The sequence below is a fragment of the Rhododendron vialii genome, chromosome 10a, assembly GCF_030253575.1.
Source record: "Rhododendron vialii isolate Sample 1 chromosome 10a, ASM3025357v1".
NCBI classification, from domain to species: Eukaryota; Viridiplantae; Streptophyta; class Magnoliopsida; order Ericales; family Ericaceae; genus Rhododendron; species Rhododendron vialii.
The window spans coordinates 23,703,617-23,847,795 of record NC_080566.1 but is presented as its reverse complement, the minus strand read 5'-3'; the positions used below and the strand labels follow the sequence as shown (position 1 = coordinate 23,847,795).

Sequence of the window (144,179 nt, the reverse complement as noted above, 5' to 3'; positions counted from 1 at the left end):
TTGTCCCTACTTGCCATTTTAGTGGAACTCTATACTTATGATTGTATCTTTCCGCCTATCTTTGAAAAACTTGCTTATTTAAAGAGTACTGTTGCATACTACTTGATATACTTAAACCCTTAGAAGGAATCACCATTTGCAAAAAGAAAATTGTTTAAGTAGACTAGAATCTTATCCTTTCGATTTTCCCTCGTAGATGGTGAATACGCACCATAGATTAGAATATGATAACGGAGGACCCTCTAACGCAAACCCTGACCTAAACCAAATCATGCAAGCGTTTATAACCGCCTTGAACGCCAACTGCCAAAACCAAAACCACGACGACGGACCAATGACCATAACTCGAGCGATGAACGAATTCTGCAAACGCCGACCCCCGACTTTTCACGGGATGTAACAACCCTGATTTTCAGCTAATAAAAATTTCGTTAAAATATTTAAATTTTATTTTAATTACTTGGATTTCTTTAAAAATTCCATTTTTGTTTCAAATAATCCGTCATAATTAGATTTGAGATTTATAAAATTATATCTTTTCGTCCCGGACAATTTAGTCATTTTCTAAAGACAAGTATGCTTATAAAAACACTTGTATATTTTCCTAATGAGTTAAATAAAATATTTAAATTATATTTCTTGCCTAGAAATCCTACATGGCAAGTAGAATTAGTTTTCAACCGATTAGTTGGAAAAACCAAACTACCAATTCACCTAGTTACAAACTCCTAACCCTAAATGGACCATTTTTGAGCCTTGTGAACCCCTCCTAACCCTAATAGAACCATTAGGCCATTAGAGGTAATCATTATACCCCATGATTAGTCATTCAAGCCCATACCTATCTCTTTATATCTTTACCCATTGGTCAATAATTGTTAGGGAAATTTTTATCCCTTGGACAATAGACGTTAGAAATTGCCAATGAATGTATTGACTTGACAAGACAAGTCATACCAAAGGAAGCCATCATTTTGCTTCTAAAAGAAGCAACCTTAGCCTTGTCATGAATGCAACCCTAGACTAGGAAATCATTGCACTTTCTTGACTAGTTAATTTTTGACTTCATTCCTCATCATTACATCTTCCTAGTGTATCTTTTCGCTTTACCCATTGAACGATAGTTGTTAGGGTAATTCTTATCCTTTGGGTAAAATGTTTTGTTTCCAACCGTTAGTTAGGCCAACCTAAGTACCAATTAACTTAGTTACCTTTCCCTAGCATTTAAGAACCATTGGACAAAGATAGTAATCATGATACTACCAAAAGTAGCACTCATAACCTACTTTATTCATGACTACTTGACCATAGACTTACTTTCTAGGAAACTATTAACCATTGGTCCATAGGATTACCTTTGGAAGCTTAACCCTTAATCATGACCTACCTTAGACCTAAACCTCTATAGTCTTACACATACATATATATATATATATATATATATTAGGCACATGGGAGAAAGGAGGGAGAGGGAGAGAGAGAGAGGCCAAGAGAGGAGAGAGAGGCTGAGAGAGAGGGATGAGAGAGAGGCCGAGAGAGAGGAGATAGAGAGAGAGAAAGGTGCATGTGAGTGCTTTGAGGTTTGTACACTTGCACAAGCTACCTTTTTAGCCCTATTTTAGTCTTAAGTCCAATTGACTAGATAACTCATTCTAGTCAATTTCTAACATAGAATCCTAGCCCTAATCATCCTAGATTTGATTCCAAAGTAGCCTTTAATCATCCTAGAACCTACCCTTAATTACCCTAGGATTTTACTACAACCTAGACCTAGGAAAGACTAAACATGGAAGGCTACTCTTTAGCCTAATCAAAACCTACCCTAGACTTATAAGACTTGCCAACCTAGACTATGATCACCTAGATTTACCTAGAAATCCTAAGATCCTACTTGATTTTATAGCCTTATGCCTAAAGATTTGATTTGACAAGTAATGGTGAGCTTGAAATGCTTGATTTGACCATACAATGAAGCAAATCCATGGGAGAGAGATAGAGAGAGAGATATGGCCGGCCAAGGAGAGGGAGAGAGAGCCAAGAATTATGCTATAAATAGGACCCCTCACTTGCCATTTCAACCCATGCCTTCATCCTTCAACTTCTCTCTCTAGAAATCTTGTGTTCTTACTTTGTTCTTGCCTTGTTCTTCATTATTCTTGAGTTCTTCCTAAGTTCTTCAAGAAACTCAACCTAGGCTACCACCACTCGACCACCCTCTCGACCCTAAAAGTTTAAGTAGTTTAGTCAAGATCTAGTTTCGATAGAAACCTTTCTCTTCTGAAGCTACCGGAAGCTTACCGTAGGAAGTTACTCCGTTCGACTGCCGACTTACTTTCCGTAGTCGTCAACTACCGCCAAGAAGAAAGGTAGAGTCCCATATACGCTATCCCTAGGTATACATAGAGTCCCATATACGCTATCTCTAAGTATACGTAGAGTCCCATATATGCTATCTCTAAGTATACGTAGAGTCTCTTTGTCCACCAACTCCAAGTATAGCGTATAACCGTATGTTGGAAATATAAGTAGATTCTCCGTATATAAGGTTATCTATTGCTTATAATGTTTTGAAATTCATGATAGTTAATAACTTATTTTCGCTAATGGAAGTATGAACATGTTGGAATAATCGACTTTTCCCTTAATAAACACATGTGTTGTTTTGAATTTTCCACAAAGGAAGATAGAACGGTTTTGCAAAAGATAAGACTTTATCGTTGATAGAAGTATTCATATTTTGATCTTTAGAAGATTATGAGCATGTGTTATGAATTGTTTGCATTACTTGTCTTGTTTTAAAACATAAGTGATTTTCACTCCAAAGGCATCCGCACATGCGACGTTATGCTTTAGGTGGTGATTTGAGCATGATTCATAATATAAAGTTGGATGATCTTGCTAGTTTAGTTTTAAGATTACAATGAATGATTGATGATTACATATGTGAAAAGTCCTACCGTGTAGTCGTTGCATGAAAACGAGACATAGAAATCGAGAAAGTAGAAACATGGCACCTAGGGTGTGTTAATGGCAAGGTATGTTTTGAAACCGCAATGTGGCCGGATGTGGTAGCCCATTGTGTGTAAGAAAACTCGCAATGTGGCCAGACTTGGTAGCCATTATGTGGATTTGTGGAAACCGCAACGTGGCCGGACTTGGTAGCTCATTGTGTGAATGAAAACTCTAAATGTGGCCGAACTTGGTAGCCCATTACGTGGATTGTGAAAACCATAATGTGGCCGAACTTGGTAGTTCATTGTGAAGATTGCCAATGGGGTCGGACGTGGTGGTTTCATTGGTAATATAGCTTGGTTATCCGCAGAGAGGAGCCAATGCAGATTTGTGTGCCAATGGGAACCCGGCGCGGTGGAACCATTGTGAGGATACTCGGGAGGCCGGCGCAGCGGAACCGAGGTTGGGTGTGTTAAAATGACGATTTTGAAAATGTTGATTTGGTTAATGAAAGGTGAAACCAGTGACACGGTCTACGAGGAGTCACGTAGGAGAAACTTGGAAAACCATGGACACCAACGTTAGTTGAATAATGAATGCGGATGTGTCGTTGTTGACTGTTTTGTCGAATATGTATGAACTATGTGAAAATCATTAAATTTATGATCAATTGTTCATAAGCTAAGGGTTAGTGCGTATGAGTTGTTCTATTGAGCTTTTGTAGCTCACGGTGTTACCTTTGGTGGCCCTAACATATTATATTGGTGGCGACGCCGGTATAATATGTCAGATCTTATAGACGAACAGGGTGAACTCTACACCTTGGAAGCCGAGGAGCTGGCCAAGATGGAGGAACAGGCAGAGCAGTAGATAAAAATCCTAGTTCCCTCCCTTATTTGAATAAAAGTACTTTTGTAATGTTTATGATGTAACATTGAGCCAGACTCCATTTAATTTTCAATGAAATTGTCCTTTTAACGTTCCCAAAATTAGGGGCGTTACAAATTGGTATCAAAGCTTTAGGTTCAACCCTCAGCCATGGGTAGAATGGGTAGACCATAAGATAGTTTGACCGTTGCACAAACGTGAATTGACTTTAAGTTTACCATCTCAAATTGGGTGGAATTTTGATAGCACAATCTTCGGATTAAAGCAAGGTGTGGAAATTGGCAGTACCACTGAGCTGGGAATTTCCGAACAATTGGATGATGACTTAAATCAAGGATCAAACGTGGAACTTAGAAACTCGAAGGTTTTCTCTAGAAGTTCATAATCCTGTTTTAAGACGTTACTAATTGAGGTTTAAAACTCTTCCCTTGTAGATGAACCACCTGGATCACCTAATCGATCTGTTGATGGGAGCTCGTCAGCTCAAAATCGCCATAGAAACCATGACAACTCAACTAGTGGAGGACCCCAACTTTGTTGCCATTGTACTCGCAGAACAGCGAAATTTCGTGAGAGTACAACAGAATACCCCTATTCCCGTTGAAGAAGACCCCTGGTTTCCTGAAATGTTTCCAATCCTATATGCTTTCTATGGATTCTTCGGTGTCTTACCCCCGATGCAAAGTCGTGAGGTTGGTAAAGAGGAGGAAGGAATCGGTGACGATGGGGACAGTAATGAGATGACTAAGGAAGAGAACCTGTTAGGTGAAGGGAATCTCGAAGAAGACTAGACTCCAAAGGACCCGTGAAAACCAGGGATACCACTTAGGCGTAATCGAATAAACCTAGTGACCATTGTAATCCTTTTGAGATGTAGGATCGTTTCGTCATAACTTGTATTAGGAAGAATCTTATCCTAAGATCTCTACTTGCCTTGTAGTAGAATTCTATGCTTGTATTGTATCTTTCTTTATCTATGAAAAGCTTGCTTTATTATAAAAGAGTACTGTTACATACTACATGATAAATTGCTTTTAACTTTTAAGAAGATACACCATTTGCAAAAGGAAAATTGTTTAGGTAGACTAAAACTCCCCCTTTCAATTTCTACTCGTAGATGGTGAACCGACGTAGTGGACTAGGATACGAAAACGGAGAGTCCTCTGATGCAAACCCCAACTTAGCCCAAATCATGCAAGCGTTCATAACAGCTTTGAACGCCAACCGCCCAAACCAAAACCACGATGATGGACCCATGACTCAAACCCGGGCAATGAACGAGTTCTGCAAACGTCGACCCCCGACTTGTCACGGAGATACCAATCCCGTCGTGGCTGAGACATGGCTAAACGATGTCAAAATGATCCTTAGAACCTTAAGGATCACCCAAAATGGAGATCGTGTGGCCTTGACCACATACCAACTGAAGGGGGAAGCCCACTACTGGTGGGATCTAATGGAGGCAACCCATGCCATAGCCACCATGACCTTTGCCGAGTTTGAGACCCTGTTTCTCGACAAGTACTTCCCCACACCCTTTCGTCTAGCCAAGGAACAAGAGTTCCTAAATTTGAAACAGGGAACGATGACCGTTACCCAATATGCGGCCAAATTTGAGGAATTGTCTCGTTACACCCAAACGGCCGTTGCAACTAAGGACAAGAAGGCGAGAAGGTTTGATTGGGGACTGACAACCGCTAGAAGGGCTGTGGTAGCTCAGGCCTTTCCCACCTATACCAGTGTTGTGAAGTGTGCTCTTCGGATGAAGAGTGAGGAAAATGACTTCAAAACCCGATGGAGGAAGGCAGCAGGCAACACCGGCGGACCTATCCGAACTCAACCTTCCGACAATAACCGCGGACCCTACCCTACCAAACCCTTCACCCCGACCCAAAGCAACTAACCCTGGAGGACTGATACAATCGTACGTGGCAAACCGCAGAGGGGCAACCGAGATTTGACGACAGTCAGGTGTTACAATTGTCAGTCTATGGGCAACTACAGCCGCCAATGGCCGCAACCTCAGAAGGAGGGGAATGTGAGCTTTGGAAATCAGAAACTCAACAACCGGGACAGACCGATTTTATGAGGCAAACCCCTAGAGGCCCATCGTAGTAGTAGAATGGGCAGAACAAAGGAAAGCAGCCCATGGAAACCCAGCAAAGCATTGTAGAGCGTATCTTCGCGCTGCAAACTGAGGAACAAGAGCAGGATCCATCTGTGATCCAAGGTACGCTACTATAGTACCTGCTTTTAAGCTTTGTTTAACTCTGGAGCATCGCATTCCCTTATAATTACTGCCTGTGTAACTACACTGGCACTAGAAACAGAACTCCTAAGTACGTGTATAAAGGTCACATCACCGTTAGGGGGAGTATAGCTGTTAGTTTAGTGAGTAGAGGGTGCGAACTTGAAATAACCAACTTGCGCCGAACCTGTGATCTTAAAGTAATCAACATGGCAAATTTTCACGTAATCTCCGGGATGGACTGGCTATCAGCACATCGAGCGATCATAGACTGCCGCCAGAAGATGGTGACCGCATATACCCCCGAAGGGACTCGTTTCCAATTTAAGGGGGATAGACAGATGGTGAGCTCGACGACGAGGAGGTCCAAGGGGCAAAATCAACTGTTTGGATGGCTAGCTAGCCTCCAATTGGGAGAAGCCGATAGGATGGAAGTGGGATTACCACATATCGTGTGTGAATACGTCGATGTTTTTCCCTGAAGAACTTCGTGGCTTACTACCCAAGAGAGAGATAGACTTCTCTATAGAACTCCAACTGGGAAATGACACCAATCTCTATGGCACCGTACCAAATGACCTCAGTTGAGCTAAAGGAGCTCAAGACCCAATTGCAAGAGCTGTTGGACAAAGGGTTTACCAGGCCGAGTACGTCACCATAGGGAGCACCTGCACTATTCGCGAAAAAGAAGGAAGGGACGCTTCGACTAGGCATCGACTACAGGGAGCTAAATCAAGTCACCATCAAGAACTGGTATCCATTACCAAGGATCGATGACCTATTGGATCAATTAAGAGAAGCACGAAGGACACCTTCAGATGATACTACAAGTACTCCGGGATAGCCAACTTTATGCCAAGGCAAGAATATATGAGTTTAGCTAGAAGTGGTTAAGTTCTTAGGGCACGTGGTATCCAAGGATGGAATCGAGGTGAACAAAAGTAGGGTCAAAGCAGTACTGAATTGAAAGCAGCCGTACATCTAAAATTACTGCCATAAGTCGACGCTGCCAAAGACTTATTTTCCCGTGACTGCAAAGGTTCTTTCAGTGCCTTTGCTAATAATATCCAAGTTTGTAGAGTATCGTAGGGTATGCTTGCTGATGTTCGATTTTCCCCCAAAATGAGGATGGAGTACTTATGGCTTACGATTATAAGGTTATTCTGCTCAAGTGGATCTGTTGTTCCCTAGTTTTAGAAATGAGCTTAATATCGTTAGATGGGGAAGCATGTTGATTCGACAGGGACGTGCTAATGAAACGCTTATGGGATACGGCACCGCATGATGATTTAGTAGAAGTTTTGCATTTGACGTTGCATTTACGATTGAGACTTCATCAAAGGCATACAATGAGGCAAAATTATTCGACGGCGAAAACAACTTTAACCCCGTCATGTTAAGCAAGTGATGAGGCTTAATTTGATTAACAAAACATGCAGAGGATTGTGAGGGATGCCTGAAAATGCTGTCGTCGTACTCCAAGATATTTCTAAAACCTGCCAGAGCTTTTAGACAGTGGCTGTGAGATGCCAAAGCGTTTTGGGGCGTTTCAAGACTAGGTATAGCGACTATGTCTAATCCGTAGTCACGCACCAATTTCGAGGACAAAATTATTTTAAGGGGGATAGATTGTAACGACCCTGATTTTCGGTAAATAAAAATTTCGTTAAAATATTTAAAAGTTATTTTAATTACTTGGATTTCTTTAAAAATTCCATTTTTGTTTCTAATAATCTGTCATAATTAGATTTGAGATTTATAAAATTATATCTTTTCGTCCCGGACAATTTAGTCCTTTCTAAAGACAAGTATGCTTATAAAAGCACTTGTATATTTTCCTAACAAGTTAAATAAAATCTTTAAATTATATTTCTTGCCTAGAAATCCTACATGGCAAGTAGAATTAGTTTTCAACCGATTAGTTGGAGAAACCAAACTACCAATTCACCTAGTTACAAACTCCTAACCCTAGATGGACCTTTTTGACCATCTTTGAGCCTTGTGAACCCCTCCTAACCCTAATAGAACCATTAGGCCATTAGAGGTAATCATTATACCCCATGACTAGTCATTCAAGCCCATACCTATCTCTTTATATCTTTACCCATTGGTCAATAATTGTTAGGAAAATTTTTATCCCTTTGGCAATAGACATTAGAAATTGCCAATGAATGTATTGACTTGACAAGACAAGTCATACCAAAGGAAGCCATCATTTTGCTTCTAAAAGAAGCAACCTTAGCCTTGTCATGAATGCAACCCTAGACTAGGAAATCATTGCACTTTCTTGACTAGTCAATTTTTGACTTCATTCCTCATCATTACATCTTCCTAGTGTATCTTTTCTCTTTACCCATTGAACGATAGTTGTTAGGGTAATTCTTATCCTTTGCATACAAGGTTTTGTTTCCAACCATTAGTTAGGCCAACCTAAGTACCAATTAACTTAGTTACCTTTCCCTAGCATTTAAGAACCATTGGACAAAGATAGTAATCATGATACTACCAAAAGTAGCACTCATAACCTACTTTAATCATGACTACTTGACCATAGACTTACTTTCTAGGAAACTATTAACCATTGGTCCATAGGATTACCTTTGGAAGCTTAACCCTTAATCATAACCTACCTTAGACCTAACCCTCCATAGTCTTACACATACATATATATATATATATATATACATATATATATATATATATATTAGGCACATGGGAGAAAGAGAGAGAGAGTGAGGGAGAGACAGAGGCCAAGAGAGGAAAGAGGAGAGAGACGTCGAGAGAGAGGGAGGAAAGAGAGGCTGAGAGAGAGAGCAGAGAGAGAGAGAAAGGTGCATGTGAGTGCTTTGTGGTTTGTACACTTGCACACGCTACCTCTTTAGCCCTATTTTAGTCTTAAGTCCAATTGACTAGACAACTCATTCTAGTCAATTTCTAACATAGAATCCTAGCCCTAATCATCCTAGATTTGATTCTAAAGTAGCCTTTAATCATCCTAGAACCTAGCCTTAATTACCCTAGGATTTTACTACAACCTAGACCTAGGAAAGACTAAACATGGAAGGCTACTCTTTAGCCTAATCAAAACCTACCCTAGACTTATAAGACTTGCCAACCTAGACTATGATCACCTAGATTTACCTAGAAAGCCTAAGATTCTACTTGATTTTATAGCCTTATGCCTAAGGATTGGATTTGATAAGTCGTGGTGAGCTTGAAATGCTTGATTTGACCATACAATGGAGCAAATCCATGGGAGAAAGAGAGAGAGATATGGCCGGCCAAGGAGAGGGAGAGAGAGCCAAGAATTTTGCTATAAATAGGACCGTCACTTGCCATTTCAACCCACACCTTCATCCTTCAACTTCTCTCTCTAGAAATCTTGTGTTCTTACTTTGTTCTTGCCTTGTTCTTCATTATTCTTAAGTTCTTCCTAAGTTCTTCAAGAAACTCAACCTAGGCCGCCACCAAACCACCACTCGACCACCCTCTCAATCCAAAAAGTTTAAGAAGTTTAGTCAAGATGTAGTTTCGAGAGAAACCTTTCTCTTTCGAAGCTACCGGAATCTTACCATAGGAAGTTACCACTACAAGAAAAATTAAAATTGGTGACGAAAAAGTGGCGACGAAATTTAATTTCGTCACTAAATGAGTATATTTGGCGACGAAAAAATAAATTCGTCACTATTTTGATAACATCCGTGACGAAATAATTTCGTCACCAATTATATCTGTTTAGTGACGAAAAAAATATTTTCGTCACCAAAGGTACCCATTTGGTGACGAAATACATTTTTTGTTGCCAAAAGCTTAAAAAAGATGACGAAATTATTTTTCGTCGCCAAAGATAATCATTTGGTGACAAAAAATATATTTCGTCGCCAAATGAGAGCAATTTAGTAACGAAATATTTATTTCGTCACCAAATGCTTAACTTTGGTGACGAAATTATATTTCGTCACCATTTTAACGCTTTCAGCGACGAAAAATATATTTCGTCGTCAAATAGGCATCTTTCGTGACAAAATTTATGAATTGTGCTTTGTCACTAAATTTATTTCGGACGTAACTCTTTACTAAAAACTCCGATTGAGATAATTCAAATTGGGTTTGAACAATAACTCAATTGCCTACAACTTTCATGTTTATCAAATTTGCTAATTTTAATGTTTAAATGTTCAAAATTACATTCGAAATATATTTTCATGTTAAACATATGTGTTATACATTAGATATTTCAAATGTTTACTGAAAAGTGTGTGTGGTGCAGTTGGTTGGAACTTGCGCGAAAACTCAATGGACTTGGGTTCGAAACTCAGCAGGAGCAAGAGAGAATGATTTTTTTTCCCATATGAAAAGATTTTTTGCAACAAAAAATTTCGTCACCGATTTGTCACATTGGTGATGAATTTTTTCATCGCTAAAAGGAATAATTGATAACAAAAAATTTCGTCATCAAAAAGCAAAATAAGCGAGGAAAAAAATTTCGTCACCAATTATTCATTTTTTGGTGACAAAATATTTCGTCATCAAAAGGCACTATAGGTGACGAAAAATAGATTTCGTCACTAGGTAAGAATCCTCGACAACCTTTAGTCGACAAATTTTTTTTCGTCACCTATATTATTTGTGACGAAAAACATGCAATTTGTGACGATTTTCATTCGTCACCCAATTGAATTTTTCTTGTAGTGTACTCTGTTCGACCGCCGACTTACTTTCCGTAGTCATCAACTACCGCAAGGAAGAAAGGTAGAGTCCCATATATGCTATCCCTAAGTATGCGTAGAGTCCCATATACGCTATCTCTAAGTATACGTAGAGTCTCTTTGTCCACCAACTCCAAGTATAACGTATAACCGTATGTTGGAAGTATAAGTAGATTCTCCATATATAAGGTTATCTGTTGCTTATAATGTTTTGAAATGCATGATAGTTAATATCTTATTTTCGCTAATGGAAATATGAACATGTTGGAATAATCGACTTTTACCCTAATAAACACATGTATTGTTTTGAATTTCCCACAAAGGAAGAAAGAACGATTTTGCAAAAGATAAGACTTTATCATTGATAGAAGTATTCATATTTTGATCTTTAGATGATTATGAACATGTGTTATGAATTGTTTGCATTACTTGCCTTGTTGTAAAGCATAAGTGATTTCACTCCAAAGGTGTCCGTACATGTGGCGTTATGCTTTAGGTGGTGATTTGAGCATGATTCGTAATATAGAGTTGGATGATCTTGCTAGTTTAGTTTCAAGATTACAATGAATGATTTATGATTACGTATGTGAAAAGTCCTACAGCGAAGTCGTTGCATGAAAATGAGACACAGAAATCGAGAAAGTAGAAACATGGCACCTGGGGTGTGTTAATTGCAAGGTATGTTTTGAAACTGCAATGTGGCCGGACGTGGTAGCCCATTGTGTGTAAGAAAACCCACAATGTGGCCGGACTTGGTTGCCATTGCGTGGATTTGTGGAAACCGCAACGTGGCCGGACTTGGTAGCTCGTTGTGTGAATGAAAACTCTGAATGTGGCCGGACTTGGTAGCCCATTGCGTGGATTGTGAAAACCATAATGTGGCCGGACTTGGTAGCCCATTGTGAAGATTGCCAATGGGGCCGAACGTGGTAGTCTCATTGGTAATATGGCTTGGTTATCTGCGGAGAGGAGCCAATGCAGATTTGTGTGCCAATGGGAACCCAGCGCGGCGGAACCATTGTGAGGATACTCGGGTGACCGGTGCGACAGAACCGAGGTTGGGTGTGTTAAAATGATGATTTTGAAAATGTTGATTTGGTTAATGAAAGGTGAAACCAGTGACACGGTCTATGAGAAGTCGCATAGGAGAAACTTGGAAAACCATGGACACCAACGTTAGTTGAATAATGAATGCGGATGTGTCATTGTTGACTGTTTTGTTGCATATGTATGAACTATGTGGAAATCATTAAATTTATGATCGATTGTTCGTAAGTTAAGGGTTAGTGGGTATGAGTTGTTCTATTGAGCTTTTGTAGATCAAGGTGTTACCTTTGGTGACCCTGACATATTATATTGGTGGCGACACCAGTATAATGTGTCAGATCTTATAGACGAACAGGGTGAACTCTACACCTTGGAAGCCTTTAGAGCCGAGGAGCTGGCCAGGATGGAGGAACAGGCAGAGCAGTAGATAGGAACCCTAGTTCCCTCCCTTATTTGAATAAAAGTACTTTTGTAAGGTTTATGATGTAATATTGAGCCAGACTCCATTTAATTTTCAATGAAATTATCCTTTTAACGTTCCCAAAATTACGGGTGTTACATGGGATCCTAACCCCATCATGGCCGAGACGTGGCTGAATGAAGTCAAGATGATCCTTAGAACCTTAGGGATTACCTGCGACAGAAACCGTGTGGCCTTAGCCACTTGCCAATTGAAGGGAGAAGCCCGCTATTGGCGGGACCTAATGGAGGCAACTCATACCATAGCCACTCTAACCTTCGCTGAGTTCGAAATCTTGTTCCTCAACTAACACTTTCCCCCACCCCTTCGCCTAGCCAAGGAACAAGAGTTCCTGAACCTAAAACAAGGAACGATGACCGTCACCCAGTATGCGGCCAAGTACGAAGAGCTGTCCCGTTACGCCCTAGACTCCATCTCGAACGAGGACAAGAAGGCTAGGAGCTTCAAGTGGGGGCTGACGACTGCTCAAAGGGTCGTGGTGGCTCAAGCCTTCACCACCTACGCGGAAGTGGTGGAATGTGTGCTTCGGCTAAAGAATGAAGAGCTGGACTTCAAAACCCGGTGGAGGAAGGCGAATAATAGCACCGGTGGGCCAATTTGAACCAAACCACCCAGCACCAACCGTGGACCCTACCCCGTCAAACCCTCTAACCCGCCGCAAAATAACCAACCCTGGAAGACTGCTACCCCCGGACGTGGCGAACCACAGAGAGGTGGTCGGGACAGAGCGACAGTTCAGTGCTACAACTGTTAGGCTATGGGCCACTATAAGCGTGAATGCCCCCAACCTCAGAGGGAGAGGAATGAGGACTTTGGAAATCAGAGAACTCAACCTGGACCGACCGATGCCACAGCAGCAGAATGGGCAGAACAAGGGAAAGCAGCCCATGGGAACCCAGCAAGGCACTGGAGGGCGTATCTTTGCGCTACATGCTGAGGAACAAGAGTAAGATCCCTCTGTGATCCAAGGTACACTACTATTGTATAGTACCTGCATACAAGCTTTGTTTGATTCAAGAGCATCGCATTCATTTATATTTGTTGCCGCGTATCTGCACTAGCACTAGAAACAGAACCCCTAAGTACGAGTATGAAAGTAACGTCACCGTTAGGGGGAAGTATCGCTGTTAGTCTAGTGTGTAGAGGGTGCGAATAAGAAGTAGCAAACCCGCGTCCAACCTGCGATCTTAGGGTGATCAACATGGTGGATTTTGACGTAATCCTAGGGATGGATTGGCTATCAACACATCGAGTGGTCATAAACTGCCATCAGAAGATGGTGACCGCGTATACCCCCGAAGGGACTCATTTCCGATTTAAGGGGGATAGACAGACGGTGAGCTCGACGACGAGAAAATCCAGGTGGCAGAACCAACTGTTTGGATGGCTAGCTAGCCTCCATTTAGGAGAAGCCGATAGGATGGAAGTGGGATTACCACACATCGTGTGCGAGTACGCTAATGTTTTCCCTGAAGAACTTCTTGGCTTACCACCCCAGAGAGAGATAGACTTCTCTATAGAACTCCAACTGGGAACAACACCAATCTCTATAGCACCATACCAAATGGCCCCTGTAGAACTAAAGGAGCTCAAGACCCAATTGTAGGAGCTATTGGACAAGGGGTTTATCAGGTCGAGTACATCACCATGGGGAGCGCCTGCACTATTCATGAAGAAGAAAGAAGGGACACTTCGACTATGCATCGACTACAGCAGGCTAAATCAAGTCCCGATCAAGAACCGGTACCCATTGCCAAGGATCGATGATCTATTTGATCAATTGAGAGGAGCAACTTGCTTCTCTAAGATCAATCTTCGATCAGGCTATCATTAGTTAAGGATCCGAGATGAGGATATCGCCAAGACAGCCTTTTGCACCAGATACGGACAATACAAGTTTGTAGTAATGCCGTTCAAACTGACCAATGCTCCGGCAGTATTCATGTGTCTCATGAACAAGGCTTTTCAACCCTACTTAGACAAATTTGTAGTGGTGTTCATTGATGACATCTTGATATACTCCACCAATAAGGAGAAGCACGAAGGACACCTTTGGATAGTACTACAAGTACTCCGAGATAGCCAACTCTATGCCAAAGCAAGTAAATGCGAGTTTTGGCTGGAAGTGGTTAAGTTCTTGGGGCACGTAGTATCCAAGGACAGAATCGCGGTGGACGAAAGTAAGGTCGAAGTAGTGCTGAATTGGAAACAGTCGACCTCAGTTTTTGAAATAAGGAGTTTTCTAGGATTAGGTGAGTATTACCATGGATTCACATAAGATTTCTCAACCCTCACCAAGCCAATGACATGGCTAACTAAGAAAGGAGCGAAGTTGGATTGGGATGAAGCTTGTGAGAAATCTTTTAGGGAATTGAAGAAGAGACTAACCAGTGCGCCGATACTCATCATTCCCGAGCGGGATGTAGATTATACGGTCTATTGCGACGTGTCAAGAAATGGCTTGGGATGCGTGCTAATGCAGAATGGAAAGGTTGTAGCCTACGAATCTCGACAACTTCGACCGCACGAGAAGAATTACCCCACTCACGACTTAGAATTGGCTGCAATAGTATTCGCCCTCAAGTCCTGGCGTTTCTATCTATGGGGCGAACAATTCGAGATCTTTATCGACCACAAAAGCCTCAAGTATCTGTTCACAGAAGGAGTTGAACCTGAGGCAGTGTCGATGGATGGAATACTTGGAGGACTTAAGTTTACGCTACAGTACCACCCTGGCAAGGCCAACGTAGTGGCTGAAGCTCGGAGCCGAAAGGACAGGGCACATAAGTCAAAACTGCCATTAAGGAGGGGAAATGGTGGACACTCTCAACAAGTTCAACCTGCGACCATCGTCAAAGGATGAAAACGCACGTTTGTATGCTCTCGTTACAGAACCGGCACTCCACCGAAAAATCCTACTAGCTCAAACCTTTAAGCAGGATTGCGAATTCATAGGATCTCGTATTCGAAAGGGACAGGCACTCCCTAGATGGGCAATCAACAAGGCTAGGAGGAGGAGATCTCCAACCCTTACCAATTCCAACTTGGAAATGGGAGCATATTTCGATGGACTTTGTGATTGGACTACCCAGGTCTACCAAATCCAACATTGCTATTTGGGTGGTTGTGGATTGACTCACCAAATCTGCGCATTTTCTGCCTGTTAAAATGACAAAAAGCGTAGAACATCTGAGCCTACTGTATATCCGAGAGATTGTATGCCTACATGGAGTACCTATCTCAATAGTGTCTGATTGAGACCCACGTTTCGTGTCACACTTTTGGAAAGGATTACAGAAGGCATTGGGAACGGACGTAAGGCTTAGTACAGCCTTCCACCCACAATCAGATGGACAACGGAGAGGACAATACAAACACTGGAAGACATGCTGAGAGCTTGTGCCTTGGACTTCTCCGAAAACTGGGAGCAGCACTTACCATTAGTAGAGTTCGCCTACAACAATAGCTACCAAGCCAGTATCGAGATGGCACCGTACGAAGCCCTATACGGTCGACCTTGCCGATCTCTCGTCTGCTGGACAAATGCTGGAGAAATGGGGTTAATAGGACCTGACATAGTACGAGATACTATGGAAAAGGTTAAAACCATTAGACAAAGAATCCAGAATGCTCAAAGCTAACAGAAGAGCTATATGGATAAAAGGAAACGACCATTATCCTTTGAAGTAGGAGACCATGTGTTTCTAAAGATTAGGCCAAAGAAAGGAGTTATCCGATTTGGGAAAAAGGGAAAATTGTCCCCACGTTACATAGGACCCTTCGACATTGTGGAGAGAATCAAGAAGGTTGTGTATCGTCTAGCACTGCCACTGCAGCTAGATAGAGTACATAACGTGTTTCAAGTTTCAATGCTCCGCAAGTATCTCGCGTTGCCAACACATGTCCTCAACTGGGAAGACGTCACCATCGACGAAGACGCAACTTACGAGGAAGAACCAATAGAGATTCAGGACTGGAGTGAAAAGATAATCCGAAATAAGATGATCAAACTAGTACAAGTCCTGTGGAGGCACCGTGGATCGGAAGAGACCACATGGGAGAGAGAGGAAACCATGAGAGCAAATTATCCCCACCTATTCGAATCCGAGCGTACACCTAATTTCGAGGACGAAATTGTTTAAGGGGGATAGGTTGTAATAACTCCGATTTTTCGTAAATAAAAATCTCATTTAAATATTTGAAAATTCTTTTTTTCATTTTTTTTAACCTTAATAATCCGTCATAATTAGATTTGAGACTTATAAAATTATATCTTTTCGCACTGGACAATCTAGTCCTTTTCTAAAGACAAGTATGCTCATAGAAGCACTAGTATATTTTTCTTGGCTAGAAATCCTACTTGGCAAGTAGAATTAGCTTCCAACCGATTAGTTAGAGAAACCTAATTACCATTTCACTTAGTTACATTCTCCTAACCCTAGATGAACCTTATGAACCTTTCCAACCCTACTTGAACCTTTCTACACCCTAGTTAAACCTTTCCAACCCTAAACTTGAAAATCATTGCACTTTCATGACTAGTCATTTCAAGACTTTATTTCTCATCATTACTTCTTCCAAGTATATCTTTTCTCGTCATTACCTCTCTACCCATTGAATAATAATTTGTAGGGTAATTTTTATCCTTTGAGTAATAGAAGTAAAGACTTGCCATAATCCAATGAGTACCTAAATTTGACTAGACAAGTCAAAACCAAATCCCATCATTTTGCTTCCATAAGTAGTATTCCTAGACTTGTAATGCATGCAAGCCTAGAAAAAATAGACTTGAACCTAATTACCCCATAAGATCACTTTCCTAGATTTTCTCTAGGTGTGTGTGTGTGTGTGTGTGTGTGTGTATATATATACATAATAGCCTACCATAATCATGCCTATGCACACATACATAGACTTTCTAGGAAATTCTTAACCATTGGTCAATGGGATATCACTTGAAAGCCTTACCTTTAATCATTACCTCTTCCTATACTTATTAGGGCTACTTAGTACCTAAGTACACATATGTATATAGATATATATATACACACACATATGTTACAGAGAGAGAGAGAGAGAGAGAGAGAGAAAACCGAGAGGAGAGAGGCTGAGAGAGAGAGTGTGAGGTGTGTGCACGTGTTGGTACACTCCAACAAGCTACCCTTTAGCCCTCAAGCCTAATTACTACTTTACAACGCATTTTTAGGTCACTTTAAACATGAAATCTAGCCCTTAATTATCCTAGAAATTGACTTACAACCTAGCCTAGGATTGACTAAACATGGAAGACTACACTTTTAGCCTAGCCATCATAATCTTTAGACTTGTAAGCTGGACTTGCAACCTAGGTTATAATTACCTAGGATTTTCTTTTAATCCTTAGGATCCTTCATGATCACATAGTCTTGCACCTAAAAGTAGAAATGACATGAGGGAAGGCTCTGGCATGATTAAAGCTAAGATTTGACAACACGATGGAGCAAATCCATGAGAGAAATAGAGAGAGAGGGAGGCCGGCCATAGAGAGGGAGAGAGAGCCAAGATTTTTGCTATAAATAGCCCCCCCCCCCCCCCCCCCCCCCCCTCCCCTCTTGCCATTCAACTCACACCTTCAAATCTTCCAACTTCTCTCTCTAGAAATCTTTGTGTTTGTTCTTGTTCTTGGTGTTCTTGAGTTCTTCAAGAAACTCATCCAAGGCCGCCACCAAACCACCACTCGACCACCCTCTCGATCTAAAAAGTTTAGTAGTTAAGTCAAGAATTAGTTTCGAGAGAAAAAGAAAGTCTCATCTTTTCTCTTTCGAAACTACCGTAAGCTTACCATAGGAGGTCACTTCGTTCAATAGCCGACATATTTTTTTCTGTAGCCATACCAACCGCCAAGAAGAACGGTAGAGTCCCGTACACACTATCTCTAAGTATAAAAGTAAAATTATACATTGCTTGTATTGTTTGAAATACATGACAACTAGTAAAGTGTTTTACTAAAGGTTCAAAGAGAAATATGAATATATTGAATAACTCGAATTTATTTTCAGGAAAAACATATGTTGTTTTGAACTTTCCAAAAGGAAGAAAGAACAGATTTTGAAATATAAGAAATGATCGTTTTCTTGGTAGTATTAGTATTTTGATCTTACGATGGTTATGAGCATGTATACATGATTATTAGGATTACTTGCCTTGATGTGTGATGAAACATAAGTGGTTTTCCATTCCAAAGGTGTCCATCCATGTGACACTATGCTTTAAGTTGTGTAAATATGCTTCGTGAACTTAGGGATAATATGAGCATGAAAAAGCAACATAGAGTTGGATGATCTTGCTAGTTTAGTTTCAAGATTACAATGAATGATTTATGTTATAGTGTACTTGCATGAAAAGTCCTGCCGCGGAGTCTTTGTATGAAAATGAGACATAGAAATCGAGAAAGTAGAAACATAACACTTAGGGTGTTGTTAATGAAAGGTGTGTTTTGAAAAAGAAAATGTTTTGAAAATCACAATGTGGTCGGACGTGGTAACCCATTGTGTGGTGTGTGGCTTGGTCATCCGCGGAGAGGAGCCAATGCTAAATTTTGAGTGCCAATGGGAACCCGGGACAGCAGAACCATTGTGAGGATACTCGAGAACCCGGAATGGCGGAACCGAGGTTGGGTGTGTAAAACGATGTTCGAAAACCCAATGGGAACCTGGGACGGCGGAACCATTGTGGGGATACTTGGAAACCCGGAACGGTGGAACCAAGGTTGAATTGTAGTTTGGTTATCCGCGGAGAGGAGCCAATGCAATTATTTTTCTGTGCCAACGGGAACCTGGAACGGCGGAACCATTGTGAGGATACTCGGGAGCCCGGGACAGCGGAACCGAGGTTGGGTGTGTTAAAAATGTTGTTTAGGTAAAAGGGAAAATGTGACACGGTCTACGATGAGTCACATAGGAGAAACTCAGATAACACAGACACCAACGCTAGACGATTAGGGAATGTGGATGTGTCATTGTTAAGTGCTTTATTGATTTTGCATGTGCTATTTGAAAACCATTGAATTTACAGGGGTTAGTATACTATTTCTCTTACCTATTGTTTGTAAGTTATGGGTTAGCGGGTATGGGATTATTCTGATGAGCTGTTGTAGCTCATGGTGTTACTTTTGGTGACCCTGACATATTAAACCGGGGGCGACGCTGGTATAATGTGTCAAACTTTGTAGATGATCTGGGTGAGCTTAGACCTTGGAGACTTTTGGAGCCGAGGAGCTGGCTAGGATGGAGAAGTAGGCGGAGCTGTAGATAAGAACCCTAGTTCCCCTCCCTTTGTGTAATAAATGTACTCTTACGGGAGTTATGCTGTAATAACGATTCAGATTCTATTTAAGTTTCCAATGAAATTGTCTATTTAACGTTCCAAAAATTCTAGGCGTTACAATATTAATATTGTTTACGGACAGTCATTGAACTTTAGAGTTAAATTCCATGAAGAGCTTAGTGAAATAGCTCCATCTGTTATCTATGACATTGTATCTCTCTTGATTTCTTCAAGAAGTCATCCCTTGCAATAGACATCATTGTTTTGATTCCTTGCTCGTCATAGTTGATGTTAACCAATTCATGGTTGATCAACTCTTTCTATGCTAGCAAGGATGTTCTTTCCTCTCTGAGTTTGTCTAAACGGGCAATTAGTGCGGCCTCTTCCACATCCACTTGATGCAACCTATCTTTCAGTTGATGGATAGTATTTCCCATTACATCCAGTTTAGGAAAGACATCAGTAAGCTGGTTTATGGTTTCAAGCTTTTCCTTCATTTCTTTTAGGCAATATGCTGCCATAGTTAGGTTTTCACTTAGGCTTGACCAGAACTCTTCAAGTCTAATGTGCTCTAATCATGGAAGAACTTTCTTCGATATCAAATGGCTCACACAGCTAGTGAAAGCTAGGGTATGATCAGTAGCAATCTCTGCCAAAGGGAGTTCCAGCATTCTAAAGAAGGACTTCACTTCATCTTTAGTTTCTTCACTAAGCTCATAGAAGATAGGTGGGGTCAGAGATTCAGAAAATTCAGATATAGACCTAGAATAGGACTCAAGATATGTCTTGGCTTTGTTGAGCATGAGATCTAAGTCAGAAGTATGAGTGTTAACCAATCCGGGGTTGACCAAATCAGGATTTACCTTATTAACAGAAGAAGGTGAAGTCATGGGAGTCATTTAAAATGTCACCTCTTGGTTAGCCATTGGGAGAACCTCTGTTGTTTGTGGTTGCTTTTGAATTTCAGTAACCTCCGTCGATAGAAGAGTTTCATATTCCAAATTAGGATTAGGTATAGTAAGTGACTGTACATTCACCTCCTCTGCAATTTCTGGTATTTGAAAAGTAGGGGGATTGAGCTCTGTGCTTCCCAAATCAATGGTTTCTTTTTCCTTAGAGAACACCGGCTTAAAATTCTCTTTATCCATCTGAGACATTGACACATCTTGACCATGAAGGTTGTAAGTGGAAAAATTCTAGTAGTGCTTTGATCAGCACTAGATTATAACGGCTTCTCGTGCACTTGACCGGAACCCTAATTCGTCGTCGGTTCCCCTAATCTGCAAAACAAACAAGGAGTGAGCACACATTTGCCTCTCGTGGCAAAGGCCCTCCGATGCCTTTGTTAGTATCATGTACTGGTAATAAACCCTAAATATCAATAGGAAATCTCGTATGAATGCAATGTATTGCGTACCTTTCTCCTCTAGGTTTACCTTATATTTATAGATGCATGGATGCTTGCTGCCCAAGTATCTGTGTTGCCCTAGGTTTCCTATCTCGTATAGGAAACCCAGGATATCTTGGATTCTCATTCCCTTATCAGTTCATTACTTTAATCCTTGTAGGACTCTTTTCCATAACAAGCCGAACATCCCATTATCTTCGGGTTTCCAGATCCTACATTCTTGGGATCTCGTTCCTTAACGGAATATCACTGTTTCTGGATTCTTCCAGAATGTTCCCTATGCTCCAATACATGATTGGAGTTCTTTCCTTGTTCGGCTATCTCATGGCCGAACAAACGGCCTGGACCAGTCACTTCACATGTAACTGGTCCTTTATCAATTATTTGGACCATTGCCTTTTTGTGGAGCTCTCCTCCTATTCGGCTCTCTCATTGCCGAACAAACTACTTGAATAGTGGCTTCACATGTCACTGTCCTTTTATTTGGTTCAATAACTTCTCATGTTTACTGAACCAAGACTCGTACAACTTTCTGGACCAATGACTTCTCATGTCACTGGTCCATGTTGCCGAACTATATAGCGCGATGACTTCCCTTCACAATGTGTTCGGACCTTCCTTGTACCGTTTCAGGAATATCTCCCTACAATTGCTCCCCAGCTTTACTCGTTTATTCAGATAATGAGTAAAGCTCTTAATTACCGAGCAAATGTATTATGTTGCTGCACCTTATTTCATAAATTTGGTGCATTTGTCATCATTTAGCAAAGGCAAAAACATCTCTTCGCTCGGCCTGGACAGGCTTTTAGTCCTAAGCTTTACACGTGGCGTTCATTGTTTTGCTTACATTAAATGCGGACAGATGTATTTTGGGGAACGGATCATCCAAACGGCGTTTGGGGTGACGTTTCGCATACGCCACCCCACTTTTTAGGGTATTTTTGGGTTTTCGTCCCATTTTCAATACCCCATTCTCTCTCTTAGACTCCCTCTGTAGAAAGAAAGTTCAAGCTTACCCGCCATTGAAGCTCTGTTCACCATCTCGAGGCCTCTTCTTTTCTGCTTTAGGGATTCCATCCACCAATTCGTAAGTCACCATTCTTCTCTCTGCTCCATTTCTCTCATTGATTGCTTACAATCGTTTTTAGGGTTTCTCCGTTCCCCCCCTTCTATTCATTCGAAGAACCCAAATTTTTCCGGTTATGGGGAGGTTTCGGAGGCATTGTAACACTCCTCAGACCATGTCAAGTTTCAGATCTCGTTACGAGATTCCTGATGACGTGGCTACTGCTTTGGCTCCTGAGGATGCCATCCGTGAAAGTTTTGAGTTTGACACCCTTCACATTCCTGTAGTTGCCGTCGTTGAGGGCAGAGTTAGGTTTCTTTTGGCGCCCTTGCTTCGTCAGGTCCTGGCATACTATAGGCTTTCTCCAATGCAGGTTTCAGCCAATTTCTTTCGAGTGGTTATGGGTATAAATGCCCTAAATCAAATGTTAGGGACTTCTTTAGGTTTATATGACATCCACCACCTATACAGCATCTCCCGAACCGGGGATGCACTCACATATTATTTAAAAAGTAGGGATTCTAGAAAGAAACTTGTCCTTGAACTCCCTAATTCTGCTCAAGGGGATGATGATGATTTTCTAATTGTTATGGGCAACTTCGAACCCAGAGATGAGGACGGCCAAGTGATTGGTTTTCATGCTCCTCACATATTCGGGAGCCCACGTTAGTGCTTTCCTCCTAATCCATATGTTTTATTTTTCAGAAAAAGCCTTCTCATGCTTCTATTTATTATGCATTGTGTTATGTTTCAACTCCAAACATCATTCAAGGTCATAGCATCATAACCCCACAATTTCATGTAGCGAATATCAAACGCGCACTCGCTTTCAACGGTGAAGGAACATACCTTTCGGGCCGAGCAAGAGCAACTCAAATACTACTTAGTTATAAAGTTTCATATGGTGGTTTCATTGATCGGCGCACCCGTGCAGCCGACAATCTTGTTTTAGCTGGTCCATCAAGACCGTTCCCCGAGCAAGAAGAAAGGCGTTCTCAAACACCTCCAATTCCTAACGAACCAATTCCTCTCGTCGAAGAAGCTTCCAGTTCCTCATCCAGCTCCTCATCTAGCGGTTACACCCCTTCTCCTCCAGAAATGAACCGGCCAATTGACCTAGGGAGCCTTCTTACCATTCCTGGTCGGGGTCGTAATGTTGCTCGGAGCCAAAGTGGTTCTCAAGGTCATGGTCGCCGTGCCCAGACCCAAACTGATGTTCCTCCAGGGTTCTCCCCAGAAAAAATTGAGGCCCTCCACCGAGACAAACGCCAGCGAGTGGAGGAATCTCAGGAAAGGCCCCCACAATCCTTTTCATCTCCAGCTCCTACATGGGCTCCTTCGTTTACTCACGGAAATCGAGCTGTCACTGCTCAGGATAGTGTTGAATCTGAAGGTACTGCTCTTGCTCTTTCCCAAGCCTTTCTGCTGCCTGGAGATATGCAGAAAGAAGTGGCATGCTCTCTTGACAATCTTCTGAGCTCATTCATGTCCCATAATGCCAAGGTATAATTTCTCGTTGTAAACCATATCCTTTGGTATTTGTGTTTGACTGTTTGGATGTTTCAGGTAATGCAAAAGATGGTGGCAATGGCTCAGAAACTCAGCCAGTCCGAACCCCAACGTGGCAAGCTTGTAAGTGAAAACACCAAACTTCAACGCACTATCATTAGGCTCGAAAGGGAGAGGAACCAAGCCCTGGGGATAGCAGATGGGCTGAAAGGCAAGCTGAAGGGGGTCGAAGACAGCTTGAATCAATCTTTGAAAGAACTAGAAGCAAGTCAGAACGAAGCCAAAGCTGCATTCGAGCGGGGGTACAATGAAGGGATTAAAGTAGCTACGGAAAGCTACAAGAATCAAATGCCTGGGATACAAGATCAGATATGGGTTGCCTCATGGACAGCATGTCTTGCCAAAGCTGGGGTACCTGAATCTTCATCTCTTTGGACCAACATTGACTTACCAAGTTCAGTTGCTCGGCCTGAGGAAGACATTGCGGAGGAGGGAGATAGGGAGCAAGATGCTCACACGTCCGAACAAACTACTTGAATAGTTGAACTTGCCCTGCATGGCCCAAAGTTGTGAAAATAGACTTGTTTTAACATAGGTGTTTTGGCTTTTGGTAGCCCTCTATGGCTGTGAATACTGTTTTGTTTGACATTTCGGTTTCTTTCTAGGGGGCATATGTGGCTAAGTATTTCGTACTTTTTTTAAGTTTCTCGTACTTAATTAAGTTTTTCGTACTTAATTAAGTTTTTCGTACTTATGCATGTATTCGTATGCATGCCAAGTGTTTCGTACTTGAACTATATTTGCATGTTCTCGTATGCATCCCAAGTTTTAATTCATGCTTGGATATTTGCCTAAGTTTATTTGTACTTTAAGCAATTGAGCTACATATCTCGTATGCATTCGAAGAAAACGTATAAACGTATGGGGCTATTCTCTGCTCCCCAATATGAAGGATGTTTGAAAAATAAGTGGCAGACTTCATATTCTAGTACCCAGAATAAAAATTTGCTAAAAAGAATATTCCATTATTTAGAATTAGAGTTCATAATTCAAAACTCAAGGGGGGCGTTACTCGTACCCCTTGCAACTAATAAAACACAAGAGAGTTTTGTTCGTAACCCTCACACAATCACGATGTGCAAAAAAAAAAAATACTTGAAATATATTCAAATAAAGAATTTTCTCAAATTAAGGACATTCCAAGGCCTTGGCACTGGGTTCCTATCCAAGTCAGCCAATCGATAAGCCCCAATGCCCACGATTTCAGTAACTCGATATGGGCCTTCCCAATTGGCTCCCAACTTTCCCTCATTGGCCACCTTAGTGTTGCCGAGCACCTTTCGAAGCACAAGGTCTCCAACACCAAACTCTCATGGGTGTACATTCTTGTTGTAGCTTTTTATTAGCTGCTCTTGGTATGAGGCCAAATGCACCAGGGCCCGCTCTTGGCGTTCCTCGACAAGATCTAATTCAATCTCCAGGGCTCTATTATTTCCTCCACTTTCAACCAAAGTGGTCCGGTTGGTCGGCAGACCTATTTCTAATGGAATAACGGCCTCTGTTCCATATGCTAATGTATAGGGGGTCTCTCCTGTAGACCTCCTAGGTGTTATTCGGTATGCCCATAGAACTATTGGCAATTTGTCAGGCCACTTCCCTTTTGCTTTATCCAACCTCTTCTTGATCCCATCAAGAATTGATTTGTTGGAAGCTTCTGCCTGTCCGTTACTTTGAGGGTAGGCTAGGGTCGAGTAGTAGTTCCTTATTCCATACTTGGCACAGAATGCTTTGAAATTTTTCTGAAATTGGGATCCATTATCTGTAATCAATGAATAAGGGACCCCATACCGAGTAATTATGCTTTTCCACACGAACCTCTCTATCATAGGTTCAGTTATTTTAGCCAAAGGTTCCGCCTCAATCCATTTGGTGAAATAATCCGTTGCTACCAACAAAAATCTCCTATTTCCCGTTGCTTTGTGGAGTGGACCTACGATGTCCATGCCCCATTGGGCAAATGGCCAGGGACTCGTTAGTGGTACCCAATCTTCTACTGGCATTCGTATCATTGGTGAGAACTTCTGACACTTCTCACAAATTTTTACATATACCTTAGCATCTTCTTGCATGTACGGCCACCAGTAACCTTGGGTGATTGCTCGATGGGCTATGGACCTGCCCCCAGCATGGCTTCCGCATGGCTTCCACATGTCCCCTCATGAATCTCGTGGAGGAACTTTTGCACCATCTCAGGGTGCACGTAAAGCAAATAGGGACCTGCAAAAGACTTTCTATACAATTTTCCTTCTGGGGACAACCAAAACCTAGCAGATTTGGTCCTTATTTTATGAGCCTCCTTCTTGTCTGAAGGGAGTATTTCATCTCGTAAAAATTCCACAATTGGGTCCATCCAACTTGGTCCCTGGTTCATGTCCAAGACCATCTCCTTACTTCTCCCAATGCTTAGCTCAGTCAGATACTCTACTGCTACCTTTCTTTTGAACTCAGTTGGCACAGCTGCGGCTAACCATGCTAATGAATCTGCGTGAGCATTCTTTCCAGAACTTATCTGCTCAATATACACCCTTTTGAAGGTATCAAGTAGATCTCTGGCTGCCTGTACATAGGCCGTCATCTTCTCACTCCGGGTTTCATATTGCCCAGACAGTTGATGGACTACAAGCTGTGAATCACAATACACCCTAACCCATTCTGCTTTTAGGGTTTTTGCACTTTTCAAGCCAGCTAGAAGTGCTTCATATTCTGCCACATTATTTGATGCATTAAACCCTAGCCGAACAGATAGTTCTAACATTGACCCTTCAGGGGGTAGAAGCACAACCCCGATTCCTGATCCAGTGTTGCAAGCTGACCCGTCAACAAACAGCTTCCATTCCAGGGGATCTTGTTCGGCTGGGGCCAGTTTCTTCTTTACTGGTGGTTTTGTTTCCTGCTCCTTTCTCGTAGGACGCATAGGTGCTACTGTGGGTGAGAATTCTGCCACAAAATCAGCCAAAACTTGGCCTTTGATCGCTGTGCGCGGCTGATAATTGATGTCATATTGGCTTAACTCAACGGACCAAGTTGAGATCCTTCCCGAGAAGTCTGCTTTTCGTAGCAGCGATTTCAATGGGAACTCAGTATAAACTACAACTATATGGCTCTGGAAATAATGTGGCAATTTTCTAGTTGCTGTTCTTAATGCTAGGACCAATTTCTCGAGAGGCAAATATCTTGTTTCTGCATCTAATAACATTTTGCTCACATAATAAACAGGGATTTGCTCGGATCCCTTATTTCTTAAGAGGACTGCACTCATAGCATGCTCAGATACAGCTAAGTACGAAACTAGGGACTCACCTGGTTCTGGAGTCGAAAGAAGTGGTGCAGAGGCCAAATACCCTTTCAGATCCTGGAAGGCTTGTTCGCATTCTGCTCCCCACTTGAATACTTCCCTTTTCTTTAACAGCTGAAAGAAGGGTCTGCACTTGTCACATGACCGGCTAATAAATCGATTAAGAGCCGCTGCCATCCCAGTCAACCGTTGGACTTCTTTCGTTGTCCGAGGACTCTGCAGATTATGTAGGGCCTTTATCTAGTCGGGGTTCGCCTCAATCCCTCTTATGGTTACAAGGTGGCCCAAAAACTTTCCAGAACCGACTCCAAATGCACACTTCGAGGCGTTGAGTCTCAGTTTGTACTTCCTCAAGATTTCAAAAGCCTCTTTCAAATCTGCTATATGGCCTTGCCCAGTTTTACTCTTTACCAACGTGTCGTCTATGTAAACCTCCATAGTTTTGCCGAGCAGTTTTCTGAACATGATGGTTGCCAATCTTTGATATGTTGCCCCTGCATTCTTCAATCCAAAGAGCATGACATTGTAACAGTATAGCCCTCGTGGTGTAATAAAATAAGTCTTCTCTCGATCAGGCCCGAACATGGCAATTTGATGATATCCTCGATATGCATCGAGGAAACTCATTTATTCGTATCTTGCAGTTGCATCAACTAACTGGTCTATCCTTGGAAGAGGGAAACTGTCCTTTGGGCATGACTTGTTTAAGTCCGTGAAGTCCACACAGACACGCCATTTTTCATTCTTCTTTTTGACAACAACAGTATTGGATAGCCATTCTGGATAGTAAACTTCTCTTATTGCTTTGGCTTCCAACAAACGATCTACCTCTTCAATTACAGCATCAACATGCTGTACGGCTGCCCTTCTTTTCTTTTGAATGACTGGCTTATGCTGTGGATCTACATTCAAATGATGACAGATAACGTCTGCATCCACCCCAGGCATTTCCTCTGGTGTCCAGGCAAATATGTCGACGTAAGTCTTTAGGAAACTTATCAATTCTGCCTCTTCCTCAGCTAGCAACGATTCCCCAATTAAAAAATACCTATCAGGATCAGTCTCGTTGATCTGTATCTTCTTCAAACCCTCAACTACCCTCTCGGTTGGGTCCTTTCCGATATCCTCGACGGTCGGTTGATCTGGGATTTCCACCGTATGGACATGGTGGGCGTTATGGATTCTTTTTACGATGGATACTAAACATTGTTGAGCTACCTTCTGGTTACCCTTGATCTTTTCAATCCCATTGGATCCTGGGAATTTTACCATCTGATGGAACGTGAAAGAGACTGCTCTCATCTTGTGTAACCATGTTCTCCCTATAATCACGTTATAGGAGGATGGCACATCCACCACCAGGAAGTTAGTTTGCAGTACCACTGTCCCAGCCCGAACAGGCAAAGTTACTTTTCCTAATGGCCAAACTGCTCCTGCCCCGAATCCAACCAAGGGGGTTACTGATTGTACTAAATTTGCTTGAGTTAGTCCCAACTTTTTGAATGCATCGTAATATTGCACCTCGGTGCAACTCCCTGAATCCACTAGGATTCTTTCCATGTCATATTCCCCAACTCGTAGGGTTATGACTAAAGCATCATTGTGAGGTACCTGGACTCCTCCCAGATCTTCATCCGTAAAAACTATGCCCTCGTTGCATGCTTCTTCACTACGCCCTCTTTTCTTTCCCAACTGCATCACATGTTGGTCATGTTTGATCTGTCTCTGAAGTAATCTCACCTCATTTCTCGTATAAGGTTCGGCCAATCCATGTATCATATGGATTACTCCCTTTGGATTCTGTTCGTAATCCAATTCCATTGCTTTTTCTTTATCCTTGGGATCTTCCTGGATAAATTCTTTGAGATAACCTCGTGAGACCAAATCATCAAGGTGCCTTTTAAACATCTCACAATCCTCAGTCATATGGCCCCAATCCTTATGGTAGCTGCAGTGCTGATTCGTAGCACGTTTTGCATCTGTATTCCCACCTAGAGTTGGAGACCATTTGAAATAAGGTTGATTCTTTATTCGATAAAGAATCCTGTAGATGGGTTCTTTTCAGACCGTGTTTATTGAGAAGAAAGACTTAGGATCCGGAGCTTGTTTATCCCTATACAGTTCTTTCTTTGCCTGCCCATAGTCTTTCCTCTCTCGGTAAGTTTTGGGTTCCGGCTTGTCTGCTTTCTTTACAGGCCCCTTTACTTGCTCGGCGGCCACCATACCATCCTCCCGAAGAATGTCATCCTCGTTTCTGGCCGTGCTGCTTAATTCGCTCCATTAACTTTGCCAGTGTTTGTACTGGGCTCATGTTCAGGGACTTACGTAGCTCCCCCCGAACAGGTAAACCTGTCTTGAACGTGGCTATTGTGTATTCCTCGCTGCAACCTTCAATCTCGTTGAAGGTTTTCCAGTACTTTTTTGCATAGTTCCTGATCGGCTCGTCCTCGCCTTGTTTTATAAAGGAGAGGCTCTCAAAAGTTTTTGGAGCTCTTCTGCTTATTAAAAACCGTGCAGTGAATTCCTCGACTAACTGCACCCATGTTCGGATGGAGCGTGAACCTAACTTATGAAACCAAGATAAGGCTACCTTCCCTAAACTTGATGGGAACATCTTGCACATAATTGCATCATCTCCTTCATGCATAAACCTTGCCTGCTGGTAATGCTGTATATGTGCCACGGGATCAGCATCCGTCTCGTAGAGGATGAACGTTCCGTGTTTCACTCTAGTCGGCAACCTAGCCTCCTGCAACTTTCTTGCGAAAGGGGAGGATGCAATATTCTTGAGTGCTTTCCGTGCTGCCTCTCGTGCAGTCATGGTTTCATCCTCTGGTCCTTTCTTTTCGTTGGGTCTAGTCCTTTCCCAGTCGGAATCAGGTCTTTCATACCTGTCCCTATGATGCTTCCTATTCCCTTCCTCCTCAGGGGTAGAACTTCGGTCCCTGCTTCTCCTCCTTCTTGGAGAAACCCTCATTCGTTCCGATGTTCGGCTCTTGCTCCTCTCTTTTCGTGGAGAAGCTTTGTGTCGCCTTGGGGTTGGACTTCTGCTTCTGCTCCTTCTTCCTCATGGAGGGGCTTTTCTGTATTTTACCATAGCATACCCATCGCCTTTAGAATCTCTTCAAGACAGTCCGAAATCCTCCGGGTGTTCCCTGATTCCCTTTAGCTCCCTGATCTCATGCTCTCATTTTTTAATCAAACAAGCATACTCCTCGATTTCTTGCCTATTTTTATCGAGAACCTCTTCGCTACGGTGCACACTCCTGGAGTGTGCGATCGATTCATCCCTTCGACGAGATTTACTCCTTCTCGTGGATCTCGAAGCCGTCTCTCCCTCTCTATTTTTGGAGTCATCGTGAATAGTAAAGGGGCGGCCTTTACTTGTGGTCCTCCTGTGTCCGCCTTCGGGCTTTTTCGGAGCCCCAGGTGGAGATTTATCCCTTCCTCCATCTAGCATATTCTTTGGGTCGTGTGGTGTTGCTGGATCTACTTCCACCATGGTCGTATTTCAAAAGGAACTCTTTCGTTTCCCACAGACAGCGCCAATTGTAAGTGGAAAAATTCTAGTAGTGCTTTGATCAACACTAGATTATGATGGCTTCTCGTGCACTTGATCGGAACCCTAATTCGTCGTCGGTTCCCCTAATCTGCAAAACAAACAAGGAGTGAGCGCACCTTTGCCTCTCGTGGCAAAGGCCCTCCGATGCCTTTGTTAGTATCACGTACTCGTAATAAACCCTAAATATCAATAGGAAATCTCGTATGAATGCAATGTATTGCGTACCTTTCACCTCTAGGTTTATCTTATATTTATAGATTCATGGATACTTGCTGCCCAAGTATCCGTGTTGCCCTAGGTTTCCTATCTCGTATAGGAAACCCAGGATATCTTGGATTCTCGTTCCCTTATCAGTTCATTACTTTAATCCTTGTAGGACTCTTTTCCATAACAAGCCGAACATCCCATTATCGTCGGGTATCTTTTCCAGATCCTACATTCTTGGGATCTCGTTCCTTAACGGAATATCACTGTTTCTGGATTCTTCCAGAATGTTCCCTATGCTCCAATACTTGATTGGAGTTCTTTCCTTGTTCGACTATCTCATGGCCGAACAAACTGCCTGGACCAGTCACTTCACATGTAACTAGTCCTTTATCAATTATTTGGACCATTGCCTTTTTATGGAGCTCTCCTCCTGTTCGGCTCTCTCATTGTCGAACAAACTACTTGAATAGTAGCTTCACATGTCACTGTACTTTTATTTGGTTCAATAACTTCTCATGTTTACTGAACCAAGACTCGTACAACTTTCCTGGACCAATGATTTCTCATGTCACTGGTCCATGTTGCCGAACTATATAGCGCGATGACTTCCCTTCACAACGTGTTCGGACCTTCCTTGTACCGTTTCGGGAATATCTCCCTACAAAGGTCAAGGTCAAAATTAAGATCAAAAGGTGTTCCTTCACCTTCTTGAAGTGTTTCTTACATAGGGGTTTCAAGTATGAAAGCATCAACTGGTTCATCTGACATTTGACATCAGTATTTGATTTCATAATTTCAGTTGCAAATTCAATCACCACAACTTCTGAAGCAACAATTATTTATGTAGGTTTTGACACTGTTGGATTCTCAACTTTGTCAGGTTCTGTATCCTTTTGGTCCTGGACTTGAGGTTTGAGAAGTGGGATAAGAGGAGAATTGGGCTTATCCTTTGGAGATTGAGGCTTTTCAGCAATTGAAAAGTCAATAGTTGAACCTTTATCTTGGCCATTATCATCGTCTGAATTGGCCTGCAGTTGAAGTTTTCTCCTTGTCCTCTGATTTTAAAAGAGGTCAATATAATTAAATAAGTTAGCAAATGACCAAATAATATATTCAATTGGTCAAATTAAAATAGATAAATTCAGGTAAGATTCTTACCCTATTGTACAATCCTATGATTTCTGAGTCTTCAGCTACTTCCGTTTGTCAATTAGATGGATTACAGCTTTTTATAGCATCTACCATAAGTGGAGGATTCTGAATGGTGTCAAAAGCTTGAGAACCCCTGGTTTTTTTCTTCAGAATGGACAAATCTTCAGTAGATTTTTTCCCCTTTCCTTGACCTTGAGGTTGAGGAACAGGCATCTTCTTGGAAATTGAAACTATAGGAATAACAAGATAAAATTAACAACTATTGAAACATAAGTATTGAATTAAACAACTGAATAAAGTTATACCTGACTTGTTGTTCTTTGGATCAAGCCTTAAAAGACAGTTATCAAAATCGTTGGTAAGAGTTATTGCTTGAACACATTCCCAAAAGAATTTGAATTTGGGTGTAGAGGAAGGTTCAGCTACAAAGTTTTTAAACTAAAAGCTTGTTTTGGTGCCTTAAAAATACCCAACCAACTCCCTGATAAACGAAATTTCAGTCACATTTGGCCTAGTGTTGGCCAAGTCTTTAATCCAGGGATAAGAGTAAGAAACAGGGATTCCTTGGACCAATCCAAATTGCCTATCACATTGATTAGGAAAATACACCTCAAAACTGCAATTTGAAAAGTGTGTAGACGATGGGGAAAATCCAATAGAAATGAATCTTGGAATCAAAACGCTTGCCCAGAAGTCATTCACTGTTTGCATTGGGACTAATAATTGAAGGATTGGTTTTATTTTCTCAAAAGCTGAATATTGGCATTCCTTGAAAGGTTGCCAATTTGGTAATTCTCCAACTGCAGGCTTATAGAAAATTCTGAAGTACATCTTGAATGAAGCATTTTCTTGCTTTGGTTCATGAGACAGTAAATATTCAGCATAACTTAGACACCTTTCCCCCTCCTTTCTTTTGGGATAGTAGCTAAGAGGCTTGATGGATGGAAAGTAAGCATACAACCATGCTTGAAGAATCCAAAAGGGACCACCACAGTTGTTGGTTATTTTGTTCTGAACAAATGTCCAAAGTCCTTTGTACAAAGTTCCCAAAATGAAGGGAGCTAAGGCAAGTTTAGCACCCTGGGCCAAACAGATGGCCAAACGAACATACTCCTTGGTGATCTTTACACTAGATACACATAACTTGAATTTGTTAAGCCAATACAGATAAAAGGCAACTTTCTCATTAAAAGAAGGATCTTGATCATCAGATGAACTATATGTGGCTATGAAATTTGCATAACTCCATGGGCCTTCAGAATTGTCAAATGGTGGGTCACAAGGTTGGTGGTCAAGGGTGGCATTGACCTCTGTGCCCACACTCGATAGACCAATAAGATGGATAATGTCCAACAGAGTAGAGTCATTGGCCCATTTGGAAATACAAAGGTATTTGACGATACAGACCAAAAACATGCGGCGGCAGCAATAAAATTAGGGTTTAATTCCAACGGTTGTGTAGAAAGATCAATAGCCTCATAGAGGTTCATTTCTCACCATGAAGAATACAGGTGTCCCTTCATTTGAGTGACCCATTTTTCCCAAAAGGGAAAAATAGTCGGCCATGATTGAATTGTACCTTTAGCACTCCAACCAATTCTTTGAAGGCCTGGGAGTGAAAGGAGTAAAGGCTCATCATAGTTTATACTGGGTAATAAGTAGGTAATTCCGCTGGCACAGTAGGGTAATAAATGGGTCTAAGTACAAAATTTGTAAGATTATCAATTATTGAGATAAGGTATTGATTCACCTGGTCTACCTCTCTTAGGCATTGGGGATACCGTGGTGGATAGTTATTTGTAGAAGCTTTTGGTTTTGCTGAGCTCTGTTTCTTAGCTTTGCTTCGTGAAGATGATGATCCAGAAGGACCTTTTTGTTTGGGCACCATTGTTTTGCTTAGAGAACCTTCAAAGTGGAGTAAAGTAAAAGAACTGTGAACCCTAACTTTTACAATAATGAAATTTATACGCTTAAGACCCAGGTGCCAATCACGTGTTTGGGGAATTATTTATTAGAGTTAAATGTTTTAACTCAACTAAATAAGGGGGGCATTGTTTGCACCATATTTGTGATTTTTATATTCCCCACCGATTGAGTGGCATGTGGTATAAATGAGAGGGTACAAATGGAAAATTAATGGGACTTATGGTTGGATTAATTAATCAGATTATTATTAAGCCATAATAAGGTTTAATGGATTAATTAAATATGAAGTTTGTTTCTTCCGTCGATTGATTGCTATTGGTCGTTTTCTTTGACGATTAAATTTCATGTGGCAAAAGAGAGTGTTTCCAGTTGTCCTATGATTAGGGGAGCAGTTATGCAACGTGTTTTCATGCTTCTTCATGGCATTTATTTGCATGATTTCTCTATGGAAGTTATTTACAAGGGCGTGAAAGGAAATCATCATCCTGAATTGGGGGGAAGATTAAAATTCAAACTTAGGAGGGCCTATTTATGCTTGAGATCGTGACAGTTTTCAACAACAACAAACAACGCCAACAGACCTTTATCTTTTCTTTTCTAGGAGTAGTTATAACTTGTAATCGTCTACTCGACTATCCCAGTCGGTTGTACTTCTACTTTGGAGATTAATAAAGTTCATTTATTATTCTTCTTCCATATTTCATCCACTTTATTGTTTGTTTCCAAAGAAGTCCTGAAAACGGCAAGGAACCAAACTCCACTTTTTACACCCCACATTCCAGCAAAGTCACAAAATAGTTTCCTGTCAATTGGTATTCTCCGTCGATTGGATAGAAATCAGAAAGTTTGGTAATACTTGCATGGCTATGGTTTTTTTCAGGGACTATATCTTTAAGTTGGAAACATTTTGGCATTGGAATCAAACCATTTGGATAAATATACAATATTTGGTGAATTTTTAAAGTAGAGTTGTCTGACAGGGACATACACTGTGATTGATCTGTTTTCATTTCTTTGCCGAAGAAAATTGTCACGCCCTCGATTTTCAACATAAATACAAATAATTTTTATAATAAAAACCCTCACATTAATCCGTACGATACCCAAAAGCGCTCAACATTTTCATTTCCGTAATCATAGTTCCAAGTCCACTAGGTTTCCAAATATTACATCATCGGCTCAACGGCCCAAATTTACTTAGGTAACAAGTTGTATGAGAGTTAAGAGTTACAAATATTCCGTAGTCAAAATGATTATAACTTAAATTACAAAATACATCTCTCAAAAGAAATTTACAAAGATAAATGAGTAACTCTTTTGGTTAGCTTTCAAAAAGGTGTGTCCACAATCCAAGCACTCCAGTCATGCAAGTTACTGTTCCGGTTTAGCACCTGAAAATGATATAAGGCTTGAGCTAAACTAGCCCAGTAGAAAAGTCTACGCAAACTCTATATGCAAATGGGCAATACAGAAGAATAAACGATAGAAACCCAACGACAACAGAGATAAGCATAACTATCATAATCATGTATCAGACTACTTCCAATCCACCTTCTCGTGCGGTACCACATTTTTTCCCATTTCTCCTTCGATCATCGTCGAACCCTTTATCATGCGATGAAATATGCACCAAACACGATGAGACTCAACAAGCGAACATGAATTGACTAATTTAGATTTCGGGGTTTCGAACATATTAGAGATAACCCTAACCTTCCACACGCAACTAAAAGCAGCATTTAAACTCATATCAATCCAACAAACTACAACAACTATTCAACCATTTAATAGCTTTTCAAATGAATGCCACAAACAACTTCCTCATTCCATACCATTCACCATAGAGCCTAATTTCATAAAACCTTCCTTTTTGATTTCCAAAACAATTTAGAGAAAACTCTAGACCATTATAGGCCGAGCTCCGTTGATTTGGGCAGAATACCGGAATCCGTTGATTTGTGCCAAAATACCAGAAACCATTGATTCGCTCAAGAATACCGGAGGGTTTTATGTCAAAAAAAAATTTCATTTTCCTTTTAAACAATCCGGTTTAGTAAAAATTAATCTTTCTTTCTTCTTTTCTTTTTTTCAAGATCTCACATCACATCAATCAAGGTGTTCACATGTATCGCATATACCCCGGGACACATCACATATAAGTGATGCCCATTTATATAGTCCGAGACACATCACGTATGAGTGATGCCTATTTATATACTCCGGGACACATCACGTATCAATGATGCCCATTTATATACTCCGGAACACATCACATATCAGTGATGCCCATAATGTCATATATATATATGTTGTGTCCACAGTATAAGTAAATCAATCATTTTCATCTCATGTCATAACAACCATTCATGTTCTCGCTATCCCAATTTAATAAAACAATCATTGGTAATCCTATTTCACAAACATCAAACCATTCAATCAAGTCCAAAGCCATTTATTTAAGCACATGATATTACGAAGACAACAATCTACTGCAACGCATATAAGCAAATACACACATTCTCACCGCATGTCACGCCCTCAATTTTCAACATAAATAATAACCATTTGTAATAAATAAAATCCTTGCTGAAGTACAGGTAGTACCCAAATCGATATTTCTTTCCCCCTGTTCTCAAAATAAATACAAATATTTCAATCCAGGCTCGAGGTCCCAAATTATCAAATACCAGTATCCGAAGAAAATAATGTTACAGTTTATAATAATCGTTCTTCCAAATACTCCTCTTGAATACCTTTCAACAATATGATCATGCATGCACATCAAGTACGCCATGTCGACTCTTTGGATTGTACCTGAAAATGATAATAGGTTAAGCTACACTAGCTCAGTAGAGAAATCCTTACACAAGCTATATGAAAACGTGATGAGATACGCACCAGAAATGAATGAGTTTCAATGAACAAACATAAACAATGAGGTTTTACCACAATAGACAAACGAACATCGACTTCAATGTTCTAAGCATCTTATTGAAATTCCTATCAAAGCACATGTCAAACTAGAACCTGTACTAAGTTCACATCAGTCCGAACAAATCTACAATAGATTTTCAATCACTTCATTTACTTCATGCGTGAACACCACAATCCATCTCAATTTTACATTACTAAATATCAAATCTCTTTCCCTTAAAACTTTCCTTTTTATTTCAAAATGACTTGTGAAAACAAAATTAGACCAATACAGGTCAAGCTCCGTGATTCAAGCTTGAATACCGAAATTCGTTGATTTGTGCCCAAATACTGGAAGCCGTTAATTCGCTCAAGAATATCGGAGGATTTTTTTAGTAAAAATCCTCTGTCCAAAACCCGAAATTCTTTCTTTTCAAAATCTAGATAAAATCATCCATTTGTCCCTTCATCAATAAACAGACGTCAATCCATGTAACATAATTCATTGGATAGCGGAATCACACATCGCACAACCGTCTGTTCATAACATCATAAATCGCTGGTTAGCAGAAACGCACCTCGCATAACTATTCGTTATATCATAAATCGCTGGTTAGCGAAAACGCACATCGCATAGCCGTCTAGTCATTTTTAGCCCGGTCATCTCACATCTCGGTCATACAACCGAATGGTGATACCCGTGCGTCCTGCCCGGTCATCCCACCATGTCGGCCGTCCTACTGAATGGTGATACCCGTAGTGTCCAATCTCACTATATCCATACGTCAATTGATCATTCATAACTCAAAGCATTCCAAACAATCAACCATATTACAACATTGGCAAATAAATGAATACACTCCTTTCCTCTTGCATATCACAATACTCTAAGGAACTTATTAACCATAACGACTCTACGACATACAACATACTAGTATTGAAACATAGATCTCATGGAATGAACACCTATGGAGTTGGAGGATAAGCGAATTATGAGGATATGAATATCTATGATACCTTTCGATTTGCTCGGTCGGCTCACCACTAATCATACTCAACACAACACCTCATAAAGCCTACGGTACTCCTAAACGATACATTTTCCATTTACAATGGTACTACGATTACGTCCAACGAGTGTCTTGGGAATAGGAACGATCAACGAATCCTTACTCGATAAACAACCAAGCTTTGAGATGGTTTATAGGTGTTTTAGAGGTGTTAGAAGTGATCGGGGGTCAAAATAATAGAGTTTGGAACAAGATAACAAAATCTGGCCTTAAGCTCTATTGTATAGATACTAAGAATATCAGTATCGATACAACAGTGGCTTAAAATGGTCCAGAGAGAGAAGCTGAACATATCAGTATATTCAGTATCGATACAGATGAGTGTTCGAGCATATTTCTTGCAGATTTCAAAGCTTTCAACTACAACAACAACAATAACAACCACAAGCACGATTCATGGCACAAATTCATCTCATAAATGTATAGAGAGTGTAAGAAATTCCTACCTCGAGTATCAAAGCCGAACCCCACGAGAGATCGAGCCCTAGCTTCCAAAATCAACACTAAGAGCAATACACCTCCACCGAGCGCTAGCCAACGATATACGAGCTCCAATTCGCGCGTAGACAATAGATTGGAGGTTGATTGTCTTGGGTTTTGGGTTTGGGGTGGAGTTTTTGAGTGATGGAGTGAGAGAGGGAGAGGAGCCGAGAGAGGAAGGGAGATCGGGAGATGAGAAAGAGAATGGGTTGGGGATTTTAATCCCCTACACCCCCCGCACACATATATGTACTTGGACACATACTAATCACATTTGCACTCCCTCCACTTTCAATCCTTATCATTTAAGCCCCAAATCAAATAAATCCAACAAATTCCTCATTTATTCCAAATTCTAACATTAATAAATCTTTTAAACTACACTACAAGAAAAATTCAATTGGGTGACGAATGAAAATCGTCATAAATTGCATGTTTTTTGTCACAAATAATATAGGTGACGAAAAAAAATTTGTCGACTAAAGGTTGTCGAGGATTCCTACCTGGTGACGAAATCTATTTTTCGTCACTTATAGTGCCTTTTGATGACGAAATATTTCGTCACCAAAAAGTGAATAATTGGTGACGAAAATTTTTTCCTCGCTTATTGTGCTTTTGATGACGAAAAAATTCGTCACCGATAGATCACATCAGTGACAAAAATTTTCGTCACCAATATAAGAAATCGGTGACGAAATTTTTCGTTGCAAAAGATGTTTTCATATGCAAAAAGAAATCCTTCTTTCTTGCTCCTGCTGGGTTTCGAACCCGAGTCCTTTGAGTTTTTCGCACAAGCTCCGACCAACTGCTCTACACACACTTTTCAGTAAATATTTGAAATATCTAATATATAACACATATGTTTAACAGTAAAATATATTTCGAATGTAATTTTGAACCTTTAAACATTAAAATTAGCAATTTTGATAAACATGAAAGTTGTAGGCAATTGAGTTATTGTTCAAACCTAATTTGAATTATCTCAATCGGAGATTTTAGTAAAGAGTTATGTCCGAAATACATTTAGTGACAAAGCGCAATTCATAAATTTCGTTGCTGAAAGCGTTAAAATGGTGACGAAATTATTTTTCGTCACCAAAGTTAAGCATTTGGTGACGAAAAAAAATATTTCGTCACTAAATTGCTCTCATTTAGCGATGAAATATATTTTTTGTCACCAAATGATTATCTTTGGAGACGAAAAATAATTTCGTCACCTTTTTAAGCTTTCGGCGACGAAAAATATATTTTGTCACCAAATGGGTACCTTTCGTGACAAAAATATTTTTTTCGTCACTAAACATGTATAATTGGTGACGAAATTATTTCGTTACGAAAGTTGTCAAAATAGTGACGAATTTATTTTTTCGTCACCAAATATACTCATTTAGTGACGAAATTAAATTTCGTCGCCACTTTTTTGTCACCAATTTTCATTTTTCTTGTAGTGCTATTTCCGAAAATGTGGGTCTCTACACCGCACCTCCAAGTACACCCCCATACCTTCACGTATCACGTATCAACCCACGACTAGACTATACGATGCCCGGTCTTCTAGTTGCTAAACTTGGAGTCCATAAATCATATGCTAAAGGATTCTACGAGTCGAAAGAAAACGATTTGCAATACTACTCATTGGATCACTAGACACGCTCATGTGTATTGTTCGTGGTTCGACGTGCAATAACTTACATTCCTCATTTCTTAACTCAACGAGTTCATTCTAGTCCACTGGATGCCATTTTAAGTGTGAAACAAGTAATACTCTCTGAAACACGTGAAAGATTGCATAAACAAACCTCTTAGAGTCGATGAGAAGCTTCAAAATGTGATTTGGAAGATGTAGGAAAAGCTGCTCATAGACACTGTAGCAGCTCAATTACCTACCGGTAGGTGAATGAGTCCTACCGGTAAAATAGGGGAATTCTGCACTTGTCCTACGGGTAGGTGAAGGTTCCTACCAGTAGAAATTGAAAACAGAAAGGCCAACAATTTTCACAAAACTACTTTGTACTTGTCTTGCCGACAGGCGAGAATTTCTACCGGTATGTGGATGAATATGTTTGAGTTGCTGTTGTACATTTGAGCTGGTTGCAAAAAAATTTCTCACTTGTCCTACCGGTAGGTGAAAAGTTCCTACCGGTAGGGAGAGAATCTCTGGGGGATTTTTGACAGGAATTTCAAATTTCAATCCAATCTCAATAACAACCCAAACAAGCTCGAGAAAAGCATAGAAACACTCAAATAACATATAAAGAGAGGTAGAATTCCCTACATCGAGTATCCAAATCGAAATTGAAGAGATTGAGCAAGCCCTAGCTCCCGGAATCCAAACTGAACAAAATACACCGCACGGAGCTCTATCCAATGGAATTTGAACCACAATACATGTGTAGAAGATGGAGTTGAGGTTGATTATTGTGGGTTTTGAGTTTGGAGGTGAAATTTGATAGTGGGAGGGAGAGAGATGGAGAGAGAGCCAAGAGAGGGAGAGAGAACGGGAGAGGGGAAAGTGGGAAATATTTTCCCTGCCACACACGCATATACACACTTGCACTATATTACACCAACACCCACATCTTTCCAACTTTTGCACATTTAACCACCACATTCACATTCACGTCATTTTCCACCCTTCTTCCTCAACTACAAACATTAAAATTAAATAAAGAAATCTATGGGTCTCTACATTCTACCCTCCTAAATGAATATTCGTCCTGAAATTTGCCAAAACAAGTCCAACACCATCAAGTGTCATATAGATACGCAAAACCACAACAACTTACATCACACAATGGTTCAGTAATTACGAAAGTGCTACGTAAAAACTCACATCAATCAACTAAAAACAAATGCAGATATTACCCTATAACTTCGTCCCCTTTTTCCCACATAAACTCTCACTATCGGCATCGTCTTACCTCTCCAAAACTAGATTACGCGAGTCAAGGTTACGTATCGGTTTCTTACCATAGGACACGTCGGCTTCTAATTCAACTCCGGACCTCTCTAACACATGCAATGGATTCATTTCGTGCCTCCTCAATCTCCATATACATAACGCATCATATATATATATCTAAAAATTTAGGCAGCAATGTCAAACGGTACACAGTTTCCAAGCTTTCCTCTGTTACGAAATTCCTATGTACAATTATCTATCTCACCATAGAGATCTTACCTCCTAAGTATAACCTGATAATCCAATTGACTTCCCGAGACTTCCATTTAGAAGGTGCGGTGATCAAGCGCCTCTTCCAACTGAATTTCATCGGTTGTCACCTGGTTATCTAAAAGACACACGCCATATCCGATACTTAACCTATCTTTCTAGCGGTCAAAGCCTCATTTTCCACCCAAGACGAGACAAACTCCAACGCGGTGATGATTTGCAAAACACATGATTTCCCTTCTTCAAATAACATTGGGTGACGTCGATGGTCAACACGATCCTTTGGTCGGCCCTAGCAGTTAGCAATCTTTGACGATTTTTGCCCTTCTCTTTTTGGTCATTCTCCTTCAAGCTTCCAAATATCGTCGGCGAATAGATTTCATCGTACTAGCGGGTCCATAACACAAGCCAATTCTTCTAAAAGTCGCACCAAATTTTTGCTCTAGGTTGGGTCATTCTATATTATGGGAAGAATTCGATTTGTCATCTCAAACGAAACGAGTAAGCTACAAAACTCAAGCAACGTCAATCAAGAATTTGAAGAACGGTAACGAGGCATCTGAAATTCAAAGGGCACATGGAATCTTTACGACGGTTCGGCAACAAACTCAAAGTACCTTTTTATGGTGACTCAAGAAATTTGAAATGACCGATCATAACTCTCTTGTTGCTCTACAAGTCAAAGGAGTCAGTAGATAACGTCTTGGCAAATGAAAGATTTCGATATCAAGAACAAGCACAAGGTAATGATCGAAACTGATCTCTCGTAAACTAATTGATCCAAAATAAGAAATTTCCCAATACTAGAAATGAGTAAAACTTCCAACAATTTGAGACTAAGCATTACAAGATGAATCATGTGCCTCTAGAGTCGAGGAACCTCAATAGATGTAGGGGGATGAAAACAATTGATGGCTCGGTTCAACTGGATTGCAACGGCTTATTCGTGCCTCTTCACCGGAACCCTAGCTCGACGTCTGAACCCTAATCTGCAAAATAGACAGGGGGTGAGTGCACCTTTGCCTCTCGTGGCAAAGGCCCTCCGATGCCTTTGTTAGTATCACGTACTAAGAACAAAAACCCTAATTATCAGTAGGAAAGCAATAATAATGCAGTCTATTGCGTACCTCTTTCCTCTAGGTTCACCTCATATTTATAGATCTCGTGTATGCTTGTTTCCCAAGCATCCCTGTTTCCATAGGACTCCCAACTCGTATAGGAAACCAAGGATATCAAGGACTCTCGTTTCCTTTATCAGTTTAATGGAAAAGAGTCCTTTTTAGGATTCCTTTCCTTTACTGGCCGAACATCCCATTCTCATTGGGTATCTTTCTCAGATCCTTTATTCATGGGATCTTATTCCTTTAATGGAATAACAACACTCTGGATTCTTCCAGAATGTTCCCCATGTTTCAACAATTAATTTGGGGTTGTTTCCTTGTTTGGCAATCTCGTTGCCGATCAGGCTGCCTGGACCAATGACTTCATATGTAATCTGGTCCAAGCAGTAATAAGAATGTCACTATGTGCCGAACAGCTTAGTTTCACGCCACTGGCTTCACTTGCCATTGACCTTTAACTAGTCGAACAGACTTCACAGATCAATGACTTTCCATGCTACTGATCCGTACTTCCGTTCACCATACTGCCCGGCGATGAATCCCGTCGTATTCACCTTGCACTCCTAAACATCACGTGTTCGGCGACTAAATGTCTCTGCTCGGGAACACCTCCCTACAATTGCTCCCCAGCTTCATGTATTTACCACTGTTCGGGGGCAATATATGACGCTTTTAGAAACAGAATTTTTACTACGACCAGACTCTTCTGATCCCATGCAGCCATAATTTCAATATCTCATTGATGTATTTTGGCGCCTCCGTCACTATACCATCTCGAGGTAATGACTCCACGTGGTGCTCATCGTACGCTTTTCATTTAATGTGATCTGCCACTCTGTTCAAACGACGTCAATACGCCGTTTAGTTAGAACCCTTTTCCCCGTTACTTTTCCTGTAACGGCGTAAGAGGGGACGCTTCGTCTCCGTTTCTCCCTCTTAAACCCCAAAAAAGGGGTCATTTGGGTTTTTACCCAAAAACACTCGAACTTTCTTTGAGACTTTCCCTCTAAGCTTTTCTGCCATCGCCGCCTTCTGAAAACCCGATCGCGTTTCAGGAAATCGTCACGGTTCCCTTGTAAGATTCTCGTTCTTAACTCTATTTTCTCTGCTTAGGTTTTCCATCTGAGATTTCATTCTCGAATTTGTAGATCACTTCTAGGGTTTCAGTCTCGTCCAGTCGTATTTTTATACTTCCTTCGAGTATATCCATGGTGGATGAACACGATAACCTTCCTAAACCCGGTAAATTTAGGAAATTATGCGAGACCCCTTCTGCCATGACAGCATTTAGGAGGGATTACAACGTTCCAGAAAATGTTGGTCTCGAACTCGCCCCTCTAGGGGCAGATAGGGACGGTGGCTCTTGGGATAGAATGTGTATCCCAATCGTAGCCATCGTCGAAGGCGGGGTCCGTTTCCCCCTTCATCCACTCCTTCGTCAAATCCTGAGTTGGTACCGTCTCACTCCAATGCAAGTGTCAACAAATGTGTTTAGGTTGATAATGGGGGTAATTGCTTTGAATAGGATTCTAGGCACCCAGCTGGGGATCTGGGATATTCAGTGGTGGTACAGCATTGTACTTAACCCTGATTATAACACATACTATTTCAAAGTAAGAAGGGCAGAAAAGCGCCTCGTGCTGAACCTGCCAGATTCTGCTCGGGACCATGAGGTTGATTTTCTCTATGTCACTGGAGCTTTCGAACCTCTAGGAGAGGATGGTCAAGTGGTGGGGCTCCACTGCCCCCACATATGGGGCTACCCACGTAATACTCCTCATTTTCCTAATTCTGAAAGTTTCTGTTTACTGCTTTCTCGTAGCGTTTCCTTATGTCTTATTTATTTTAACATTTTGGATGCAGCTGATAACGCTAACCACCGTCCCAGACGTACACCAAGCAATATCCGAACAGAGGATATCAACAAAGTACTTAAATACACAGGAGTGCCGGGTACCCGAACAGCTGGTCGGGGTCGGGACGTTGACGTGCTGCTGGGGTACGAACCTTCATACAGAGGAGTCATTGATAGAAGACTAGCTCATCCCAGCACCAGTGCTGCTTCTACCTCCACTGCCCCCCAACCACGAAACACAAGGCTACAAGCTGGTGTCACTGTTGCCGGTCAGTCAGACGAGATTGCTATCCCTGACGGTGTACCTCAAACACGTGTGGTACTTAGAAGATCTAGGCGTAGGCAAGTCATTACCGAACAACAACCTGTTCTACACCCAATCACCAGTCAGTCTTCCTCATCCGGATATTCTCGATCTCCTCCGACTCCAGGTACAATGACACACCAACCCATCAACCTTAGCTCTTTACTTACTGTCTCCTCACGGGGACGAGGTGCTACCAATAGGGTAGCATCAACTGGTGTCCCTCCCCCGCGTTCACGTCGCAATAGGGGGGGATCTGCACGGTCATCTTCTTCTCCTCGGGAAGTTGATACTGCTACAGAAGCCACCGACTTCCATCGAGACAAACGTCCAAGAGCTGACAGTCAAGACGGTACTGCTCCTGGAGCAGTTACCGAAACTCATCATCCCATCTCTCCAACCACTGAAGTCCTTCCTCAGACTTGGACGCCTCCCTTCACTAGGGGAGATCGTCCTGTTCATGTCGGGGATAGTGCTAGCTCCTCGGAGACAGCACTTGCCCTTGCCCAAGGCTTACTGCTCCCTGTAGATATGCAGAAAGAATCTGAGGCTACATCTGATCGGCTCGTCGCCACTGGACTCGTCAGTGGTATTAGGGTAATGTGATTTAATCTTTTCATATAAATCTTAGTGCATATTTCATACACCACTGGATATTCTTATTGCTTACTTGTTCGGTGTTTTGCCAGTTCATTCAAAAAATGGTCACTTTAGGTAAAAAGTACCAAGAAGCAGACGCAGAAAGGGTGAGGCTGATGAATGACAATACCAGACTGCTCCGAACAGTTACCAGGCTGGAGAGAGAAAGAGACAAGGCCAAATCTGACTTCAACCAAACTAAGGAAAAACTTGAAGTTGCCGAAGAGAGCCTCAATCAGGCGTTATCAGAGATTGATACTGCCAAAAAAGCTGCATATGAGGATGGGTACCAGAAAGGATTTGACACCACAACTGCGAACTATGTTCAACAGATTCCTGCTCTTCAAGATCAAATTTGGATTGCTTGCTGGGAAACCTGTTTAACAAAGGTTGGCGTTGCTGAGGACTCTCCATTGTGGACTGATAATGAACTACCGAGCAGCCGGTCTGCAGCTTCCCAACAGCAAGATGTTCCTCTGGAAGATGATGTTGAGCAGCAGATTGAAGATTTTACTGGAGCAGAAGAAGACATCCCATCTGGTTCCCAGGCTGTCCTGTCCCCAGCTCAAGATGCGGTCAATGAACCCATTGTGTTGGAGGAGAATCCAGCAGATGATGGGGCAGGTCCCCAGGTTAATACGGATGTTCCGGAAGTCCAGAATGTGGACTGACTGTTGGTAGGCTTGTCTGAACTCCTTGTTTTTGGTTGCTGGTCCTGCGTGACCATAAGCATTTGGCCCTGTGTGGCTCCCAAACTTTTAATATTTTGTCTCAAACAGGTATTCGGCCCTCCGTGGCATTTGCTCGGCTCTCTTCTGTTTATTACATCTGTTCGGATGCATTGCTTTAATCTCAAGTATTTCGTACTATTGATTTGTTTGATCATATATTTTGTGTCTGCATAAGTATTTCGTACCCAAGCAGATCCTAGAAACAGGACGTCGTTGTACTGAATCTAAGTTTCACGTACTTAGAAACTTTTGTTGAACCAGTTTTTCGGACTGGTTTTCAAGTTTTAGTACATACAAGTGTTTTCATACTTGTATTCGTAAGGTTCATATAGGCATATAGGTGTAAGCCATGCCATTTGCTTTTTACAAGTCTTTCAAGTGTTGTCACACAAACACTTGATCATAAAGGATTTCCTCAAGTTTCACATACTTAAGTATCTCGTACTTGTATTCATTAAGTGTCACGTACTTAAGAATTTGGCTTACATTTAAGTCAAGCCAATATAGTCTCTTAAGTATCACGTACTTAAGATGCCATATAAGTATCTCGTACTTTGAACGTCCATACAAGTATTTCGTACTTGTATTATAAAAAAACATACAAGTGTTTTCATACCTGCAGTTAGTTTAAGTGTCACGTACTTGGTTTTAAGTTTCACATACTTAAAAACTTTTAAGTTTCACATACTTAAAAGGTATACCCTGCTCCCCAATACGAATAAAGGAGACTAAACTCGTAGTTCGTATTTAAATACCACAACAGTTATATGAAATAAGTGATTTTATTCATAATCTGCAAAACGCAAGAGGGCGTTTATTCGTACCCCATAAAGTAATCAAAAATAGAACAAAGGAATTATATTCGTAATTCCCACACAATCACGTAGTGCAAATCTAAAACAGATTTTAATACTTCTAAACAAAGAACTTTCGTAAATTATGAACATTCCAAGGTCTTGGAATTGGATCACCATCCAGATCTGCCAATCTATAGGCTCCTATGCCCACAATTTCAGTTACTCTGTACGGGCCTTCCCAGTTGGCCCCCAACTTACCTTCGTTAGCCACCTTGGTATTGCCGAGCACTTTTCGTAGCACAAGGTCCCCAACACCAAATTCCCTAGGATGAACATGTTTGTTGTAGCTTTTCATCAGCTGTTCTTGGTAAGAAGCAAGATGTACCAAGGCTTTTTCTCTCTTCTCCTCGGCAAGATCAAGCTCAATTTCAAGGGCCCTGTCATTGCCTCCACTTTCAACCAAAGCTGTCCTGTTGGTCGGCAGACCCACTTCCAGAGGTATAACAGCCTCTGTTCCAAATGCCAACGAATAGGGGGTCTCTCCCGTAGACCTCCTAGGCGTTGTTCGGTGAGCCCACAAAACTAATGGTAACTCATCAGGCCATTTGCCCTTAGCTTTGTCCAGTCTTTTCTTGATTCCATCAAGGATAGTTTTATTAGATGCCTCTGCTTGCCCATTACTCTGAGGGTAAGCTGGGGTGGAATAATAATTTCTTATTCCATACTGGGCACAAAAAGTCTTGAATTTCTTCTGAAATTGGGATCCATTGTCCGTAATCAATGAATAAGGGACCCCAAAACGAGTGATGATGTTTTTCCACACGAACCTTTCTATCATAGGTTCAGTGATTTTGGCTAATGGTTCTGCCTCAATCCACTTCGTAAAATAATCAGTTGCTACAAGCAGGAATTTTCGGTTCCCAGTTGCTTTGTGCAATGGACCTACGATATCCATTCCCCATTGGGCAAAAGGCCAGGGACTCGTCAAAGGCACCAGATCCTCAGCAGGTGTTCGAATCATTGGTGAGAATTTCTGACACTTCTCACAAATCTTTACATAAACTTTTGCATCTTCTTGCATGTGTGGCCACCAGTAGCCTTGAGTAATTGCTCGGTGAGCAATGGATCTCCCTCCAGCATGGCTCCCACATGTTCCCTCGTGGATCTCATGAAGGAACTTCTGTACCATCTCAGGATGTACGCATAGCAAATAAGGACCTGTGAAGGATTTCCTGTACAACTTACCCTCTGGGGACATCCAAAACCTAGCAGATTTGACTCTTATCTTATGGGCCTCCTTCTTATCAGAAGGGAGTATCTCGTCTCGTAAGAACTCTATTATTGGGTCCATCCAACTTGGTCCTTGGTTCACGTCCAAGACCAAGTCTACACTCCTTCCAATGCTCGGCTCATTCAGATATTCAACTGCTACCTTCCTTTTGAACTCAGTAGGAACAGCCGCAGCCAACCATGCTAAGGAATCCGCATGAGCATTCTGTCCTGAACTTATTTGCTCAATATATACCCTCTCGAAGGTATCAAGCAGGTCCTTGGCTGCCTGCACGTAGGCCACCATCTTTTCATTTCGAGTCTCGTACTCGCCGGACAGTTGATTCACAACAAGCTGGGAATCACAATACACCCTTACCCGCTCTGCTTTAAGGTTTTTCGCACTTCTCAGTCCTGCCAAGAGTGCTTCATATTCAGCCACATTATTGGATGCACTAAATCCAAGCCGAACAGAGAGTTCAATCAGAACTCCTTGAGGAGGAAAAAGGACAATTCCAATTCCAGAACCAGTATTACATGCTGATCCATCAACGAATAGCTTCCATTCTTTAGGATCCTGTTCGGCAAAAGGTTGATCCTTCAAGGATGATGTGTTAGCCGCCTGCTCCTTTCTCGTAGGAGGCAAGGGAGCTACAGTGGGGGAAAACTCTGCCACAAAATCAGCCAACACTTGGCCTTTAATTGCTGTTCGTGGCTGATATTCGAGATCATACTGGCTCAGCTCCACAGACCATGTCGAGATCCTTCCCGAGAAATCTGCCTTTCGAAGCAGTGATTTTAATGGATACTCGGTATGAATCACAACCTTATGGCTTTGGAAGTAGTGTGGCAATTTCCTAGTTGCTGTCCTAAGTGCCAGGACAAGTTTTTCTAATGGCAGATATCTCGTCTCTGCATCCAATAATGTCTTGCTAACATAATAAATGGGGATTTGCTCGATCCCCAAATCCCTCAATAAGACTGCACTAACTGCGTGCTCGGAAACAGCTAAATACAGAATTAAGGACTCACCTGGCTGTGGAGTTGACAATAATGGGGGTTCGGCCAAGTACTTTTTCAGGTCTTGGAAGGCCTGCTCACATTCAGCTCCCCATTCAAATCCCTCCCTCTTTTTCAGTAACTGAAAAAAGGGTCTGCACTTGTCACTTGACCTGCTGATGAATCTGTTCAATGCTGCTGCCATTCCTGTCAGCCTCTGGACTTCCTTGGTAGTTTTGGGACTCTGTAATCTCTGCAAAGCATCAATTTGTTCGGGATTTGCCTCTATCCCCCTTATGGTTACCAAATGGCCCAAGAACTTTCCTGAACCAACTCCGAACGCACACTTCGAGGCGTTGAGTTTCAACTTGTATTTCCTCAAAATGTCAAAGACTTCTCTTAAATCAGTGATATGCCCTCCTTTTTCTCGACTTTTCACCACCATATCGTCAATGTAAACTTCTAAAGTTTTCCCAATGAGATTTTTGAACATGATGGTTGCAAGTCTTTGGTATGTAGCCCCAGCATTCTTCAGTCCAAACGGCATGACACTGTAGCAGTATAATCCTCGAGGTGTGATGAAGGAAGTCTTCTCTTGATCAGGTTCAAACATAGCAATCTGATGATATCCTCGATATGCATCGAGAAAACTCATTCGCTCGTAACCAGAGGTTGCATCAACCAACTGGTCAATCCTGGGCAAAGGAAAACTATCCTTAGGACACGCTTTGTTTAGGTCTGTGAAGTCCACACAGACACGCCACTTTCCATTCTTCTTCTTTACTACAACAGTGTTGGATAACCACTCGGGGTAATAGACTTCTCGTATTGCTTTGGCTTCCAACAAACGATCTACCTCCTCAATCACTGCATCTACATGCTGCACGGCTGCCCTTCGTTTCTTCTGAATGATCGGCTTGTGCTGTGGGTCGATGTTTAGATGGTGACAGATCACATCTGCATCCACCCCAGGCATTTCCTCAGGCACCCATGCAAAAACATCAATATGCTCTTTCAAGAATTTTACCGATTCGGCCTTTTCATCTATTGGTAGTGATTCCCCAACCAAAAAATATCTTTCAGGATCAATCTCGTTGATCTGAATCTTCTCCAAGCCCTCTACCACTTTTTCAGCCGGGCTTCTTCCAACATCTTCGATGGTTGGTTGATCTGGTACTTCCAGTGTATGAATATGGTGGACTTTTGGGGCTGTTTTGATGATGGAAATTAAGCATTGTTGCGCCACCTTCTGGTTGCCTTTAAGAACTTCAATCCCATTTGATCCTGGGAATTTTACCATCTGGTGATAAGTCGAGGAGACTGCTCTCATCTTATGCAACCATGTCCTCCCTATAATCGCGTTATAGGAAGAAGGGACATCGACCACTAAAAAGTCCGTTCTTAGCACCACTGATCCGGCCCGAACAGGTAATGTCACTTTTCCAAGGGGCCAAACTGCTCCTGCACCGAACCCAATAAGAGGCGTTGTAGACTGTTCTAAGTCTGATTGTGCCAGCCCCATCTTCTTGAATGCATCGTAGTACAATACCTCTGTACAGCTCCCCGAGTCCACTAGAATTCTTTCGATGTCGTATTCCCCAACTCGTAGGGTTACGACCAATGCATCATTGTGGGGTATTTGGACCTCCCCCAAATCCTCATCACTGAATGCCATGCTCTCTTTGCATACATCAGTCTCTCGCCCCCTCTTGTTTCCCAACCGCATCACATGCTGATCATGCTTGACTTGCCTCTGAAATAGCCTAACCTCACTTCTCGTGTAAGGTGTGGCCAATCCATGTATCATATGGATGACGCCTTTAGGGTTTTGTTCGTAACCCAACTCCATGGCTTTCCCTTTCTCTTTAGGGTCCTCCTGGATAAATTCCTTAAGATAGCCCCGAGAGACTAAATCATCAAGGTGCCTTTTATATGTCTCACAATCTTCTGTCATATGGCCCCAATCCTTATGATAACTGCAGTGCTGATTCGTAGCACGTTTTGCATCTTTGTCTCCTCCTAGACTCGGAGGCCATTTGAAATATGGTTGATTCTTTATTCGATAAAGAATCCTGTAAATTGGCTCCTTCCAAACTGTGGTGATAGAAAAGAAGGATTTAGGGTCTGGAGCTTGCTTTTCTTTGTATGACTCCTTCTTATTCTGCCCGTATTCCTTTCTATCTCTGTAAGTCTTGGGTTCTGGCTTCTCCACCTTTTTAGCAGGTGCCTTTGGCTGTTCAGCAATTATTCTGCCGTCCTCACGGAGTATATCATCCTCCATTCTGGCATGTTGTTCTATCCGTTCCATCAATTTAGCCAGGGTGGCTACCGGATGTTTATTCAATGAACGGCGCAGCTCTCCCCGAACAGGTAAACCAGTTTTGAATGTTGCAATTGCGTACTCCTCACTACAACTTTCAATCTCGTTAAAAGTCTCCCAGTACTTCTTTGCATAATCCCTGATCTGTTCGTTCTCCTCCTGCTTCATGGTGGAAAGACTTTCAAAAGTCTTCGGGGCTTTTCTGCTTGTCAAGAACCGAGCAGTGAATTCCTCTGCCAACTGCCTCCATCCTCGTATGGATCGTGGGGCCAGTTTATGAAACCAGGACAAAGCCACTTTGCCAAGACTAGAGGGAAACATCTTGCACAAGATGGAATCATCCCCCTCATGCATAAACATGGCCTGTTGATAATGCTGTATGTGAGCCACGGGATCCGTATTTGTCTTGTAAAGTACGAACGCCCCGTGCTTCACTCTGCTCGGCAATCTCGCTTCTTGTAGCCTCCTTGTAAAGGGGGAGGCCGCAATATTACTCAGGGCCTTGCGTGCTGCTTCTCGTGCAGTCATTGTCCCATCCTCTTTTTCCTTCAAATTGTGGGCTGAAGCTTCGGCCCAATCAGCATCAGGTCTCTCGTACCTGTCTCGATGATGCTTTCTCGTATCCTCTTCCTCGGGGGTAGAGCTTCGATCTCTGCTTCTCCTTTTTCGTGAAGAAGTCTTTTTCTCTGGTGTTCGGCTTCTACTTCTTCTTCCCCTTTTTCGTGGAGAAGCCTTATGACGCCCTATAACAGGACTTCTACTCCCCCTTCTGCGTGAATGAGTCTGTTCATGAATCACCAGGGCCCGTCCGTCCCTTTGGGAATTCCGTCGAGAGAGTCCAGAATCCTCGGGGTGCTCTCGTACCTTCTGCAACTCTCGTATCTCGTACTCTCGTTTTCTTATTAAACGAGCATATTCCTCGATTTCTCTTCTTTTTTTATCAAGGACGTCATCATCGTTGTGTATACTCTTTGAACGAGTATCTGTCTCCTCTCGTCGATGAGACTTGCTCCTTCTTGTGGAACCAGTAGCAGTTTTGTCTCCTTTTTCTTTGGAGTTTTCTCTGTCATGTCTACCAGTGGGCTTTCTCGGAGCACCTGGTGGAGATTTATCTCTTCCTCCACCCAACTGGTCCTTTGGACTAAACGGTGTGACTGGATTTTCTTCCGTCATGATTACTTTCTTCAAAAAAATCTGTTCGTTTCCCACAGACGGCGCCAATTGTAGGGGGATGAAAACAATTGATGGCTCGGTTCAACTGGATTGCAACGGCTTATTCGTGCCTCTTCACCGGAACCCTAGCTCGACGTCTGAACCCTAATCTGCAAAATAGACAGGGGGTGAGTGCACCTTTGCCTCTCGTGGCAAAGGCCCTCCGATGCCTTTGTTAGTATCACGTACTAAGAACAAAAACCCTAATTATCAGTAGGAAAGCAATAATAATGCAGTCTATTGCGTACCTCTTTCCTCTAGGTTCACCTCATATTTATAGATCTCGTGTATGCTTGTTTCCCAAGCATCCCTGTTTCCATAGGACTCCCAACTCGTATAGGAAACCAAGGATATCAAGGACTCTCGTTTCCTTTATCAGTTTAATGGAAAAGAGTCCTTTTTAGGATTCCTTTCCTTTACTGGCCGAACATCCCATTCTCATTGGGTATCTTTCTCAGATCCTTTATTCATGGGATCTTATTCCTTTAATGGAATAACAACACTCTGGATTCTTCCAGAATGTTCCCCATGTTTCAACAATTAATTTGGGGTTGTTTCCTTGTTTGGCAATCTCGTTGCCGATCAGGCTGCCTGGACCAATGACTTCATATGTAATCTGGTCCAAGCAGTAATAAGAATGTCACTATGTGCCGAACAGCTTAGTTTCACGCCACTGGCTTCACTTGCCATTGACCTTTAACTAGTCGAACAGACTTCACAGATCAATGACTTTCCATGCTACTGATCCGTACTTCCGTTCACCATACTGCCCGGCGATGAATCCCGTCGTATTCACCTTGCACTCCTAAACATCACGTGTTCGGCGACTAAATGTCTCTGCTCGGGAACACCTCCCTACAATAGAGTTGAATAACACTACGAGGAATTATAACAAACGAATTTGTATAGCATAAAGGATGTGACCACGGATTGGGTTTAATAGGTCAAGTTGCAACATAAGAACTTGTGCAGAACAATATTTACAGACAATGACAAACTAATAGTCGCGACAGAGGGATCCAAACAAGTCAACGAAAAATTTATCTTAAGCACGATAGTAGCAACAATGGAACTTCGAATGAGAAACGATGAGCATTCGTCCACATCAATAGCAAACGTGTCATAGGATACTTCGCCACAAAAGTTCAAATATTCTCGAGGAAAGTTAGGAACGGATTGTGTGACAATTATAACAGGTCAACTACGCAACGAATTTCACAAAAAAAATAGTTTACGATACAATTCTAACAATATTCAGCTAGGGCAATGAAAGAGGATAAATAAAGAAACGACTTTCATGAGATCACACTCAGAATATAACCAACCATCATGGTTACAACCAATCCTTGTCCAAATCAGTTCAAATCGCACTATAAGCAAATTAAAGAAATCAAAGGCAACACTTCAATATGGAACAATTAACCTCTAGTCTCGGCATATATGACCTTTTGATGCTTCCTAACACGCGAGGACTAAGATTTCTTGATTTTCAATTCTAAACATGAATAAGGAGGGGATTAATGAATGAAATGCTTCCGCATCAAAAGTATTGTATCAAATGAATCGAACGTCAAATAGGAGAAGATACCTCAATCAACTAACATTTCTGAGAGTTAGAGAGTAGAAGGAAATGGTTTAGCTACGGAACTGCTTTGTTGTTTCAGTGCATGATTATGCTACTGCACAGAGCTCGATTCACCATGTACTCCCAATCTTTGGGGACAACTCCTTGCCATGTGGCCAAGTTCACCGCAAGTATAACAAGATCCCCCACGCCATGGACATTGAGAACAAATATGACCAGACTGACAACATCGATAACATATAATCTGACGCTTGAGGAGAACTCCCAGAGTCCTGGAATGAGGATGTGGCTTAAGGCCCTACCGACCCTGAATAGAGGGATTTGAAACCCTAAGTTTCTTCCTTCCTGAACTCTCAACACTCTCTGAGGATGACTCCGTGCTAACAACTCGACGTCTAGTTTCCCCCACACTCACACCAATCTGCGCACTCTCCAGAATCTCAACACCCTTCGCACACTCAACGATCTCAGGAAACATCGCTTCATCCCTAGTACACTGACTCGTTTCATTCTCCCCGTATGCACTACAGCCCTAGTGCTCACGATCCTTGGTCTCACCGCACCTATCTCCACGTCTTGAAGACATCCTACTATGCAAGCATAAGAAACGAAATCATCAACATTAGTCACTTAACTATATGCTATAGGTCTCTAACCTTTCCAACAAGAGTCGACAACTCTGCGCCACACTATTGTGATATATATGCAATGTCATATCGATGTACTGACTCATTCATACAAACACACATGTAGTTTTGTAAAAAGATGCAGCAATTTTTGAACCCATGTGACTAAAGTCTCCCCACGGCATCAAGGTGTTCTAAACCTATGCTTTGATACCAAGTTGTCACGCCTTCAATTTTCAACATAAATATAAATGATTTTTGTAATAAAAACCCTCACATTAATCCGTACGATACCCAAAAGAGCTCAACATTCCCATTTCCGTAATCATAGTTCCAAGTCCACTAGGTTTCCAAATATTACATCATCGGCTCAATGGCCCAAATTTACTTACATTACAAGTGTTACGAGAGTTAAGAGTTACAAATATTCCGTAGTCAAAAGGATTATAACTTAAATTACAAAATACAACTCTCAAAAGAAATTTACAAAGTAAATGAGTAACTCCTTTGGTTAGCTTTTAAAAAGGTGTGTCCACAATCCAAGCACTCCAGTCATGCAAGTTATTGTTCCGGTTTAGCACCTGAAAATGATATAAGGCTTGAGTTACACTAACCCAGTAGAAAGTCTACGCAAACTCTATATGCAAATGAGCAATACAAAAGAACAAACGATAGAAACCCAATGACAACAGAGATAAGCATAACTGTAGAGATCCGTATTAAAAACCTTTTTGTTTTTAATGTTGGGGATATTAGGGGACCCTTTTTAAAAGAATTGATTATTATGGTGGATAATGAATTGGGGATTGATGTGCAAAAAGTTGAAAATTCGGTGCAATTGTGAAATATGTGAGTGTATGGCATGTGATAGATGTATGTGTGGGTGTAGGAGATAATTTTCTCCTCAATTATAATTCTCTCTTTTCTCTCACAGTAAACACAACACACACCCACGCCACTCTCTTTCATCTCTCCCACGGCTTCTCTCTCTCTCTCTCTCTCATCAAATTTCTTCCCCAAATCTCAAATTAACCAAAGGATCTTGGAGTATTCTTCTCCTAGAGTCGAGTTCTAGACTTTGATCGCGTTGGAAAGCTCGGAGGAGGTGTTTTCGGGAGAGGTTTTGCCTGGAGATTCTTGGGGTTTTAATTTCAACCTTCGAGGTAGGGATCTCCTGCCTTCTTTACATGTTTAAGTGTTAGTTTGATGTACAAGAATCAAGTTTGTTCATCTATTTTGAGTCTTGAATAAATCTAGTGTATGCTGAAAATTTCGTGGGTTTTGGTAATCTGTCTATTGGAGGCCCTTCTGCTAGGAACCAATTTTTGGTGTCTTCATAACAGTTAAAGTATGTTTCAATACGAAGATTTCGGTACCAAGATCATGAAAAACGGATAATCACACAATTAGTTATGAATTTTTGAATACCTCCTGTTTCCTGGATGTGCGAATCTGTGCGTGGCTGTCTTCTTTTAATTTTCTGGGCATGATGAACAATTTGGTGGCTTTGGGTCTTTTACAGGAGCTACATATTTAAGTTGAGAAGGGATTGGCGTTTGAATCAAGTGATTCGGTTAAGTATACAATTTTTGGTGAATTTCTAAAGTAGGGTTGGTCGACTAGGGCGAAAATGGTTGCGAATCTGTATTTCTTTTGATTGTTGGGTTAATCTCCTCTTGTTTCTGAACCTGGGATTTTTACCAAGTGTAGGGCTTGTAGTGGTGCGACTTTTGGCGTTGGTTTCAATATTTTTGGGTTTAAGTTGGAAGAGTTATGATTTTTCAATCAATTTTACTTATTCCCGCGTAGAATCTGACAGCACCGGTGGACTTTGGTAAAATGGCCATAACTCCTAGCTCGGGACTTGAAATGACGCACCGTCTGTTTTTTTAGAAACTAGACACATAGGGCTTTCCAACGATACATCCCATGCATCATGGGTATGTCCGAGCGATAACAGATTTGCATTCAAAGTTGACCTAAATTCTGCCTTTGCACCAGTTTTTACTGTTATGTTGAAGCTATAATCGCAAGGCCGTAGTTAGGTTACCCAAACTCTGTTTTTGATGTATGACCTATGGATTCAAAGAAGAAGAAGTCTACTTTTCAATGGTTTAAGTGTCGCCCTGAAATTCATGTTGTTTAATTGGATATGGTCAAATGTAAATGATTAATTTCGCCAATTTGATATGTGGGGATAGGATGAGTTGATCTAGGTGACTAAGTGTTGGTTAAAGAGAACTTGTAAGTATAAAAGTTGATGTTATCATTTGAGATATGATGATGTGGTAGGATATATGGATTTCAAGGAAAGGCGTGGGAATAAAATGGAATATGAGTAGTGAAATGAATGGTCTGCTTAGGTTTGATTGTTTGGACATACTTCCATGAGATTGAGATCTTATAGGATTGATTGACACGTTGGGATACGTATTGACTAATGATTAGATTGTTAATGAAATAGAAAATGAGAAGTGTAACAGTTGCTATGTGGATAAGTATACTGAAACAAGAATACGTGAGAACTTGTGGTGTATAAGGGATTGGCGTATTGATATGCGAGAAAATGACTTGACTTTGATGTTAATTGATACTTACAGAAAAATGAACAGTTTTTCCTCTTTATGTGTTGTATCCATGGGTTGGTTTAGTTTGCGTCTTTTGCTATGTGTTGGAAGTAGAGAAATGTTGGATAATGAAATTGCTTGCTCAACGAGAATATGTGACACTATATGAGTGGCATGGTGGATAATTGAATGGTAATAAGAAAGCCACGGATCCACCATAAGGTGAGATGCCGGAATGAAAGTCACGGATCCACCATAAGGTGAGATACCAGAATGAAAGCCACGGATCTACCGAAAGGTGTGATGCCGGAATGAATATGGGACGCACGGGGTCCCTAATGCCCGAAAGTGCACAATGAAAGCCACGGATCTACCGAAAGGTGTGATGCCGGAATGAATATGGGACGCACGGGGTCCCTAATGCCCGGAAGTGCACAAGAAAGCCATGGATCTACCAAAAGGTGTGATGTCGGAAATAAAATCGAAACACGTGACATGGTGAAAACGGAGAATCTTGTTATTATTTATTATCATACTAAGATTGAAAATGTCAGTTTGAGTTGTTAACTTGGATCGTCTAATGTGTTAATACATGTTTTCTTTTATTTTTCCCTTTAGACCTCCAAATCATTGTGGCTTGTTCTCCTGATGTGTGATGGGCATCTTGTTCTGTGTGAATGTATAATTGGTACCTCGTGGTGTGATGCATTGTGAGAGTTTCATATATGGTATTTGCTTGTCAAACTTATAAGGGAAATCTTAATGTGGAGGAGTTTTGCTAGATGTTGAGATTTGAAGTTTGATTTGGGATTGACGGGAGAGTTTCCTTGTTGTTAAGGTGCGATATTATTCGACTTGTCATTGCTTACCTTATGTTCTAGCTCTACATGCCTAGTGTGTATATTTTTGGTGAGAGGTTGGTTAGTTGTATGAGAAAAGAAAGTAAAACATTTTGTTAAAGAACTCAGACTAATCTTTAGGTCATTGAAATGGAAATGAAAAAGCAGGAATTGGGTTGGGTAATGCCGTGGCGGTAAGCTGAGATTTTTAAGAATATTGGTGTGTGTGGTTGAGAGTGTTGGTGTTTGAGAAATGGAGTTAAATATTTTCCAGCGTGAGTATGACATTTTGAGCTTCACTTTTGACAAAACACGTATGCTTTTGGAAAATGTTTTCCCTTGTGATCTGTCTTCACTTCTGCATGTAATTTAGGTATGGATATCTCTACGAGCTAGTGTAGCTCACCCTATCCTTTCAGGTACTCGCCATGGCACTTAGCTTGGATTGCATGGAGTGCACATTGAGACGTCTCTTGGGAGCTTCATTGGAATTATTAAGGAGTTGTTTATCATCTAGTCTAATTCATGTTGTGTACTTCACCTGCAATTGAATGTAGTATCTTTTGGTTTGAACATATGTAAAGCTATGTATAAACTCATCTCTTTGATTATTGTGAAGCCCTTTTTAATGGAAGACGTTTTGGAGACTTTACGTAAAAAAAAAAAAAAAATTTTAGAGAGAAGAAGAAGAGACTTTGATTCTTTATTTGGACTGGCATGACAGTTAAGGGTAAATACAGTTTGAGAGGAAGACTTTTGTTATGGAAAATATATTATTATTTTAGCTGAAAATCGAGGGCGTGACAATAACTATCATAATCATGTATCCGACTATTGCTAATCCACCTTCTTGTGCGGTGCCACATTCTTTCCCATTTCTCCTTCGATCATCGTCGAACCCTTTATCATGCGATGAAGTATGCACCAAACGCGATGAGACTCAACAAGCGAACATGAAATACAAGAGGGGTTACCAAAATGAACTGACTAATTTAGATTTCGGGGTTTCGGACGTCTTAGAGATAACTCTAACCTTTCACATGTCAACTAAAAGCAGCATTTAAACTCATATCAATCCAACAAACTACAACAACTATTCAACCATTTAATAGCCTTTCAAATGAATGTCACAAACAACTTCCTCATTCCATATCATTCACCATAGAGCCTAATTTCATAAAACCTTCCTTTTTGATTTCCAAAACAATTTAGAGAAAACTCTAGACTATTATAGGCTGAGCTCCGTTGATTCGGACAGAATACCGGAATCCGTTGATTTGTGCCCAAATACCGAAAACCGTTAATTCGCTCAAGAATACCGGAGGGGTTTATGTCCAAAAAAAAATCCATTTTCCTTTTAAACAATCCGGTTTAGTGAAAATTAATCTTTCTTTCTTCTTTTTTTTTTCAAGATCTCACATCTCATCAATCGAGGTGTTCACATGTATCTCACGTAGCCCGGGACACATCACATATAAGTGATACCCATTTATATACTCTAGAACACATCACGTATGAGTGATGCCCATTTATATACTCTAGAACACATCACGTATGAGTGATGCCCATTTATATACTCCGGGACACATCACATATGAGTGATGCCCATTATGTCATATATATATATATATATATATATATATATATATAAAAGTTGTGTCCACAGTATCAGTAAATCAATCATATTCATCTCATGTCATCACAACCATTCATGTTCTCGCTATCCCGATTTAATAAAACAATCATTGGTAATCCTATTTCACAAACATCAAACCATTCAATCAAGTCCAAAGCCATTTATTTAATCACACGATATTACGAAGACAACAATCTACTGCAACGCATATAAGAAAATACACACATTCTCACCGCACCTCCAAGTACACCCCCATACGTTCACGTATCACGTATCAACCCATGACTAGACTCTGCGATGCTCGGTCTTCTAGTTGCTATACTTGGAGTCCGTAAATCATATGTTAAAGGAATCTAAAGGATTCTACGAGTCGAGAGAAAACGATTTGCAATACTACTCATTGGATCACTAGACATGCTCATGTGTATTGTTCGTGGTTCGACGTGCAATAACTTAGATTCCTCATTTCTTAACTCAAAAAGTTCATTCTAGTCCACTGGATACCACTCTAAGTGTGAAACAAGTAATACTCTCCGAAACACGTGAAAGATTGCATAAACAAACCTATTAGAGTTGATGAGAAGCTTCAAAATGTGATTTGGAAGATGTAAGAAAAGTTGTTCATAGACACTATAGTAGCTCAATTACCTATTGGTAGGTGAATGAGTCCAACCGATAGAATAGGGGAATTCTGCACTTGTCCTGCCGGTAGGTGAAGGTTCCTACCGGTAGAAATTGAAAACAGATAGGCCAACAATTTTCACGAAACAACTTTGTACTTGTCCTACCGGTAGGCGAGAATTTCTACTGGTAGGTGGATGAATACGTTTGAGCTGTTTTTGAGCTGCTAGTGTACATTTGAGTTGATTGTAAATAAATTTCTCACTTGTCCTACCGGTAGGGAGAGTATCTCTTGGCGATTTTTGATAGGAATTTCAGATTTCAATCCAATCTCAATGACAACCCAAACAAGCTCGAGAAAAGCATAGAAACACTCAAATAAAATATAAAGAGAGGTAGAATTCCCTACCTCAAGTATCCAAGTCGAAATCGAAGAGATTGAGCAAACCCTAGCTCCTGGAATCCAAATCAAACAAAATACACCGCACCGAGCTCTATCCAATGGAATTTGAACAACAATGCAAGTGTAGAAGATGGAGTGGAGGTTGATTATTGTGGGTTTTGTAACGCCCCGAATTTTGGGTACGTTAAAGAGATAATTTATTACAAAACTTAAAGAGAGTCACTGCTCATTATTACAACATAACTCTCGTAAGAGTATAATAAACACAAAATAGGAAGCTAGGGTTCCTAACTACTGCTCCGCTTGTTCCTCCATCCTAGCGAATTCTTCGGCTCCGAACGCCTCCAAAGTGAAGAGTTCGCCCTGTTCATCTATCAGATCTGACATATTATACCAGCGTCGCCACCCATATAATATGTCAGGGTCACCAAAAGGTAACACCATGAGCTACAAAGGCTCAATAGTATAATCCTACTCACTAACTCTTAACTTAAGAACAAGAGATCATAATATCAATGATTCTACATAAATCAATCATATTGACAAACAGTTAATCAAATCCACATTTCTTATTCAAGCTAACGTTAGTGTTGACTTTTCTGACTCATCGTAGACCGTGTCATTATTTCCACTTTTCTTTTTCCAAAACACCTTTCTAACTCACCCAACCTCGGTTCCGCCATTCCGGATTCCCGAGTATCCTCACAATGGTTCCGCCGCACTGGGTTCCCATTGGCACACGATTGCATTGGCTCTTCTCCACGGATAACCAAGCCACACACCCAACCTCGGTTCCGCCGCGCCGGTCTCCTGAGTATCCTCACAATGGTTCCGCCGCGCCGGGTTCCCATTGGCACACACACACACAACTCACATTATGCACCAAAACTGGTCATAATGTAGTTTCAAAAATATTTCCTTCCTCGGAATACACATTTTCTTCCTCGTTAACCTCACCCTAAGCGTCATGTCTCGAACTTTCTTGGTTTAGGTGTCTCGTTTTCATGCATAGACTTCGGCGGTAGAACTTTCCACATAAACAAGCACTCATAAAAAATTCAAAACTATTCTAACAAGATCATCCAACTCCAAACTACTTAGCATGCTTAAATCACCATGAGCGAACATAAATCATGCATTTCCAACATTTTAAGATAACCTTATCTACTTTAGAAAGAATGATCAAAGTTTACTTCTTAATGGCGTTCTATTCTCCAACATACAATCTTATACAATACATAGAGTTGGTGGACTAGGATTCCTACCTTACTTCTTGGCGGTCGTCGGCTACGGAGAATTTGGTCGTCGGTTTTGCGATTCGGCGGCGTAATGGTTCCGGATTGCTTCGAAAGGAAAAGAGATGAACTTTTCTCTTTCCTAGAAACAACTTACTAACTAAGCTAAGCTACTTTAGAGATCTAGAGGTGGTTTTGGAAGTGGTTTGGTGGTTTCTCTCAAGAAACACAAGAAAACAAGAACTTTAGAACCAAGAACACTTGGAATTTCTAGAGAGAAGGAAGAGCAAAGCTTGAAGGTGTGAGTTTGAAGCTTGGAATGGCTTCTATTTATAGGCCAAGACTCCTCTCTCTCTCTCTCTAGCCGATTCTCTCTCTCTCTATATCTCACTTTTCTTTCACTTGTCATGGTTGATTGATAGGTTGATGGGTGAAGTTAAGGCTTGCTTGCACACTAACCACCTAGTTTTAGGCTTGCATGGCTAGTTTTAGTACTTTGGAGGGGACAATGGAAGATATGGTGGTAGAGTTGAACAAGATTTGGTGTTTAAAGAACAATATATGAAAGGATAGATTCATTGGAAAATACATAAATACAACTATAGGTTGATAGGATGAAGCAGATCATGATGGTACAAGTCACATCTCTCCCTTCTTTCTTCTTCTTCTCCTTCCTTCTCGCTCTCTCTCTCTCCCTCTCCCTCTCTCTCTCACCCATATATATATGTATATATTTGTACTAAGAAAGACTAATAATAATAATATATAAGTAAGTACATAAGTACTAAGATTCTTGGGGTGGAAAAGTCAAGATTCCCTTATTAAACTAATCAATTAAGCACATGTTGAATAATAAACTATATTATAAAAGTACTAAGGGAATCTTAGGTCATTAAACCTACTTAGTACTAGTTGGCAAAACTAACTTATTGTCCAATGGTTAATACATCCCCTAATGGTTAATAACCAATGGGTAATAAAGGACAAGTACTTTAAATAATAAACTAGGCCTTATAAAAAGACTACATGTCCTTTTGCATGTGGCAAATACACATAAGCATATATACATGTACTTATCAAGATATAATAATGGAAAAGTTATTGTCCAATGGGTAAAGATTACCCAAACAATTATTATCCAATGGACAATGGCTAAAAGGCAACTAAATGGTTTGCTAGTTTGGTTAAACTAACTAGTTGGTTGAGAATTGATTAGGCATGGCAATCAGGGTTTCTAGTCGAGGAATAAGGTGATAAGGCGTTCAATTGCCTGAAGACAAACCGCTAGAAATTAATAAGAAAGCCATCGAGAAATCAAGAGAAATTAAAAAATTTTGAATAACAACGAGATTTTTATTGAATGAAAAATCGGAGTTGTTACAGGTTTTGAGTTTGGAGGTGAAATTTGAGAGTGGGAGGGAGAGAAATGGAGAGAGAGCCGAGAGAAGGAGAGAGAACAGGAGAGGGGAAAGTGGGAAATATTTTCCCTGCCACACACGCATATACACACTTGCACTATATTACAACAACACCCACATCTTTCCAACTTTTGCACATTTAACCACCACATTCACATTCACATCATTTTCCACCCTTCTTCCTCAACTACAAACATTAAAATTAAATAAAGAAATTTACGGGTCTCTACAAAAATCCTTTGTACTTTTGAATCTGAGATTTTTTCTGAGAATAATACTTTACATTGTGAAACTTTGAGAGTTTGTTTCAACATTTTTGGAGTTGAAATGAATTATTTATGGATTTTCTACTAAAACATGTTTAGCTACCCTGTTTTTCTGTAGGACAGCTTATTCTTTTGAAATATGGAGAATATTTGGTTGATGACTAATCTTTCAATTTTTACAGTAGATACAAATTGATTTTACGCAAGTTTGGGCACTGGTTTGAGTATTTTTGGACTTTATATGAATAAGTTATGACTTTTTTCAAAGAAAGGGTGACAGATTTTAGTAAATGAACAAAGTATTATTTTTATTTCTTAAAATACCTTGCATGCATAGGTTTTTGAGAATTTTTGACAAAACTAAGTTCTTAACCAGAAATTCCATGTGATCTTGCGGTGGAATTGAATTTACTTGTAACGCCCCAGATTTTTGAAACGTTAAATAAACAATTTTCATTGAAAATTAAATAGAGTTTGGCTCATTATTACATCATAACTCTCACAATAGTACTTTTATTAAACACGGAAGGGGAAACTAGGGTTCCTATCTACTATTCCGCCTGCTCCTCCATCCTAACCAGCTCCTCGGCTCCGAAAGCCTCCAAGGTGTAGAGTTCACCCTGTTCATCTACAAGGTCTGACACATTATACAAACGTCGCCACCAATATAATATGTCAGGGTCACCAAAGGTAACACCATGAGCTACAAAAGCTTAATAGAATAATCTCTCACTTGCTAACCCATAACTTACAACAATAGGGCATAGAAGTAGTATACTAACTCATGTAAAATCAGCGATTTCAATTAAGACATGTATATTCAATATCATAATGATACATCCACATTCACTATTCAACTAACGTTGGTGTTGGTGATATCTGAGTTTCTCCAACGCGATATTTCATAGAACGTGTCACCATTTTCACCTTTCCTTTACCAAATCAACATTTCCAAAATCGTTTTTAACACACCCAACCTCGGTTCCGCCATTTCGGTCTCCCGAGTATCCTCACAATGGTTCCGCCGTCCCAGTTTTCCATTGGCACACAAAACTTTGCATTGGCTTCTCTCCGCGGATAACCAAACTACACACCCAACCTCGGTTCCGCCATTCCGGTCTCCCGAGTAACCTCGGTTCCGCCGTTCCAGTCTCCCGAGCTCAAGAAAGTTCTTGGGTCACCTTGTGACCATAAGAGGGATAGAGGCAAATCCTGACCAAATAACAGCCTTGCAGAGGCTCCAAAGTCCTAGGACCACGAAGGAGGTCCAAAGACTGACGGGGATGGCAGCAGCCCTAAATAGATTCATCAGTCGGTCTAGTGACAAGTGCAGGCCGTTCTTTCAATTGCTGAAAAAGAGGGCATACGAATGGGGAGCAGAATGCGAACAGGCATTCCAAGGCCTGAAGAAGTACTTGGCAGCAGCCCCACTCTTGTCCACTCCTGAACCAGGTGAGTCTTTAACTTTGTACTTAGTAGTTTATGAGTATGCTGTAAGTGCAGTATTATTGAGCGATAAGGGGTCCGGGCAAATCCCCGTGTATTATGTGAGCAAGACATTGCTAGATGCAGAAACGAAATATCTACCCCTCGAAAAATTGGTCCTGGCATTGAGGACATCAGCAAGAAAGTTGCCCCATTACTTCCAGAGTCATAAAATAGTGGTTTACACAGAGTTTCCATTGAAATCATTGCTACGAAAAGCAGACTTCTCGAGACGTATTTCAACTTGGTCAGTGGAGTTAAGTCAGTACGATATTGACTATCAGCCGCGCACCGCAATAAAGGGGCAGGTATTGGCAGACTTTGTAGCAGAGTTTTCTCCTGCAGTGGCTCCATAGCCTCCTATGAAAAAGGAGCAGACAGCTGAGCCATCAACCGGGAGGGGTAAGGCACCTGCCGAACGAGATCCCTTAGAATGGAAACTATTCGTTGATGGTACCGTATGCAATACTAGTTCAGGGATTGGAGTTGTGCTCTTTCCTCCTGAGGGAGTAATGTTGGAGCTGTCCCTTCAACTGGGTTTCAACACTTCAAACAATGTGGTAGAGTACAAGGCACTCCTAGCAGGTCTGAGAAGCGCAAAGACCTTGAAGGTAAAGAGAATAAGGGTATACTGTGATTCATAACTTGTGGTGAACCAGCTTTCTGGGGAATATGAGGCCCGGAATGAGAAAATGGCAGCCTAGTGGAGGCCGCCAGGGATTTGCTCTATATCTTTGAGAAGGTGTACAATGAGCAGATAAGCTCTGGGCAGAATCCCCATGCAGATTTGCTGGCTTGGTTGGCTGCAGCTGTGCCAACTGAGTTTAAGAGAAAAGTGGCAGTGGATTATCTTGCTGAGCCAAGTATTGGAAGAACTGTGGAATTAGTCTTGGACGTGAACCAAGGACCAAGTTGGATGGATCCAACTGTGAAATTTTTATGAGATGGAACACTCCCCAAGGATAAAAAGGAGGCTCGCAAGATAAAGACAAAATCTGCACGTTTTTGGCTATCACTTGAAGGAAAATTATATAGAAAGTCCTTCACTGGACCATACTTACTTTGTGTGCACCCCGAGATGGTGCAAAAGTTTCTCCATGAGATTCACGAGGGAACATGTGGAAGCCATGCTGGGGGCAGATCCATTGCCCACCGAGCAATAACCCAGGGTTACTGGTGGCCGCACATGCAGGAGGATGCAAAGGTATATGTAAAGATTTGTGAGAAGTGCCAAAAATTCTCACCAATGATTCGAACACTAGCCAAGGATCTGGTGTCGTTGACAAGTCCTTGGCCATTCGCACAATAGGGAATGGACATCGTGGGTCCACTCCATAAGGCAACTGGGAATAGGAAATTTCTGTTGGTAGCAACAGATTATTTCACTAAGTGGATTGAAGCAGAACCATTGGCTAAGATCACTGAACCTATAATAGAAAGGTTTGTGCGGAAAAGCATCATTACTCGATTTGGGGTCCCTTATTCATTGATTACGGATAATGGGTCCCAATTTCAGATAAAGTTCAAAGCATTCGATGCCTAGTACGAAATAAGGAACTACTACTCAACCCCAGCCTATCCTCAGAGTAATGGGCAGGCAGAAGCATCCAACAAAACTATACTTGACAGGATCAAGAAAAGGTTGGACAAGGCAAAGGGGAAGTGGCCTGACGAATTGCCATTGGTCCTGTGGGCGCATCAAACAACTCCAAGGACTACGGGAGAGACCTCCTATTCATTAGCATATGAACAAAGGCTGTTATTCCATTAGAGGTGGGTTTGCCGACCAACATGACCATTTTGGTTGAAAGTGGAGGCAATGACAGAGCCCTAGAGATCGAGTTGGATCTGGCCGAGGAATGGAGGGAGAGGGTTCTGGTTCATTTGACCTCATATCAGGAGCAACTAATGAAAAGCTACAACAAAAATGTCCACCCACGAGAGTTTGGTGTTGGAGACCTTGTGCTTTGTAAGGTGCTCGGCAACACCAAGGTGGCTAATGTGGGCAAGTTGGGGGCCAATTGGGAAGGTCCATATCGAGTTACTGAATTTGTGGGCATAGGGCTTATAGATTGGCAGACCTGGACGGGAACCCAGTGCCAAGGCCCTGGAATGTCCATAACTTGAGGAAGTTCTTTGTTTAAAAGACTTCAGTTTATTTTTTCATTATGTTTTAGGACGCACATCGTGATTGTGTGGGAATTACGAATAGAATTCTCTTGTTTTTTATCTCTTGGTAGTTGCAAGGAGTACGCGTAACGCCCCTTTGAGTTATCAGTTTATGAATAAAGAATTTGATTATAAATTTTTACAAACTTTATGGCCTCTTATGACTATGAATTTCCACTTCTTTCTTTTGTTTAAATACGGAGCTAAAAAGTTGTACACCGCCTTTTCTCGCTTCGTATTGGGGAGTAGAGAGGTGTAATATGTGCGGTATGAATTACGAGCAAATTCAAAGGCATATTCGAAGAATTACGAGCAAATTCAAAATTTGACAAGTACGAATATTCTTGGTTATTTATCCAGGTATGAATAAACTTGGGGTGTGTACGTAAATATGCACCATTTTGCAAAAATATGAATACATTTGGGCACCAATATAAATACAGGAAACTTAAGATTATACCCTAAGTATGAATACACTTAGTTATAACTCCAAGTATGAGAACACTTGGGATGCATACGAGAACATGCAGTTTATTTATTCAAGTACGATTACTTGAGCAAACTTAATATGCAATTGATTATCTAAAGTACGAGCAAAACTTAGGAATTTGTCCAGGTATGAATGAACCTAGAGTACAAACGTGACAATACAAGCTTAGCCAAGTACGAAGACACTCGGGCTTTTGTCTGAATATGAGAAACTTAGCAATGCACGAGCAGCTTTATCTTAAGCATGAAACACGTAGGTACATACAGTGTAATCTACGTATGATAAGCATCTGTTTAAAGCACGATATGCTTAAGCAAGCCAAAAGGCCATGAAGGGCCACTAACAAGATTAAAGGCCACGAAAGGGCCACGCAATCAAAACCAAGTGTTATGCCACGAAGGGCCAAATACCTGTGTTAATCAAATTTGTAAATATATTTATGCCATGTAAGGCTCGAACTACGGCCACACAGGGCCTGCAAACTGTTTCAAGAAAGGGAACATTGTTTTAATATGATCGACACATACTTACTCATCTGCAGTTAGGTCCTGGATAGAAGGAGGAGTAACTTGAGCAGATGTATCCCCCATAGCTTTGCTATCATCAATAAGACCACCACTGGCTTCCTTTTGGCCAGGGTTGGTCACCTCGATGGTCACTTCGTTGGACACCTCATTAGGATCTTGTTCGGCATGAGCAGAGGGCTGTTCGGGGATATCAGCATTGAGTTCTCTGTCCAAGCTATCCTCCTCCACCTCCTCCATAGGTTCTTCAGGAACAATTTGTGAGCTTGGAAGATCGTTCTCAATCCACAACGGGGACGTCTCTATAACTCCAACCTTGGTCAAAGCAGCAGCCCAGGCAGTAGCCCATACTTCATCTTGGATTCCAAGCATCTGGGTCTTGTAGCTCTCAGTAGCCACGTTGATCCCTTCATTGTATCCCAGTTGATATGCTACTTTGGCTTCATTTTTGCTAGACTTGAGCTCTGTAAGAGTCTAGTTCAGACTGTCCTCGGCTCCGTCCAGTTTAACCTTTAGTTCATCCACTATAGCACGTGCTTGATCCCTCTCTCTCTCAAGCCTGATGATTGAGCGTTGCAATTTGGCATTCTCACCAGCAAGCTTAGCACGTTGAGGCTCAGACTGGCCAAGTTTCTGGGCCACAGCTACCATTTTTTGCATTGCCTAGTACAACCCAAGGGATCAATAATACCAATACGAGCAAAATGTGATTTAAATGACAAAAAGAAGGAATATACCTTGGCTCTGTGGACCATGAACAAACCGAGAAGGTTGTCGGGAGAGCTTTCAACCTCTCTCTACATGTCCCCAAGCAGCATGAAATCTTGGGAGAGGACTAATCCACGCTATCTCTGATGCTCATTGGGCAGTTTCCATGAGTAAGCTTAGGAGCCCAGACAAGGGATGGTGCACTTTGTTGGGGGGAAACTCTCACCCACAATTGTTTCCAAGCGTTGATGCTTGTCACGATGACTGGCTTCAACCTATTCTGGGGAAAAACCTGGCAGAACATCAAATTGAACCGCGACACGACGACCGTGGGACGTATTGAGACTTTGGGAACCTCCGCGTCCTTGAGGAGCACCTCGGCCACGAGTAGCACCATGGCCCCTACCATGGCCGGGCAGGTTCAAAAGACTGCTAAGGTTGATCGGCTGGTTTGGCTGTTCCATGTCTTATCTTGGTGGTGGAGATGGAGTGTAACCACTGGAAGTAGAAGTGAGGCTTCCTCAGCTAACTGGATGGGTTCGTCAAGGATTGGAGGAGTACGAGATTGGCTTCTATCTCCTTGTTCGGGGTTTGAGGAGGAAGGTTCGAGAAGTGCAGGGTTATCTGCCGCACGGGTGAGTCGATCGATAAACCCACTGTATGAAGCTTTGTAGCTCAAGAGCATTTGAGTTGCTCTTGCTCGGCCAGAAAGATGCGTGCCTTGTCCGTTAAACGCTAATGCCCGGTTAATATCCGTGACGTGGACTTGTGGGGTGATGATGTCGTGACCCTGGTTGACGTTTGTGGCTGCAATGAAATATGCAACACAAACATCAGTAAAAATACAAGGAAGCTTTGATTAAAAGAAAAAACAAACAAAATAAGAGGAAATGACTAACGTGGGCGCCCAAATCTATAAAGGGCATGGAATCCTATCACCTGGCCATCCTCATCTCTGAGCTCGAAATTCCTCGTGATGATAAGAAAATTTTCGTCATCCCCCCGAGCAGAGTCAGGAAGCTCAAGGACGAGTTTTTTTCCTAGAGTCCCTGCTCTTCAAATAGTACGTAAGGGCATCTTTTGTTCTAGAGATGCTATAGAGATGGTGAATGTCATGTAAACCTAGGGATGTGCCTAGCATTTGATTGATGGCATTGATGCCCATGACAACCCGAAAGAAATTGGCAGAAACTTGAATCGAGGATAGTCGATAATGGGCTAAGACCTGACGAAGCAGGGGTGACAAGGGAAACTTAACACCACCCTCAACAACGGTGACTTCTGGAATGTGAAGGGTGTCATGATCAAGACACTCGCGGACGGCGTCCTCAGGGGCTAGTGCAGTGGCTATATTATCAGGGATCTCATAGCGAGATCTAAAATTAGCCATGGCCTGAGGGGTGTTGCAGTGACGCCTAAACCTTCCCATTTATGGATAGTAGAAATTATAGAAACCCTGGACGAAAACGAAACCCTAAATCGACGAAGGCGATAGGGTGAAAAAGGGGAGCAACGACTTACGAAAGTGACGATCAAAGTCTCTAAGTGCAGAAAAGGAGGAAACTAGAGATGGTGAACAATGCTCCAATGGCGGGTATGAACAAGACCTTCTTTCTGCAAAGGGGGTTTAGAGTGAGAATGGCGTTTCAAAATGGGCCGAAATCCCAAATATACCCTATAAAGTGGAGTGGCGTAAGTGAGACGTCACTCCAGGCACCGTTTTGGCATTCCGTTCCCCAAAGGCATCCATTCACATTTAATGAAGGCAGTACGAAATATGCCACGTGTAAAGTAAAGGGCAGGAAAAGCCTGCCCAGCCCAAACAATGAGACGTTTTGTTTGGATTAATGATAAAAGTTGCACCAGTTTTTGTAAAACAAGGTGCAGGAGCAGAATAAATTTGCTCAGTTCTTGGGAGCTTTGCCCTGCCCGTCATTTGAGTAAGAATAACGAGCAAAGTTAGGGAGGAATTGTAGGGAGGTATTCCCGAACAGGCCCAAATAGGGTCCGAACACGTGATATGTGGGACGATGGTTTGAATAAAACAGGATAAAGTCGCCGTGCAATACGATGGTCGGCAATAAGAACCGACGACATGAGAAGTCATTGGTCTAGTTAGTCTGCACGGGGTCGAGGTCCAGTAAACATGAAAAGTTATTGGACCAAGAGACTAATAAATGAACAGTGACATGAGAAGTCACTAGTCCAAGTAGTTTGTTCAGCAACAAAAAGGCCAGTTGCATGTAAAGTAACTAATCCAGGCAGTCTGTTTGGCAATGAGATGGCCGAACAAGGAAAGAACTCCAATCAAGTGTTGGAACAGAGGGAATACTTTAGGAGGTTCAAGAACAGTAGTATTCCGTTAAGGAATGAAATCCCGAGAAGTGGGATCTGGAAAAGATATCCAATGGGAATGAGATGTTCGGTTAGTTATGGAAAAGAGTCTTAAAAGGACTAAAGTAATGAACTGATAAGGGAACGAGAATCCTAAATATCCTGGGTTTCCTATACAAGATAGGAATCCTAGGTCAACAGGGATGCTTAAGCAGCAAGCATCTAAGAATCTATAAATACGAGATAAAAGGTACGCGATACGTTGCATTCATATCGTTTTCCTACTGATAATTAGGGTTTTCTACTAGTACGTGATACTAACTTAGTCATCGAAGGGCCTTTGCCGCGAGAGGCAAGGGTGCGCTCACCCCTTGTCTGTTTTGCAGATTAGGGCTTCGACGACGAATTAAGATTCCGGTGGAAAAGCACGAGTAACCGTTGCAATCTAGTATTGTTCTAAGAACCAATTGTTTTCATCCCTCTATAGTTAAAATATACTCTAACAATGGTTCTTTTGAAATCATTCTCAGGATATGATAATGCACTCAAATTAGACACTTGGTTCTGTTCGACACCGTCATTGCATAGTTTATAATGCTATCTGAGACCATTTTGATCACATCCACCCAAATAGTTTCAGATTTGAGTCTCATCGAAGTTATATTCCTTTTGATCGTACTTCACGTGCACATTTACTAGTTGTCAAAAAAATTAGGATATAGTGCAGAAATTTGGCTTTGCCATCCATTTTCAGCATCCATTTTGCTGAAACATGTTTTATTTTTTGTTAATGTTTTCCTCTTTAGCTTTGAAAATACTAGTATATGATTACAGAATGCTTAGATCTCATGAAAACCAAAAGTTTAGACAAGAAGTTCCTGAATAACAAACCGAAACAGTTTTCCTGCAAATGATATCAAAATATATGTAGTAACAATATGGATGAAATAACCATAATACTTTGCATGGATCAGATGACTGGCAAATTCGAAGATAGAAACTGCATTCCAGAACAAATCCAATAGGTGAGATATTTACAAGATAGTTAATGGATGAAGTAACCATAATATAGCACAATATGGATGAAGTAACCATAATAGCTAAGTCACAACTCTTGATTTTAAATCCAAAATAGTTAATGGAGCCACTATAAGTGATATTTGCAAGATGACTCTTAGATATCAGCAATTCCGAGTTTTAATTGGGTAACCACCTTTGCATGCATTGCAATGAGATTATGTGAATAATATCACCTTTGATCTCCTGTCATGAAGCAAGTAAAAGTACAGAATGCTTGATTTCACGAGTTCCTGCATGTCGATTCTCCGAAGGTAAAAAGTGATGCTTGGGCCAGAGATAATTCGACAACACAACAAAATAGTGGTGACTCTGATCACTACACAAAATAACGTGGTGTTGTACTGTTTCACTTCAAAAGCTAAAAATGTCTTTAAGAACCTCGTGAGCAGCGTTACGTCCCGGAGCACCCATCACACCACCCCCAGGATGGGCCCCACTCCCGCACAAGTAAAGCCCTCGCAATGGGGTCCTGTAATTTGACCTGCACTTAAAAAATAAAATGAATCACAATTGTTCAATGAATCAATAAAAAGCTAGTTGCTCAACAAACAAGATACACTCTCAACTACCATATAAGTGAAAATGAACAGAGAAAGAGCTATTCAAGAAGCTAAATTCCGAACCAACCAAAAAAAAAAAGCAAAATCATTGACAAGTTTACAAACAGAACACGTAAATGTTTACATGAATTACCATCCTTTTAGAGGTCGCATTAGGAAAAGAGAGTGTAATCCCATAGCACCATGAAAAATATTCCCTCCTACCAAAAAAAAGAACAAAAACAAATCATTTGTTAATTATACAGCTGAAATAAATGATGAGCAAATCAGATAATAAGCATTTAGTTGCATTCAAAATCCAAACATTTGCAGATGTGCACTAATTATACCCGTAAGACCAATTTCCCGTTCAAGGTCTGGTGGAGTCAACATGTCATAGCCAATAACTGATGAGCTGAAGCCCGGGGCATACTCATCGATCAAGGCTAAACATCGTTGCGCAAAGAACTCCTATAGAAATGTCCATCAGTTAGTTTCTAAGTATTTGCACACAAAACAGAAAAATTATCTTCCTGCATGACTGTTTCCATGAATAATCCCTCCAAGGAAAGAAAAAGAACAAAACAGAAACAATAAATTAATAGTTAAAAAATTGGTGAGGCCAAATCTTATTGACAATTCAACATTGTTGAGAATATAAGGACTAAAGTTGTCCTCTCTCTAACAGGCCAAGCTTTTAGACACGATGGTGGTTAATAACCTAACAGTTATCAGGCAAACAATAGATCTTGTATTTGAAACTCACCATCTACCTATTGTTCAAATACTTTAACTTGTTTGGCCCGATATAGAAAAAAGCCTGGCTACATGTGGGGTCATGAGCTTAAGTGTTTAGAGGAGTGTGTAACTATCAAATAGAAATTATATGCCAATAAATGTCAAGCACCAAACAAACTGTGAAAACAATCTCAATGCTTCAAATACTACCCAACTGTGGAATTAAAAAGGAGGCACTTTCTAGTATACTACTTACTCTATATGCAGGGTCTTTCCAGCTGCCTTCGGAGGGTTTATACGGTGTGTACTGAATGAATAAGTTGATCACGTGCTTACCTGGAAAGAAACAGCTAAAATGCATTATAGTGATGCAAAATTCAATAAAATAGACCGCATTCGGAAAAAAGAAAAGAAAGGCATAACTAAATGACGGGAACCAAAAAGTGTCTATATAGCTATAAGAACAACATGAAACGCTAAAAAATTGAACACTTAACAAGCAGAAACGAGAAAAGTATGGGAAGATTTATGATTCACCTAGTCTGATTTCAATAGCAAGTGGCTTGAATCATTTCCAGAAAATTGTTTAGTAAGATCAGCACAGACACGCCTTACAAAGTCTAGGGAAGTGGAAGCCACTTCAACTGGAATGACTAATACTAATTTCTTCAATAACGAAAAAATGAAATGAAGCTAAACTAACCCCAAAAAGCATAGACATATAAGACACACACTAAATCCAAGTAAAACCTATTTTCTAGTGCTGAATGTTGACGACTAGCTTCTGACAAAGAAAGATAAAAAAAAGAAAAGCAAAGAAAACTAGATTCACAATCAGAGGATGCAACAGTAACCATATCTGATATTTCTTCCGACCTTTTGCATGAAGAACCTTGAGTTCTCCATTGATTTCATGGTTTATGACTTTATGGTTCAACTTTCAGGTAAAATAAGATGCAACCTCATAACACAGATCAACTCCATGAGAAATAAAAGATGACAGCATCACATAAAAACGAAAAACATTGAAGTACCAGAAGGAGAGAGAGTCTTATCCAAAACAGAAGGAATTGTCATCTCTATAATAGGTCTTCGAGATGGCGAGCCATTTACAGCATCTTGACAGGCCAATTCAATATCCTCCATGCTGAAGCAAGGTAAAACATGTGATAAGGCACACAGATACCCTGAGATTTTGTATGTAAGGATGCAGTTCAATGAGTCTTCAACTGAAATCCAAGAGAAAGATACACAAAATTTCCACATCGAGAATATGTGAAGACTATTCAACAATTGGAAGTTGAACTCTCCCATCAACTCTTGTTATAGAACAGTTAAGAAATAGGTTGATGATTGTTTGAAACTATATGTAATTTACCCAAGCTGGTGAGGTAAAATCTTGAAAGTCATAGTGAAGAGCTCGTTCATCAAAGCACCATGAATTCTTGACTGACACCCTAAACACACCACAATCATCATGAATTCATCAATTTTCCTCTGCCTTTCCACCCTCATGCTTAATTGTCACCACATAACCAAATAAGAAGAAACCTAATTGGAAAATCTACAGGACCAACCCTCCCTTCATCAGGGATATCCCCTTTTTAAAAATTGTGATGCACATTGCATCTACAAGTAATTCCACCATCATCCAAGGTCTTATTCTTTTGGCCAGTTTTTTACCTGGCATTAATTGATGAAACAGAACCTTCTATGCAGTTTTTAAGTTTTTTTCATTCAGCTATCTTTTCCACAATATGTCCAATAGGACAAGTAGGGGAACAAAGAAAATACAGCATACCTAATTGAAAGCATACCTCTCAGATCCAATGTGAATGGTACCCACATGCTGTGGGCCAGCATCAGGATGAGACAAGTTGCAACATCGAAACTGGGGCAAGCTTTCAACAGCCAAGTTTATTTTCGTAGTCCCCTGTTCCCGTACAACTCAGGTTAATCTAAACTCTTAAATCAGAAACTAATCTAGCCATTAGATATTATTCATTTGACTTTGTCAATTTAACGTCAACTAATCATCATTTTGTTTCTTAAGACAGGATAATTAATACCCCTTACCAAATGTCAATCGTTCATTTAGACTAGCAGAAGTTCTCTTTTCTAGTTTTTGTCCACTTTGAAATCTTCGACTAATATTCTACTACGAAATATAGACAGATGGATGAAAGCATGCTTTTTCTCTTTTCAATCTCCAATCAATGTTTTGGAAACCAGACCGATTAGCGAACCGAAAAAGGAGCCCTGGTGGATGGGTCATTGGTTCAACCATGGTTAAACTAGAATTAAACAGTGATGTCATACTTACTTCAAATTATATTAATACTATACAGATAAGGCAGGGATCCATACATGCGTCCCGCATCATTTGAAATGAAAGGAGTTGAGCTGAAGAGTTTGCATGTCTAGCTTTTATGATACAATCACACATCAGTAGAAACTAAAACTTGAGTAAGTGGGTTTATAAAGCTTGCTCAAAGCAATAGTCCAACCGATTGTCACCATGGGGCAGTGAAAGTACTCAGTGACTGCATTAACTAAAGCTGTAGCAGTACACTCCCCAACACACTTATAGTTCAAATTCTCCTGCTTTGACCGACCCCTCCAAAGTTTACGTGAGTTGCCGGTTTGACCGTTGATTTTGAGCAATTCAATAAGGAAAAGCCGGTTTCAAAGTCAAAGCGATCTTTGGGTTAGTATTGACCAGAGCAAGGTCTGGTTGACGTCGAATCAGCCAACCTAGTTCGGCTTTTAAAACAGTCTCCAATGACCACTGTTGATCATTTTTTATATTATTGCACAAACATGAAATGGTATCGCCGAATTAATAATGTTCAAGTTTGTTCCACATCGGTTAATTATCTACTCCAAAACTAGTATATGAGCCTGGGCGGCCTCTCCCCTCATTGCCAATTGGTATTGAGTTGGATGCCTTAACAAGTAAGATTGCTTTGAGGAATTTCACCCCCACAAAACTGAATTTTTGGAATCTACATCGAGGTTGCACTTTGATTACTCAGAATGTTTGAGATGCTGATGTCCATGATGTCATTGCAGTACTTAAGAACCCTCGGAAGCTGAGTAAACTATTTTTCAAAAAACCAAAGAACATAATTTACACCAAAATGGGTGCTCGCTTTTAATGGTCTTTCTTTTTCTCTATCTTACGTGTATTAATTTCTTTCAAGATTTTACGATGATAAAAAATAAGCTTAAGATGGGAGAAACTGCAACAGCATATGGTTTCAGAGACAAAAAAAAACAATTGAGAAACAGCAATAAGGCCAAACACATGCTCAAGACAAGGAAAATTCCATCCAAGTTACAAAGGTATAAATGTAGATCCACTCCCCAAATCATATGTCAACACACAATAGTTGTCTCTTGATCAAAGGCTCCCATGTCATGGACATCCATTAATGAGGATACAGATTCAAGGTACCAAATTTCCAACATATGGTACTCATATATATGTTCTGCTAAATGGAAGTATAGAACAATAGACAATTGGAGAAAAAAAAAAAAAAAAATTCATGGACGAATTAGGGTTTGAACGAAGAAGCTCTCTCTGAGCTACAACTCTGCGTAATACTAAAAACCCTGAATCTAAACGAAAAGATCATTCTTCCCTTCCTAATGGACTCTGGTTAACTAACCTACTACTAATAGACTCTAACAACTAACTTGACCACTAGACGACGAAAGAAACACTAACAAAACGCCGACAGGAAAGTAAAAATTAGCAATAGGAGTATACAAGCAATTAGCAGTAGCCCACTGCAACAGAATGCGCCCTCTGGAAAACAACTTGAAGTTGCCCTCAAGTTGGGGCAGCACTAGATCAAGTCAAAACAGCTTCATATTGATGCAAAAATATACGCTGAACTTGAAGCTTCCAATAAGGACTAGGAAGTTGCAATTCCTGCATTCCCCACCACAATAGAAAATCATTTTGTGTTTTTATTTTGCACATCAATGGCAGCCTGAAGGGCGGGCCTGGTGCAATGGTAAAGTTGCTCCATTGTGACCTGGAGGTCATGGGTTCGAGTCACGGAAATAGTCTCCTTGCTTGTAGGGGTAAGGTTATGTACATCAACTCTTCCCCAAACCCCACAATGGTGGGAGCCTCGTGCACTGGGTTTGCCCTTTACATCAACGACAACCATGTTTAGATGCAAATAAGCAACCCGTTGGGCATGCCTCTTGTGAACTAGAATGTCGTCAAAATAACTCACCTTGCTTACTCCCCAGTATACCAAGGAACCGGCACCACAAAATATCTAAGACTTGCTCGAAGGTCGCCTTTAACCAAGGGATCTACCCCACAAGTGTTTTCCCATCTTTTGGTGACACTGGAAAAAGGCTCATTTGTGAGGAAGAGGTGGTCTGAGCACCAAATCAACATAACGTGGATCTTGCACAAAGGATATTCAAAAGGCAAGTCTTGAGGACAAACATCAATGTTCTCTCTATAACGTCTTTGTAGACACCCCAATTTGGCCTAACGATTATTTCAAGTCCCACTTTGGGGACTATCCCGATGGTGAATGGATACAGTGATTGCTGATTGATTTCTCGTGAACCCATGGACTGATGGTAAGTACTTTTAGCCACTTAGAGGACCCAATCTAGAGCCAAATAGCCTTTCAGACAGAAATACAGCATCCTAGGAAAATCTATCTTTCGGCCGTAACATTGATCTCACGGCCTCAACTTCATTCTTTCACCCGTGAAACACGTTGCTTGAAAATCTCCCTGAGAGATCGATTCCTCGGCAGCCAGATCTATTCTTCGGCCGCCACATCTATCCTTCGGCTACCAGATCGTCTATTTTCCAGATTCTGGAATGTTCTGTCATACGTTTAATCCGATCCCCAAAACCCTAGCAGCCTTTCTCCGATGCGTTCGGGCTACGAAAGCATAATCGTCTTGAGATCTTATTGCCCTAGAATTCTTTATTGATTCACGCCATTTGATTGGCCGGAGTGAGTAACCAATTGCCTATATAAAGGACCCTTAGTGTTCCAAAATTAATATGCTCATACACCCTCTCTAGCCACGAAACCCTGCCAATATACTCTCCCATATCCCATCTACAAAAGCCCTAACCTCTCGAAGGCAGCCGCGATCCAACGATCAAGTCCCGAAGTACAAACCCTAACCCTAGGGTTTTTCGAGAAGCAAATCAGTCAATCACCCCCAAATCCGAAGCAATCAAGCCACTGAGGGATCAAAGTGGTGAGGCCCAAGGGCCTTTGGTTCGTTTTATTTACAGTTTATGCATACTAACCGTAGCGTTTTGATTCTCTGTTAATTATTTAGTCTGGTGTGAGGAAGAACATCAGCTGGGTCTTCGATCCATCGGCCGGTACATTGAACCAGGAGGATCTCTTGGCTGTGACATCCATTCACCGGCCGCGAGATCCATCTCCCTGGGACATCTTGTCTTATTCTGTCTTTCTGATGCATGTTTCAATTAACGTCTCGGCTCACCATTAATTGTGTAAAGGCTAATTAATCAAATCTATGTGTTGGAATTAAATAAGGCATGTGTTAATCGTATGTTGAACAATTATGGACCAATCTCATGGCTGGGCAAAGAGGGGTGCCTAACACCTTCCCCTTATTGTACCTTTGGCTCCCGTACCCGGAATCTCTAGTTTTTTTATAAACTGGGTGGCGACTCTGTTTTGATGATAACCACTATCGTGTGGCGAAGTTCCTAGCCATGGGAATATCCACGATCTTGGTTTATGAAGCAAACAACCAACAAACAAACTATGAAGGAATCTGTATGGCGATGCCCCGTTTGGGAGGTGTCTACAGTCTTCAACAGCTGGAGCTTAGAATAACATCATACCTTTGGAAGCAAACCAAAAGCATAGTCAACTTTATGGTCTTCCTTTATAAATTCCTCCGAAGCTAGGCAAGTAGGGGACTATGGTTTTGTGGTTACTTTTTCCTTCATGGCGATCAAGGACCATTCTTGATTACGTGGTAATTGTGTAGGTGTTCGTCTACCCGGCATGGATTGTTTCCATATGAAATGCCAAGGCCATCCAAGCAAGATGTGGCAAACCTCATTTAAGTACTTGTTGTGAATGGAAAAGGCAACCAAATGTACGTAACCAAGAGCCTTTAGGGCTAATGAGGTTGGTGTGGGTAAAAGATGGCGTTGAAGGGCTCCGACACTAGAGGTGTAGGGGGAGAGAACCAAGACAGACAGAGAGAGAGCGCGCTATTAACTAATGACCAATGGATATGAGTCGCGTTGCTGTGTGTGGATGGGTTCCTATGTTGGTACTTTGAACAATGGACCTGTGGTTAAAGATTGACTGAGGTCCACCTTGGCTAAGAACAAGTGAGGGTCTTCAAAGGCTGGCCGTAAGTATGGATCAGGCCTATCCTATGAGGTCAATACAATGGCAGCGCCACACATTTAACGGTATTCAGATGAATTTCCTCACCTTCCAATCTTTTTTAGGGGAAATTGCATTTTGGTGGACTTTTGGGCAAACAGTTACGCACTAATGGTGAAGGTTTTCGAAATCATCAACTCATGGAAAGAGGACAAGTAATTGCACAAACATGGTAATCATCATTTATACGGACAAGTATACCCTTGGATTGATAGGTGCTATGTTGGTTTGATAGGGAGCAAGTTATTTTCACTCAAGGTGCAATAAAACTTGATGAAACGTGCAAGGATAAGTTTCCAAAAACCAAAAAGTTAGATTTGACAATACAATGCCAACCTAGTCGTTCATAATTAGGTGCAACTTTGATTGAGTAAGGACCAAGTTATTTTCACTAGAGATGCAAAAAAATTTGAGTAAAGGTGCAAGGGTTAGCAAAACATGGAGTAAGGTATATCTATACAAGGTGCAATATAAATTCATAGAAGGAGCAAGAGCTTGTTTTTTGAAAAGAAAAAGTTTGAGAGCAAAACCAATTGTTTTTATTTAGGTTCTACTTTGGCAATAGGGAGCAAGGTATATCCATATAAAGTGCAGCAAAGTTTCATAAAAGAAGCAAAAGTTTGTTTTCGAAAATAAAAAAGTTGAAGAAGACAACGCATAGGCAAACCTAATCGTTTTCACTAAGGTGCTACTTTGGCGAAACGGGGAGCAATGTATACCGATACAGAGTGCAGCATAGTTTCATAAAAAGAGCAAAAGGGATATTTCCGCCCATGAAATTATTGCTGCCGTGTATGTGCAATTACCTTTTTCCTTACCATGCGAGGCACAATTACATGAAAACCTCTCCATGTATGTGCAATTGTCTGCCCCAACTCCCATTGAAATGCAATTCCCCTTTTTCCATATTTCACAAGCTGTAAGTTTAATTCTGAACCTTTGAACACCTCACATCCTTACATGCAAGCACCACATACACCAAGGGTATTCATCTCCCTTATTTTCTATCCGATCGCTTAGTTATTGTCTTTACATAATTCTTTCTTCATAGTACCTCTCTTATCCAAAAAATCTCAAGCTTCTCTTTTTGTTTGTTCTTTCCGGTTCTTTTGTTCCTCTTCAATTTTTTTCTCCAATTCTTCCCAGCCTTATATTCCAAGGGTTTCCCTTTACTAAGCCAATAACTCCATCATAATGTTATTGTGAAGAAGTGACTTGTAGCAAAAAATAAAATAAAAAATTCCTTAAGTACCTTGTTCGGAATGAACGCCCTAGAAATTAATCTGAGAGCCACCATAGTGGCACGAGTAGCTGAACCACCGACTCGACAATGTCATGTTCTCGAGGGCCAACGAGAACAAAGGGTCAGACCTATGAAGTCTTTAGGTCGGAGGTCAATGAAAAGCGGGAGCTTGTACCATAGGATCTCGAGGGCTATATCAGTGTCAATTCCAAGCAGAAGGAATGAGGGGTCAAAGAGGTTGGAATCGTTTGGTGTTGTCAGAAGTTCAAAAGATAGGTACGATACAAATTACAAAGTACAAGGGGCTTTTAAATGGACTAGGGCGTAGGAATCGGGTGTGAGTGTGACATGTCAAACATAGAAATGGATGATACCCAGAAATGAATATAAATGTCGATACAAGAGAACAGGATACGTAATAATTCAATATTCAGAATCCAAACAAACATGAGTTAGAAAGTTTGCCAATTAAGCCTTTGAAGTCTAACTCCCTTAATTGACTCCAACCCAAGAAATAGAAATAGTAAACTACAACATTTAATGTGTAACATGAAATCAGTGTTGCTTTCATTGATTTCTATTCTCTTCAATCCTTATACTACCTTCTCGGCGGAATCTCCTCTGACATCCTCAATGGTCAGCTGGTTGGGGATTTCTACTGATTGCACCGTATGTGCCTTTGGATCCTTCTTGACTATAAAGATTAGACATTGGTGCATCAACTTCTGGTTACCCGGAATGCTCTCTATTCCTTTAGCACCATGGAATTTGATCATCTTATGATACGTAGATGAGATTGCTCTCATCTTGTGCAGCCACGTCCTTCCTATAATCGCGTTATAGGAGGATGGTACATCTACTACTAGAAAATCTGTTTGCAAGAAAATCGAACCTGCCCGAACATGAAGGTTCCTTGCCAATTGGCCATATTATTGCATCAGAGTTGAACCCGACCAATGGAGTTACTAATTGCACTAGATCCACCTGCGTGAGCCCTAGTTTTTTAAACGCATCATAATACAGGATCTCCGTACAACTTCCCTGATCCACCAGAATCCTTTCAATGTCGTATTCCCCGATTCGTAGGGTGACAACCGAAGTGTCATTGTGCGGCACTTGCACTCCTTTTAAATTGTCATCGGTAAAGGTAATATGCTCCTCTTGATCCTCTCCACTTTGGGATCTCTTATGGCCTAAACGCATCACATGTTGTTTGTGCTTTGTTTGTCTCTAGAGCAACCTTCATTCCTGGTGTAGGGTGCTGCCTATCCATGTATCATATGGATGACTCCACTTGGACCCTGCTCGTAGTCCAACTCCATGGTTTTATCCTGGCCCTTAGGTCGCTCCTCAATGAATTCCTTTAAATACCATTGAGCCACAAGGTCATCTAGGTGCTTCTTGTACATCTCGAAGTCCTCAGTCATGCGGCCTCAGTCTTTTTGGTAACTGTAGTGCTGATTCGTAGCTCTCTTTGCCTCTTTGTCTCCACCTTGCCTGCGCGGCCACTTGAAATCTGGGTGGTTCTTAATCTGATGGAGGATCCTATATATTGGCTCTTTGAAGACAGCGTTGATTCTGAAGGACTTGGGATCCGGTGTGGGCTTCTCTTTGGTTGGCTCGCTCTTAGCCTTCCCATACTCCTTTTCCTTAAACATTTTTTGGCTCAAGCTTGTCCATTTTCTTCAGAGGACTATCCTGCCGAGTAACCTCTAGTTTCCCTTCTTCACAAAGTATCTCGTCATCCACCCTAGCGCTCTACGCTATTCTCTCCATCATCATTGCCACTATCTCCACTGGGTTCATGTTAAGGGACTTTCACAAGGCCCCACAAACTGGCAACCCAATCTTGAATGTAGCCAATGCATATTCCTCACTGCAGTTTTCAATCTCATTGAAAGCCTCTCAACTTTTTCGCAGTCTTTGATCAACTTGTCCTCTTTTGGCTTCATCGCAAAAAGAGATTCAAAGGTTTTTGGTGCCTTGCAACCGGTGAGAAACCGCGCGGTAAATTCTTTGGCCAACTGCTTCCGGCTCTTAACAGAGTAAGGGTCCAATTTATGGAACCAAGCCAAAGCCACTTTTTCCAAACTCGATGGGAACATCTGACACATGATGGCATCGTCACCAATGTGTGTAAACATGGCCTGCTGATAATGCTGATTGTCCACTAGATCTGTGTTGGTCTCATAAGCCGTAAACACATTGTTCTTTATCTTGCTCGGCAATCTTGCCTCCTATAACAGTTTAGAGAGGGGTGAAGATGCTATTCGGCTTAAGGCCTTACATGTTGTGTCATGTGCAGTCATTGGGCCCTCTTCTTGCCAAGTAGATCTCCTTCCATACTTCTCCCAATCAAAATCAGATCTTTCGTATCTGTCCCTATGGTTCTTCACCCTCCTCTCTTTGGCCAACTCTTTGGCCAACTGATTCCAGCTCTTAACAGAGTAATGGTCCAATTTATGGAACCAAGCCAAAGCCACTTTTCCCAAACTCGATGGGAACATCTTACACATGATGGCATTGTCACCAATGTACGTAAACATGGCCCACTGATAATGTTGAATATGGGCCACTAGATCTGTGTTGGTCTCATAAGCCATAAACGCACTGTGCTTTATCCTGCTCGGCAATCTTGCCTCCTATAATAGTTTAGAGAGGGATGAAGATGCTATTCAACTTAAGACCTTATGTGTTGCGTCATGTGCAGTCATTGGGCCCTCCTCTTGCTGAGCAGATCTCCTTTCATACTTCTCCTAGTCAAAAATAGATCTTTCGTATCTGTCCCTATGGTTCTTCTTCGCCCTCCTCTCTTCTGGGGTTGAACTTCTGCTTCCCCATCGAGGAGAAACGTCCTTGCACCTTCTAGGTGTTCGGCCCTTGCTCCTGCAGACTTCTTGAGAGCTTTCGACCTCTCTGACTATGATTTGCGCTTCTTGATCTCGTAAATCTCTCGCTCGCGCTTTCTCATCAACCGAGCCAGTTCTTCCATCTCCCTCTCTTTTCAAGGGACTCATCGTCGCCTCTAACACTTTTTTGAGTATCTATCAGATTTTCGTAAATCGTCTCCATGCTGAGACCGGAATCCATCCCTAGTATCCTTGTGTGGGGATTTCGAAACATCACCACCATCCTTTGAGATTCTGAAGTTCTTGCAGCAACTGACTCGTAGCTGCTATACCCTTACGCTTCTCCTCCGGTGGTTTCTATGGAGCAGTTGATCTTCTGGAAAACTTAGGACTTATTTGGATGGAGATTTGAAAACTTTTGAGTTTTGTTTTTGGGTTAACGAGTGAAGAGAGAAATTAGGCCATTAGGGTAATAATTGGAGATAGGATAATGAGTGGAGAGAGATAGAAAGAGAAATGAGAATGATGATTGGAGATGGAGGTAATGAGTAGAGAGAGAAATGAGAGTAATAATTGGAAGTAGGGGTAATGAGTGTTTTTGGAGTTGAAATTTTTTTTCCAAAATGCCATCCAAACAAGGCATTATTTGTTTCCCATAGACGGCGCCAATTGTAAGGGGAATAAATCCACTTAGTGCTGGAACAGCTTTTTCTACGATCAACCACATGTGTCTTCTCACCGGAACCCTATCTGCAAAACAACCACAGTGAGTAGTGCACCTTTGCCTCTCATCGGCAAAGGCCTTCCGATGCCTAAGTTAGCTTCGCGTACTCAAGGGAAACCCTAATATCACGTATGTAAAGACAGTTTAATTGCTAGTAATAGCGAACCATACTTCAGTGGTCTCATGTTGTATTTATAGATGTGTTGATACTTGTTCTCCAAGCATCCTTGCTGCCCTAGGTTCCCTATCCCGTACAGCGAACCTAGTTCTTGCAAAACTCTTTTCCATAATGAGCTGAGATCCCTTCTTTCTTAGGAAACACAATCAGATCCTTTATTTGCGGGATCCTGCGCTATCACGTAGTGCAATTGTAATAGAATACTCCATAATGATCTTAACACCTTATTCCGTGGGATGGTTTATCGTTTAGGGTTTCCCCTTGTTTGGGTGATAAACTGTACCCAAGCACATCTGCTTAGCTATGTGATGGTGCACTTCTCCATAGTGCCGCCGACCAATATTTTTTGATCGGCGTGATTGTGTACCTTCACGTGGTGCTTACGTGTGAGTCACGTGCTCGGCCGTTATACATGTTCGGGAGAACCCTCCTACACAAATCTTTCTAAAACTACTGTAATTCAAACTCCTGTAATTGAACCGAAGAATTATGGATAAACAATTCCAATCACTCAGAAGCTATTCAATTTAGATGAAGCAATCAAAACAATTGTGAGGCAAGTCCTAGCTATACAAAGCAATTGCCAGTCAAAAAAATTCAAACCAATCTGACAGTAGTGACACAGATGCCAAGTGAAATCGAGTATTTGACCAAACAAAATCGAACTTCGAATCACGGAATGGGAGGTACATAGAACTTCAAAGTTCCTTAGAGACACTCTCAGACTGAAATTAGAGATTTTGTGAGCAGAAAGTAGGTGCGACCGACTCGATTGTGATCAATTGCTGAGAATTGAACTGTGAACAAGGCCAAAAGTGGAAATCGCACAAATTGCTAGTGAACTCACAGTGGTAGAAAACAAAATCCTATTTCAGCTTTGAGTGGGGAAAATTGATTTTAGGAAATCAAATATGGTGACTTCACACTGCAATCCAGAGGCTAGGGTAACAAATTAGAAGAGTTGGTCAACCCTAGAGCTTTGATACCAAATCATGCAATCAAATTCAGTACGGAGAGAATCCAAATTCTATGAGAATTCACATTTGAAAAAATAAACTCTCTAAGCTACAGTTGTGCATTCGATTAACAAGATATCCTAGTATCATTAAACTAGCTCTCTACCCTTTCCAAAGGTTGTGCATAATCAACCAACAGACTCTAAAAACTTATTTGAAAATATGACTACATGGCCGATTGGTCCACTGCACAAGAGCATAGTAAGAAAACTAGAAAGAAACTTACGGAGCTATAATCCAAATTCTTGACGGCTCGGAGAAAATCACCATGAAGAACATTCTCAGGTACTAATTCCTGGGTTAGAAAAGCAGAAGAAATCCAATTCAGAACAGACAAATGACGGTTTTCTGGCAAACATGCATATGTTTGTGCAAATAAACGAGGAGATGTGCAGATTATTACCATAAAAGTTTTGTAAGGGGTCGCATTTGACAAGATAACTTTAGAATGAACTTTTGTCCCATCAGCCAATATAACCTAAATGACTCCAGCCATGGTCCTCACATATTACTTTCGTCAAGATTGAAAACCTGTGTAACTTTAACCCAAGTAAAGAAACTAACCCCATCTACAGCGCCGCAATCCTTGATCATCAACGTCAAAACCTAAAAAACAAGAGACATTTTCATATGAAGCAAAATAGAATTTTAGACATAACCAAACTAGGAACATATGGTAAATAACATCGAGACAAAACATTACACACACGCACACACACACACACACACAAAAAAAAAAAAAGAAGAGGAAAAAGTGGTATGAGAACAAATAGAATTTTAGACATAACCAAACTAGCAACATATGATAAATAACATCAAGACAAAACATTACACACACACACACACACACACAAAAGAGGAAAAAATGGTATGAGAACAAATTATGTACCTACCTTATTCCTTTCATTATCATGCATGCAATCATTAATGAGGACCGATGTACCTACCTTGTTCCTTTCATTATCATGCATGCAATCATTAATGAGGACCTTTATTAGTTCTAATAGATAGCTCGGTAAACATTTTTGGGTCCTAACAGCTTAAGCTTTTGGACAATTGGTAAATTAACAAGTTCAGCTTCTCATTTGTTTTTCTGTTTATATCTCTAAACAAAACAAATGAGGCACAAAAAATTTGCTCGAGAAATTCAATAATCAGGACCTTAAAAAATAACAGGTTGATACCTGAACAAAATAGTTGCATTTGCATATTGATCAGAATCTTAATAACCATGGATACTAAATACAAATGGTCGACAAGATACAGATAACACAAAGGGAAGAGTCAAAACATCAGTAATCCATCTAAATTCTACAAAATGTAAGAGAGAGAAAAAAATGAAGGCAGGTTCGAAGGAATTAGGGATGAAAGTTTTTTGTTATTAGAGAGAGAGAAAAGTGTTTAGGGTGTTTAGGTAACCCTAACACAATCAACTCTTATTTGTATAATGGTTATGGGATCATAACATAAGACTACATTAACCAATATAGGACTAATAATATTCCAACACTCCCCCTTGTTAGAACATTGTCAGGCTTATGTTAGTCCCACATTGGCTAATTGAGTCATTGTAATAAGTATCTCATAATATAAATAAAGTCTGTGTGTATTAAGGTTAATTAACACTCTATACACTTTCTCCTATCTCTAACAACATGGTATCAGAGCCCCACTTTAATCCTAATTCTATACCACTTCATCACCACCATAGAAAACCCTAACTCTGTCGCCTACCACCACCAATTAACCTACTGTACCACCAATTAACCACACCCAGTACATTATAACCCTAAAATCCCTCCAAAACCTTAAACTGAACCCTAAAATCCCGAAATCATCCTTCTAAACAATAGGAAACCCCCCTAAACCTGCTCGAAACCAGTCAATTTATGCTCGAAATAGTTTGAATAGTGTTCGACATTCATACCCAGTGCTCAAAAGTGCTCGAAATCGTGATTGGTTGACCACCCAGTGCTCGAAACCTAACCCAGGTGCCAACAGTCCATGATCACACTCGAAACCCGAGTTCTGGACCGGATTGTGTTGAATCAGACCTCGTCAGTCAGTCTCAATTTCTGTACCAGATTATTATTATTATTATTTTTTTTTGTGTTCATGTTGAGGCTCCGATTGTCGTTAGTGGTATTGACTCTGCTGAAATTTGGGATTGGGGGTTACGGTTTTGCAGTGGTGGTGGCGGTTTGTGGTGGTTCTAGTAGTTGTGGGGTGATTGCAGTGGTTGTGGGTGGCAATTAAGGTGATTTGTGGTGATTGGGGTGGGGCAGCAGTTGTGGTCTGTGATTGTGGTGACCAATTGGGGGTAGGGGAGGGGGGATGAGGAAGGGTGTTTTGGTCAAAAACCAGCCGGATTAGCCCTCCACATATATGGACTGCACGGAAGGTGTCCAAAAATTATCCACCTGCCGCCGGATAAAATTATCCCAACCAAAATCATCCGGGTGCAAATAATGGATGCCAAACCAAGGCATACATTGGCGAATAATGGATGCCAAACCAAGGCATACATTGGAACCCACCCCTCATCCAGACGCATAAATCATCCCCCTTCCTATGGATGCATCCAATCGGACCATAGGTGGTATCAAAAGTTATCTATGCTAGTTCTAGTCAGTCATCAGAAGGCAAGAGACAAAAGAACCTGCATAAACCTCCCTTCCCAATTACAAGATCCTAAAACAATAACAGGATATTTGTACTAATCTATATGGGCAATGGCGGCAGCGCCTGCCGCATTCTTCATTAACATAAACACCAAATGCATTCTACAAATAACTTGTTGGATTGAGCCATAACACTAAGGTGTACAAAACCTAGTCGTGAGTGAACTAAAAGAAACTATTCTAGCCAAGAGGGACAAACAAACTACTGGAAGGTCGAAATTCCCCTAGCAAATTGATCGATCTTGTGAAAGATTTTTTAATGGATAGGTATACAAACAAAAGTCGCAAATTCATAGTGTGTATGGGTGGGGTTTGCCATCGAGAGTGGCAGGCCAAATTCTGGTTCTGCCACATGTCATTCGGAGAATGCTCTAGTACGATATGGAGTCCCCAATTCGATAATCGATCCCCTGTCACGTGCACAAGGTAACAACTCCAACCAGTGATGTTGGGCCGAAAATGTCCTCCGATGGCTAAATTAGCTTTAGAAGAAGATGGCTCGAGCATGTTATTTTTCCATCAAGCTATTGGTGAGTTTGGGCGTGTACTATGTTGTGTAACTTTTTCGATCCCCTTACACTTTGCATGGAGTCCCATTTTATAGGCTTTGGGGGAGTATAATTTTGGCAAACACAAAACCAACGAAATGCCACTCCTCGCACTCTAAAATTCTCCTCCTCTATGCAACAAAACTCTACTAGATCCGCTCTCTCTCTCTCTTCTCTCTCCAGATCTGCTTCTTTTTTCTCCTTTTCTTTTTTCTTCTTTTTCTTCTCCTTCACCGCCCTCCCCCTCCCCCTCCCCCATCGCCGTCCTCTTCCCTCTCGTTTTGCTTCTGCTTCGCTGAACAGCAGCCAGCATTATTGTTGGGTAACCCGGGTCTAGGCCTAACAACGATTGGTTGTTCCAATGATTTAAATATGCGAGGCAACAAAGCCCTCATTGAAGCGAGGCGAGGCGAGCGTTTAAAAAAAAAGTAATATAACTACATAAATAACCAATATTCACTCCTACCATCAAAACAAGAACAAACATCACCATATTGCATAATAACCAACAATCCAACATAGCCAGTCCCTAAAGAAGGAAGGAGACAGCCATTCAAAAAGAAGAAGAGAGAATCCTATGCCCGAGGGTGTAAAGCCCTTTCCTCAAAGAGGTTGAATGGTTCTTATCCATAGCGTTGCTTCTTTTTCGGCCAAATCCGGATTTCGTTTTGCTTCTCCCAGTCGTCGAGCCTGATCGACTTGACTCTTTCCCTTGCCCCTGGCCTCTCTCTTCGTTTCGTTCTTCTTCCGTACCGTCGCTTGAATGAAGATACCCGATCGGCCCGACTTCCATCTCTCTTTGTTTACACAGAGCCCCGAGATATTCCTTGTGTCAATGCAATAGGTCAGAGGGTTCAATCATCATTTACGTCAATAGTGAGTTAGCTCGAGTGTAAAAGTGGGAATTTGACTTTCTAATAAAGTCTTTACCTCCGCCGCCCTTGTTGATTTTTCCATCTTTCTTGTTTTTTTCATCTGGGGAGAATACCACAACCCAAAGAGAAGAGAATTGGAATAACAGATCAGGAGAAGGAATAAATTGAACTCGATGGCTTCCAGAAAGAACAAGCTATCGAATGAAGTGGTAGTCGAGCTCAATCCCCGAAGTTGGCCTATACCCATAGGAGATACTCTTGATGGGCATTCTGAGTCATCTTGCAGCCGGTACCCTCTCCGCGGTCTCGCAATTTCTGCATTCCAGTTCACCACTTTCAATGCCTTTTGTTCGTCCCTCTGGAATATGAGCTCTTCACCCCCTATTGAGTAAGGGGCTTTACTCTGATTATTCTCCTATTTGAGAAGATGGGAAAACACCCAACCAGTTGAGGTGGGATAAAACAGATAACTTAACCCTTAAAACTCTAGCTAGCTCTCCAGTGTATGCCTCTCCAACGGCCATCCTTGTTCCATCTTCTCTACCTCGTTACTGATAGATTTCTTTTCTCTTGTCAAAGCCCGGCTCATTGGTCCAAAATCGGCACGACTCCCCCTCCCCCCGTTCTACCGTCCAAAACAGGCCGGCCGTTCTAAGTTCCGAGGTTGGGTAGGATAGGACCAGACCAAATCGGATCTGATCGTAGCTTCGAGTTCTGGTGCCGTACCGCATCCGGACCGGAAAAGAGGGGGACAGCAAACCTCCTGCCAAGGTTGCTTGCTAACTCTCAGCCACATGGATAGTTCAATGTGCTCATCAGCCAATAACTATTCGGCCCTTCCCTATGATCCCTTGCCTGGTCTTACTGCTCAAAAAGGAGGATGAAGATGAAGAATTGGGAGCCCAGTTCCTCATGCCAATAAGGGGTATTAGACCTTACCCGCAGGGAGTACGCTTGAACTGTAGGTAGGGAGGGCAATGGTATCAATCGTATGACTATGGACTATGGGACAAATCAACAAATGAACAAGCACAGTGCAGGCTACACGCTTCGGATAAAAAAAAACAAAGAGAGAAGAGTATGTCTGTGTGTGCATGGGTGTTGTCGTGTTGATCAGAGAGAGAGAGAGAGAAGTATGCGTGTGTGCGTGCGTGTTTGCATGGGTTTCAACCAGAAAGAGAGAGAGAGAGAAGTGTGTGTGTGTGTGCGTGGGTGTCTCAAAGAGGGAGAGAGATAGAGAGCTTACCTTACGATCGCACTGTTAGGGGTGCAGACAACCTTCAGCAGTGGTTAGCCCGGGGGTGTGATTTCGGCCATAGGACCCGACTTAATTATATTGCAGTCTGTATGTAATTAGGGTAATTTGTTTTTAGAGAAACAAAGAGAGGTGAGAGAAAACGCAGATCTCAGAGAGATTGTGAGAAGACCTGTACTCTTGATTCAATTTCTAACACGCACTTCACAGACGAGAGAGAGGCCTTAGATGTGTTGTAACACTTATTTTGACCTTATATTCTGCCCTAGAACTGTCTTTTCAATTACCTCACGCCTCAACAGCTCGGTGCCAAATTCTCGCCTAATTGACTGCCTCTGCCAAGCTCGCCTCGCCTTGCACCTGTGAGGCGTCATAAGGTCGCCTCACACCTCGCCTCACCTAGGCGAGCGCCTAGGCACGCTATTTAAATCACTGAGCTGTTCTGTTGGTGGCGGTGATCGGGGTTCTGGAGGCAAAAGCTATTTCGGATCTGGCTGGGCGGTGTTGATCGTCGTCCTCTTGCTCCGGTTCTCCTCCAACATCCGCTGGCGTTACTGTTGGGTAATCTCGGGTCAGGGCCCAACAGCAAATGGATGTTTTGGAGGCTGGTGGTGTGATCGAACGGTGGTGGGTGTTGTGGGTGACATACGGATCTAGTAGGGGCGCAGCCTTGCTTGCTCTGTTTGTTGCTGCTACTTCTTCGGAGTAAATGTTGGGTAGCGTCTTGGCATCTTTCTTGGGTCTTTGATCCATGCTTTGAAGGTGGTGGTTGCTTTTCCGGCAGCGGTCAGGGTAAGTCTGTGGTGGTTGCAGTATGTGGGCTATGTTTGGCCACTAGGGCTTTTTGTTGTTTTTGTTTTCTATTGTTAGGTTGATGGGCTTGACCCTTTAGGTGTTGGGCTTTGGCCTTGGAGGTGTGGGGTTCGTCCCAATAGGTGTCCTAGGTTGGTTTCCTAGGCTGGCTTCGGCCTTTGCGGTACGGGCTTCGTCCCAATGGGTGTCTTTGGTTGGTTTATTGCCAATCGAGGGCTTGGGTCTCAGACTAGGCATAGAATTGTTCATTGAATATGATGATGTCTCCTTGTTCCTATTTTCCGTTCAAAAACCAATAATTTTGGCTAACACTTAGTGTTAATCCTGCTTCTATCTTGCCTCTGAATGGTTGATTTTGACATATTATAATCATTCTCATGGCACGTTTCCCCTATGGAGGTGGTCGGCCCTTCATTAACTGGTCAGGTCGGATGGCCTACTACTCGGGTTGAATGGCCTACTGCTTGGATAGGATGTCCTAATGCTCGGGTCTGACATCCTGCGGGTTAAAAATTTGTCGTGTCGACCAATCATATTTTCTCCTCCCACAAAGAGCTTCTATATTACATGATTTTCTATTTTTTATTGTATAACATTATTGATGATCGAATTATAAACACTTATTACTAAACATGTTCCTTTATTGTTCAAAAATATATTATACCGAATTATAAAAATGTATCGCTGAGTAGCATTTTATCACTACCTCAATGGTTTAGGTGGTACTAGATTAATAATATTGAGTCGGAGATCTTGGGCTGGGGCGGAGGTAGTTTACGGGGGGTGGTGGCACGTGCCACCCCCGTTCAAAAAAACCCAAAAAAAGAAAAATAATAATAATAATAATTACATATAGAAAGGTTATATGTAAATATGTATAGAAGTTTGCATAAAAGCCTGTTTTGGCAAGTTGGTTAAGCGTGTAAGAAAAAGGATTACTTGATGCAACATTCAATTCCCATTTTCCCATTTTCCCATTTTAAATTTTTCCATGTAGACACTCACCCTCTCCCCCTCCCTCTCTAAATTTTGGCATAAATTTCCACGAGATTTGTATTTTTTTCCCCTAATTGGAAAGGAAAGGAACGTGACCCATTTGGACATTGAATTTTAACGTGACCCATTCGAACACATAATTTATTTATAGATTAATGTGGTTCGAATAGGTATTTACGATTTAAAAAAAATATTAACTAAAACTTTGTACAAATACTGTAATGATTGCAATTTAGAGAATGGTTGGTTCAGTTTCTTGCATTTACATACCATATGAGAGTTGAAGCAAGCCTTTATAGATTTTTCAAAAAAAGTATTCACGACAAAACCTAATTATGACCTTACACTTAATTTTTCTTTCTCATATTTTTCCGCACAACATGTAACTAGATTTTCATTAAACGGTGAATCCTAGCTCTGCCACTGCTCTTGGGTTTAATAACACTTGTTAGTTGTTAGTCAGATTTTTGGAAACTTTATGTACGTCTAGTGATAAATAATCTGTAAGCTTGTGGCAGGTTGCATGGATCAGAGCACATGAAGTGAGCCGGAAGAACACATAAAAGCGAAATCTCATATAGATTGGGCAACATGTCACATTTATTGAACGCTACACCTCATTTGTAATGCATGAAAATCAAAACAGTGCACAAATTGAAAGGGATTTCACTATGGAAGCGTAACTCATGTTCCAGACCACAGTTCGTGGCCTAGGGGAGCGAATTATATGACCTAGATCAGAACTCAAGCTCCCCCAGTAGTAAGAACTGTGGCCAAATAGCTGAACTATGGTGCCTCCTAAACCATAAATCCAACTACGCAAATAAACATACTTTTACATCATCTACAGCAACAAAATCTAAATCATCTATATAATATGACAGGGAAGTTTTTGAATCCCCTAATTTCCCTCCTATATTTTGGACCTTAGGATCGGTACACATTTTTTCAACGGCTGAGATTACATGATAGAAAGACTAACGATATATTTGGAAATGATGATACAAATATAATTCCTACCTTCTATCTAGCTAGCCAAAAATATGGAAAGAATGATACAATGATTTTGGAAAGTCATCACCGAAACGGTTTAGGCTAAACCGATATGATTTTGATTTGCCAATGGATTTTGAAAACGGCAATTAGCTGTATATGTATTTCATTGATTTTGGAAACAGCAATTTGTATTCCATAATTTCCATTGATTTAATTGTATATGTATTCCATTGATTGGCCAATGTAATTAATTAATCAAATTTGCTTTGAATGTTTGAAATAATTCTTTTCGGTTAATAAATACGTAATTTATGGGATAATTGTCTCAAAACTGAAATTTTTTTGAAGGGATCCTTTTAATTAAGGCATGATTTGTATTTTGTGGAATGAATGAAACGTAATAAAATATTTACGGTAGTAATGAGCAAGTTGACCTTTCTAATTTCCTTTTACGTAACAGCCAAAACAAAAAAATCATTTTACGTTAATTTAGATCCCAATTAAGATTTTCAAATTTCAAGTTTAAAAAACATTACATTTATGGACATTAAAACGCAAGTGTTCTTTAATTCTCTCGATTGCATTTCTCGGTATCAATTTTTCAGCAAAATCCCTGTAAGTGTACGAGTTCTTTTTCTTCAAAGCCATTAGATTTCAATGTAGAATCATTGTTGTCTAACATTTCAATGTTTGGTTCTCGCATATATTGGATCACTTTCCTGATCATTCACATCCCATTTATTTGAATTTTTCTTCTGTTTTGTTCTTCTCATATTTTGATTTTTGGCAATTGACTTGGTGGGTGTGTAATAGTTTTGAACTGGCTACATTTGGTCATCAATGGCTATTTTTTCCACTTTATTGGATAGAACAGTAGGAAACAGAATGTCAAAAAAAAAAAAAAAAACACATCGTGTTAGCTCGACATCATTACATTGAGGCTAAATTTGATGAAATAAATTTCATTAGCGCTATCATGTATGTAGACAGTAGATATGTATGGTAGATTTTCTACTAAGAGGATCATGGGCACCCTAAGAGTTCATTGTACAATTTATACCATTGTCCTGTGCATGACATTGATTTTAATTATGATTTTCTTTCTGAGGATAGCGCAAGAAATTGGTTCGGTCGATTTTTTCGGTCTTGCGTTAAGATTGAGATGACGACTGAGATTTGTTGTTTTTTTTTTTTTTTGTTGGGAAATATGAGAAAAATTCTTACTATTCCTTGGATGTTTATAGATACGAGTAGATATTAATTCTAAAATCTAAAATACATATTTCACGATTGGGCTAAATGTTCGAGCCGTGCCTTCTGGCACGGGCATTCGCTAGTTCATGAATAATTGAAGATAGACACCAGAAGGCAAAGCAAATAAAACACAAAAGTGCTATTTCATCCACGAATGGAAATATGCAGCCTTAGAAAAAGAATTCCCAGCGAGCATACCTCAGCATCGGTCACAATATGAGTCCCAGCTTCCTTAGCAGCTTTACTGATAGCCAACGATACTGAGCCCATCCCACCTTCGACATACCTTCAAATGATTTAAATTCTGACTCCCAAGTACAGTCATATAGGCAAAGATATATTGCGACTAAACTATCCAACCACTAAATGTTTATCATTCATAAATTAACAGAAACAAATATCAACTTTTAAAACTGTTTAAACTTTACTTCTTTGTCCAAGTGAAGATGCAAAAGTAGTTCTGCTGCAACTCTTACAATTGAACTCAATTAAACTACAGTTTCAAAGAAACCATACCAATCAGAAAAAATCCACTTCCAGTTAATCACATAATCAACAATGAATATATCAACTCCAAAGAAGAAAAGAAATCAGTAGCTCATGCCACCAGATATAACTCATTCAACATGCACGTAGAATATTATTACTCATGCATGCCTGTGTGCTTGTTTAGAGAGAGAGAAAGAGAACACCAAAGTAATGTTGATGCATGAGCACATGTTAAGTAAGATTTAGAAGTCACATGCAAAGGAAAACAAACAAAATATGAAGTTGAAAAAAGCACAATGAAGTTCATGAAAAGCATTTTCTAGCATACTGCAACAAAGATACGTACGACCAAATACCACGATCACCATCAGTTTCTCCCATCATGTGATGAAGGAGAACATACCCGCTCCCAGTTGAATTTACACTTCCCTGCAAAACAAAAGGAGAGTTAAACTGGTTGACCCATGACAATACATTTGCAGAATGTGAATGAGAAGTTTTAGGTGGAATGTGCATTAAAGAGAGGTGTACAGAAAAGAAGAGAGATCTTCGTACGCTTTTTATGGATTTAGAAAAGACTTAAAATGGTGGATGTTGGAGAGAAAGGAAGTAACAAAGAGGTATTTGAAGTGATGAAGGACATTTATCATGGACCTGCAACTACAAGCACATCAAACGGCACAAAAACAAGTGAGTTTCCACCAACTGTAGGATTACACCAAGGGTTAACTTTTAAGAAAAGTTTTCAAGCACCAAACAAGGACCAAAACTTTCCAAAATTTAGTCTTTACTCTCAAGATCCCCAACCTGTTCCTGAAGGTCTTCTCCTTCTTTTGATGACATACCCTAGGTTGGTTTTAGCATGAAGAGCTGAGCCAAACACCAAAGCCTCACATTGTTGAATTTCTTGCGAAGCAAATAACTCGTAAAGATAATTCTTGAGGCAAAGCATCAACACACTACTTAGAAAGCTTTTTCATAGCCCCGGGAACATCCGACACACCCATATTCACCACACCGATGCTCTGCTTTCCTTGAGAAACCCCTCGGAAGCAAGTAAAGTAGGAGGATGATTTAGAGCTGCCTAATCTTTTGTGGGTAAGATCATATAAGCACTCTTCTTTCCATTATGGAGAGAGGGTATGTCATATTCCCATAGCCGCCCAAGATAATATGACAAGCATCCATACATACCACATCACATCAAGCCTCATCCAAACACTTTCGTAGACTACAAAAAAGATACCAAGCACCTCCTAGTCACCTTGATCTCATTACCCTTCTTAAACCAAGAAAGGGTGTAAGGACAAGGATGCTAATCCACTTTTGAGTTGCAACTTATTAACTACCTCTTGGGATACCATTGTTTCACAACTCCCACTACCGATGATCATATTGCAACTGGCAAGCATGTCCCCCAATGTTTTTAAGGAGTGTAAAATATGTTTGTGCCCAACCAAGCTTCTTAATTATCTTGGTTAGGTGTGTGGAGAGTCTTCTTGATCATAATTGAAGGCCTACTTCCTCTTCAATGTCGCTCACAATCTCTTCAGATAGGGCGTCACCATATATAGGAATATCAACATCCCAACTTTGTTCCCCTACTTCACTAAGAAAAAAGTTACTTGTTATGACTTCAGAAGGGTTCTAGGTAATCCAAAGGCTTATGCCTAGACTGCCCACACTTGAAGCTATTGAATCCCCAAAATTGCAGTTGATTTCTAACCCCCGAAGCACCAGATTGAGGTTGATTTTGACTGGTATCCTCTCGATTTGTTGCTTCTCAACAACCAAGGCCAAGGTTATAAGCTTCTAAAACCATCTGTAAAGATTGGAGATCAAAAACATCTTGGATTGAAGGGTTCAACCCACTTAGCCTAGGGCCTCCAAACTCCATGAGCCAGCTGGCCCAGCCTAACAGGCCTACTAGTATGCTTGCACGTATGTTGTAGAGACCCGTGTTTTAAAAATTCATTTAAGAATTTGAATTATATAATAACATGGTTACGCCTATTATGATAAATAATTTTTCTTCGGTTGGGCCATGCAAATGTGTATATTTGCATGAGTATACACATACGTAGCTGTATATTATTGATTGGACCAAATTCGTGAGCCATGGACAGGGGTATTTGGAACTCTCATGTATAGTGGAGATTTGTGGCAAAACTTTACAGTTGATTATATAATTAATTGGTAGTTTAAGGAGGCTTAGTGTAGCAACTTATGATATATAGGAAGCGGGGCAGTTACTAATTACTTGGATGGGCCTAATGCAATTTTTACACTTACTAATAATTACAAGTTCATTTTTCTTTTTTCCATTGTTCTCTCCTTTCTATCTCCCAAAATCTACACAAACCCTTATACTTGTGCCCAAATATTGAAGACCAAGGCTCGAGAATTTTAGAAAAACGAGAAGAGGAAACACGATCTACACGAAGAGGGCTACATTTTGATCCAACAAAGTAGCCTTCGGTCAACTTCTAAGATACTAGCATTTTGCTCTTGAGGTAGGAATTAATGCTAAATGTTTTATGTATGTTTGTACACTTATTTTAAGCTTGATACAAACCAAAATACAAATCAAATCCAAAAATTGAAATATTTGAGATAGGATCCCCAAACTTTCCTTGTCTTTTTCTTCGAATTGTAGCATGGGGTTGTAGGAGCAAAGGCTGATATTAGCTTCCCATTTGGACTAAATTGGCCAGAGTCTGTTGGCAATTTTTCCACGTATGACGTAAAATCAGATATGGGGATTGTAGGCTCATCATCATAACTAACTTTGCTGTCCAAGATGGGGTTATCAAAGATGCTAACCATGTCCCCATCCTAATCACCTTTGCCCTCAGCAACATCCCAATGGCACAGCCTGTACTCTTCTTTTCCAGACAATTTCTCAAATGTATATGTCAATCGGATAGCGCTTAGCAAATTACGAGAAGCTCGAACGACACAACCCTCGAAACCTTGTCCAACAATTTTCAGCATGTCATTGAATTCTTTCATTGCCATCCTTCTTTGATGATGTCCATCAACTTGATTTAGAGTACGTTCCAGTGCAATGTTATTTTTGTCTTTGATCAAGTTCACTGAGAGTTTTCTTCTCACTTGATGAGGCTCTAAATGCCCCTCCACAAAATCATCATCTTTCTGCAAGCCATCCACTTGCATAAAAATGAATAACATAGAGCCCGCAACTATAAGCATCTTTCTGCCTTGGGAAACCCATATTTACCAATTTAAATTGACGGACATCCATTTATACTCCACAGGATACTCATGGACAAGAAAGGACAATATCATGTCGATCCCCAGGGGTGATGAATCAAGTATTTCAACAACCGATTCCTTCAACTTCACTATGCACAGAAACTAGTAATTATCTTCACAAATTATCGGAACGAATATCTTCTCACACTTTATAATCGGGCTACTGTAAAAGTTTTATGTCATATAAGCATTTAATACACTTTAACCATGCGGACCAAGTACCAAATTCTGAAACAACGTAGGAATGACCAGTGACTTTGGCATGGGAGGTTATTCTATGCAAAGGATTATACCACCAAGTAAATTATCCCATTCGTAAGCCATTTTCGTGTATATCCTGTGGAGTATAACATGGATGCCCATAAATTTAAATTGGTAAATGTGGGTTTCCCAATACAGAAAGATGGGCTTAGTTGCAAAATCTGTTATTCATTTTATGCAAGTGGGTGGCTTACAGAAGGAGGATGATTTTGTGGAGAGGCAACCAGAGAGCCTGATCAAATGAGGAAAATACTTCTTTTCAACTTGATCAAAGACAAAAATAACATTTCGCAAGAACGTACTCTAAATCAAGTTGATGAACATTGTTAGAATAGAGTTGGACTAAGTCCTACATTGGTTGCTTATGTTATGTAACTAGTCACCGAATAATATAAATAAAGCTTACTTGTGTTAGGGTTAGTTAACACCCTAAACACTTATCTATTATCTCTCACAACATGGTATCAAAGAATGATATCCTAATTTTAGCCTGCCACCATAACTGCGATCCACCACTCTTAGCCAACCACCCATTACTGTTCATCAGCCGTTCCCCATCTCTGTCACCATCATCACAGAGTAAAAACCCCAGCCTGTTATAGTAAAAATATATATATAAAAAATTCCACCACAGTCGAAACCCACACCATCCTCACAATCGAAACCCTAGTTCAACCTCACATCAACCACTAACCGACCATCACCACCACCCTCCAACCCACGCCGACCATAGCCGGCCACTTGCCAACCGTCGCCTACCTCCGGTAACCCTCCTCCAGGTCATATCGACCTCCGGCGACCCCTATCTGACTCCAAAATCCACTAGGTCTTCTCGGAATTCAATGGGTCTTCTCCGAAACCCTAAAAACACCAAATCCTGTGCTCTAGAGTACTCGAGATGAACTTGTACTCGTGATTCAGGTTCAAAACTGCTCCAAATAGTCTGAGTCGTATGAGTTGGTTGTTGATTTATGCTCGACACTCCTTGATTGGTGTTCTGCACTCTTCGTTTGCTATCTTTCGTATGGCTTGGGTACTGGGTTGCAGTTTCCGGTATGATTTGGGTGTTGTCTAGTATGGATTTTTGTCTTTGTCTTAATGATTATGGTTGGTGTTACTCATATCAATAATTGTTCGGTTTGGTGATTAGTTGGTGGTTGGCCGTCATTGATTTTGTGCATTCTGTTGGTATTGATTCGGTACAATGGGTGACAATACTAAGTCTGCTTGTAGTTCTACTGTTGTTGGTAGTTTGCCTGGTTCGTCTAGACTTTGGGAGACGTTGTCTATTACATCTACACCGTTGAATGGTAAGAATTATGTTGTTTGGCCTAGAGCAGTCGAAGTTTATTATGTGGGTCAGAAACTTTATCATTATTTGACAGATGATCCACCCGCATTGACTGCTTCCACGAGGCATGGGTATCTGTGGATATGCTAATATTCGGTCTGATTTATGGAATAGTATGGAGGAACATATTGCTAGCACATTGGTCTTCTTAGCTACAGCCAAACAAGTACGCACACAGGCTCAGGAGATGTACTCTTGTGTTAACAATCTCCGTCGCACATATGATCTTCATCGGTCTTTCTTTTCTATCTCACGGGGTGATTTATCTTTAGAGTCTTATTATGCTAAGTTTTGCGGTACCTGTGAGGAGCTTAATATTTGTGAGCCCATTTCTTCTGATGTTCAGGTCATGTGGCACCAACGTGATAGGGTGAGGCGGCCGTGGTCGTGGCCGTGATTCCCGATTGTGTACTTATTGTGGGGGAAGCAATCATACCGTGGAGACTTGCTATGATTTCCATGGGTTCCCTCAGGCTCATCAGGCTACTATTTTTTAGGATGTTGAGCCATTTTCTCATCCAGCCAACCCTGTGGTGACTATTTCTGCAGAAGAGTATCAGAGCCTTGTGTCAAATCAAACTTCATCATCCTCTACTGCTACGCTCGCTGTTCCTCCGTTGCTTGTGTTGCCTCCTCATTCTTCCAACTAGGGCTGTCCACGGGTCGGATTTGGTCGGATTCAGGTCGGGTTGGACCCAACCCGACTTTAGTCGGATTGTAAAAATGGTCACCCGACCGAAATACTTTTCGGGTTCCAACCGAACCGAATGCTTATTGGTTCGGGTCGGATTCGATCAGATTGGCGGGTTGTACAAAATCAAAAATCAGTCAATTACAATCACAAATCTACAAAATCACAATCACAGATCACCAAAAAAAAAAAACATCCCTCTCAAAATATTACAGATCTACACTTCTACAAACCATTTTTTGGTCGGGTTTCACAGAAAAATATTAAGTACAAAATCACAATTTGTCAATCACATCTACAAAACCTTTTGTCGGTGAAGGAGGTGGCGGCCGATGGAGTAGGAATCAGGTGAGGTGGACATGGGCGGCTGGGAGAGGGGAGGAGGTCCTTGATCGAGAGGAGCATCGACGGCTGGGAACGACTGCGAAGGCCGACGAGGACGTTGTTGAGGACGATCGAGGTGGAGCCGCCGCCGTAGCCAGCGGAGGAGTGGTGGGGAAGCTGGCGGACCCTCCAATCTCGTTCCCCGAGCTCCACAATTCAAAGGATATGCTTCGTAGAGAGACAGGGAGAGAGGGAGAGGGAGAGAGAGAGAGAGTTTTGGGAGTGGTGACTGGGGAAACTAAAAAAAATAGGGAGAGAGACTGAGAGAGTTTGCGTGGGGACTAGGGAAACTAAAAAAAATAGGATTTTTTTTTTTAGTTTTATACATTAGTCGGTCGGATCGGATCAATCCGAAAATTATTGGGTGCATCCGACACCCAACCGACCAATTACAAAATCCGAGAAAATGGACCCGAACCCGACCAATCAGGTTGATCAGAACCGTCCATTGCCTTCATTTTTTCGGTCGGGTCGGGCATGTGGACAGCCCTACTTCCAACCCTTGGGTTCTCGATTCTGGTGCTTCTGATCATAAGACTCTACTATCTTTTCTAGTCGTCCGTCTGTTGGCACACCATCTTGTGTTACCTTAGTTGATGGTTCTACCTATGAGATTACTAGTTTGGGTTCTGCTTCTGTTACTCCATCTCTTACTTTGGACTTTGTCTTACATATTCCGCGTTTTCCATTTAATCTTATGTCTGTTGGTAAGCTTATGAAGTCTTAAAACTGCTCCATCACTTTTTCTCCTCACGATTGTGTGTTTCAGGATCTAAAGACGGAGAGGAAGATTGGTGGGGGTACTGAACGTGGCGGCCTATATTACTTTACCGATGACATCAGTTTCTCCATATCAACAACATTGTCGTCTGGGACATCCTTCACTTCAGAATCTGAAGCATCTGGTGCCATCATGTAGTAATGTTAAGAACTTGCAATGTGAAGTCTGTGAGTTTAGTAAACACTGTCGAGTGTCTTTTTATCCTAGGGTTGAGCGTCGTGTGTCGCATCCTTTCCAGTTAGTACATTCGGATATTTGCGGTCATGTTCCCACTTTAACTGATTTTCAGTATTATGTTATTTTTGTCACGTGTTATATATCTTTATCTTATGAAAACGGTATCAGAGTTGGTTTGATACTTGCATTCATATATTTCGTTCTGATAATGCACGTGAATATTTTCATTATGCTCTCTCGCTTTTTTTATGATCATGGGATACTTCACCAATCTTCTTGCACTCGAACTCCACAACAAAACGGGATTGCCGAACGCAAGATCCAACACTTATCTGAAGTTATGCGTGCCATGTTAATACAAATGCAGGTCCCTAAGTCTTACCAGAGTGATGTTGTTCTTACAGCCTGTTACTTGATTAACCGTATGCCCTCCATTGTTCTTGGTGGTCAGATACCTCACAAGGTTTTATTTCCTGGTCGTCCTCCCAACTCATTACCCCTCGGGTATTCGGGTGCACGTGCTATGTTCATGCACTAGATCCTGACCGGGACAAATTTGACGCCCGATCGATTCAGTGTCTTTCTCAATTATTCATGCACTCAAAAGGGTATAAGTGTTACTCACCCTCTCTTCGTCGTCACTTTGTGTGTGCTGATATCACCTTTAATGAGTCATTGCCCTTCTTCTCAGGTACACCTAAGTCTGAGTATGTACTTTCTGAGTCTGAGTATGTTATTCCTGTAGATGATCCTCCTGTTCCTGTGCCACCCTTGCAAGTATATGTTCGTCGGCGACAAGTATTAACAGCCCCACCAGTGCCTACCGCAGCGCCTCCTCCGTCCCGAGATCCGATTCCACAACCATAACCACAATCACCATCACCGCCACCTCCACCTCCGCCTCCGCCTCCGCCTCCGCCTCCGCCTTCGCCATCGCCATCGCCATCGCCTTGTCTTCCTATAGCTCTTCGCAAAGGTATTCGGTCTTGCACTTCTCATCCTATTGCTTGAATTGTTTCCTATGATCACCTGTCTCCGTCCCTTCATGCTCTTACTACTTTTGTTTCGTCAATTTTTGTCCTAACACTGTTCAAAAGACAAAAGGCCTTATTTGTTTCTGAGTGGCGGATAGCTATGGACGCTCAGATGTCTGTTCTTCATGACAATGGCACTTGGAAGTTGGTTTCTCTTCCGCCAGGAAAGTCTACCGTTGGATGTCAGTGGGTATTTACCGTCAAGTATAATCCGGATGGCATAATAGAACGGTACAAGGCCCGTCTTGTGGCCAAGTATGCACTGTAAGGACCCGTAATTTCAGAAATTATTAAAAAAAGGTTTATTCGATATTATAAATGAGGGAAAATATGAAATTTATTGAGTTTATTTGATTTGGGGTCAATGTGTTAAGATTGCTATTTGAGGGAGTGCAAGTGTGATTTGTGTGGGTGCTAGTATATAAGTGTGGGTGTGTGTGTAGGAGAACAAAGTTCTCATTCCACTCTCTCTCTAACTCCCGATCTATCTATCTCTCTCGGTTCTCTCTCACTCTCTTCCTCTCTCACTCAAAAATCCACCATAACCCATACAAATCCACCTCCATTCCACCCCTCAATCGTAGTCTTAAGCTAAAATTTCGTGGGTTTCGCTCGGCAGAGGAGTATTCGGTTGATTTCGAAGTTTGGGGAGCTAGGGCTTGCTCAAATCGCGTGGGTTTCGATCCTTGACTTGAGGTAGGGATTTCTTACTCTTGTTATGCGTTTATTAGATGATTATGTGTCTAAATCTTGCTTTAGTTCGTTGGATTTCGAATTTGTGTTTATTCTTGATTTTCTGCAAATCGCCCGTTGTAATGCATTGGTACCGGTACCTACTTTTTGAGGTACCGATACCTACTTTTTGAGGTACCGGTACCTTGATCTCTAATTGCTCTCTGGATTGGTTTGGTACCGATACCTATGTTTTGTGGTATCGGTACCCAATGCTCAGAAAACTGTTTTGAAAATGTTCAATCCCCTTCGATTGTATTGACTCCCGATCACTTCTAATACCTCTTAAACTCCTTTAAACCATCTCTAAAACTTGATTGCTCGACCTCCAATGACTTATTGATTGTTCTCATTCCCTAGACACACGTTAAACGTAACCATAGTACCGTCGTAATCATAAATGAACCAAAACGTTGTTTAGGAGTACCGTAGGCTATACAAGGCAATGTGATGAGTATAATGGGTAGATGTGAGAGTGGCTAGTGATCCGATCAATAGCATAGAAATTCTTGTCCTCGTTATTTGTCTCGTCGATCATTCTAAATTTCTTTGGCACTCGTTCCATGAGATCTAAGTATCGATATTAGCGGGTAGTATGTCATAGAGACGCTATGGGTTGGTACTGTTGAGATGTGAAGACAATTTTAGAGTCGCAGTAAAAATGACCCGGAAGGTTTTGGGTCCCGCCCAACACAAGTTTTAGCGTTTTTTAGGGTTTTCTAGTATTAGCTTGCTTGCACATATAAAAGCAAAGCTAGGGCTGCCTCTTTTTTGTAACTCTGACATATTTTCATCATAGTGAAACACCCCAGCACCCCGTGGACGTACGATTAAGCAATTAGCTTAAGTCGGAACCACGTAATCTCTGTGTCTTGTTCTTTTCTTGCTTTATATTGTTTTCTGTTCTTGGTTTGTTCTTCGACTGTGTGCGTTTGTTTGTGGGCTTGGACGTTCGAATCCCCAACAACTGGTATCAGAGCTCCGGGTTAGGAGGTCAAGGGTTTACACAATGGCTGAAGAAAAATACAAGATCGAGAAGTTCAATGGTACAAACTATGCTTTCTGGAAGATGCACATGGAGGATATTTTGTATCAGAAGGATCTATATCATCCGATCAGTGGCACAAAACCAGAAAGCATAAAGCAAGCAGATTGGGATATTTTGGATCGCAAAGCTTTGGGGACTGTGCGATTGAGCCTCGCGCCGTCAGTTGCGTGGAATATTGCCAAAGAAAAGACTACAGCAGATTTGTTCAAAGCCCTAGAAAAGATGTACGAGAAACCTTCTGCGGTGAACAAGGTATATCTTATGAAAAAGTTGTTTAACCTAAAGATGCCTGAAAACTCTATTGTTGCTGAACATCTGAATGAATTTAATACGGTCACGAATCAGTTAGAATCCGTGGGTATTAATTTTGATGATGAGATTAGAGCTCTTGTTCTACTATCGAGTTTGCCAGAAAGTTGGAATGGACTTGTCGTGGCAGTGAGTAATTCCTCCGGGTCTGCAACAATTAAATTGGAGGATGTTACTAGATTGATATTAGGAGAAGAGGCTAGGAGGAGAGCATCGGGTGAGGATGTTGCTTCGGGTTCAGCACTTAGTACAGAGGACAGAGGCAGGTCTGCAAATAGGGGAGGCAACAAGGGCAAGGGAAGAGGGAGTTCCAAGAACAGGGGCAAGAGTAAATCTCGTCGTAGAGAAGTGAAACCTGAAGGTTGTTGGAACTGTGGTCAGTTGGGGCATTGGAAGCGAGACTGTAAGGCACCACCGAAAAAGCAGCAGAACGGGAATAATTAGGGGGGTAAGAACACCGTAAATGTTTCCGAGGAATCGGATAATGAAGCCTTGATTTGTTCGCTGGATTCTCGCGATGAGTCTTGGATTGTAGACTCGGGAGCCTCATTCCATGCTACTTCACGCATGGATGTGCTACAGAATTATGTGCAGGGAAACTTTGGAAAAGTTTATCTGGGTGATGATGAATCTTGCAACATAATTGGGAAAGGGGATGTGTATATGACTCAGACAGACGAGACAGTACTGAAATTGAAGGATGTTAGACATGTGCCTAGTCTAACAAGGAATCTTATTTCGGTGGGTTAGTTGTCAGAGGGTGGAGTGGTCACATCGTTTACATTAGACGCTTGGAAGATGAGCAAAGGGGCACTGGTTGTGGCTCGCGGTAAAAAGGAAGGAACCCTATATGTATCTTCGGGTACTTACTGTAGCATCGCAGTGGCAGCATCAGTGGTTAATTGTACTACATGGCATCGTAGGCTGGGTCACATGAGCGAAAAGGGGATGAAAGTAATGTTGTCAAAAGGGAAATTGCCGGGTTGTAAGTCGCTGGACTTGGACTTCTGTGATGATTGCATCTTCGGGAAACAGAGGAAAGCTAGCTTTACAAAGGTGGCAAAGACTCTAAAATCAGAGAAGTTGGAGTTGGTTCATACAGACGTGTGGGGACCATCTCAGGTATCTTCTCTTGGTGGCTCACGTTATTTTGTTACTTTCATTGATGATGCTACTAGAAAATTATGGGTTTATTTTCTCAAGCATAAATCTGATGTGTTTGGTGTTTTCAAGAATTGAAAAGCATTAGTTGAGAATGAAACAGGAAAGAAATTGAAGTGTCTGAAATCTGATAATGGCGGCGAGTATTGTGATGGTGAGTTTGAGGCTTACTGTGCTGCAAATGGGATTCGAAGGTTGAAAACGATCCCAAAGAAGCCAAAGCAGAATGGAGTTGCTGAGCGCATGAATAGGACGATCCTAGAGCGCACAAGGAGCATGAGGTTACATGCTGGGTTACCTAAGCAATTTTGGGCTGACGCAGTAAATACAGCGGCGTATTTGATCAACGGGGGACCTTCAGTTCCTTTGAACAATGGATTGCCGGAGGAGACTTGGTCAGGTAAAGAGGTAAATTTATCTCATTTACGAGTATTTGGTTGCATGGCCTATATGCATATTGAATCGAGTGATAGGGGTAAACTTGATGCTAAGTCTCGAAAGTGCGTGTTCATAGGCTATGGTACTGATAGCTATGGGTATAGGCTATATGATTTTGAAAATCGGAAAACATGCAGGAGTATGGATGTGGTATTTAATGAGTCTGTTTTGTATAGAAATAGACAGAATCAACCCGATGAGGCTAATGAAAATTCAGACTTTGTAGAGTTTGAGGGGATCCCTGACAGTAATGTCTTACAGCCTCAGGATATTAATATACAACCTACTCCACAGGCAGATCCATAGACTCCTCCACTCAAGAGGTCTACACGTACCGTTAAACCACCAATGCGTTATTCTCCTGCTTTACACTATTTGTTGTTAACTGATAGTGGTGAACCAGAATGTTTTAAGGAAGCATTGCAGGTGGAGACCAGGGGAGAGTGGGAGCGAGCAATGGATGATGAGATGGATTCTCTCTCATCAAACCAGACTTGGGACTTGGTTCAATTGCCCAAGGGGAAGAGAGCTTTGCACAACAAATGGGTATACAGGCTTAAGGAAGAATCTGATGGGAGCAAACGGTACAAGGCGAGGTTGGTAGTAAAGGGTTTTAAGCAGAAACCAGGTATTGACTACACCGAAATCTTTTCTCCTGTGGTAAAAATTTGTACTATCAGATGTGTCCTTAATATTGTGGCTGTTGAGAACTTGCACTTAGAGCAGTTAGATGTTAAAACTGCTTTCCTTCGTGGGGATTTGGAGGAGGATATTTATATGCATCAGCCAGAGGGTTTTGTTGTCAATGGGAAAGAGGATCATGTATGTAAGCTTCGACGGAGTCTGTATGGGTTGAAGCAGGCGCCTAGGCAGTGGTATAAAAGGTTTGATACCTTTATGACAAATACGGGGTTCAGTAGATGTCATGGGGATCACTGTTGTTATTTTAAGAAGCTTGGTAAATCGTATCTCATACTTTTGTTGTATGTAGATGATATGCTTGTTGCAGGTTCAAGCATAGATGAGATTGCTAATCTCAAGGCACAGCTGTCCAGGGAGTTTGCACTGAAGGATTTGGGTTTTGCAAAGAAAATCCTTGGGATGCGAATCAGTAGGGACAGGGTGAACCGGAAGTTGAAGTTGTCACAGGAGGAATATGTTGAAAAGGTGCTCAAAAGGTTCAACATGGAAGGTGCTAAGCCTGTTAGCACACCGTTGGCAAGTCACTTCAAGCTTTCGAGGGAAAAAGAGGCAGTAACTGATGAAGAAAAGAACTACATGGCCAAAGTTCCATATGCCTCGGCGGTAGGCAGCTTGATGTATGCTATGGTTAGCACGAGGCCAGACATTGCTCAAGCAGTGGGAGTTGTCAGCAATTTTATGGCAAATCCAGGCAAGGAGCATTGGGAGGCAGTCAAGTGGATTTTGCGGTATCTGAGAGGTACTTCTGATTTGGTTTTGTGTTTTGGAGGTTCTGATATTTGTTTGCAAGGATATGTGGATTCGGATTTAGCAGGGGACATTGACAGCAGGAAGAGCACTACTGGGTATGTTTTTACACTGGGGAGTGCAGCAGTTGATTGGGTCTTGCGGCTACAGAAAATAGTGACTATTTCCACAACAGAGGCGGAGAATGTTGCAGCCACGGAGGCATGCAAGGAGATGGTATGGCTAAGGAGCTTCATGAAAGAGTTGGGTAAGGAACAGGACAATTGCAAATTGTTTAGCGATAGTCAGAGTGCAATACATCTGGCAAAGAACGCAGCTTTCCATTCGAGGACCAAGCATATTGAAATAAAGTATCACTTTATTCGCTCTTTGTTGGAGGATAGGCAGTTCACTTTGGAGAAGATTCACACAAGGGATAATCCGGCAGACATGTTTACGAAGGTGGTTACTGTGGAGAAGCTGAAGTCTTGTTTAGCTTCTGTGGGTCTCCAAGCTTGAGTGGGAGGCTGGGTGCTGGTGGTGTTAATGATAGTTGATGATTGGCTGGATGTCTGATCATGTCTTCAAGTGGGAGATTGTTGAGATGTGAAGACAATTTTAGAGTCGCAGTAAAAATGACCCGGAAGGTTTTGGGTCCCGCCCAACGCAAGTTTTAGCGTTTTTTAGGGTTTTCTAGTATTAGCTTGCTTGCACATATAAAAGCAAAGCTAGGGCTGCCTCTTTTTTGTAACTCTGACATATTTTCATCATAGTGAAACACCCCAGCACCCCGTGGACGTACGATTAAGCAATTAGCTTAAGTCGGAACCACGTAATCTCTGTGTCTTGTTCTTTTCTTACTTTATATTGTTTTCTGTTCTTGGTTTGTTCTTCGATTGTGTGCGTTTGTTTGTGGGCTTGGACGTTCGAATCCCCAACAGGTACGTTACGTCGGGCATGGTGTTATACTCAGGGAAAAGGTGTGAACTTACGTATTTGTTGATGTATGACATGGTTGATTGTTTGTAATAAAATGGGGTACGAATGACTATTTGAGATTGTGGACACAACGAGAACGTGACACAATGGGTAGCACCATTCGGCTAAGACCAGAGTGGTGAGATGACCGGAATGGACACAACGGGTATCGCCATGGACATTCGGCGAAGTGATAAGATCTACAGATAAAATGAACGGGTATCACCATGGATATTCGGTGAGATGACCGGAAACGAGCAATACATGCAAAAACCTTGGATGTTATGATATGAGATTATCGGAAAAAGAAAGAAAGATTGGTTTTACTAAATTGGATTGTTTAAAAGGGAAAGGGATTTTTCGATTAAAAAAAATCCTTCGGCTATTCTTGAGCGAATCAACGGTTTTCGGTATTCGTGCATAGAATCAACAGACTCCAGCTATGCAAAGCTCGAATCAATGGAGCTTGACCACTATAGGCATGTATTTCTATACATTACACCTATTTGGAAATAAAAGAGATTTTGATGACAGATGAGAATGAGAAAGGAGATTTGTTGATGAAACAAGGAATGTGAAAGATTGTGAAATGAGAATTAATGAGGAAACATACATGATGTGATGAAATGGTTAAGAAACCAAATATTGATTATTTGTGATTGATGTAGGAATTTTAGTGGCACTGGTATGGCTTGTGAGATGATAGGTGTTGTATATAGGATTGTCTAGAATCCTTTAGCCATAGTGAGCTACTTGTTGATAGCCATATAAACCTTGGGCATATCTGTCTATACTCATTCACTCTAGATGCATAACTCATTGTATTTTCGCATAACTTGTGTATAGATTTCTCTACTGGGCTAGTGTAGCTCAATATCATTTTCAGGTATATTGCAGGTTATTGTCATGGAGTGCTTGGAGTGCATGTTGTTCTTATCGATTAAAGCTATTTTCGGAGAATACTTGATAACCTTTGTATAACAAACCGTATTGTATTGTTTTTATCTATTATGGAACTCTGTAAGAATTGGGCAGGTTTGTGGATTTGGGGACTGAACTATCTTTTGGATTATTAATTGTGACTCCAGTGAGGATTTTAATTATCAAATGTTATTATTATTTATGTTGAAAATCGAGGGCGTGACAGAGACTTTCTCTCCAATGGCCAAGATTAACTCTGTTCGCATTCTTATTTCTCTGGCCGCCAATCTTGGTTGGCTCTTGTTTCAGTTGGATGTCAAGAATGCATTTCTACACGGTGACCTGCTCGAGGAGGTGTTTATGGAGCAACCTCCTGGATTTGTTGCTCAGGGGGAGCGTTCTCAGGTGTGTCGCCTTCGCAAAGCCCTCTAAAGTCTTAAGCAGTCACCTCGAGTTTGGTTTGGCAGGTTCAGTGATGTTGTGTTGCAGTTTGGTATGCGTCGCTCTCATTCTGATCATTTTATTTTCTCTATTCAGTCAGATCGGGGGAAAGTAATGTTGATTGTGTATGTGGATGATATCACTATTACTGGGGATGATTAGAAAGGTGTTGATGAGTTGAAACAATTTTTACAGCATCAGTTTCAAACCAAAGATTTGGGTAAGCTACGATATTTCTTGGGTATTGAGGTATAGCAAGATCCAAGGAAGGGATCAGTCTATCCCAAAGAAAGTATTCGCTAGATATTCTAAAGGAGACTGGTTTATTGGGAGCAAAGCCTGCAGAGACCCTTATGGATCCAAACGTCAAATTGTGTGATGATCAGGGGGAGATATTTCCACATCCAAACCGTTATCGTCGCTTGGTAGGCAAGCTGAATTATCTCACCAATACACGGCCTAATATCTCATTTGTTGTCAGTATGGTAAGTCAGTTCATGTCAACCCTTCGTCTTCCACATTGGGAAGCTTGTCTTTGTATAGTGAAGTATCTCAAAGCACATCCTAGACGTGGCCTCTTTCATCGTTCAAATGGTCATTTGCGTGTTGAGGCCTTTACCAAACGCTGATTGAGGGGGATCACCGTCTGATAACGGTCCACAACTGAGTACTGTACTTTTGTTGATGGAAATTTAGTTACCTGGAAGAGTAAGAAATAAACTGTGGTTGCTCAGTCCAGTGGCTCATACTACATGCGAGGTTGTATGGTTGAGAGCTTTGCTCGAAGAGTTGGGGTTTGGCGTACACTTACCTATTCCAATGTATTGTGATAATCAAGCAGCAATACATATCGCTTCGAATCCAATATTTCATGAGAGAATCAAACAAATCGAGGTAGACTGTCATATTGTTCGGGAGAAGATAGATAGTGGCGTGTTGGCTACCCCTTTCATGTCTATAGGAGCTCAATTGGTAGATATCTTCATCAAACCTTTATTTAAACCACGTTTAGAGTTGTTATGTAACAAGCTGGGAATTTGTGATATTTATTCTCCAGCTTGAGGGGGAGTGTTAGAATAGAGTTGGACTAAGTCCCACATTGGTTGCTTATGTTATGTAACTAGTCACCGCATAATATAAATAGAGCTTACTTGTGTTAGGGTTAGTTAACACCCTAAACACTTCTCCATTATCTCTCACAACTAACATCATCAAAGAACGATGGCAATGAGGGAATTCAATGACATCTGAAAAGTGTAGGACAAGATTTCGAGGATCGTGTGGTTCGAGCTTATCGTAATTTGCTAATCACTACCGAATTGACATATACATTGAGAAATTGTTAGGTAAAGCAGAGCTCGCGATGCCGCCGATGACAAAGGTGATCAGGATGGGGACGGGGTTAGCATCTTGGATAACCCCATCTTGGACAGCCAAGTTATTTCTAATAATGGGCCTATAATCCCCATATCCGATGTCACCTCAAACGTGGAAAAATTGCCAACAAACTCGAGCCAATTTAGTCCAAATGCTAAGCTAATATCAGTCCATGCTCCTACAACCCCTCCACAATTTCAGGAAAAAGACAGTGATGACAGTTTTGGGATCCTCTCTCTAATATATCCATTTCTAGATTTGATTGTATTTTGGTTTGTATCATTTTGATAGAACAACCAAATTCTATACTAAGCCTAATTGATGGGTTGGGTTTGTTTGCTATGCACACATGGATTTTGTTAGAGATTCTATATTATTGTTCATGGTTATGCTTTTGGCTATACTATTTTGGCATAATTGATCTTCATAAATATTGGGTTCACTTTTAAAGTAATTGGTACTTGAATATGTGCTGGATATTATTTTGCATACCATGTGTTTGACGAAATGCAAAGAACTTAGATGGAAATTTTTCTATACCAAGTATGATTTCCCTTGTGCGTTTAGTAAGCTTGGGGAATGAATTTCTAAAAATGTAATTGTGGATACTTACTAAGTACATGTGTATAGTTCTATTATATATTTTTCTGAATTGTGGGGACTACATTTGACTTATTCAATATTGGGATATATTTAGATGAATTTGGGGCAAGCTCTATTTGTTTCGAAGTACACCCTCCGTCCCAAATTGCTGGTCCTTTTTGCGCAGTCATGCTACTCAAAAAAATTGTCTATATCTCACAATCTATAATGTTTTATATAATTTCGAAAACACCATATTATAGAACTAATTGAGATCTATCAAAGATCTATAGCGAATATAAAAAGTATTACAAATTCAAAGATATATATAATTGTTTGAGAAGTCCCAAATAGTGAAAAGGGACCAGCAATTTGGGACGGAAGGAGTAAATTTTTTGTCGATGTAAAAGTTTTTCCATGTAAAATGATTTTGCAAAAAACGATAGTTTCGTTTTTATTTTCTGGTGTTTCCACTTGGAAAGTTTTACGGAACAAATCCTATAAGTCGAGTTCTGGTTCAGATTAAAGCAAAAAAAAAAAAAGTTGTAAATTAGCTTGACACACTCTCTCTCTCAATATATATGTGTATATGTACGTACTACAGACAAAAAATTTGTCGATGAGAAAGCACAGGGTTAGATCATAGGTGGATGAGATTGGGGCTATGGGGGAACTCAGTAAAATAACGTAATTATTAGTCGGACATTGAAGTCAAAGTTTGAAAAAAAAAACTTACGATCTTTTCAAGCAAAAAACATTTCCAACCATATGAAGTAAAATATTTTTCCTAGTAAAATATTTTCTTGTCTTTTGCACAATCAAACACCAAAAAATACGTAAAACATTTTTAGGAAAATAACGAATTTTGGTGATTTTAGATGATTTGGGATTGAGACCAAGTTTGGAGACATTGGGAAGTGTTATTTTGTGATTTTGAGTTGTCTAGTAACCCGTAGAGTGCATACCAGTTGGAGACGTCTAGTACGGTTTTTGGATGTTTGTGTCGGTGAGCAACTCAAATAATTTAATGTCATGGTGTTGAGCGAGTTTCATACTCAATTTTGTAGGCTTTGAGAGTTTTGTTGGCTTTGAGATTATGGGCTTTGTTACTTTTCACATCAACTTTTATCTGTTATTGTCTCTATTCGAGACTTGATTTGAGTTGGTAGTTTAATAGTATTCTTCTAAATATTCGGAGGGAAGGAAAAAAATGGAAACACTATTAGTATGCATGGATTATTTCACTATTTTGAACTTGACTTTGTTTTGCTGGTTTAATAACTTTATTAGTATTTAGTATTTCGAACAAGCAAGGGCGGAGCTATCCCCCTCCCCCCCAGCTCCCCGAGCGTCCGAATTTTTAAATTTTTGTTTTGTATATACCTGATTTTGAATATTATTGATAAATATTCGTGTATAGCTACTTATAATCTTAATAATTTGGGTTTGATTTGATAAAAAAATTGGTTATTTTACATTCTCATTGCTCAATTTCTTTTATAAATAAAAAATAAATACGTGACAGTTGGAGTAGCCTAAAGAAAAAAAACAAAATGATTGGTGTACTTTAACTGTATTAGGCTAGAATCATTTCCATGCACAAAAGTAATGTAATGGAAAATAAATAAGTATACGTTCCAATAAAAAATATATGTCTATTAAGTCGGCCCCCCGAGGTCAAAATTCTGGCTCCGCCACAGCGAACAAGAAAAACTTTTCAATACTAGCATTTGGAAAAAAGGTAAATAGTTTTGCATGTTCATATCTACTCATTTAGTGTCCTTCCTATACGAGCTTTGGCTCATGTTGTTGTTAACCCAATTTTTTAGGAACAGCGGTGGATCCAAAGGCCTTAAAAATCTTGAAGTTCTTTGTTCTTTTTTTGAGAGCTTTATAGATATATTTGTTTCTTAGTTTGTTGTAACGATATGGAGGCCTAGTAACTTGGTATTTCTTTTGGGATAGTAATGATTTAAAGCACATTGTCATCATCATGTTATTATCATCTCTACCTTATGTAAATCTTGGTTTGTAAGGCCTAAGGCCATGAAACTTGTCACTAATGGAGTTGGGTAATAAGTATGGAATTACTTTTATGTTCATGTCATCCTATATATTTTTAGTTGAGAATGGCCTTACACATACAAGTACAATAACAAAAACAGAACCTATGTAATCCCCAATCATTGGGGGTATGGGCGGGGGAGGATTGGAGACAGACCTAACCTTTGGCAATATGCACAAAGAGGCTGCTCTCAGAATACCACTGAAACAGTGGCCCCCCTATACCTGTTTTGCTGCGGAACCATGCCCCCAAATCAAAGCCAAATGGCATAAGAGAGGGCAGGCCTAAAGACCCAATTCAATTTATGTGCACATTACCATGCTTCCTTCATTGATAATCCAGAGCATCGGTATGCACAATGCCTTACACATACAAATATTTGTTTTTTTTGTTTTTTTTTTTGCATCGCTGGAAGTTTTCAAAACCTAAATTGCCATATTGTAAGCGGTACAGGTTTTTGTATTGGTTGTGACCATTTTGGAAAGTTCTCTAAAAAAACACCCCCTTTCAATTTTTTTTTTTTATAAAATCACATCACATAAAGGCACGATTTGAATAGATTTTGTAGTATTCATATTTGACCATGCAATAGATTTGAATCTTTATATTTAATCGCGGACATATATCTTTAGAACTCACGTGCTCAGGGCGTGTGGTTTTGGGGCGTGACATATGTACACCTGAAACTAGTGTAGAGGGATAGTATAGGAAAAACTCTTACTGTAATTCCAATCACTGCATCTGTCGCTAGGGTTGCCTTTAGAACATCACTCTGTAGATAAATAAGGTAGGGACAAATAGTTAGCCAGCTGATAAAAACAAGACTCTAGTTCTTGAGCCCACGAATAGGCATGCAAAAAGTAAGCAGAAAATACATGTGAAAACTGAAAAGGAGAGGCTTGAAACTCCAACAAAATAGAAATCAACTCTAAAATCAAACAACTCTAGTGACTAGAAGAAGGATTGTGCAAAACTTTGGAGTTTTAAACTGCCTACAACTGTTTGACAGCTTCCCGTCTATTACCACCATGCTGAACAGTTTCAGCACGTGGTCGTTCCATCACTTGCTCATACATGAGCTTGGACATTTCAAAGTAGGTCAGCTAGTTATTATACTAATAATTATGAAAGATTCTGACAACCTCTATAGCACGGAGACGGACACGGGCATTCTAAAAGAATGGGACACGGACACGACAAAATAAATAACGAAACAACTATGTAGATAAATATATCATAGATGTATGCAGTAACTGTTTATATACAGATATATATACACAATTTTTTATATGTAAGATATACACATTGTTATGTACTGCTATTATACCAGTACATGCACGCGCGCACACATCTATTATTATTATAAAGGGACACCCCTTTATGGTGTGAACATTTTCTTGAGGCTGGCTCACATTTTTGCTTGACAATTTTGTCCAAAACTTCACAACTTTTTCCTCTCAACTCAATTTTGCCCCGTCTGCAACTTCTATGGTAAAGACAGAAATTCACCTTTGAAGCCTGACTCCACGTTGCGCACGAAAAGAAACACTTCTCTTTGGTGGTTATATATCTTTGGACTTCGCTAGATATTTTCTCACTCCATGTTCCACTGTGATATTTTCTTGCCTTCGATTCTACATCTCGAAGTAATGACCAATAGAACAAAAGAGAGTAGGAAACATAATCAAGGTATGTCCTTTTCTTCTTTTCTTTCTTCTTTTTACCCAGTAAAGTGATTGTTCAATTATATTTCCTCCAACAAAAAGTAGTTAGTTACTTATCACGAGATTAAATAACTCCAGCTGCACACACATCGCGTGGGCACAAGCCGCAGCCTAGCCCACTCACTTCCTCAGATTCTGGATCCGTTAGCAACAAAGATATATACGTCGAATATATACATACGTATTATAAATTTATACAGCAAGAGAGAGAGAGATACAACACGAAAGTGAGACAGACTGATCCAGAGAGAGAGATCGTGAGAGAGACTACTTCAAGGATGGTGGGGTTCGGCTTCAAGGATGGTGGGATTCAATTGACGTCGATCTACATTTTTAGGGTTTCTCCTTCAATGGATATGTGTTTTATCGATTTTTTTGGATTGTATATAGGTTTGATTACACTAAAACCATACATTTGATTAATATCATCTTTACCCCTAAAAATATTTAAAGATAGTACACTCTAGACCCCATCGTGTCCCAGCCATGTCCCCCACTTTCCCCCATCCAAATGTTAATGTAATTTAAGGGACACAACACGTAGCGTGTCCAAGACGTGTCCCCGTGTCCAATACATGGATACGGCGACCTCTACGTGTGTCAGTGCTTCATAATTGCCAACTAATACCCTCACATTTACAATCAAATAGGCCTTTAGGAGACAAGCTATGAGCACCCATGGATATAGCGTATATACGTAGGTGCACACAAGAAAACTTTGTTATTCATGCAACACTATAATGTTCACACTAGGAACCGTTTTTTGGGATCACAACATCAAGAAGTAACTCCAACATTTTGCAGAGAAACGCGACAACTATGTAGGTAACATGGATGAGTCATGAATCATTACACATAAGTTATCAAGAATGAATGCCATGTTTGTTTAGTGGGCGATACATTTCAATTTGAGAAACAAATTACGGCTCTTTTGAGGAACTTCAAAGTTTTACAACAGGAATACGAAACAAACTCAAAACATAGACCATGCACTATCACAGGAAGAATAAACATACAGGCATTTACTAGCTGAGAGCTCAAAATTTTGGTAGAAGTGAGGCAAACTTTTGTTGGCCTTATTTGAGCACAACATAAATCCATGCCCGCCATAGAGAGAGAGTGAGTCTACAATCAAGAGGCACGAAAGATCTCCATTGAAAAGTCTTCGGTATTATTCTTAAGAAATGGAAACCACATGACATTTTGTGTTGCAAATGCATTGGTTTCCCACTTTTACAGAAGTGGAAGCAGCCATATGGTAAAAGATGGTTGCTAACGAAGACAACACCAATGAGAATAAGGAACTACCAGTGTGGTGGTAGCAAGACAAATAAGCTTGACATTAATGTGTTGTGATTGTGAGAAGAATGAGATTGCCTGTGACTTAAGAAAACACAAGGCCCAAAGAGGAGTATAGTGCATAATATATGTTTTGACACGTTCTCCGGATAGGTCCAAAAGCCCCTTCACTAGAAAACTCTAAAAAAGCGAATTGAAATATACGACAAACTGAAAAGCACAAAATCAGGGATATTCAAATCAGAGGAAAACATGAAAATGAAGGTCAGGGATATTCGACTTATAACCTTTCAAGGAACAAATTCGAAACTCTAACATCTTTCAACTATATTTGGAACAAGATGGTACTAATATTTTTTGTGGTATTTTAGGTGGTACTATTATAGGAACAATGCAAACTTGCGTTGATAGATAGTATGATAAAACTCCACTTTATTGGTAAAAATGGAACAATTCTTTAAAATTTTGAGCAACTGAATGCATGCACAACTATAGACTATAGTAGTTCAGAAAACTCACAAAAGTACGACATGAAATTATGCAACTACCTCAAACCAGTTATTCAAGACCTTCGACGCTGGTGAGAGCAAAAGGTCCATCAAGTCCCTGAAAATATAAGTAACATTCAGAAAAAGAATGAGATCACAGCTTAGAAACACAGATACTTGTAGGACGGACCCTGTATGGCCTCCAGACTTTGCATGTCACTCTTCAATATTTCAAGTACACAGACCAATAAAGCAACACTCAAATGACAATACTTGGAATTAGAAATTCTTACACCATGTCTTTCTGCCCCAAGGAGAAAGCTTGCCTCATACAATGAGCCCAAAATTCTGATTTTTGTAGATTATTCTTCATTCGGGCTCTTAAAGATGAAACACCTTGCAAAGTTTCTGGAGTAGGCAAATCCAGAAGTGGATCTATGAACTCACAAAATTTCTCTAGCTGATCCTCGTATCTGTATTCTTAAACACAAGATATAACGACAAATAAAGATTATTATTTGCCAAAACAAAATGAATGTCTGAAAGCTTAACAATAGAGATACAAAATAACTTCAGATTTCAAATTTTTGTTTATCAGTATAAAGATTCTGCTTGGACTGATGATGTATGTAAGAAAGATCATAACATGGATAACTAACTCTAACAGAAGTGAGAAACGACAAGAGGTCATTCAGTCATTTGGTGAGAATTTTGCAACTAACTAAATTTGGTGAGATTTTCTTTTTCCACATTCAGTCATTCACAAAAGGTCCCGATGATCATCAACTATATTTGTATTTGTTATTATTTACTATTTAATTGCAAAAGGAGAATCATATCACTTATGTGGATAACTAAATCTAAAAGAAGTGAGAAATGAGGGGAAATGTTAATTTTTATAGCTCCACATTTGTTTCTTATGGTGAGATTAGGTGATGAAGCCCAATCTTTTCCCTTCTTCCTTTCTCACAATCCAAAAAGAACAATAATAAATCCTTCATGTGGGTGAAACAAAAGAAATACACAACTAAACACGGGTTTCTCTGGTTGAAATAAAATCAAAATGTACACGTCGTACGCATTTCGGGGGGAAAATAGCAAGGAACCTTGGATAAGCGTCGGCATCGCGTTTAGAGAACTTCGAAATCTCTGAATGATTAAGGACCTTATCTGAACCCAAGAGAAGATATCGTCCGTCGAGGCAAGGCGTGAAAGATGAAGGACTCCTCCTCAGCAACTTCAATCCATGCCTCCCTAACTCCAATTCCCTTACATTTAAAGAAAATGGCACTTAAACCCATATGTCAAAGACTGTAAAGTACACTCTACTGATCAATTTTTTACACGATTAATAAAAACACAAAGATTGGTAGTGATTAATTATACCTGATGATGGAAGGACGGAGGAGGCTTTGGAGGTAGCTGCAGCGGGAGAACTTGAAGCCAGGGATGAGTTCTTCGGTAACCGCAGCACCGCCAATGAGGTGGCGCCGCTCGAGAACGGCAACAGAGAGGCCGGAGCGGGCCAGATAGGCGGCGGCTGTGAGACCGTTGTGGCCGCCGCCGATCACAAGCGCATCCCATTTCTTCTCCTTGAGCAGCGCGCGCGTCGAGCTGCTCAGGTTCCTTCGCCACATGGACATCTCTTTCCACCTCAAAGCACTTCACCGTGGTGCTTAGTTAGTGCGCTCGCTAGTTTCAATGTGCTCGTCTTCTGTTTTGTCTTCAAGGCCTCGGTCCAAAAGCATCCGCATTAGTCTCAACTGATTTTGGACCAAATTAATCCACAAAATTCACTTCTTTACTTTAATTTATCACTTTTTTACAATTACACAAAATCAATCTCTTTACTTTCAGTCTCTACTTAATTAAATATTTATACCTAAAAATAGACATATGCTACTTTACTCTCAACTCCAGCCCCCAAACACCCCAGCAAAATTAGCAACGGCAAAAAACTAGTAAAAATCCCAACCCAAAAAAATCCTCTCTCTCTCTCTCTCTAATTACTCTCACTTCCCCTCAACCCCAACCCAAAAAACCAGCAAACAAAAACAAAAATCCTCTCTCTCTCTCTCTCTCTCTCTCTCTCTTTTTGAAACAAAATCCCTAAACCAAATCTTCCACCACTACGAAACCCAGATCTTCCACCATTGCAAAAACCGTGGCTTTCGATTTCGACTTGAACCGATTGCCATCATCGTCTGCGCCGTGGTCTTCGTCTTCAACAGCCTACTTCCCCAACGGTCTTCATCTTCAACCAGGCCTACAGAAAGGGAGAGATTAAAAAAATCAGACGCGAGTGAACAGTGGCTCAGCAAAGAAAACGAGCCACTGTAGCAAATGTTAATTTTGTTTAAAGTAGAGAGGGAGGAAGGAAGACTGATATTGAGGTGTTTTTTCAATTTTGGCTCTTTAGCTTAGTTTGAAGAGGAAAGAAAAGAGACAGATAAGGATGCTCTAACACTTCAAAATGGGTCCTCGCTTCGTTCTTTGTACTCACAAATCTGATTCACAACCTAAAGACGCGTCCGTGCTCGTACTTGCGTGCCCGCACGCACATTATGTGACGTATTATACAACAATGGTGTTTGAGAGCCTCCTCAATCCATTCAAAAATGTTAAATCTATCAAAAACATGTAAATCGCATAAGACTTACATAATGAAAATAATGAAGCGCAACAGAATACTTTGAGCTTTTCAAGATCAATGAACCTAAATCCGCTCTACAATCACAAACCTCAAACACAAACAAGAACTCGAACATGAACATGAACATCATCTTTAAATCTCGCCGGGTAGAGAAGACCACAAATCGTAGGGTTTGATAGCTCTAGAAAGAGAAGATATTTGAAAAAAAGAGAATATTTTCTCGAGGAGAATGAGAGATATGATTCTAACTCTTTCTTATGTATATCTTCAATATATGCATGACTATATTTAGAGTAGCGCTACAGTCATCGCACCCAAAATGCAGTGGCCGGCCACTGCACGCCGTTTGGGCCCACTCCGGGCTCCGCACAGATAATTTGAGCCGTTTAATAATTTAAAAAAAAAACGAGTGTGCAATGCGAAAAATTAGCTTGATCCGATATGTGTAAGTGCTCGGATCAAGCTCCTCATCTTTGGAAAATCAAAAAAAAAATAAAAAGAGTGGTTTTCCAATTTTTCAAAGATGAGAAGCTTGATCCGAGAACCTACACATATTGGATCGAGCTGATTTTTCGCGATATCCACTTGGGTTTTTTTTAAATTATTGAACATCTCAGATCATCCGTGCGGGGCCTAGAGTTGGCCCCACATGGCGTGCGGTGGCCAGCCACCACATTTTGGTGCAATGACTGTAGACTTTCTGCTATATTTATAGACAAAGTCCAAGAGTTCTTCTAATAGATAAATTCTTCTAACAGATAGAGATAAGGAGTCTATCTCATCATTCTAACCAACTCAATCACATAACTCATGTGGACAATCTGTGTGGGTTGGGTCCGGTCCAAACCGACCTATTTACTAACAATAAATAAAGAAATAAAATCGTGGTATACCAATGCACACCCTTAATGATTTATTTTTTTCTCAAAAAATGCTAGAACTACACTTATTTATACACACAAGCATATCCACACTCACAAGTGTATGGGCTCTATACACATTACACATGTAATGTGTGTATAGCCCACACCCTTGTGATTGTGGGTGTGTCAATAAATATGTGACTTCAATGTGATTCTAACATTTTTGAATTCTCCTTGCCCATTTTGATGGACTGTTTGTTGTCAATGGTTGACGAGTAGAGTTATTCACAAAAAAGGATATGACTTTGAATAATAACTTAGCATCTAGTTTGCTTGATTGGTAATCATCTCTTGACGGATAAAACAGACATGTGTGATTGGCATTGAGCTTCTGCTCTGGCCTCCGTCCCTATAACACTTCAAATAATAAGGCACACTACAACAAATTTGTGTATAAAATAAATTTGTTGGTCTTTTATCCAAGGCTAGTCATAGGGTGAGCCTAGCAAGCCTTTGAGTTTGGGCAACCCTTGGGCTAGGGCAACCAAAAAAAAATTCTGTAAATTGAGAAACAAAATTTTTTACAAAGGCCCAATGTGTAGCCTAGTCCAAGGAAAAAGCTATGTATCAGCAGTCAGAAAACAAATTCACGTGCTGAATATTCAACTTGTCTGACACATGCTCCAAAACCATCATGACATCTTGTACTTTTCAAAAATTACAACTTCAACCCATATTTTGTATTTACCTTTCTCATTTACCCCATTTCCTCTCCTCCTTGCAACTTCGAAGCATATATCGTATTTTACCTTTCTAATTTACCCCATCTCTCCTCCTCCTCCTCCTTCCTCCACTCATTGTAATATAAGAGTAACTTCATTAGCACCAAAATCATTCTATGTGGACCGAAAATAGGTTCTAGCTCTTTTAATTATCTTTTCAAACTCTTATATAAACATTAATTTATCACAAAATATCATCAATTTCACTAAATCGTAAATTTAATTTGTATTTTTTTATCTGATCATTTGTATCTTCACTCGCCAACATTTATCACACTCAGCCACCTTCCCAACCCTACTCTCTGCTCCTTTCGCCCTATTTATATTCATTTTTTTTCATTTTACTAGTTTATTTGGATTGATAAATTTTTATTGAGTTCTATGTAGCAATTATTTTCATTTTCATGAACACCTCTAATTTTTCAAACTTCTAGTTGTAATTGTTTTCTTCCTAGTTTAGTCAACAAACAAACTGGTTCTTTGATTAAGAAATAAAGAAATTGTTTTGGCAACTTTGGCTCTCCCAAAACCTCACAATTCAATGCTACTCCATGAGAAATCAAGGGGTATAATACAAATTATACCTAGATTTCATAAACACTAGTTGATAAGCCATTGATTATGCCTTCTAGATTTTTTTTTGTTTGTTTATGAATATCAAAATATGAAAACTAGGATTTTGATTTCGATGATGGGGTTGTTTGATTTGTTATTTTTATTTTAATTTATTGCTCGATTTGAGTTGCTTTCTATTAAACACAAAATATGTAAAAAAAAATGTGCAAATGAGAAGATCTTGCAATGTGATTTGAGTTCTTTCTATTATGTGATTCACCATACTAATAAACTCACTCTAATTAACTCACCGAAAGGGAAGACCAACTATAACCGAGGTTGAATTTTGATTTTGAATTTTTGATGTACTTCAAGTTAATAACACAAGTTATCCTTGTTTTTGTTTTGATTTTTTACTTGTTCATTTTTTATTTGTTTATTACTTTATAAGTGGGCAACCAAGTTTAAAGTTGGACTTGGACAACTCAAATATCGGGATCGACACTACTTTTATCGTCTCTGAGCTAGTTCCTCCTTGGGTGGGTATCGTCTTAATATGAGGTTTCAGAACTTTGATTAGAAATGGTGTTATGCCCCACTTTTGGATTCAAAGACTGACTAATTTGGTTGTTGACTGTTAGGGAATCGGGTCCCTGCAGTGAGCAATTCTTGTTGCATCTTCCAGCGAGCCAAACATCATCATCCAGGTGGCCGACTGAGGCACCAACTCTTGCCTCAGTGCTTCAGCCATTTTGCTCCTTTCTCGTATGGTGCAATGGTTGTGTGGGCCATACTTTTGAAGTCTCACACAAATGATCCGAACCGCTCAATAATTTTAAAATAATAATTTAAGATCTTGTAAAAAAATCAGCTCAATCCCATGATTGTAATTAATCCAATCATCCAATTGTTAGTTTAGAATTCAAGACCCTAAATACTGAACAAAGTTGGAAAAAAAGTTATACAATTATATGCCTGATAAACTCTTGATCTAAACCGTAGATTTTGTAGGCCTTATTGAGAAGATAACTCAGAAAAAAATTTATTTTGATCGTATATGACCACATATCAAAACTGTTCATATTCTTTCTGTTTTGATACCTATCAATGTACAAGCATGACAATTTTTTTATTGAATGTTCTCCTCAATAAATTCTACAATATCTGGAGTTCAGATCAAAGATATATCTAGAACATCATTGCATACTTTTTTTCAAAACTTCATTCAGTATCTAGGGTCTTGAATTTTAAATCAATCATTGGATGATAGGATTAGCTAACTACAATTATCCGATTGAGCTGACTTTTAACATGATCACTCAAATTAATGTTTTAAAATTATTAAACGACTAGGATCACTTATGTGGAACCCCAATTGTGGGGTGCACACAACTATTGCACCGTACGAGGTAGGGAGCAAAAGGGCTGAAGCGTTGAGGCAAGAGTTGGTGCCTCAGTTGGCCACCTGTACGACGACGTTTTGACTTGCTGGAAGCTGCAGCGAGAATTACTTGCTATAGGGACCCGAAATCCCCCTAGTAGCTAAAGGAACTCTCCTGTTGTTTTTGAGATCCTCCCCTGCCCATTAGCTTGCTATTCTTTTACTAGTAGCATGTATGTTACTTTGTAGATGGCTTTTATCCTTGAGTGGAAATTTATCTACTAAGCACACACCTAGATGATGGTCGGACTCGGTGGCTACGAGGACACACAAAATGGGAAATGGAGTTTATAAATGCAACTACGAATTTACTGCATGTATCTTTTGCTAAATAGAACCCATAAATTTTATAACAACTTGCTACATACAACCCAATAAATACCCATGAACTTCCAAAATTACCCTCAAACCTGATGCCACACCACCACGACGTCGTTCCCCCTTCTTTTTATCCCCAAGGTTCTTCTCTTCTTCTCCCTTCTGTTTTCTTTTTCTCTTTCTCGAACCACCAAACGCCACACCACCACCAGCACGAGCAACAACCTACACCACCACGCCACACCACGACCAGCAAGAGAAGCAGCCTTCACCACCACTGTTGGGTTCCATCCATCATTTGCAGCACCACCATTTTGTCCACTACTGCCACACGACTGGTAATGTTTGAGACTGAATATTCCGATCAAAATTTTCAATTTTTACAAACTATTTCAAATATTAGAACTCGGTTATTGGTTTTAATTTGAGTATTTGAATCGGAAGCCATATCATAGAAATGGTGCCTTAGAAAATCATGCCCTAGAAATCAAAACAAAATTAATCATGCCCTAGAAATCGATCATGCCCTAGAAATTGATTCTAACAAAATCATGCCCTTGCCAGTTAGAATTCTAATATTCGAATATTGTTACTTATTTCGGATACATGAATTCAATTTTTTCTACTTATTTCGGATACATGAAGTCAAAATCTGTAAGAATTTCAAACTTACGAAATCGATTTCTTATTCTGATTTCGAAAGTGGTTTATGTGTGTATCATTTTTCCAACTTGAGTTTCTGTTTTTGTTCAATTTTGTGGTGATCGAGATGAGAACAATGCTATTAGATGCTTCACACTACTAAGTTAATAGACAAGCGGGATTTGGTTTTCTGTTATGATGTTAATAGTATTTAGTTAGGTGGCTGTGTATTGGTTTTGTCATTAAATAGTGGTTTTTTTTTTGGAAGTTTACATAAATAGCTTGGGATTTTCGTGACCAAGCAAACTAAAATTTAATTAAGTCATTGTGCATTTAGACGTCAAATGCGGACGTTAATTCGAACTTCTTGTGCCAATAGCTAAGAAGCTGGGACATTTAAAATATGGTTGCGTGTCGATGTGACACTCTCAAGATTCCATGTTGGGTACTTGTTTTGAGTATTTTAGAATTGAACACTCTTAGGACACTTGATTTTAGAATCGGGCGCTCATCCAAAGGTATCTTACTGTGACTTTTTATTTTTTTAGAACTGAACACTCTTCCCTCACTTGATTTTACAGCCAGACACTCTACAGGAACTTGAAAATTTGCATCACTTAGGAGCACATGAAATGCACTCTTCCAGATTCTAAAGACATTCATTTCCATCCATCACTTGGTCTTTTAGGTTATGGAATATATGGTCTTCTTAATTTTACCCAGTGCAATAAATTTTCATGATCTATGAATAGTATATTCATTAATTCAACAAAAGAATCTGTAGAATACTTATTATTTAATGTGTCCCCAACGTTGCATATCCTCTATATTTTCTTGTAAATCAATGTGTCGGCGTCGTGTCCTGTGTTCGTGTCCATGCTAAATAGGCCAATAGGATGAGTTGTTCTTCATATCCTTTCTCATTTGCTGATAATTGAAAAGAATTGTTTGTCATGCAAAAGGGTTGCCAATTGATAAGCACCCAAGATTGTATGATCTTGGTGCTTAAGTCCTCCAGTTTGTAGCGTTTGTACATATAAGTTGTCGTTTTTTATTCGATATTGCGCATAAGGTATTTTTGAAAGTGTTTCAGGTAAACCGTAAAAATAAGGCGTGTTTTGTCGCCAAGGACGATCCATGAGGATGACCAAGTGCCCGAGGCCATGTGGCATTGTTCCACCAAGTCCCAAGAACTAAGAAATGAAGCATCGGAGGGTGCTCGTGATGTTTTGAAGGCCAAGGGAAGAATCTGGGATTGAAGGTATCGATACCATCAGGGCCCAAGAAGTTCCAGCCATGGTGTATTGATACCTTTTTGGATTGGTATCGATACCAGTCCTGCTCGACTAGGATATTTGGTTGCTTTTTCAACCTTTCATTTATGAAAAGTTTCTTTAAGTAGCAAGTTTTTGGGATATTTTTGTGGTATGTGTAGAGAGAGAAAGCCCATGTATATAAGGTTCTCCCTCTCACAAAATAGAGTTAGTTCCTTTATGCTTTAAGTCTTTCATTTTTCAAGAACTCCATAGTTGCTCTTTCTTAAGTTTTTTAAGTGTTTTGTCTTAAGAACTACTCATGGTAATTGTCGTACGTTAATTCCCCATTTATTAATGTTGTAGTTATGGTTTTGATCCTTTATAATATCAAGTTAATTTTCGTTTTTATTGGTTAAATCTCATGCCTCAATTTATTACCATGCTTAGTTCTTTAAGTATGTGTGAGTAGTTGCCTAGACTTGGCAATGGGGTCAATAACACCTCGTGACTTAGGTTAATCTTGGTTTTCTCAACTCAAAACTTGAAGTTTGGTTTGTGAATCGAGTAGGTTTCGCTTTTTATGTAACAAAACTTGCCGATGTTAATCTTTTTTATCATGTGTAGGCAAGAGCTTGGTGTTAGCCACACATGATGCTTGGAGCGATGTCTCAGCTCGTGTTTGCCAAAGGTACTAAAGAACTTGCTCTCTTTCCAAACTACGCTTCTAGTCTTTTATTGGTTTCATAGCTGAATCTTCTGGTTGATAGCCTATGTCGTGCAATTCAACCGTGTTTTCATTGAGAAGGGTTAAAAGACTTAAGTTACGGGTGTTAGTAGCTCCAATGCCTTGCCACCATTTATTCTTAGTTTAAACTCATTTATAGTCTTTTGAGAGAGTATCTCCACTTTCCAAAGTAAAACCGACAGTTGGCCGTCTAAACGCTGCAAACCAATCACATAAAACTTACTTTCGATCAAGCTATTTGAAGCTCTTTGTGGCTATGATCCCGGTCTTATCGGATATTATGCTGACAACGACCTAACCCTACGCTTGGGATATTCAACCTTTTTCAACGGTTAGGTTATGGCAAAGCATTTTTTGCGCCTTTGCCGAGGATCTTCTAATATAGCTTATATTGGGAGGTTCGACAAACCACTGTAAGTACTCCGTTTTATTTTTCCCTTGTGCAATTTATACTTAGCTTAGCGGAGACCTCTAACCGAAGTTCCTATCAATTTGAGGTGTAACAAAGCTAGTTTAAGTATCAATTGCCTTTTCTTTTATTAATTATATATCGAGGTGGTGGGATAGCCCCTCAGAATTATTTTGAGAAAGAGGTGGCAACATAGCCTCTCTAGTCTATTTACTCTTATAGCAGGGTTTTTTAAGGTCCACGAGGTGGATTCCTTGGTGTATGTTCGGTGTTTATCGGAGTCCTACTTCAAACAGGCTTCACCAATTTTTCTTTCCTCCGTGACGTACTCCTGCAAGAGAAACCACTCCTCCACTTGAAAATATGACGGACGGAGATCTTCTGATTTGAACTTTGAGGGCCTTCTTGAATCCTACACGAGAAACCCAACAGTCTCCCATAGTTCTGCCTTGAACGAATGCTAACAATACGTTTGAGTTTTAAATAGGTTACCATCGTCTTATACCTGAGTTTCACGGGATGGGTCTCGAAAGTCCTTATTAACACATAAGGGAATTTGAAGATATAATCCACATGTTTACAAGTGTTCCCAGACAGCTTGAATCCACAAGATTAAGGCTCTTCCCTTTCTCATTGAAAGGAAAAGCTAAAGCATGGTTCAATTCTCTTAAGCCACATTCTTTGCAGACTTGGACTGAGGTCCAGGATGAATTTTGCCAGAAGTTCTTCTTGGTGAGTAGAACAAAGCTCCTGATCGAACAAAACCAAACTTTAAACAACGAGAAGGGGAGTCGTTCCACAAGTTCTATGTCACGCCCTCGATTTTCAACATAAATTATAATACATTTCAATAAAGAGCCTCGCGTATCATACATATTACCCAAAAGAGTTTCCCACCTGTTTAATTTACAAACAAGTCCACATGTTTAATGAAATACAACCTTGGCACGGCCCAAATTAACTTAGATTTAAGTACAACATGTTTAGAATATTACAAACTTTAGTCAAAAGATAATTCGAGAGCAAATTAGTTACAAAGCCATCTTTAACCAAAAGTAAGTCTATTACAGAGATGAATAAGTAACTAGGTTAGCTTCCAAAAAATCTTCATGTCCAAGCACACCATTGCATGCAGTCTATTGCATGACATTCAAACCTGAAAAGAAGGATTTTATTAAGCTACACTAGCCCAGTAGGAAAATCTCTACCAGCCTTATATGCACATATGATGATAAATGTAAAATAAGAGGGCAATGAGACATAGGTCAAGCAGGAGATAACTATGGACTCATTGGTACATCGACAATCATTCTGTTTGTTCATTATAAACCAACATCATATTTCATAAGACTCGAACACTTCCCCAATCGCAAATCGACTCGCTATCCCAAATCCCCACCATAGGTATTTCCACCCCTTGCGTTACCGTATACACTACAAGGATTACCGTGTTGCCACCCCTTGCGTCACAGTGATCCCTAACGACTCGATTCACCGTATTACCATCCCTTACGTTACGGGATCCGTTTAAGTCTCCGTATTATCACCCCTTGCGTTACAAGACTTCCTAGCCCAAACTCTTTACTCGTACGCCTACCTTCAGTACTCTACAAGCTAACTAAGGTCTTATCTTAACCACACGTTCACGTGAAGCATCATACGGTGTACAAACAGTGCTATAAATATGCCACAAACATAACTAAGAAAAATCAATTTATCAATAAGACACATTTTAGCGAAATTCTAATTAAGGAAAACCTTATTCAGTTCTATCTAACGGAAAGCCAATGGAACTAGGATAGCATCGAATGGTCAAAGGAAGTCAATTAGATGAGCTTAAGATAGGTTAGGAGGTGTCAAGAAGATTTGGAAATGATCGGGGGTCAAAACAATCGACGAAATAACAACAGGAGCAAAACTGGAGTTAAGGCCGTGGTATCGATACGCACAAAAATCGTATCGATACAACATTAACTGTCAACGAAGATAAGTTTATAGTATCGATACAGCGCTTAAGCTGTATTGATACCACGAGGTTTCGAGCAGCGATTTCTGCAGATTTTCAAGGCAAGCAAAACAACTAAAATCCAATGATCCAAGACATGATTTTACACCAAATCAACATATAAACACATAAAAGAGGTAAAGAAATCCCTACCTCGAGTCAAGGAGCGAAACCCAAGAGATTTGTACGAGCCCTGGCCTCGAACTCCTTGAAATCAACCGAAATACTTTCTTCCGAGCTTGACCCGCTAAATTTTGAGCTCAATAACATGATTGAAAGGCTTGAGGGAGGATGATTCTTGAGGTTTTGGAAGAGTTTTTTAGAGGGAGCAAGAGAGAGAGAGAATTGGATGAGAGAGGGAGGGGACGGTAGATAGAGAGATTGGGAGATGAAATTATCTCCTACACTCCCACACATCACCATAAATACTCACATACTAGCAAATCACACATTCACTCCCTCCAGATCCCATCCTTTCATTATAGTCCTCAATTCAAAATATCCATCAAATAAACATATTTTTCCCCAATTAACCATTTAATAATCTTTTCAAAAATTAAAGAAAATACGGGTCTCTACATTCTGAGAGAGGTACAAGGACTTGCTTGCAGCAATCCCTCATCATGGTCTCAAGATTTATCAACGGATCAATTATTTTATGAGCAGTTGTTCTCCCACAAGCTGCCAGTTGATAGACACCATGTGTGCGGGAGAGTTTTTGGATAAAGAGCCTAAGGAAGCTTGGGATTATTTGAAGTCTTTGGCCATCGTGGATCAAAATTGGAACTACGCGGCTTCAGGGGAGAGGGCTATGGAAAATCAAGGCCCTAGTGGCTTCGGTAAGTTTTCAGTGGGCAAGCACAATGCCCTCGAGAACAAGGTTGACCAACTCACATGCAAGCTTGAGGAAATGGAGTTGCGGTCGCCCCATGAAGTTAAGGCTATCAACCGTGTTGAGGAGGTGTGTGTGATTTGTGAAACTACGGGACACTCCACTAAAGATTGTCAAAGCATTCTTGCTTTGAAGAATGCGCTAATCGGTATTGTGCCGAAGGTGGTGCACGCATTAATCAACGTTATGATTCTTTTCCTCAAACATTTAATTCTGGGTGGAAGCAAAATTCAGCCCTCGATGTAGCCAATCAAATGAAGCTGGACCTTCTCAAGGTCTGCCACCGGCTCAATTTCAAGCGTGGCGGCCACCTCAGTTTCAAGGATCGCCACAGTTTCCATCAATCCAAGGCCCTCCAGGATTCGTGCCTTCGGGACCCTCTCAAGGGCCGACTCAATTCCAACCTCCCCTGAGGTGATCTTTGGAGGATACTATGCACTCTTTCATGCAAGCCTAAATGAATTACAACGATCAGAACTCACAAATGATGGGGGAGTTGAAGAACCAAGTGGGGAAGATAACGACATCGTTTGGACTCCTCCAACAAGAGAAAGGAAAATTCCCTACTCAATCTCAAGCCAACCCACAAGGCCAAAATCTCCTTGGTAGTGCTCTGAATCTTTTGCCCGAGCAAGCTCAAGCAATTATCACTCTTAGGAATGGCAAGGCAGTTGACAATCTCATTGTCAATCCGCGGGCTACACCTACTCTAGTGCCACCTCTGACATCAATAAGTTCTACCACACTTGGAGAATTTCCCGAGCATACTCTGGAGGATGACGGGGAATCTCCTATGCATGCTTCAAAGGAAGAAGATACCACTCCAATCCCACAAGTTTCTCCTGTTCCGGCACCTTATGTCACACCCTCGATTTTCAACATAAATATAAATGATTTCCATAATAAAATCCTCATAATAATCTGTACGATACCCAAAACGAGTTTACCATTTCCATTTCCATAATTGCACATCGATGTTAAAGTTTTTAAAAGTTTATATTTGTAAATCCTTTTTAATTGATTTAATAATTCATAAAACTGATATATAAGAAATGAAATTTTATAAAATAGAGTTTAGCAGCGGAAACCTTAAATACCAAATTCAAACCTACTTAATTGTCTTACAAATCAATAAAATGAAATAGAGTTTGACAAATGTGATTACACTTATGAAAATTTAAATAAAAGTACGTCAAATTAACAAAGCTTCTAAGGGTATAGCCTCCAAGGCTCAACAAACTCCCCTTCCTCAGTTGGGAGGTCCTCACTCTGGTACGGATTGTCTTGCAGCGAATTTTGCTTTTCGGTCACTTGATTATCTGACATGCAACGCCAGCCCAACGGCACTATAATGAGTTTTGAAACTTAGTAGATAATCTCAACCCTACTAACCCCCTAAACTTACAATTAGCAGATCAACAATATAATAATTCATAATACACAGGAGGTACAGATTAACAACACATCGTCCTTTTCTTTACTATCCATCGACTTACATAAAATCTAAGGATCCTCTCCACAAGGTCCTTTCCTCGCACATCCACCAACTTTGACCGTCCCATGGAATAACTCTCCCTTCATTTTGTCCTGCACCAGGGTTCTAAGCAAATACTACTAAATTATGTACTCAGTCTCGATTCGCCTACAACCATAATAAAGGAATAGCTCACCATGACAACTCAGTATTAGGGATCGCATTATCTTATTGCCAGGATCCTTTACCGTCTCCCAACTCTACACACTAGGTACTTTACCATATCCCTAATCTACACACTGGTACTATACCGTATTTAGGGATCTTTTACCATTTCCCAAAATACTGTACCCGAAGTCCTTTACCGTCCTTCACACACACATTGGGTACTATACCTCATTTAGGATCCTTTACCACATCCCAAATCCTGTACCCGGAGTCCTTTATCGTCCTCCACACATTCTGAGTACTTTACCGTACTCGGGGTCCTTTACCATTTCCCAACTCAACTAAAGGTACGTTACTGTACCAGGGTCTTTTGCCGGCACCCAACATCTTCAAACAACTTTATCATTTTTATCCTTTACTTATCCACGTCTATGTGTTCACTACTCGAAACCACCCATGAACCTAAGTCCATTCTAGCACGTACAACATGATATAGTCAATAACAGCTCAACTCATAACATGATACATTTCAAGGAGATAAAAAGTACATATCAAATAATATTGTTCGAGTAAGTAAACACGTAGTATTTTATGATAGCCAATGCGTTTAAGTTATTTAAAGTTTTTGTCGAACCAGTGAGGCCATTAGAAATTTTATATTTTTAGGGTCACATCTAAAAAGTTACGACATGCAAGGACCAAATTTGTAAACTAAAATAAATGCAAGGGTAAACTGTAATTTATATACAATCTTTTAAAAGCCAAACGTATAGTTTACTGTAGTATTTCGATTTTTCCAGTTCCAAAACAGGGGATAATTGGATTCCATGGTTTTGATGCATAGGCAGGATTTCCTCCTATTATCACTTGCTTAAATCTACATATAGGAATTATTTTATACTTGGGAGAAAGTAGGGAAGCGATTATACTACCTTTAATCCGAACAAAGCGATTTGGTGGAGTCCAGTGGGTTTTCGTCTGACGGCGAAAGATCGATATTCTAGCATCAACTTTCGATTGGAATAACTTAAGCAAACCTTGTATGTTTTTGGTGATCCTTGTGTCTAACGCGAAGATCTCAAAATGTTCTACAACTTTTGTGAAGGAGTCCGAGCCCGGTAACCACTTTACTAGGAGAAAAATGGAGATTTGTGGAGGGACAATAAGCTGCCTGGAATTGGGAATCTGAGATTTTTATTGAAGTTTGGATAGCGATAACTCTATCAATCCTTGACCATTTCAGGTGATTCTTGTGTCGAAATTGAAGCTCTCAACACCCTCTATAACATTTGTGAAGAAACTCGGCCTTAGAAGGACATTATCGAGGATAAAAATGGACAAGAAAATGGGTTCGTGGTATGGATGAAAAACAAAATGGCGTGATCTCTGTTTCCTATTTCTTTTCTTCTTCTTCTTTCTCCGCTTTGCCTCCTTCCTTCTTCTTCTTCTTAATTAGCCTAGCACTTCTCTCTCTCTTGATTAAGAAAATATTAATGCAAAGAAGAATAAAATAAAAATGGTCAAAGAAGAACAAAACAAGGGAAGAACAAAACAAGGAGATAATGATGATGATGATTTACCTCCCTCACTCACTCTGGCCATCTCTCTCTCTCTCTCTCTCTCTCTCTCTCCTTCCTGCCAAGAATGGGGAAATGAAATGGGGTGGGTTTATTTTGTGGAGATATGGGAGGGAGGTGGAGAACTGATGAAGTAGTGGAGGAGGGTGGGAGAGTGAGATGTGTAGGGGGATGAAAACAATTGGTACTTCGGACCAACTGGATTGCAACGGCTTATTCGTGCCTCTTCACCGGAACCCTAACTCGTCGTCTGAACCCTAATCTGCAAAATAGACAGGGGGTGAGTGCACATTTGCCTCTCGTGGCAAAGGCCCTCCGATGCCTTTGTTAGTATCACGTACTAGAAATCGAACCCTAATTATCAGTAGGAAAGCAATAAGAATACAGTGTATTGCGTACCTTTTACCTCTAGGTTTACCTCTTATTTATAAATTTGCGTATGCTTGCTGGCCAAGCATCCGTGTTGCCCTAGGATTCCTAACTCGTATAGGAATCCCAGGATATCAAGGATTCTCGTTTCCTTTATTAGTTCATTACCTTAATCCTTGTAGGACTCTTTTCCATAACAAGCCGAACATCCCATACTCGTTGGGTATCTTTATCAGATCCTATATTCTCGGGATCTTATTCCTTAACGGAATACTATTGTTTCTGGACTCTTCCAGAATGTTCCTTATGCTTCAATACTTGACTGAAGTTCTTTCTTTTGTTCGGCCATCTCGTTGCCGAACAGACGGCTTGGACCATTGACTTCTCATGTCACTGGTCCATCTTGCCGAACATTTGTTTAGCATGATGACTGTCCTGCCTATATTCAAACTATGGTCCCACATACCATTTGCATTGCTTTTTAACCCGTGATCCCTCGTATTACGTGCTTGGTTCTTTGCTTCATCTGTTCGGCTATTTATAACCGAACAGTCTGCTTTGGACCATCTACTTCACATGTAACTTGGCCCTTAGTTTGCCGAACATACAGCATGGATCAATGACTTCTCATATCATTGGTCCATATTGCTGTTCACTATATTGCCCGGCGGTAAGTCCTGTCATACTTACCACGTGCTCCTGAATATCACGTGTTCGGCAACTAAGTGTATGTGTTCGGGAATACCTCCCTACAATTGCTCCCTAGCTTCATCTATTTACCACTGTTCGGGGGCAATATATGATGCTTAGAAACAGAATTTTGTTTAGACCAGACTTTTCTGATCCCGTGCAGTCATAATTTCAATATGTCATTGATGCCTTTTGGCGCCTCTGTCATTATACCATTTCGGGGTAATGACTCCACGTGGCATGTATTGTATGCCTATCATTAAATGTGAACTGACGTTTTGTCTAAACGACGTCAATACATCGTTAATTGAATCTCTTTGTCCCGTTACTTAAAAAGTAACGGTGTGAGACGAGACGTTTCGTCTCTGTTCTCTGACACCTAAACCCCAGAAAGGGCTCATTTTTGGATTTCCTTACCCAAAACTTCAAACTCGTTCTCTCTCTAAGCTCTCTGCCATTGCCGTCATCCGCAAACTCGATTGCATTCCAGGGAATCGTCACCGTATTCTTGTAAGATCCTCGTTCTTACTTCTTTTCTTCTGCTTGGGTTTCCAATTTAAGATTTCCCATTCATTCCAACAGATTCCTTCCGAGATTATTCATTCTCGGATTCGCGAATCATTTCTAGGGTTTCAGTCGTACCACTTTCTCTTTCGAATATATCCATGGCAGATGATAACCCTCCTAAACCCAGTAAGTTTAGGAAGCTTTGTGATACCCCTGCTTCCATGGCGGCATTTAGAGAAAAATACAATATTCCTGAAAACGTAGGGCTTGAACTCGCCCCATTAGGAGCGGATAGGGATGCTGGATCGTGGGATAGAATGTGTATCCCAATCGTGTCCATTGTCGAAGGCGGGGTCCGTTTCCCCCTTCATCCATTACTTCGCCAGATTTTAAGCTGGTACCGTCTTACACCCATGCAAGTTTCTACAAACGTTTTCAGACTGATAATGGGGACTATAGCCCTAAATGAGATTCTAGAGACCAATTTAGGAATCTGGGACATCCAGTGGTGGTATAGTATAGTACTAAACCCTGAGTACAATACTTACTACTTCAAAGTTAGGAGGGCAGAGAAGCGCTTCGTGCTCAATCTGCCAGATTCTGCTCGTGACCACGAGATCGACTTCCTCTATGTGACTGGAGCATTCGAGCCTTTAGGGGAAGATGGCCAAGTGCTGGGGCTCCATTGCCCCCACATATGGGGCTATCCACGTATGCTCTTGATTTTACCCTTTTACAATTCTTCATTTACTGCTTTCTCGTAGCTTTTTTATGTACTAACTTTGGTTTTGCAATTTGAATTTTGCAGCTGAAAACGCTAATCATCGTCCCAGACGTACACCAAGCAACATCCAAACAGAGGACATTAACAAAGTCCTAAAATATACAGGCGCGCCTGGTACCCGAACAGCAGGTCGGGGCCGGAACGCTGACGTACTGCTGGGCTATGACCCTTCATACCGAGGGGTTATTGACAGAAGACTTGCCAATCCCAGTACGAGTGCTGCTTCTACCTCTACATCAGCTGCTCCCTAACCACGTTCCTCAAGACGTCAATCTGGTGTTACCATTGCTGGTCAACTTGGAGAAATTCCCATTTCAGAAGGAGTCCCACTACCACGTTTAAGACTTCGTAGAACCGTTCAGAGTCAAACTATCTCTCAACAACAGCCCGAACATCCTTCCTCAAGTCGTATTACCAGCCAATCTTCTTCATCAGGTTACACTCCATCTCCTCCTAACTTAGATATAATGACCCGTCAACCCCTAGACCTCAGCACCCTTCTTACCGTTTCTACTAGGGGACGAGGTGGTGCGAGTAGGGCGCCCTCAACGGGCGCCCCTCCCCCACGATCTCGTCGTACTAGGGGGGGATCAATCCGATCTTCCTCTTCTCCTCGGGAACAAGATAGTTCCCTTGAGGCCATCGACACTCATCGGGACAAACGTCCCAGAAGTGAAGAAGTTGGAGATGCTTCTGCTCAAGCCGCTGCCCCGCTTCAACAACCTATTTCTCCGAGCACCCAAATGCTTCCACAAACCTGGACCCCAGAGTTCATTCGGGGTGATCGACCTGTCCATATTGGAGATAGTGCCAGTTCTTCAGAAACAGCTCTTGCACTTGCCCAAGGACTTCTTCTTCCTGTTGATATGCAGAAAGAGAGCAAAGCCGCAACTGACCGACTTGTCTCTACTGGTCTCGTCAGTGGGATTAAGGTATAGTGCTCTCGTCACTAGTAGGTATATTTCATGTTCTTTTTGTTTTCTCACAGTGTCACCTTTGTTGATTTCCTTGCAGTTTATTCAAAAGATGATTACTTTGGGCCAGAAATTCCAAGATGCAGACACTGAACGGATCACTCTTTTAAACAACAACACCAGATTGCTCCGTACTATAACCAGACTAGAGAGAGAGAGAGACAAGGCCAAGGCCGACTTTCAAGGGGCTAAAGATAAACTAGGGACTGCCAAAGAAAATCTCCATCAAGCTTTAATAGAGATTGAGAAGACAAAATCGTCTGCTCATGAGGAAGGTTATCAGAAAGGTTTCGATGCTGCGACTGCCAGTTATGTAGAACAAATGCCTGCTATCCAAGATCAGATCTGAACATCCAGCTGGGAAGCTTGTCTGACAAAGGTTGGCGTTGCTGAAGATTTAGTCCTGTGGGTAGAAAATGATCTGCCGAGCAAACAAACTTCAACTACTGTGGATGATTTGGAGGAGGATGTCGAACAACAAATCGAAGATTTTGCAGAAGCTGACGAGGTGACCCCTGCTGACAACCGTGCTACTACTGTTGAAGATTCATCTGTGCGTGATACAACAAATGAACCTATTAATTTGGAAGATAATCCGGATGGTGCCGTGACCGGGATCAACTCCGATGCTCTTCTGGAGACACCTGCGGAGGTCCAAAATGTGGACTGAACAGGTAATTTTGTTGTCTTATGAATTGTTTTTGACTTTGGTTGCTAGTCTTGCGTGACTGTAAGCATTTTGGCCCTGCGAGGCACTAGTACTTTCTTCACTTGGTAACACAGGTATTCGGCCCTTTGTGGCATAACTCCACTTTTTGCTCGGCTTCCTGTTTGCTGCATCTGTTCAAATGCAATTTAGTCTAAGTATTTCGTACTGTTGATCATCATTTGCTTGCATAAGTATTTCGTACTTTAACAAACCTTCACACATGATTTCCTGTTCTGAATTTAAGTTTCACGTACTTAAAAACGTTCCACCTTAAATGGTTCTCATACTTGAATATTTCTAAGTTTCTCGTACTCAACTGTTGTAAGTTTCACGTTCTTAAATAAAACAAGACATGTTTAAGTGTCACCTACTTAAACAAAACAAGACATGTTTAAGTTTCACGTACTTAAACAAAACAAGACATGTTTAAGTTTCACGTACTTAAACAAATTCTAAGTGTTTCGTACTTAAAAAATAGTTGTAAGGTTCATATAATCATATAGGTGTTCTTTTAAGTTTCACATACTTAAGAACAGATATTTATAAGTTTCACGTACTTAACGTTTTTAAATTTCTCGTACTTGAATAAATGTGGCTAACATATACTCGTTATGTTTTCAAGCCATGCCAATAAACGTTTACAAGAGTCTCGTACTTGCATTCGTTAAGTTTTACGTACTCACACAAAAACTGCTAAGTATCACGTACTTAGAACTACACGTGTGTTGGATAACGTTTAAGTTTTCTCGTACTTGAAAAATCCATACAAGTGTTTCATACTTGTTAAGTATCACGTACTTACACAAAAACGCCTAAGTATCACGTACTTAGAACATTACACAAGTGTTTCGTACTTGTTAAGTATCACGTACTGAACTGTATACCCTGCTCCCCAATACGAATGAGCGAAACTAATCTCGTAGTTCGTATTTAAAACAAATTCCAATATTCTAGATTAGAACATAACAATTATACTAAAAAAGTGATTTTATTCATAATCGGTAAAACGCAAGAGGGCTTTATTTGTACCCCTTGCAACTAAAATATAGAACAAGGGAATTATATTCGTAATTCCCACACGATCACGTAGTGCAAATCTAAAACAGAACTGAATGCTTCTTTTAAACAAAGAATTTTCGTAGATTATGGACATTCCAAGGCCTCGGAATTGGATTACCATCCAAATCTACCAATCTATAGGCCCCTGTGCCTACAATCTCAGTCACTCAATACGGACCTTCCCAATTTGCCCCCAACTTGCCTTCATTGGCCACCTTGGTGTTGCCGAGCACTTTTCGTACTACGAGGTCTCCAACACCAAACTCTCGAGGGTGAACATGCTTATTGTAGCTTTTCATCAGCTGTTCTTGGTAAGAAGCAAGATGTACCAAGGCTTTTTCTCTCCTCTCCTCGGCAAGGTCAAGCTCGATTTGAAGGGCTCTGTCGTTGCCTCCACTTTCAACCAAGACGGTCCTGTTGGTCGGCAGACCCACTTCCAGAGGTATGACAGCCTCTATTCCATAGGCCAATGAATAGGGGGTCTCTCCCGTAGACCTCCTAGGTGTTGTTCGGTGAGCCCACAGAACTAATGGTAGCCCGTCAGGCCACTTTCCCTTAGCTTTGTCTAGTCTTTTCTTGATTCCATCAAGGATAGTTTTATTGGACACCTCTGCTTGCCCATTACTCTGAGGGTAGGCTGGGGTGGAATAATAATTTCTTATTCCATACTGGGCACAAAAAGCCTTGAATTTCTTCTGAAATTGGGATCCATTGTCTGTGATCAATGAATAAGGGACCCCAAAGCGAATGATGATGCTTTTCCACACGAACCTTTCTATCATAGGTTCAGTGATTTTGGCCAGTGGTTCTGCCTCAATCCACTTTGTAAAATAGTCAGTTGCTACAAGCAGGAATTTTCGATTCCCAGTTGCTTTGTGCAATGAACCCACGATATCCATCCCCCATTGAGCAAAAGGCCAAGGACTTGTCAAAGGCACCAGATCTTCGGCGGGTGTTCGAATCATTGGTGAGAATTTTTGACACTTCTCACAAATCTTCACATACACCTTTGCATCTTCTTGCATGTGTGGCCACCAGTAGCCTTGAGTAATTGCTTGGTGGGCAATGGATCTCCCTCCAGCATGGCTCCCACATGTTCCTTCGTGGATTTCATGGAGAAACTTTTGTACCATCTCAGGATGTACACATAGTAAATATGGGCCTGTAAAGGATTTCCTGTATAACTTACCCTCTGGAGACAGCCAAAACCTGGCAGACTTGACCCTTATCTTGTGGGCCTCCTTTTTGTCAGAAGGGAGTATCTCATCTCGTAAGAACTCCATGATTGGGTCCATCCAACTTGGTCCTTGGTTCACGTCCAAGACTAAGTCTTCACTCCTCCCAATGCTCGACTTATTCAGATATTCGACTGACACCTTTCTTTTGAACTCGGTTGGTACAGCTGCAGCCAACCAAGCTAAAGAATCTGCATGAGCATTCTATCCAGAACTAATTTGCTTGATATATACCCTCTCGAAGGTATCAAGCAAGTCCTTGGCTACCTGCATGTAAGCCAACATCTTTTCATTTCGAGTTTCATACTCGCCGGACAGCTGATTTACCACAAGCTGGGAATCAAAATACACCCTAACCCGTTCTGCTTTAAGGGTTTTTGCACTCCTCAATCCAGCCAGGAGTGCCTCATATTCAGCTACATTATTCGTTGCACTGAATCCAAGCCGAACAGATAGTTCAATCAGAACTCCTTGAGGAGGAAACAGGACTACCCCAATTCCAGAACCAATATTACATGCTGATCCGTCAATGAATAGCTTCCACTCCGTGGGATCCTGTTCGGCTGAAGGTTGATCCTTCATGGATGATGTCTCAGTCACCTGTTCCTTTCTCGTAGGAGGTAGGGGAGCCACAGTGGGTGAAAATTCTGCCACAAAATCAGCCAACATTTGGCCTTTGATTGCTGTGCGTGGCTGATATTCGAGATCGTATTGGCTTAACTCCACGGACCATGTCGAGATCCTTCCCGAAAAATCTGCCTTTTGTAGCAACGATTTTAATGGAAACTCAGTATAAACCACAACCTTATGGCTTTGGAAGTAGTGTGGCAATTTCCTTGTGGCTGTCCTAAGTGCCAGGACAAGTTTTTCTAAAGGCAGATATCTCGTTTCTGCATCCAATAATGTCTTGCTAACATAATAAATTGGGATTTGTTCGATCCCCAAATCCCTCAACAGGACTGCACTTACTGCATGCTCGGAAACAGCTAAGTACAGAATTAAAGACTCACCTGGCTGTGGAGTTGACAATAGTGGAGGTTCGGCCAGGTACTTCTTCAGGTCCTGGAAAGCTTGCTCACATTCTGCTCCCCATTCAAATCCCTCCCTCTTTTTCAGGAATTGAAAAAAGGGTCTGCACTTATCACTTGACCTGCTGATGAATCTGTTAAGTGCTACTGCCATTCCAGTCAGCCTCTGGACTTCCTTGGTAGTTTTGGGACTCTGTAGTCTCTGCAAGGCATCAATCTGATCGGGATTTGCCTCTATCCCTCTCATGGTTACCAAATGGCCCAGGAACTTTCCTGAACCAACTCCAAACGCACACTTCGAGGCGTTGAGTTTTAGTTTATACTTCCTTAGGATTTCGAACACTTCTTTTAAATCAGTAATATGCCCTCCTTTTTCCCGACTCTTTACCACCATATCATCTATGTAGCCCCAGCATTCTTCAGCCCAAACGGCATGACACTGTAGCAGTATAACCCTCGTGGTGTGATGAACGAAGTCTTCTCTTGATCAGGTTCAAACATAGCAATCTGATGATATCCTCGATATGCATCGAGAAAACTCATTCGCTCGTAACCAGAGGTTGCATCAACCAATTGGTCAATCCTGGGCAAAGGAAAACTATCCTTAGGGCATGCTTTGTTTAAGTCTGTGAAGTCCACACAGACACGCCACTTCCCATTCTTCTTCTTTACCACGACAGTGTTGGATAACCACTCCGGGTAATAGACTTCACGTATTGCCTTGGCCTCCAGTAAACGATCGACCTCCTCAATCACTGCATCTACATGCTGCACGACTCCCCTTCGTTTTTTCTGAATGATCGGCTTGTGCTGAGGGTCAATGTTTAAATGGTGACAGATCACATCTGCATCCACCCCGGGCATTTCCTCTGGCACCCATGCAAAGACATCGATATACTCCTTTAGAAACCTTATCGACTCAGCCTTTTCGTTTGCTGGTAGTGATTCCCCAATTAAAAAATATCTTTCAGGATCAGTCTCGTTGATCTGAATCTTCTCCAATCCTTCAACCACTTTTTCAGCCGGGCTTCTTCCAACATCCTCGATGGTTGGTTGATCTGGTACTTCTAATGTATGAACATGGAGGGCCTTTGGGGCTATTTTGATGATGGAAATCAAACATTGTTGTGCTACCTTCTGGTTGCCTTTAAGGACTTCAATCCCATTTGAACCTGGGAATTTCATCATCTGGTGATAAGTCGAGGAGACTGCTCTCATCTTGTGCAACCACGTCCTCCTTATAATCACGTTATAGGAAGAAGGGACATCGACCACTAAGAAATCTGTCCTCAATACCACGGTTCCAGCCCGAACAAGTAGTGTTACCTTTCCAAGGGGCCAGACTGCTCCAGCACCGAAGCCGATCAGGGGTGTTGTAGATTGCTCTAAATCTGTTTGGGCCAATCCCAGCTTTTTGAACGCATCGTATTGCAACACCTCTGTACAACTTCCTGAGTCCACAAGGATCCTCTCAATGTCATATTCCCCAACTCATAGGGTTACGACCAATGCATCGTTGTGGGGTATTTGGACCTCTCCTAGGTCATCATCACTGAATGCCAAGCTCTCATTGCACACATCAGTCTCTCGCCCTCTCTTGTTTCCCAATCGCATCACGTGCTGATCGTGCTTAACTTTCCTTTGTAACAGCCTAACCTCATTTCTCGTATAAGGTGTGGCCAACCCATGTATCATATGGATTATTCCTTTAGGGTTTTGCTCGTAACCCAGCTCCATAGCCTTCCCTTTCTCCTTAGGATCCTCCTGGATAAATTCCTTGAGATAGC

At 40.8% G+C, this 144,179-nt stretch overlaps 2 protein-coding genes, 1 long non-coding RNA gene and 1 other non-coding gene across 11 annotated transcripts; 2 read left to right on the top strand and 2 right to left on the bottom strand.

Annotated features, from left to right (window-relative positions):
• Positions 1 to 5,113: 5,113 nt before the first annotated feature.
• Positions 5,114 to 5,955, top strand: LOC131303015 (uncharacterized). The gene is made up of 3 exons (XM_058329807.1): positions 5,114 to 5,302; positions 5,420 to 5,651; positions 5,828 to 5,955. Exons 1-3 carry the CDS (start codon positions 5,114 to 5,116, stop codon positions 5,953 to 5,955), a joined length of 549 nt encoding a protein of 182 aa, XP_058185790.1.
• Positions 5,956 to 55,746: 49,791 nt separating this feature from the next.
• LOC131303376 (uncharacterized) lies at positions 55,747 to 58,925 on the top strand. The gene is made up of 2 exons (XR_009191999.1): positions 55,747 to 56,071; positions 58,734 to 58,925. It is a non-coding gene; the product is annotated as an uncharacterized LOC131303376 (long non-coding RNA).
• Positions 58,926 to 72,578: 13,653 nt separating this feature from the next.
• Positions 72,579 to 121,725, bottom strand: LOC131303374 (uncharacterized). Of its 8 annotated transcripts, none has more exons than XM_058330214.1 (16): positions 120,644 to 121,725; positions 120,364 to 120,525; positions 119,551 to 119,730; positions 119,318 to 119,375; positions 116,468 to 116,518; positions 96,658 to 96,740; positions 96,021 to 96,108; positions 86,969 to 87,010; positions 86,808 to 86,882; positions 86,631 to 86,699; positions 75,778 to 75,893; positions 74,995 to 75,107; positions 74,217 to 74,296; positions 73,573 to 73,693; positions 73,377 to 73,443; positions 72,579 to 73,164 (listed from the first exon to the last, which is right to left on the bottom strand). In XM_058330214.1, the coding sequence occupies exons 1-16, from the start codon at positions 120,898 to 120,900 to the stop codon at positions 73,035 to 73,037; spliced, it is 1,692 nt and encodes a 563-aa protein (XP_058186197.1). In that variant the 5' UTR covers positions 120,901 to 121,725; the 3' UTR covers positions 72,579 to 73,034. The 8 variants fall into 8 exon arrangements, with proteins under 8 accessions (XP_058186197.1, XP_058186199.1, XP_058186200.1 ...); XM_058330216.1 differs by having other exon boundaries at positions 96,715 to 96,740; XM_058330219.1 differs by having other exon boundaries at positions 73,023 to 73,164; positions 73,368 to 73,443.
• On the bottom strand, positions 115,972 to 116,079 carry LOC131305805 (small nucleolar RNA snoR100). The gene has a single exon (XR_009193363.1). It is a non-coding gene; the product is annotated as a small nucleolar RNA snoR100 (small nucleolar RNA).
• Positions 121,726 to 144,179: the final 22,454 nt, after the last annotated feature.

Bases quoted from the DNA above. Each gene is read 5' to 3' on its own strand.
- LOC131303374 (XM_058330214.1), bottom strand. From the start codon at position 120,900: ATGTCCATGTGGCGAAGGAACCTGAGCAGCTCGACGCGCGCGCTGCTC. The intron at 119,731-120,363 runs GTTCCTTGCTAT...TTAAGAATACAG, and splicing joins GATGCCGACGCTTATCCAAG to ATACGAGGATCAGCTAGAGA. The intron at 116,519-119,317 runs GTAGTTGCATAA...ATTTATCTACAG, and splicing joins TCTTGAATAACTGGTTTGAG to AGTGATGTTCTAAAGGCAAC.
- LOC131303015 (XM_058329807.1), top strand. From the start codon at position 5,114: ATGAACGAGTTCTGCAAACGTCGACCCCCGACTTGTCACGGAGATACC. The intron at 5,303-5,419 runs GCAACCCATGCC...AATTTGAAACAG, and splicing joins ACTGGTGGGATCTAATGGAG to GGAACGATGACCGTTACCCA. The intron at 5,652-5,827 runs GCAACACCGGCG...TACAATTGTCAG, and splicing joins CCGATGGAGGAAGGCAGCAG to TCTATGGGCAACTACAGCCG.